The sequence below is a fragment of the Uloborus diversus genome, chromosome 7 (genome assembly GCF_026930045.1).
Source record: "Uloborus diversus isolate 005 chromosome 7, Udiv.v.3.1, whole genome shotgun sequence".
In the NCBI taxonomy this organism is placed as follows: domain Eukaryota; kingdom Metazoa; phylum Arthropoda; class Arachnida; order Araneae; family Uloboridae; genus Uloborus; species Uloborus diversus.
The window spans coordinates 28,180,161-28,324,339 of NC_072737.1; the positions used below are offsets into that span (position 1 = coordinate 28,180,161).

The 144,179-nt window shown below is 33.9% G+C and overlaps 1 protein-coding gene across 1 annotated transcript; it reads right to left on the minus strand.

The window, feature by feature from the left end:
• Positions 1–1,247: 1,247 nt before the first annotated feature.
• On the minus strand, positions 1,248–78,511 carry LOC129226352 (tyrosine-protein phosphatase 10D-like). Its single transcript, XM_054860954.1, has 26 exons — positions 78,503–78,511; positions 77,989–78,256; positions 71,599–71,877; positions 70,509–70,793; positions 69,494–69,769; positions 69,000–69,100; positions 61,137–61,305; positions 56,913–57,176; positions 55,913–56,056; positions 54,705–54,830; positions 52,487–52,629; positions 51,407–51,548; positions 48,824–49,102; positions 46,957–47,241; positions 41,511–41,638; positions 40,079–40,171; positions 37,383–37,449; positions 34,768–34,985; positions 30,191–30,383; positions 19,637–19,808; positions 17,264–17,516; positions 15,977–16,234; positions 14,802–14,950; positions 10,317–10,452; positions 9,922–10,027; positions 1,248–2,050 (listed from the first exon to the last, which is right to left on the minus strand). The coding sequence occupies exons 1-26, from the start codon at positions 78,509–78,511 to the stop codon at positions 2,019–2,021; spliced, it is 4,575 nt and encodes a 1,524-aa protein (XP_054716929.1). The 3' UTR covers positions 1,248–2,018.
• Between the last annotated feature and the right edge of the window lie 65,668 nt (positions 78,512–144,179).

Consider the following 144,179-nt stretch of genomic DNA (forward strand, 5'->3'; position numbering starts at 1 on the left):
ACTCGACCACATGTGGATTAGTGCCTAAGAACGTATAGACATGCGAAATATCCATTTTGACTATTCCCGAGTTAGTTACAACGAGTTTTCTCGTGACGTCTGTATGTACGTATGTATGTGCGTATGTGCGTATGTATCTCGCATAACTCAAAAACGGTATGTCCTAGAAAGTTGAAATTTGGTACGTAGACTCCTAGTGGGATTTAGTTGTGCATCTCTTCTTTTGGTTGCATTCGGGTGTTTCTAAAGGGGTCTTTTGCCCCTTTTTTGGGGGAAATCATTGTTAATTTTGATGTAAACTCAAATGGTGTTATAATTTGGTAGACATTTGGCGATATATCGACAGTCTTTTGGTCGCCAAGTTTTGTCACCAACTTGGCGACAAATTTGGCGATTTTTTTTCCATCTGGTTTTAATCTGGCCACTTTGGTGATACTTAGAAAGTAAACTACTGAATCACATTAAAACTACCAATAATGAGAAAATGACATTGAAATGGAATAAAAGCAAGTCATGTGATGCGCACATCAGCTCGTTTCTGAGGGTACACTCCCAGTAATCCATTACGCACAATATGTGTACGCGTTCATTTACATAATATGTAATAATATGAACGATTTTGAAGCTTTAGGGTATACGCTATATGTCTAAAAAATGTTTGAGAGTATACGGCGTATGGGAACACCACTGCCTATCAGTATCCAATATAAGGGACAGTAGGGAGGAACGGGCATGCTGCAGTTATTATGTATGTAGCAGGTTTAGACTCTGACCTGATTCTAAACTGCTACATATGCTGGACAAGCTAGAAACGGGCACCCCAATGGTAGGTCACTGTGACCTCACAAAAATTTCCTTATTCGACGAATGTTGTCTGACGGTTCGGCAAAATTATCATCATTCGACGAAATTCGGAATTTCATTCGACAAATTGAGAATTTCCGTCCTCCCAAAATTTAAGTTCAGGGCGCCCCTGGCTAGAAATAATTATTCGCATTTCATTTCAGCATAAATGCAGCCGTCCCATTCCTCCTGCCTGCCACTCCTTCCAAATATTCTCTCGTACTGACGTCATCCAGTTGAAATGGCGGAAACGATATGTTTCACTGAATTTGAAACATATTTTAAAAAAAAATCAAACTACACACATCTATTCTTGGTCTAAAAACTTGGTTTGAAGATTTCAAAATAAATCCTTACATACAACATTAAAAAAAAAAAAAAAAAAGACCAACGGTACTAAAATATTTACTAAAAATAAATAACTACACGGTGCATAATTTCACACAAAAATCTCGCATTTATCATATTCACACATAAATAACGACTAGATGTATTAAAATATCACTCATGGTGATTGTTAGGACACAAATACTTAGAGGTATAAACAGCTGTTTAGTGATTTAATTGAACTGACTCCATGGGCGAAGTAGTTATTGAATATTAGCAAGTTAAAAATATCATCCATCGATTCATCTAGTTAAACCCTTAGAGGAGGAATTAGTAACTGGAGAGAGCAAATTCAATCATTAGCTTAGAAAGTGTTGAGGCACAGATCTCAAGTCACGTGGTTCAGCTTTGACGAATGGGAGTCAAGTTTTACGTGAAACGAGTAGAAGAAACCCGATTTCTTCCGATACTTTACATTCAAATATATCAAGTGTCTTGGGATCTTTGCTTCAAGAATTGAAGGTTTCAATCTCTTCATCTTTTATTCTTTCTCAAAGCTCAAACCTAGAAAAGGCGCTGGTATTTCCTCACCTACTCAACAAAGAAATTGAAATGGAGAAGAGGAGAGTTCCGTTTAAAAGTCGAATCGTAGCTTTTGTATCCTTCGATACCGAATTTTCTTATAGTACAAACATGCATCGATATATACAAACATGATGACACAGAACAAAGAGCGATATAAAAGATTACGGACAAAATGAAAGACAGTGATGGTCTACAGTGGCTGAAATGTCTTTTGCTTGGATGGAATCGACAAAAGAGCAGATTGCAGAACCTTGGTCTTGGCTTCATATTCCTGACTCGGCAATCCCTTCGTCATCTGAAGAAAAAAAATAAAGAAAATACGTCAGTGCTTGCTTTGAACAAGAGGACACATTGCTGTGAAATGTTTCTTTACTGCTGTGCATCGTTATGTTTAAATAGATACGAAAGTGGTTACGATAAGAGCAAACCACCGATTAATTTGGGAAGGGGAGAAGCAGAAAGTTTTTAGTTATATGGAATTTCGTTAAAAAATGCGTATTTCAAAAAAATAAAAAATGCTTTTGATGATTTCCATTTATATATTGTTTCAAATTTTGTGAACAGATGTTATTTTTATGCACGTAATTTGTTGTAATCTTGCTAAAGATGGCGTTTATTCTATTAATATAAGCTCAAATTTACGTTACTTTCGAATAATTATCTGCATGTTGATTTTCCCTGCTGTGGACAGGTTTCAACATAACAATATACAGGTATAGGACAAAATAATAGTAACACCTAGTTAAAATTGAGTCTTTCTTCGACCGACCTATTAATGACAGCCACGTGTTGCAACATTTTCCCACCTAGTGGCGGTAGTAGGGAAGGTATCAATCAAGCATTTGGCAGTCTAAGGGTTGCATGGAAAAATTATGTATTTAGCAAAGTGTGATAATGTACGACGTGAAAACCGGCATGATAATTGGAGCTGGTCAGGCTAGAGCGTCAGTGTCAAGAACGGTCAGTCTTGTGGGTGTTTCAAGGTCCACTGTATAAAGGATTATGACAGCCTTTACAAATGTGCGTAAGGTGTCTTCTGCGAAGCACAAAAGTAGGCGAAAGTTGCAGTTGAAGGATCGTGATAGACGACTGTTGAAGAAAATTGTCTCCCGCAAACGTAGATAACGTCCGAAATGCATACCCACCTTCAGAGCCCACTATCAATGAAAACTATGCAACGGGAGTTGCATGCTGCGCACATTCATGGCAGAGTAGCTATTCTAAAACCGTTAGTTTCGACGCAAAATGCTATGACGAGACTACAATGGTGCAGAAACCACCTAAACGGGAACGGGACACAATTGCAATGGGAACAAGTCATGTGGTCTGACAAGTCATCATTAACTTTATTCCAGACCACCGGACGTGTGTTTGTATGTAGAACACCGTTCAGTTGCATATCATGTTGACTGCTTGATTTCTGACTTGAAACATGTAGGGGTTTCTGTGATGGTGTGGGGAGCCCGTGGATTGGGGCCTCTTATTGTCCTGAGGGAAGAATCACAGGAGAACTCTATCGATGCTTTCTCGCCGATGGTGTGGGGAGCAATATCTTCTCGTGGATTGGGGCTTATTGTTGTCCTGAGGGAAGAATCACAGGAGAACACTATCGAAGCTTTCTCGCCGATAGTGTGGGGAGCAATATCTTCTCGTGGATTGGGACTTCTTGTTGTCCTGACAGAAGAATCATAGGAGAACACTATCGGAGCTTTCTCGCCGATGGTGTGGGGAGCAATATCTTCTCGTGGATTGGGGCTTCTTGTTGTCCTGACAGAAGAATCATAGGAGAACACTATCGGAGCTTTCTCGCCGATGGTGTGGGGAGCAATATCTTCTCGTGGATTGGGGCCTCTTGTTGTCCCGAGGGAAGAATCACTGGAGAACACTATCGAAGCTTTCTCGCCGATCATCTTCACCATATGTCTCAGACCCTCTTTCCAGGGGTCCGGTGCTCCAAGATGACAACTCCCCAATTCACAAGCACCACAGTGTTCAAACATGATTAAATGAGCATAACGATGAAGTGTAGCATCTAACGTGGTGTGCCCAGTCCCCTAATCTAAGCATCACTGAGATTTTGAGTGGTTTCTTAGAGATCCAAGTTTGTGCGTAGTTTCCTCCTCCATGCACTCTATCTAAACGCGAGATGGTCTTGCACGAGGAATGGGTGCAAATTCTAATGAATAATATGTAAGACCATCATTTGTCAGTCCCACATCGGACAAACTGTCATTCGGGCACAGGATGGTCCAACCCCTCATTAATAAAAGATTTTAATTTTTTCACAGGTATTCCTATTATTTTGTCCTATACCTGTGTATGTGCTACGTGAGAATTGGGAGACATATTGAATAAGCTGATTTCAATTTTGGAGAGAAATTGCCAGCCAACACCAAATTTACATCAACATTTCGACAATAACAGATAAATCCGTCGTTTAAGGGGTCAATTGCCCACCATGGCTTTGAAGTATTAATATTTCCTGCTTACTGGTGGGCCTGGTTTTTATTGCTTTCCGCCTTTAAACATGAATCCTCTGTCCCAGGGGTGATACAATGGTAGATCATGGGGGTCAATATTCCCCTAAATCACCGGTTTAGGGACAATCGGGATTTTCTGTAATCTTTTCAATTTATTTATTATTTTTAGAAGTAAGTATTTGATATGCTACTTCTTTTCATTGCTTATGAAACAAAGTTTCTGCCCTTTTTTGAGATTTGTTCCAGGTCGATTTGGTGCTTTTTATTGACACCCAAGCAGTGTCAGAAATCTTCGTACCCAAAACCGTAGGTTCGACCCCCCCCCCGGGGGGGAGGGATTATTGTATTCGGTACAACAAGCAAAAACATTGCGAGTTAGTGCAGGTATGCTCAAAATTAAAGTATGAATTTCCGGATATCTTTTCTAACATCGCAAATGCCGAACGAAACACAACTCAAGCTTCCACTCTGGATTTACTTTAATACAAATACTTTGTATTTAATTGAAAACTAATAAGAAACTTAACTTTCTCAAATGTAGCACGATACCTTTTTTTTTTTTTTTGGTCTTGGTAAAACTGTCATCAAATTTCCTGAAAGTTTTCTTTTCTTTTTTTTTTTAAATATTTTTCCTTACACAATGCACAAATGAGGCCGTGAGAAGCAAAGGCATGCAAGTAGTCATCTTCAAGTTTTGAGAAAAACGACCTTAAAGATAACGCTCTAGGTAGGCTTTCATTGAATTTTTTTCCAACGCATGCTGTACAGCAGCACCTACGAGGGCAACTAGTACCATCTCTTGCCCCAAGACAGAGGAGAGGTTCTCCTACTATTTGCTCTGGTTATCTCCAAATTTTTAATTTTGACACTTACATCTCTTTGCTTCTCACCGCCTCAATTGAAATTTAAGAATTTTCCTCCATGGCAGAGGTCTTCCCTAACAGCTTGAGAGAAGACCTAAGAAGTTGCATTAATTATGTAAAATAGGGTATAAAGACATAATATTCATAGTGCTCATCAAGAGATTTATTAGAGAAGAAAAATAAAAAGCAGATGTTAATGTTTCCTTACATAGTGATGGAAGGTAAAGAAAAAGTTTAACCGGGAAAAAAGCAAAGCATCGATATTGACAAATATGAATATGTGTCTCATAGATATTTTTAATTTATACATTTAACTGAAATACGTTTTGCGTATAATAAATTAGTAAACTGTTGTTCATGACAACTCATGTTAATCCTCGGTAGGTAATCGCTAACATATACTCATTTAAACATGATTCGGTATTTCTGATTATATTCACCGTCATACTGTCGTCAGCGGGTAAAGGGCAGTAACTGCTTTTTTATTTATATTTATTTATTTATTTATTTGTTTTGCATTTATTGTACGTAAGCTTTGTTGTACAAACTTGTTATTTGGTTTCCGCTGAAAAAAAAAAAGAAAAAAAAGCATGAAAAAACAACGCCTAATTCCAACATTTCCCTATTGTTGGTATTAAACCCAAACCGCGATTCGTCAAATATCTCGAAAACTCATCTCTGTAGATATTGCCGCTGACCTGCCCACGCCAATATAGTTATACTTGAATAAAATTTATTACATTGATTTAGGTGAAATAAACATATGCGAGTTATACTCATTTATAAAATTTCTTTAAAAATAGTTTTAAACACATTTTAGCCTATGTCACAAAACATCAAAAATTCAAGTTAAAGTATAGTTTTTAGAAACTTAGCTCACACCATTTTTCTTCAAATGCATGCTGTTTAATACATGTTTTTTCAGAATCATGCACAAAATATAGCTGCAATCAAGATACACAGTTAAAGTAAAAATTATGCTAAAAATGTCAAAATATTATTGTATGTAATGCTCAAATTTAAAAATGCAATACAAAAGCATACTCATTGCATGCAAAAAACTGGAAAAGATCATTGATTGAAGAAAAACTGCGCATGCGCAAAAAAGGTAATTTCAGACATGCGTAATGGAAAGAAACGTTCACGCATGCGCTAAAGAACAGACACACTCACAAAGGGATTAACGAATGGTTATGCATAAAGGCATAAAAGACTAGTAACTCACAATGGCTGAAAAAATTGTTCAAGCATGCGCAAGGTATTAAAAAAAAAAAAAAAAAAAACGTACGCACTAAGGAATAGTTACGCATGCGCAAAGGAATAGTTACCAGGGAGAAAGTTCTCCGAAGGCTTGATCAAAAAAGGGCACTTATTCTGCAGCAGATAATTTTCATTATTTGTTCTTCACATCTCCGTTTACGAGTGAAACTGAGGCTTTAGCTGGAGATGGAAGCGAGCCTTAAAAATGCATGTACCATCATAAAGAAGCAGCATCACATAAAAGTCAACAATATTTATAACTGTTTGAACAAAAGGATAATTATTCATAACTTTTAAAAGTACAAATTAACTAGTTCAGTGTGAATGAGGCAAAGTAGGATTTTTTACCATGTTTCCGAATGCATGCTTGGAAGCAACAAGCAATACATCATCACTGTAAAATAGTAAGGGCGCACGTTTAGGGCCTGTATAAATAAGGGTTCCCCTTGTTGAAATAATGGAAGATTGTTTTCAAAATAAAAAACCGAAAGAGTAAGGAAAATAATCCTCAAAGTTTAAAACTAATTAACTATTAATTTAGCTATATTCGATTAATGTTTAGTAACTTATCAACTCTATTGTATAAGTAAGCTAAATAATATTTACCAAGTCTCGCTTATTTTTCTAAATTCTTACGTTTATCGGGAAAATATGCTTAGTATCAAATTTTTGTCACAAAAATGTTTGTTTGTATCGGTAAGCCTCAAAATCATTTAAAAAATATTCTAATTTCATTTAGAGCGAATGGCTGAAGTAACTGAGGATATTAACTTGACTCTAAAATTTCAATCATAAACGGTTTTTAAACAAAAAAATTAAAATTACGCTAAATTTATTTTCTTTTGCAATCGCGGAAAAAAATTCACTCAAATATATCGGCCTAAATTTCTATTTTGCTCATCCGCGAATGAATGTTGAGTTGTTTTTTCGGCCTGACCGCACGTGCATATGTACCTAAGAAGGTGAAATTTGGTATGTTGACTCCTAGTGGGGCCTAGTTATGCATCTCCACTTTTGGTTGCATTCGGATGTTCCAAAAGGGGTCTTTTACTAATTTTTTGGGGAAAATCAGCGTTGATTTCAATAAAAACTCAAGTGATATAATTTGGCGAACACTTGGCGATGTATCGCCAAGCTTTCGGCTATCAAGTTTTGTTGCCAATTTGGCGATATATCTCTAAATATGCCGAGTACCAATCTGGTTTCAATTTGGCGCTATTGGCAATAATTAGAGAGTTATCCATTGAATCACGTTAAAATTGTCGATATTGGGAAACGTAATCTCTGTAAAAGGCTTTTTTTTGCATCGGTTCTCGACAAACTAGGGGAGAAAATATTTAACGTGTTTCCTTGTTTATTGATTTATTCAAAAAACATGCAATATTAAACAGATGTAAAAGGAAGTTGTGTGGTGTCCACATCAGATTTTATTAGTAAAAAATTTATGAAGTAATTTGCTGCAGTTCCTAAAATGTGAATTTCTATTGCAATACCGTGCAAATAATATAAAAAGTCTTTTGCAATCACATTGTGAAATTCATTTTTTTTCCTTATAACAATTTATTCTTTTTTATACATCATACTATTTACAAATAGTATAGAAGTAAAACAAGCTAAACAAAGATCTCAAAACAAGTTTCTGAGATGAAATCCAAAAATTGTCAAGTGCTCTGATGAATGTACTATTTGAACTATAATTTCGATGCCTTTACACTTTTTAAATAAATCTTAAGTATGCAAGTTTATTTTAGTTTAAAAAAATAAGAACTAATTTTTGATTTATTTCTTTCATGATATTTTAAAATGTATTTAACTTCTGTATATTTTTTATGACAATGCTCACTTACTAAGTTTAAGTGAAAAATTAAGTTTTAACCGGCAAAATGAGTGAGCTCTTGGCTTATTAAATATTACTTAGACACTTAAAAAATGACAAACGTTTTAAAGATAACTAGGGCTCGACCGAGGGCTCGACCGATTAATGTGATTCATATTAAAAATATCGAAAAATTAAAAATTACCGTCGGTTCAACGGAAATATACCAAAATGACACAAAAACCGGTTTTGCCATCTCATATTTGTTTCCATGGTTTCCAATGCGGCAATGTATCACCAAATGATCGTCAGTCTGAGACACTATATTAGTTTTACATTGAAATAAGTAATTAATAGCTACAAAAAAAGGAGTAAACCGGCTTTTCAGAACACCTAATCGAAGACAAAAAGGGAAGCGCACAACTGGAACGTACGCACACCCCGCATGCGAAAACTTAACCTTCTACAGCTTACCATCTTTGAGTTATGACTTATGAGAGATATATACGTACATCCAACTGCAAGAAACAACGCAATAATTAACTTGTTTGGTACCTGAATGTAGTATTAAAAACTCTTTCAGAGGTGACTAAAATAGAAATTCGTACTGAAATTTAAGTAAACAGTTTTAAACTCCCAAAAATCAAAAACTCCCTTTACTTTGTATTAAAAAGTAAAAACAGCAAAGGTCCTTTAAAAAAAAAAACATCGGCCTATTCCATCGGCTTTTTGATGTATTTTAAGGCCGATGGGCCGATGTTTCCTGCAAGTTAGCATCGGCCGCCGATGCCGATGGCTAAATTATTGAACCATCGGCGCCGATGCATCGGCCAGGCCGATACATCGGTCGAGTCCTAAAGATAACAGGCCAGATTATAATGGAAAAAGTACTTTTGCGGTTGAACGGATAACTTCCAAGCTTAAAGCCATTAAATACCAGTTGCTAAACAACAAACTGATCACAACGTAACAAATCAAACGCATATGAAAACTGATTGCATTCAAAAACAATATGGGTCTCAAAAAAAAAAAAGTAATGGTTTTTGAAAGTTGAATGAATGCAAATCAAAAGCAAAAATCAATTTGCCGGACTTCTTTTCATCCATATGCTCATTTCTTTTGCATTGAAAAAGGCGTTCCTAGTAACGCGGAAACACGTGTTTGTAGTAATCTGCAATGGGGTCGTTTCCAAAATTTTAAAAGTATTTTTTCTAAAAGAGCATGCTCAAAAATATAGGATCTGACCATTTTTTAAATAATTTATTTAAGTTTAATATTTTTAAAAATTACTTAAATCGGTGCGCTTCACAAATGATGAAATGCCATTCAATGTTGCCATTCACAGAACAAAATATTTAATTCGCATCTTCACTCACGTGTATTGGCAACGATATGGTTGATACCAAGCGTAGAGTGCAATTTTAATTCACTGCTTGATTATCATAACGTGGAAAGGTAGTAGAAAGATGCGCCAAATGGCATCATTTGTGACGTCATCAAGACTACGTCTTGTTTGAAAAATCGGACATTTTAAAAAATTAATTAAAAAAAAAAACTGTTGGGAAAATGAAAGTATTTTCTGGGTCCATGTTATTTTTTTTGCTCATTCTATCCATTTCAATGACTAAAAGTAGTACTTTTGACTGAAGGAAACCACCCCATTTGTGCTTTTTGACGTTGTTATTTCTTACATGACAAATTTAGTTGTTTCAAACACGAGTAGATTTTTTACGGTTGTAATACATACCATCATATCCCTGGTTGTCGTGAGCTTCCGGCCTTCCAAGTTCTAGAACTTCTTCCTTCTTTTCCAAGACACACATGAGGCACTGGTGAATGCATATATATTGTTGCTAGAAAAAAATAAATGTTTAACAATTGTTCCAAACTAAAGAAATTCAAATGTTAACAAATACTGAATAAAATGACTGGGGGGAAGTTTGAAGTTCATTAAGCATTAATCTTTCTAACTACATATATTTGTTGAAGATTTATTCAAATGCAAAATACAAAACGAGTTTTATAAGAAAGGTTAAACAAGAAACTAAGGTTATTGAAGGTGAGCATAATATAAGATACGCACAATGTATGAACATTGATAACAGAAATGCATAGAATTTTTTGTACTGAAAAACAATGTACCTCATTTTGAACCATCCACACTCTTTCTTTGCGCATTTCATGCACAAATCCAAAAATATCAGCATAGTCAAACTTCTGGATATGCTGTAATATTCTGTCTAGAGCGATGAAAGTTCCAGATCGCCCCACTCCAGCGCTGTGAAAAGAAAAATGGAAAATAAGTACATAGTTAACTTTAATGTACTGCAACAATGGGGTCGTTTCCAAAATTTTAAAAGTATTTTTTCTGGAACAGCATGCTTAAAAACATAGGATCTGACCATTTTTTAAATAATTTCTTTAGGCTTAATATTTTTAAAAAAATACTTAAGTCGGTGCGCTTTCATTATTTACGCTTCCGCCGATGTCATCACAAATGATGAAATGCCATTCACGGTTTCCATTCACAGAACAAAATATTCAATTCGCATCTTTACTCCATTAAGATCTATGCTTTACTCACGTGTATTGGCAACGATATGGTTGATAGCAAGCGTAGAGCGCAATGTTTAATTCGCTTCTTGATTATAATAACGTGGAAGCGAGTAGAAAGATGCGCCCAAGTGCATCATTTGTGACGTCATCAAGACCACGCCTTGTTTGAAAAATCGGACATTTAAAAAAATTAATTTAAAAAAAAACTGTTTGGAAAATGAAAGTGTTTTCTGGGTCCATGTTACTTTTTTTGCTTATTATATCAATTTCTGTAACTCAAAGTAGTACTTTTGACTGAAGGAAACAACCCCATTGCATTTTTAAGTTTTTCCTTTAATCAAAAACAGACATGAAAACAAAAAATTATAGCAAAGCTTGTCTGTTTATAACTTCAAAGTAGAGTTATCCTAAACACCTACAGAATTCACACATTTATTTAAGATCTATTAAATTTGCTTCATTTGGTTGCCTCATTCTTACTTATTAGAAACTTTGGATCAAAAAATAGTCCACTGCGTACTGAACGATGGATTTTGATTTTAAAACATCTTACGAATTCTTCCTGATTGATTTCGTAATTATGTATTTTAACTTTGAAGCTATGCTTATCAGTATCATACATTGTATTATCGTAAAAATCAAAACAATCTCTTATACGCGTTATGCTTTTTGAATTTGAACATATTTTCTATTAAATGATTATGACCCATTAGAGTTGGCATTTTTGTTTTGCGTGGAGTACAGATTGATAAAGTCAGAAACAATTGTAAATACTTACCGACGTTACTCCAAATTAAATTGTTAACTCGTGTCATTTAGGTTTAAAACTAATTGAAAACGCCATCAGCAATGCATAATGATCAGATGAATCAGTGCCTAAAATATTCGAGTCAGAAGCGTAAAAGTAAACAGTGGGATACAAATTTCCAATCAAAGCAAATTGTTAGAAAATGTGTAAAATGTCTTTTAAATTGCGACGAAGTAGATGGTGAAAAACAAGGGTGTATTTATGTTTGAAACTAGTTGAAACTAGCAGACTTTTAACCAATCCAAGCATACTCATTAGCACTCATAAATTATAATTATATCCGTTATTATTTCCTTTTTTATTAAACACTAGTGGTACCCGCACGGCTTTGTCCGCAGTTGAAAATTAAAAGGTCATTTGGTTCGCCTGTATATTTACAAATAATGGATGACGAATTTCTCGGCAATTTGCTATGTTCATTTGCTATGTTCAATGACTTTAAATATCCAGCCTAAAAGCTTTCAGAACTGCCGTTTACATTGTATTTACCAGCCCTCCCAGTCTTATTTAGCTTCTTCACTTGTATATTAGTTCTTTTTATTTAGTTATTTTATTGTTTGTTATCTTATTATTGTTATTGGTTTTTGTAATTATCAAAATTGTTCCAGCGAGTGTCGCTCGTGATCTGTTATGTTCCCCCCAGTCACCACATCCGGTTAAACCCTCACCGGGGTTGGTACGGTGGTGATTGGTGGGGTTTAAATAAATAAATAAATAAATGTTCATTTGCTCGCCAATGTTACGGTTCCACGTTATGATAATTTCATAATTTAATTTTCTACGTTGTGATAATTTGCTGGGTGAAATTTTCTTAAAATTGGAATAGAAAAAGAACAAAATCGAATTTTCAAAAAATCGCTTCGAAGTGCACACCCCCATACTACAAACTAACTTTGTACAAATTTCATGAAAATAGGCCGAACGGTCTAGGCGCTATGCGCGTCACAGACATCCAGACAGACAGACAGAGATATAGACAGACTTTCAGCTACATTATTAGTAAAGATAAAGATACTTGTTAAATGTAATATCATATCAAGGGCGGATCTAGAAAGTATTCAAGTTAGGGGAGATTGGTTTTTATTGCTTACTCTTTACTACGCATTCCAGTTTAAACATGTTTGTTAAAAATGTTTCGGTTTTAAATTCCGAAACATTTCCGAACATGAGCCACAAATCCTCCCCCCCCCCTCTTCTAATATCATCAAAAGTCATCTATAATTGCACTTTTTTTTTTTTTTTTGAATTTCAGTATCGAAAAATGATGGAGGAGGAGCACTTGTGGACGGGAGGAGTGGAGGGGTGAGGCCTCGAACCCTTATTCTCCTAGAATCAACGAAAAACGTCTAAAACTGCTTTTCTGGAAATTTCATTTTTGAAAACTTTCTGGAAAAGTGCTTCGAAAGCCGTTTCTTTCCCCAACGTTACCAAAGAAGGGCTTCAATTGCGATTTTTGGTCTTCAATTCCGAAACATTTCCAGAAGGTATTCCTTCCCTCCCCGCTAAAATCATCGTAGATCGTCTAAAATTGCGTTTTTAAAATTTCAATGTCGAAAAAGTGTCGGCTTAGAGTCTCTCAAGGGAGAGGAGAACGCCTCTTGCTTGAACCATATTAAATTTACTACATACAGGTTGATTACAATTATTTTCATAGTTAAACATTTTAAAAGTATAAGAAGGTTTTAATGTAAGTTTTTTTTAAATTATTATTAGTGTTTTGAAGCGAATACTAAATAGATTAGTATCGGGAATAATTGATACCCCGCATAATGTTGCTTTCAATGGAAAGGGATGCAAACGAAAGCAATTGTACTTGTCTTGTAAATTTTTTTAAACCGGTTTTCCTAATCCTTTATTTTATTTATTTATTTTTTTTGGGGGGGAGGGGGGGACAGGTAAGCAGCCTGCTGCAATTAACACTAAAAAAAAAAATAATAGTCTTCTAAAATAATAAGAGCTCAATTATTTAGTGTAAACGTTTTCAATTATTATTTTCATGCGTTATGGAAAATTGTTTGCCTCCCTCACAAATCTTGCCACTCTGGGTAAAAGCTCGATTGAAGAATATAGACCTACAGCGAATTTTGTTTTCTCTGCTTCGCTTGTGTTTAGAAAATACGAAGTAAACTTAGATTCACAAAATTTTTATAATCACTTTTATTAACTTTCTCTGAGCCATTCAGCCTAACGTTTTTAAGCATTATTCGCGTATTTGAATACAGTAACCCCTCGTTACATTGCCTCTCGTTATATCACTCATTCGAGTATTTCGCGCTTTTACTTTATTTCCTGAAAATATATATATAAAAAAATATTGCTTCACAATTTTTTTTTTTTGTGTTTCTCAGAAAATTTTTATTTTATTATTCTAAGTAATAAGCAAATCTCGTATATTTTCCATACATCTAATATCGTTTAAGCTGAACTTTTTTTTCACATTCATAAAATAATTGAAATATTCGTAATCATTTTTTTTTTTTTAAGTAAGCATATTTTCTTTAGTTTTTATGAAGAAAATCGTTCTGATAGGACAATAAACTAATCTTTTTGTTGGTGCAAGTCATCAATTCGTATATCAGTTAAATCGTTACATTTTATGACCTCATATATCGCATTGTCGAATGTATCGCAGATGTTCGTTGTCTCTCGAAAAGCGCGATATAACAAGGGGTCGCTGTAGTAAAAAATATATAAAAACCCTCATAATCAATTTTGTTCTTAGTTCATTACTGCAGTGAATCTTCAATATCTTCTTTACTAATAATAAAGCTGAAAGTCTGTATGTCTGGATATCTGTGTCTCTGGATGTCTGTTACGCGCATAGCGTCTAGACAGTTCTACCGATTTTCATAAAATCCGGCACAGAATTAGTCCGTAGCATAGGCGTAAGCATCTCGAAGCAATTTTTCGAAAATTCGACTTTGTTCTTTTTTGTATTCCAATTTTAAGAATATTTTACCGAGTAAATTATCATAACGTGGACGAACAAATTACCATAACGTGGACGCGCAAACTGCCATATGCGACCGTGGCCGAGCAAAGTAACATAGCAAATTGGCGAGAAATTCATCATCAATTATTCGTAATTATACAGGTGAAACAAATGACCTTTTCGTTTTCTACTACGGGCAAAGCCGTGCGGGTTCTGCTAGTTATGAAATAAAATATATCGACCAAAAAAATAAAGAAATAAAATAAAATAAATCCAAAGCACATGTGAACGTTTAGTCGAAAAATAGTTGCGCTTCTTGATTCAAGTATACCTGCAGTGAACACAAATGGGCTTGGGATCGGTTCCGATTCGTTCTCTGAACGTCCTAACGAATTTCACTAACACCTGTGGTGGCTCTGGAACTCCAAAATCTGGCCACGTTGTGAAGTGGAAGTGTTTCACAACTCTGGATTGTTCGTTCTAGAAAAACATAAAATAAAATTATTATTTCTAAATTTCCTGGGGACAAGAGACATACGCAAGAAATTTTGCAAATTGATAATACAATTACAGGTATACAGCATCCATGCAACTTTCAAACGGGAAGCGACAGCATGTATAATTTTTAAATTAAAAACTTCAAAACTCATGTACCACGAAGCTTCCTTAGGTAAACAAAAAAACGTAAGAAAAATAACAATTAAGAATTAAACCAAAAATATAGTTTTGAAACCCATCAAGACTTTTAACGATGTCAAAGATACATATTGCCCACAAATATTAAATAAATCCTTTAAAATTTTCTTAAAAATGCAGTGGAACTTCGTTTATCGAGATCAAATTTATAGATTTAAAGAATATATACAGTAAAATCTGTGAAGTTGACCACCCTTGTAAGTTGACCACCTTTTTCAGGCACGGAATTAGCTTTTATCATATAAATCAATCTTTGTAAGTTGACCACCTGTTTAAGTTGACCACTAAAGTTGTGCACCGAAAGTGGTCAACTTACAAAGGTTTCACTGTATATATAAATATATATCCATGTAACAATTTTAAATTATTATAGCAAGAACATAACTGTAAAATATGACGAATTCACTTTTTATTTTGGTTAAATGTACAGTTAATGCACAGAGCCGCCGAGAGCCAAGGCGGGCCACGTGTCAGTTTGGTCCATACTCCCATAAAACTTATAAAATTATAGTACTCCCATTTAGAACCGGGTCCTCACACTTGCCGGACCCCTAGTTTTCGACTAGGCTGATATGTCGCATCGTCGGACCTTTTCGTGCATAGATTTTAGAATAAATTATAGCAATTTAACATACATCATTGCGTACTTGGCGAGTCAGCATGGTACCTGTCCGGCTGATTAATTGGAAATTTTAATTGTTTAAAGAGGGACAGGACTTGGAAAAGTTTCCGAACCCCTGGATTAACACACTAATTGAAATGAATATTTGTTCTTATAATAACGAGTAAAAAACAGTAAATCCTTCTTACCCTAGATACTTTGAACTCGGATATAGTCCAGTGCAGATACTGGGACTCATTGAGCAAAATGACTTGGATGTCCCCGTAGTAGACCGGCTGCATGTCGAAGGGCCAATAGTGGTCGCATTTTTCTCGACCCTTCTCGATGCACCTGGTGAGCATGACTATGGCACGGCAGTTCTGTTCCCAAATCATGCGCCAGAAATCGTCTCTCGTGCTGTGCAGCGGACCTTGCGTTACAATGAACTCACGTGGAGAATTGTAACCCTGGAAAAAATGAAATGAAATTGGGTGATATGTGAGCTTGTCTTCATTACCAGTAAGAGGTTCATCGATTTAGTGACAGAAATCGTAAAGTAAGTGTCTAATATCACATGAAAATGCAATCACAACTAAAAATCAATTTCAAGAATCAAGTGCAATCTGCTTTTTGACAAAAGTTTGAAACGCTTTTAAATATTAGATTACTATTATTGTTATTATTTTTTTGGAGGGGGGGGGGGGCGAGGGGGGGGACCTTTTTTTTTCTCCTAAATTTCTATCTGTGATAGCTAGGGATTACGATGAATTAACTATCACTGTAATTCAAGGACGGACCCAGAAAGTGTTCAAGGAGGGGGCGATTGATTTCAGATACCTACCCATATATATATATATATATATATATACATATGTATATATATATATATATATATATATATATATATATATATATATATATATATATATATATATATATATATATATATATATATATATATTTATTTATTTATTTATTTATTTATTTGAAACTTCCATTTCTAAAAACCTCCGGAGTAGTCTACTGAACCCGACTCCTTACATTGCCTTCATCAAAGGTGTCCTATAATTGCGTTTTTTTTTAATTTTATTTTTTTGGACTTCAAGTTAAATAACTTTCCAGCGGACAGCCCCCGAATTTTGTCGACAATAATCTAAGATCATCTAAATTTGAGTTTTCGGAATTTTGTAAAAATTCCGATCCTATCCCTTCACTAAAGTGTTAAGAAATGCTCTACAAATGCGTTTTCAAGTCAAAAATTCTGAAAAAATTCCGGGGGAGTGTTTTATGACATTGAAAATCGTCTAAAACTACGTTTTTGAAATTTCAGTATCGGAAAGATACCGAGGGCTTCTTTTATCTCCGCTTAAGAAGAGGGCGATTGCCCTCATCGCCCCTCCCTTGCTGTAATTTAAGAAAATAATGGTAAATAAAAGTAATTGTATTTGCATGATCATTTCAGTCTTACTCAATATAAAAAAATCACCATAACTCACCGGTATGTAATTTGCATTGATGTAATCTGTTCCTTCTTCGTCATCCGTGGGCATCAGCTTGATTCGAGAGTGGTCGTAAGGAAGGATGTTAGTAAACCTGTTCTTGGGCCGATTCACGGGCAAGTCCGCAGCATGGCAAGGCCGGTCTCGACCCACGTTCTTCAGCAACTCGAACTCTTCCGCAAATCGGAAGTCAGAATCGGCTGACATGAGCCGATAGTGATCAGCAAAATCTTTCAGTTTGATTGGACGGCTGAAAAAAAACAAAAAACTTTCCAGTTAAACAATTACAGGAGAAATTGCTTGTAACGAGCACTGATTTATCCAAAACCCGGACATCACTACAGGGGGGGGGGGGGGCTGGTTTGTGGTTTGTATGTTAATACATCACTGGAGGTAACCAAATGTTATCATAGTAACATTTTCCTTTTACTGAAAAATTTTTTTTAATAAGATCCGCATTGGACCACACAAGGCCGAATCCAGCTGCTAGATTTGGAAGGAGTCATTACCAGGAGGGGGGCGGGGATTGGTGTCATAATTGCAATACTCAGACTCAGACACAAATACGGGGTTGTCTAGAGCTTTCGCCCCAATAATTTTTAGAAGTTGAAGTCTCCACACCGCAGTTGCTTAAGAGGTCAAGACCCCCTGGATCCACGCTTGGCATCATAATTGTCTAATCAACTGGGCTATTACCTCCGCTGTGAAGTTTTCAAGGGAAGCAATGCTTCATTTGGAGAAACGCAGCCAAAACTCATTTATAGGCATTTTTCGCAATTATCTCTCGAATGATTACAGATTCTGACCTAATTTATTGGCACTATGAATGGTTAGTGTATACGCACTAATATATACCTATAATTATGTGTGGGCATGCATGCATAATGTTGTCTTTATTAAAATATTGATAAATGTATAAATTGCACCTCTTTGGGAACTTAAATGTTTTCAAAAAATTGGCACTTGAATGCATGTTTTTTCTTTCAGGATTGTTGAAGGTTTCGGAATTAATCAAAGTATTCCTTTTTTTTTTTTTTTTTGTTTGACAAGTACATTTGTAACCAGATGGAGATCACTTGAGGAATCAAGTGCATTTTGTTTGAAAAAAACATATGTCTCATTTCCCAAACTAAGTACCTCACGTTTTTTGTTATTTTCCTCAGTCATTCAAGTTAAAAAATTTTAATATAAAAATCTTAGAGTATCTACTTATGTATCTATGAATTAATAGCCTTCTAACTCAACTGGAACGATGGAGAATTGACCATAGAACAAAGTGTCACTACATTCGTAACTTTTCTCGTCTCATGTTTAAGCAGGTTTCGTTTTTCTACGACTTTTATTAGCAGAGACATTAATTAAAAAGTTGATTCTCAGAGACGTTTTATTTGCTTCAAAATTTCCGATTGTCTGATGGAAACAACTTTAATAGACCAAGTTTCCCTGTACTGTCTTGGTGTAATAATTCCAGGTTTGAACGACATTGGAAGTTCAAAACGCCGCGTGGCTCAAAATGGGAATTAGTTGATGTTGCGCCGCAAGAGGTTAGACGCGTTTTTTGGTTTGTATTCCTTTTTTCATCTTTTCCTTCAAGTAATGAAATATTTATACCCCGAAAATGCTGATTAAAATTTTTTTGCTAACTTAGGTCGCATCAGGCGGCAAGAAAGAGACAAATTTTCCGAAATACACCGTCGATGTGCTTCAGTACGGGAGTGGAATTGTTCTAAAGGTACGCCGAGCTGAAAATTAATGTATCGCTGCACGCGGCTAGAAGGGGGGGAAGTCCCCTAAGTACATTAAGAGGCAAGAAGGGAGTCAAACCCCTAAAGCACACTGCCTTCGGCGATGTACACTAATCCGCTGTAGGCGGGATGCACGAGCCGTCGTAGGCGGCAAGGTCGAGGAGATCGCCGAAGACAATGTAGCAGCCCTGGCGAGTAGTACACTTCAAATCTGGACGACAAATTACTATAAATTGGTCCATTAAAGAACAATTTTTAAATGTCACATAGTCCAGCCGCTATGAAATATTGTAGCTTGCATTAGTCATTTCTTTGAGTAATTATGTATTGTAAGAGTATGGGGTCAACTTACGTGCGAGGCTAAAAAGTTATTTACGTAAACAGTGCTATTAATCCTATAACGACAACAGAACTAAAATACTTATAGTGACATTGGAAGAAAGCATGAATTAAACTAGGTCTACAAAGTAAATAGCCGATTTGAACAAATTCGTTAGGATTATTCATCTAATAAAAAACGCACATTTGTGAGATAAAGTATGTGTTTTAACATCAAAACTACGGAGATTGAAGTTCACAGCGTTTACTTTATATTTTTACGTCGACACTGAAACATTAGACTTACTTGGTTATCACTTCACTCTCCGCTATGGACATTGCATCTGATTTGGCATGTTTGGCTTTCTTGGCGAAAGGGGCGAGCCTCCTTCTGCGCCATAACAGTCCAACGCCCATCAAAAGGACCACAAGTATGAGCGGGGTAAATATGCTGGCTAGTAATGCCTTGTTGTCTGCGTCTACAATAGCAAAAATCAAGCACAACATTTTTGTATGAATGTTAAAAATACAAACTATGTAATCAAGGATACTCCGAGCTTCCTTTTGGAAGGGGGGGGGGGTCGGATATTTTCAAATTTCCTAATGAACCTTTGAATTTTACCTAATGATAAAATATGAGCACAGACATAGATACTTGTAAATAAGAAGCGACATTAAGCATCATTAAAAAAAAAATTGCAGTTTTGCAATGCTGTCTAAAAATTTGCCGAATAAGGATTTTCGGGAGGTCACAGTGACTTCCCATCGGGCGCCCCTGAATGTACTGCTCCCTCCGTCCCAAATTAGTCGCTAAATTCTGTTCCAAATTAATTGCTAAGTTTCAATGCTATATATTGAAACTGGTGATTTTGCGTTTTTATTTAAGCATTTTTCAGAAATTTCTGGGTGCAATGCTGTCAAAATCATCAATATTTACTTACCAAACATTCCCTCTTTCAATCAATTCCAAATTAATTTCGAAAATCCGGGGTTCGTACCTCTAACGCCACGTCTGCAAGGGATTCTTCTAGCTATTGTATCGTGAAATCATTAGAAAGCAAACTGATCTTTCTGGTATAGAGGTGGAGGAGTTCTTAAAAAATTGGACGTGGCTCAAAAATGTGAGAACTCTGGGTTTTCGAAACTAATTTGAGACTATTTTAAGGAGGGAAGGAGATAATGTTTGGTTCGTTTATGATGTCAACTGATAGAATAGCACACTGAAATCTTTTGAAAATGTTTCGGTTAAATCATAAATCATCAGTTCAGTATCAATAACCAGCACAAAAATACTTAAATCTAGTAACTAATTTGGGACGGAGGGAGTAATTGATTATTTAAAAACGAAAAAATATATATAGTAGTAGTAGTATTAGTAGTAGTAGTAGTAGATTTTTTGTTCATACTATGCGAAAGATAAAAGGACCAATCGAAGGTAACTGAAATCAATGATGTTTTAAGTTTTAAGCATTATAACATTTTCGAAGATTGAAATATCCTATAATATTTATCACCGATACGTCAAAAGCAGAAATGAAAACATTCAGCAAACAACAAATGGAAAGGTTTTAAAGAGAACAGAACTAGTGAACGTAAGATATTATTTTTGTTTAGGGGTGCGACATCGATGTCGATGTTTTGTAAACATCGATGTTTTTGTTAAAACACCGATGTTTTACTTTCGATGTTTTCGTTTCGATGTTTTTTCGATGTTGATGTTTTTGCATTTTAATTGAAAATTATCATAAAATTTGCTCCAATTTTCTCGCTAGGTAATTAAGTTTACTTATGGAGTTGCCAAAAAAAAAAAAAAATCATTTTTTTGCACCCATTTTATAAGATCAATTTTTCTGTGTAGAGGATGATTTTTGGGAAGATCACTACAAGATAGTAGATTAACTAGAGAGTGAGGAAGAGGTCAAAGCTATTGGAAGAACCTGACATTAGTAGTCTAGTGCCGGAACTTGCTCTCTATTTCAAGGATCCAGTTCTTAAATTAAAGGAAAATCCTATGCGTTACTACGGTGAAAATTATAACTTTAAAAATTTAGAGCTGGTAAAAGGTGCTTTAAAGTATTTGATAGTGATGGCAACTACTGATCCATCGGAAAGAGATGTTTCTCTGACTGGTGGGATAGTCTGCGAAAAGAGAAATGTGCTTCTGGGCAGGGCTGCGGAGTCGGAAGGAAAATGGCCGACTCCGACCCCGACTCCGACTCCTGGATTTTGAAACGCCCGACTCCGACTCCGGATTTTTTATATATTTTTAATTGTATTTTTTCAATTCCCTCTTTCCCTTCAGGGGAATGGGGAAAACCTCTAAAGAGAGACTGAAATATTAATTCCTTTTTATGAAAATTTTGCATTTTTTTAATTGTAAACCCAAGACGCATACAACGAAATAACAATAGAAAAATTTAAAAATCAAATTTCCCAATAGTTACGAGTTAAATACCCTTTAATGTTTAACAAATAGTTTTTGATCAAATCGTGTGCTTTCAATTTTTGAAAGCTGTAACTTGAGAGAAAAAAAAGCTTTTTTTCTAAATCCAAGTTCTTGAGAGGGGGTGGTTTTCCCCGGGTGACACCCATCTGGCAGATGACACCCAAACTTAATTTCAGAGTTTATAAAAAATATAAATACTCTAATTCCGAAAATTTTCTCGAATGTATTTAAAATTATATTTCATCAATAAAATTTCAACGAAAATAGGGCACATATACGTCAGGAGCTAATTTTACACAAAATGCGGCGGTATACAAATTTGTACGAATAGCTTCTACTATATTATATAAATATTTCTTCTTCGCTAAATTTTTAATTTAAATTTTATTAGCTGCTTTAGAATTAACTTTAATATGAAGATTTTGAGATTAACTGCAATTATTGAGGGTTGTAATCAAGAAATCATTTACACTTATTTTGTTCCATACTTTTTAGTGAGAACCAAGCTTATAGAAATAATCTTAATGAAGAAAAAAACATTAGATTATTTCATCGGATTTTTTGGATTCGTGCTTTCGCGCCAGAACTTTTTTGAAATTGCCGATCACCCTTAAACGTTTCAACCTTAGCTAAGGGCCTCGACTTACTATTTTGTTACGTTTCTTTTACTATTTTATAACTGAGATCGAACAAAACACTATATTTCTATTTTTATTTGAAAGTGATTACTTGAAAATGTTAGGCAACAAACCGTTTGCTGACAGTTGCTATTAGTTAAGTTCAAAAGCAAGCAAACTAGGGGACGGCTACAGAAAGTTCGGTAAGCACTCCAGCTAGCTGATTGCCATAATGGCAGTTATTTTCTCATTAGTATCTTTTTATACATGTAATCGAACCGATTGGTAGTCAGTTTTTAAAAAATGCAAGGAGAATCAGTGAAAAGGAAAGAAAAAAAGAAGCCCGGAGTCGGAGTCGGCATGTTTTCTAACAACTCCGACTCCGACTCCTTTACCTCAAAATCAGCCCGACTCTGACTCTTCGACTCCGACTCCGACTCCACAGCCCTGCTTCTGGGGGGACAAAGTAAAGAAACTTCTTTTTCTCCAAACTGTCAACACCAATAGTTGAGGTTACTAATACACTTCCCCCAACAGGTCGTCGCTCTATTACTTACAATTTGTGTTTAATTATTAACTAACAGTACAACACATATTTCTTGCTCTTAAAAATAATTGCTAGAACTAATTTTGTATTTTTAAAATAATTAGTACAACTTTTTCTCATCATTAAACTGACGGTAAGTGCTACGATAAATTTTTCATAAATTCCTTTTTGATGTAAATTTACTCTTAGTGTCATTCAGTTTGAAAATATTTCCTTATTACTATAACTAGTTGTATTAATCGGTGCTTGTCTTATATTATCAATTTTTGTCCAACTATAATACCAAGATGATGCGAAATTATTCTTATTAACTTATATTCATGATTTGAGGTTCAGTATTTTCAATATATTCGTCGGGTACGTATTCTTTTGTATTGCTTAAATTAGTGTAGTATATTCAAAAATGTATGTTATACATTGATAAAAAGATCGATGTTTTAAAACATCGATGTTTTGCCATCGATGTCGCACCTCTAGATGAAGGTATGCGTGAGCAATACAGCTGTTAAAGCTCTAGAAGAGGAATTTTGAATGGTAGCCACTTTCTAAAGTGTGGTAGTCATTTTTTAAACTGTACTTACTCGAAGCGAAAAGTAAGTCACCTATTTGCTATTAGTAGGATTAACAACAAGATAAGAGATTATGATGTTGATGTTCCACAAAACCGCACAAAATTTGAATGGATATATTTTTTAGCATAAAGATACCAGTGTATAAAAAAGAAGTTTTGTTTTTAAACGTAATACAAATGTATTCGGAAAAACTTAATGAAAGTAAATGGGAGAATTCATAAGCCTCGGTTTAAGTGTTAGTCAGAAATTTCTGCAACCTGACACTGTTAGTTTTTCAGGGAATCAGGAACTTCAAAAGGTCGTAAAAGCAAAATCAAGCTATTTATTTATCAAAAAAAAAAAGCACTGTGGTAAAAACGTTAGGAATCCTTGATTATCGTACTTTAAATTAAAAAAATCAATCTAAAAAGAACGACAAAAAAAAAAAAACCTTGTCTAGGACTCTAGGTGTAGTCGACTACGGTCGACTCATGTGCTGAAAGAGACGGATTAAATCATAGTCTAAGATCCCCCTAGGCTTGACCTATCCTCATCGAGTTTTCCAAAATTGTTACCATATATGAAGAAAAAAGTTGTAAACAAAACGTGAAAGCAAGAATTTCTACCTCTTTCACGTGAACTAATCAGGTTTGCCAAGGGTTGAAAGGTGCCTAAAAATGAGTAATTTTATCTCCCATCGAGTTTCCGAAAAGTTACTCCTCATCGAGTTTCCGCAAATTGTTGTCATAAATGATGAGTAAAAGCTGTAAATAAAACGCTAAAATAAGGTTGCCTACCTTTTCCGGTCCCTAAGCAGGGTTGCTAGGGGCTAAAAGGTGCCCAAAAATGAGTAATTTACCCTCATCCCGTTTCTAAAAATTGTTGTCAAAAATGAAGAGTAAAAGCTGTAAAGAAAACGTTAAAGTTTGGTTGCCTACCTGTTGCGTGTGAACTAATCAGGGTTGCTAGGGGCTAAAAGGTGCCCAAAAATGAGTAATTTACTCTCATGCCGTTCCCAAAAATTGTTGTGAAAAATGAAGAGTAAAAGTTGTAAAGAAAACGTTAAAGTTTGGTTGCCTACCCGTTGCGTGTGAACTAATCAGGGTTGCCAGGGGCTAAAAGGTGCCCAAAAATGAGTAATTTACCCTCATCGAGTTTCCGGAAATTGTTGTCACAAATGATGAATAAAAGCTGTAAACAAAACGTTAAAGTAAGGTTGCCTTTTGTCAGGGGCTAAAAGGTGCCCCCAAAATGAGTAATTTACCCTCATCAAGTTTCCACATAAGTTATGTAAAAAAATATTACAAAACCGATGTTTGGTTAAAAATATTACAAAACTGATGTTTCGGTAAAAATATTACAAAACCAATGTTTTCGTAAAAATATTACAAAACCGATGGTATTGAGGGTTGCCAAAACAAAAGTTCTCCAATCATAAGGTTGCCGCTATTCAAAGTTTTAAGATTGAAACTTCGAAATTCACCAAATAAAGTTCGTGCCCCGTGTCCTCAAAAGTCATAGTCGGGCCTTGACAAGTTGCTCTTTTGCTGCAGCAAAAATAAATAAATAAATCAATAAAAAATAAATGAATAAATAAAAATAAATAAATAAAATCGAGTAGAAATAAGGTCGAACCTCCTAATAATAAGGTCGAACTCGCTTAGAACGAGATCTGATTTAACGAGAACTTGGATTTAGCGAGTAAAACAAACAGATTTGGTTGGTACAATGTTTAGTCTATTGGAACATACCTCGCTTTTAACGAGCAAACCCCACTTAAAGCGAACGAAGTTTTGGCATTTCATAAAATTTCTGCTGATTTCCACATCAGAAAAGGTTATCCTATTGTTGAAAAAAATCCATAAACGTTTTGAATTCAGCCGAAAGTTGTAAATGAGATATAAATCCTAAAGACAACAGCCCTCGACGTACACAAATGCTTCTAACGTGTAAAAAAACTTCTAACTATTTTGAATCCACGGACGCAAAAGGACAATGTTTTTCGGGTTTCATGATCCTCGAAAACAACAAAAAAGAGACAATCAGACAGTTCAAAGCAAATAACCAACTTGTTTGGTACTGTACAGAAATATATAAATAACTATGGTTTTCTTTCACGAACCCGTTTTTAACGAGCACTCGTTTACAACGAGAAAATAATGTGGTCCCTCCACGCTCGTTATAAGAAAGTTTCACTCTTATTTTTATTTATTTATTAATTTATTTATTTTTTGGAAGATTTATTGTAAGAAACAAAACAAAGATAATTATTTTAACTAAAAACAAACAAAAACGAGCTGATGTGCGCATCACATGACTTCCTTTTACTCCAATTTAAGTCATTTCCTATAACTGGCAATTTTAATGTGATTCAATAAGAGATTTTCGAAATATCACCAACAGCGTCCAAATTGAAACAGATTTAAAAAAAGAAAAAAAATTTAAAAAAAACGCCAAATTTTTCGCCAAGTTGGCGATCAAAAGCTGACGGTATATCGCCAACTGTATGCCAAATTATAACACCACTTGAGTTTACATCGAAATTAACAATGATTTCCAGCCAAAAAGGGCAAAAGACCCCTTTAGAAACACCCGAATGCAACCAAAAGGGGAGGCGCACAACTAGACCCCACTAGGAGTCTACGTACCAAATTTCAACTTTCTAGTACTTACCGTTCTTGAGTTATGCGACATACATACGCACATACGCATATCCGCACATGCGTACATACGTACATACAGACGTCACGAGAAAATTCGTTGTAATTAACTCGGGAATCGTCATTATGGATATTTCGCGTATCTATACGTTCTTAGGCACTTATCCACGTGTCATCGAGTCGAAAAAAAACTTAATATTCATTCGGGGGTGAGTAAAATAGAAATTAAGGTAGATTTTTGAGTGAAAATTTTTTCGCGAATACAATACTTCCTTTTTTTGTAAAAGGAAGTAAAAAAAAAAAAAATACTTTGACGTATGTAAACAAAGGTTTTATTTAATTTAAAGACTAAAATAGAATTAAATGAAATCTGAAACACATACTTGCCAATTCACACCATAAATCGTAAAACGTAAATTCAAATATCCAGTCGCTTTTCCATGTAGAAAAAAACATTGCGCTATTGAATGATGTATAACGGTCTACATTCATCATTGACAAATCCAGTCTACATTGACAAACCCATTACAAATCAAATTTAAAGTATAAAAATCCAAGCACGTGCCGAGAAAAAAATTACGCAATAACATGTGCCAATGTTTTGTTCTATGAATTGATCAATGCATAAACTTCAGCGGAAAAAATAGAGTAAAAATTCGAAAACAGTCATGTAAGAGGAAGACTTGAAGTTTCAAATGATGCATATTACTCGGAAAATGTATCATTTTAGAGGGCAAAAGAGAATAGTTGAAGCATAATCAATAACACAGGGAGAGTCAAGTATGCTTGTAATTAATAAGAATAATCGTTTTGTACTTACTTTAACAAATCTAATTCAAAATCTAAAAATGTTAAGCGTGCAGAGAAAAAATTATGCAACCCAATATCGCATAGAAATGTTGTTTTTTGTATTGACAAACTTATAAAATTCAAGGAAAGAAAATGTATTACAAAATACAAGCGTGTAATGGACAATGGAGGGCCTTCACAAATAACGTGCAATACTTAGAAAATTTATCCTATTAGAGATTAAACGAGAATTATTGACGGAAAGGAGCAGTCAAGCATGCTTATCCTCATATAAATAATAGCCAATGATCGAGTAACTCGCGAGTTTCAACAATGAAACTCGTGCCACGGTATGATAATTTGATAATATGTTTCGGTAATGTTTAACATAACAAAAACATTTCCTAAATTTCTACAAGTTGCACAAATGCAGACTTTTCACTGTTGCGAAAAATGTTTTAGCTACCAGTTTAAAGATTGACAGAGCGTGTTTAAGAAGTATATATCGGCATTCGTTCGATTACGGTCCGTCCAGACTGACAAAGCTTCAAATGAAAGCGAAAAAGACTCTGGATAGCTGCAGCTGTGCGAGGGAGGTACTTGATCCTTACTTGCAATTCTGCCTTTGCTCTGGTCGTGGTTGCATTGATAATTCGGGAGCTTTCTTAGTAAATCAGGAAGGTTCTAATCGATTACGTTAAACGTATACCTAATATCCCTTGAAAATTCCGGACCGAGGATGTTTCTAAATTCTTCAGAAAGATTCAAGGATTATTTCAGGAAGGTTAGTGTTTCTAGCGGAAAACGTTCCAGGCTTTTGCAAGATATGTTACTGGCAGAAATTTGGCACCAGCCCGTTATTTTTCTGGAACGTTTCTGAATCATTTTTACAGTGTAGGCGTGCAGAGGAAAAAAATTACGCAACTAAATCTCATGGAACAATGTTATTCTATGTACTGATTATTTTGTAAAATTTACGGAAAAATACTAGTGACAAAACTCAACACAAGCATGTAGTGGAGGCTTTAAGCTTTTAAATACAAAACACAAAGGAACCTTAATTACCGAAATACTTTTCAGCGGAACCGTGTCCAACAAAAGTTAGATTTACATAAAAAGTAGTCGAAAACTTTGTACTGCATAGTGAATAAAATATGACAACGTATATAAAGTACAAATTGAGAATGGAAAAAGGTTAAAAAACCAGCAAACAGCTGTTTCGGCACTCTAAAATACAAGTGCCATCATCAGTGCATTAAAAACGAAGACAGGTTCACCCGACTAAAACACAGTCGAGGCGAACAATGGAATGTAATGTGTGTAACTTTATTCAAAAGTTAGGTTTCTTTGAACTGTTTTATTATTAATGAAATCCCGTAACAACGAAAATCAATTCAACGAAATTTCCGTTTCAACGAAACAAATTTTTAGTCCCGATATAATGGGGTCGCTTCCGAAATTTTAAAAGCATTATTTTCTGAAAGATCAAGCTTAAAAACATAGGATTTGACCTTTTTTTAAAATTATTTGACAAATTTTAATATTTTATAACAATTATTTTAAATGGTGAAATTACGCTTCTGCACGTGACATCACAAATGATGAAATGCCATTCACTGATGCCATTCACAGATTGCAATATTTAGTTCGCATCTTTACTCACGTGTACTGGTAACGATGTGGTATATAGCAAGCGTAAAGCGCAATATTTAATTTGCTTCTTGATTATCATACCGTGGAAACGCGGTAGACAGATGCGCCCAAGTACATCATTTGTGACGTCATAAAGGCCACGCCTTATTTTCAAAATCGGACATTTAAAAAAAAAATTAAAAATAAGCGTTGGTTAAATAAAAGTTTTTCCTCGCTCCATGTTTTTTTTTTTTTTTTTGCTTATTATATTAATTTTAGTGGCTAAAAGTAGTACTTTTGACTAGAGGAAAGAACCCCATTGGCATTAGATTGCTTGAATCACATTACAGTGAAATTTCCTTTACTAAGAACAACATTCTCGGTCTCTTGAAGTCCATTGCAACGGGATTTCACTGCATAATATTTATTTATATTGTTGGTAAGTAAACAATATTACTTGAAGTTCACTGGAACAAAACATTCACGTGTTTCCACCCTTTCTGTATTTTTACACAATTATTTTTAATTTCTCTACCATTAACTCCGTATTTATGTTTAAAGTAGGGCAAAACATAGTGAACTGCAGGTGCTGTGGAGTGGGGGCCGTGGTGGCCTGCTCGGTAAGAAATCAGACTCGTGACCGGAGGGTCTCGGGTTCGATCCTAGCCGGTCGAAGATCCATCGTCTTCATTAATGGTGACTGGGGAACGTTAATCGTGGAGTTGGACTGATTTTCGGGTAAAGTAGTTGCAGTCGGTCTCTTTTCTTCCAACTCCGCAGTCCTGGCATTATTAACAGCACAATAGAAATTACAGTTAGCTGTAGAACTCATGTCTGATTAAATGATGATTTTATGATTATTGTAAATAATTAAAACATCACATTTATGAGTTACTTTTATAAGTGTATGAGCGTTTAAATCTAAGTTTCGGCAATCTCCTGAGGGCTATACTGCGGTGGGCATGTAAACGGGAGTATCAGCCGAAATGAGTTTTCGAGATATTTGAAGAAATGTGTGTTGGATTCAATAATAATGATTGGGAAATGTCAAGACTTTTTTTTTCGCGGGTTTTCTTCAGCGAAAGCAAAATAAGGAAGTTTGTACAATAAAGCTAACGACAATAGACGACAAAAAAAAAAAATGTAGTTACTGCCCTTTACCTGCAAACGGCAGTATATTCCAGTACCGAAATTTTCAATTAATCCGAAGGTCAATCAATCGGGTTGAACTGTATTTAGAAAAGACCTAACTTTTTCAGCAAAACGTAACGCGGAACAGCATACTGTCTAACCACGGATTGTATGGAAAGGCAAACATCCGGTTTACATGCGGAAATCGAAGCATCTATTAGTTTTCAGGGATGTCAGATTTTGCAGATGTATGTTAGCCTCTAAATTAAGCAGAGTCTCATTCAAATGAGCGGAATACGCGCATAAAATTTTTATTTTCCCCCTCACTCAGATGGAGTCGCCTTACCTGGATGTTTGCCAATTCCATACAATCCATGGTCAAACAGTATTAGTGATTCCAAGTTTTAGAGAAAGGTTTAACCGTAAGTAATATCTTAAAAGCCATGTGTACTTACAACTAATGAGAAATAATTAGTTAAAATAATTACCTGTTTGTATCTGCACAGAGTATACGGTATCCGTAAAAGTGATTGGAGTTGTGTAAGCTCTTATTTTGACCCGATAGGAAGTCGCTGGCTTTAGCGGTCCATTGCAATAACCCTTGACGCCATTGCAGTTCTCCGTGCCGATAGTGAAATCCTCCCTGAACGAATAGTTGAACGGATAAAACGGTGCCTGCACCTGTAAAATAAAAGTTCGAAAAAAAAATGTATTTTACTCGAAGACCTTTGAATCTAGAGAGTGTTTGTAAAGCGCGATAAGAATGTGTTGCTACGATATTACGATATGAAGGTTTGGATGGGACGACACAGGGATTTTTTAAAGATGTCGAAGATAAAAATTGTTTACTCGAAGATAAGATATGAGCATTAATTTTGAAACAGATATCCGAGAATAATATGGCCCACTTTAGTTTGTTGAGCTTTTTTGTAGCTTAGTTTCTAAGTAACTTTATTTACTTTTTTTTTTAAAGAACCGTTTAATATTGCTTTGCATATTATCAATAGAAATGCCGAGAAGACTTTCTATTAATAAAAATAATAAAAATAATATTTAACCGGAATTTACAAACAAATAAAAGATCATCGTTTGAAGAAAAGAATATTTAAAACTGGAACTTATAGATCAACATAAATTCCAATCTGAAAATTACTTTCAAAAATATTTATGGTTTTTTAACGTTAATTTCAATTAATTCAAAAGAAAAAAAATGCTACCAATTTGAATCACACCACTCATTAAAGGCTCTCCGTCAAGTAACTCTGGAAAATGTTCAAATAAGTATTTGCCAAAAAAAAAAAAAAAAAAAAAAATGGTGCTAAGTGCAAGATTTGCATTTTTAGTTGTTAAAATTTTCAGCAAAAAAAAAAAAAAAGTTTTTTTGAAAAGTTATCATAACTCAATTCCTTTTATCCAATGCTTAAAACAAACTTCATTGTACTAACCAGGAAACATCACGAGTTCAGTAATCATGAATAAAGTTAAAAATGGTCGCATTCGAAAGAGTATCTTTAGAAAAAAATTTGACCCAAATATTGTGTGCCCTCGTCCTTTTGTTTTTGAGATATGGGGGGTCAAAGTCTGTCGAAATCTTACGAAAATTCGCCAAATTTAAAGACTTGGCAAGAAATGGAAAATACCACGTGATTTCATTGCCTGCGTCTAGCAAGACTCTCATTCCCATTTCTGGTCATCTTGTAAAGCGCGTAAACGATGTTTCGAATTAACCCTTTACTTGTGTGTGTAAAATTAAAAAGTAACTATGAAGCCTGTGAAATGGAAACTAGAGAGCTTTATCCAGAGGAGCTACAACTTTATAACGAAATTGAATGTAGGATTTAACTTTGTAATCGTGATAATAATGCATTTTAGAATTTAAGCGCATTTCAAGTGTGTTTTACTTAACTAATTCAAGTTTGTACTCTTGTTATGAAATGTGTTGTAAGTAATTAATAATTATGTACGAGAATTAATATGAATAAGTTAAAAAAAAACATGCTTATTAAAGCTTACATATTGAAAATAAAATGGATAGTTTTTGATGTTGAAAGAAAATGATCATGGATTGTAGTATCCCAGCTCTTATTTATTTTTTCAAAAGTTATTATCATTCATGAAGTTTTATTGTCTGACCACTGCTAGCGAAAATGTTTAATTTTTAATTTAAAATAAAAAAATAACAATTTAAAAAAAAAAGAAAACAACGGATAGTAAATGTCAAAAATTTGCACAGCAAAACTAACGATGTCGCAAATTACTTCATAACAGATTCTTATCAAAAATTTTATAGTCGACGTTCATTACAACAACCCCTGTAGTTCGAAAAAGTCTGTCACTGCAACTGAAAGTCGCTATAACGTAAATGCACATCACATTGCATGTTATTTAGTCATTTTTAAAAATACTGAAGTCACTTTTACCAATTATGTTTCACGTTAAAAGGGAATTCAAATACGAGCAAAATAAAAATTAATACAGCTTTTTTTTATTATTTGACTTGTTAGAGGGCTTACACATAACTTGAAAACGATACACATAACGAAAAACACACTGGAAATAACTGACAGAAATCGTTTTTTTTTTAATTTGAGAACATGGTTTAAAATCTTTAAAAGTGTCGTTTTCTTCGTATTTAGATACTGTTAAAGACTTCAGATTTACGACTTTTCAAAAAAAAAAGAAAAGACTTTAAAGTGTGTTTACCGTTTCTCTACGGTTATCATATTTTTTTCAAAACAGTTTCATCATCGAATAAACTCTTTCAGTGGAAATATTTTACCCGCAGAAGCATAAAAGTTTTAAACATCAGTTTTTTAACACACAGTCTTAAGAATAACAAAAAAGTTTAAACTTTGAACGGTATATTCAAATGTATTCAGTTAATACGTTCTATTGGATGCTAAAATATCATTACATCTGTGGAATTTTAAACGAGATTTTGTGCTCGAACCCTATGACAGATCGGTCGCAGTAATAGGAGGTCGTTCTTGTTGACTGCAGTTAGGAGCGCACTGATGGGAGGTCACTGTGACCTCCCAAAAAATTTCCTTATTCCACAAAGTTCGTCTGATAGTTCGGCAAATTAGAGGACATAATTACAATTTTTTAACTCCCGAAAGTCACTTTTCATACATTATTATTTGCGCATACTCGCATTTTATCGCTCGGCAAAATTTGAATTTTCTTTCGGTAAATTGAGAATTTTTGCTTTCCCAAAAGTTTAAGCTCAGGGAACCTCTCACTGCAGTATATTTTAATTTGCTTTGTTACTACAGTAAAATGTCAAAAATCAGAACAAATTAGCTTTGCACAGAACCTAAAAGAAAAAATAATTAATACTTATGAGAACCTTGTTTAGAAATAAAATATATTTCACCAATAATAATAACCACGAAAACTAGTGAAGAAAAATCTACTACTACTACCTAAAATGCTAAAAGACATTTTTATCTTGACCTCCTCCATAACATTTTACAGAGGGGAGGTTCAAATTAAATTATTCGAGAAAATTACTTTTAGTTATTCGAAAAGCAACAAAAGATACACCCACATTCACATTTCTATAGATAGAAATAAATGTTTGAAGGAACTCCCCTTGGGGTCTAGGGGATTCGTCAAAAGAAAATATGATTTGAAGTCAATATACATTATATTTCCATTGTTTTTACAATAAAATAAAACAAATATTTCTGGCGGTGGCGTTTTCCCCTATACAGTTGCACGTTAATATCCCGGAACACAAGCCCCTAAAAATTTCAATGCCGCAGTCTGTGCCACGACACTCCGCGCTATGGTAGTCACCCCGAGTAAAGAATTAATGCGCTATTTCTCACGCGCTTTGGTGGTGACCAAATATGGAAGTGAAATGTCTTGTCAGATGCAGATGTTGAAATCGCGCCGTACCTTCCATTTCTGAACAAAACTCGCTAAATTTGGCGACTTTACTGAAAATTTCGGCAATTTTTAAGACCTCATATTTCGATAACGTGGTCACGAGGGCACGTAGTTTCAGTGCCATAAACATGTTTTCCAATGCTCTTTCGAATGTCACCAATTTGGAATTTTTTTGAATTTCCTTGATCGTGATGTTTCCTGGTAAGAGTTGTTTAATGAACTTAGTTATTCAATAATACATTGATTCTTTTTGCAATTAAGAAAAGCTACGATACATTCCAAAGTGCGAAAAAAAAAAAAAAAAAAAAAAAAATTAATATATTTTGGCAAATTTACTTTTCAAATTACAAGACCAGCTATGAGCCATATTTTACTGCTATAATAATTGTGGTAGTGACGATATATTAAGGGAAATAACAATAGCAATTACCATTATCATAATAGTAAAACCAATCGTTTTTGAAATAATTATGAACCTTTAAAAAAAAATCTTCAGGCTTAAATGCTTATTTCTTAACAACAACGGCTCGTCCGATTTCGGTAGTCTTCATCAGATACATTTGTCCTCATTTTCAAGGACAAGTGTCATTAACACTTGTCCTGTGTGAGAGACAAAGAAGCAAAATTAGAGTGCTTTGCTTCTGCTCCGCATAAAGCTAACATTGCACGAGTACATACCTTTGAGCAGGAATTCGTAAATGGATGGAGTAAGTGCATCATTGGCTTAGCAAAAGCTGATCCTAAGTCCCCAAGCCACGTGACTCAACAACGACGAATGGTTGGCTCGTTTTCCGTGAAACAAGAGAAAGAAACCTGACTTCTGCCAATGCTTTGCTTTAAATTCTATCACGTGACTTGGGGTCTTCGTTTCACGAAATAAAGTCTTCACTCCCTCCATTTTATCTCTTCTCAATGCTACATACACATGCAATCAAGGCCGGAAACAACTTCTGGTTTTAAGGAATGTCATTTCCGGAAACGGAGGAGGACATAAGTGTCATGTTGGACATAAATGGCGGTCTGGGGCAATTGTTTTGACACATAAGTCCAAAAAGCCTCATAAGGCGACTTTTAGTCTATGTAAAGAGGGGTGGGGTCTAGCCCCCACTGAATCCGCGCCTGCAGGCAATATTAGTCATATAAATGAACGAAGTGTATCTAGAAACATTACCTGATACGGAGGCCACACGGAATATTGTTGAACTTCTGCCCACGTAGGCATTCTCAGCGAATTCGAGTCTTGAGTGTCATCTTCTGCAACGATGATAGCGTAGGCAGTGATCATACCATTCTCATTGGAGAAGAAGTTATTGCTGAATTCAATTTTTATCGAGTTGGATGTCCGGGTCACCATCTTAGGCGCGATGTGCGGTTCTGGTTGCGGCGGAGCTGAAAAAGAAGTAAAAAAAAATAAGTTGAGCATATATGAACTTTCCAATAGTAGTAATACTAGTCTGCTACTGGTGTTAATTGATACTTTGATTCATAACAAGTGGCATAGGTATCAAAAGGTGTGGTATTAAATTGTATCGATCATAACGCAGAGTGCTCAAAAAGAAGGACTGAAATGTCTTTTTTCCGTAGAAAGATACTTTTGCAAGGTATAGAAAATCAGAGTGACCACGATTGAAAGATTGCAAAGGGATTTAAAGAATTATAGGTATCGAAAGGTATGGTATTACATTGGTATCGATCATAAAGCGGAGTGCTCAAAAAGTACTGAAATGTCTTTTTCCCGTTGAAAGATTGTCACGGGATTTAAAGAATTATCGGTAAATCAAGGATATCGTTAAATCGAGGAGCGTAGACATTCAATGCAGTAAAATTTGGATTAGGGTAATGTATCATTAAATTGAGGAAATAAATAAATAAATCAGGTTTCTGTTAATCGAAGTTATAGTGTATACAGAAAAGCGCATTGTTGTACGAGTCAAACGTAATTTACAAAAGTATGCTTGCAAATGCATACTTTTGTAAATTACGTTTGACTCGTACATATTCGGCATATTTAAATCTTTCTGTTACATGTGTGTTCATGAGATCTATTAGAAATATCGTTTAAATTGCGATCTCTGAAGTGAATTGAAAAAGAACCTGCTAAACGCAAACCAAAACTCTAAACTAACACGCAAGCATTCAAATCCAAACCAAAATTTATTAATTCATTTTTGTTCCGCGTTCGCGTCCATCTTGTAAAACAGTCAGTCTCTCTCGAACCATCGAAGTGTGTAGATATGTGATGTAACGTTAGCTAATAAAGGTTGTTAATTTCTTTATTAATTAAATTATTGTTGAGCAGTAACTGGACAAAACTACACAATTAAAGAAATATAAATGATTATAGAGTGAATTCTCAACGTGAACAACAGATGAACAAATAGAAGGTAAGCCCTTTGCTTATCAATTATCATCTTGTTTTAGTTAAATTGATTTAATATAAATGGATAATTATTATTAGAATTGATTATAGATTTATAACAAGATCAAGCTTTAAATTTAATTCGTTAGCACAATTTTTTTTCAAGGCAATTCCTTTTTCCGCCAAACTGTGTCATGCAACTTAAAAGGTACTAACTTCATAACTGACCATGCTTAAAAAAATTGTATCTGTCTATGTGTGTGAGAGTGTGTTTTTATGTGCGTGAGCACGTTTTTGTTCACACTGAAGCCCAAAACGTTATGCATGATGCATGAATCGAACGAAGTTTGGCACACTAATGGCCGATGATGTGAACGGAAAATTTTCTACAAATAATCGTGAAAATTATGCTTATAAAGGTGCATGATCAGTGGCTGGTACAACAACAAGCAAAGTACAAATTTGAAAAAATCATCACATTATGATATTTTAATAACCTACAAAATATTTACTGCAACTTTTAAAAACTAGATCTATTACCAAATGTGTAAACTCAATTAATTATCAACAAAATTAGCATATACGAAGAAACATAGTCACTTTATCACTACCAATACCAAGTAAAATCATATGAAATGATCATGGTCAAACGCAAGCTAATCACAAATCATAGCCACCAGATTTCTTTCACTGTTGTAAATTGTAATCGCTTTCACAACTGTTACCAAGAAGCTTGCAATGTTAAGGAACACTATCTTCGGCCACGAAGGTTACAGTCTTCCCTCTAGTTCTTGAGACATTAAGATTTTGTCCTTAAATATCACTAACGGTGACCAAATTGGTCACCAAAACCCTTACATTTAAATTCTTCAATAAAAAAAGAAAGAAATCTGTAAAAGTGGCTTTTCTACCGTTGCAGTATCAATGCAGGGAAGAAACAACCTACCTTCGTTTCAACTCTCGTACGTTGTTGACATAAGTGCTAAAAAGTAAAAGTTAATACAGTGAATTCCCGTTACAACAAATTTCAAGGACTGTAATTTTAGTTCGTTGTAACGAGAATTTCGTTACAATGAAAATCAGGCAACGTAATAATGGTAGTTTAATTGAAAGAAAAAATTGACTTCGCTGAAACGGATCTTTCGTTGTATTGGTATTCGTTGCACCAAGATTTCACTGTAACATAATGTAGATTTAATAAGTTTTCAACAAAATTCGAAACAGTAATTACACGGTTGTGAGGAACTTCTTTTTCAATGCAAAAGTAAGCTTCCATTCTAAAATTCACTTCTTTTCCAACGAAAAACAAGATTTTTGTACTGTGAACCCCCCCCCCCCCCCACGTCTAAAACTTGCTGAAAATTTACACATTTTAATGTTATTATATCATTATAATAAAGCGTATATATGTATGTGGTCAGACTTACCCCATATTGGTGTGGTTTCTTCACAAATTGCTGTTCCTCCTGGACCTACTTTTGTATGTGCTTGAATCTGTAATAAGTTACATATGGAATCTATTACAGACGTATCGGTAAAATTTCATTCATTTGAAAATACATCAGATAAAAAGTCTACATATATATATTTTTTTTATTGCTGAAGGCACTCTGGCAAATGTTTTGTGTTTTTCTTCAGACAAAAAATGGATTTTTTTTTTAGTTGTACTTTTGTGTCAAACTGTTTTTCTTTTTCATGGAAAATTTTGCTCATAACCATTTTTAAGTTAAATAATTTTTATCTACAAATAACCCTTCATTTGTAAGAACACTTTTCTTTCCTTTTTTTTTCGCACATTTTGAGTTTTTTTAGTCCTATATTTCGAACAAGTTTTAAAATAGAAATATGAAAATTGGCAGGATTACTTATCTTGCCATACGTGTCCTTCATGTCAAATGTTATTGAAATTGGAAATGGTGAGGTCAAGATGTCAAGAAAGTGATTTATGTGACATGGAATTGCTCATAGGCAACTTGCCGCTCGACGGGGTAAGATTGGTAGATATTTTACTACTATTAAAAGTATTTTCAGAAAAATAGTGAAACACGTCAACTTTATTTTGTTGAGTTTTTTCAAATTGTCAATCAAATTTTGAATTTTTGTAATTAAAATTTAAAATAAAAGAATATATTGTGCCCTCTAATATCCCAGTTATCCAATTCTTAGGTGTAAAGGTGTCTGTTGCCGATGTAAAAAAAAAACACGGGTTCAATATTTTTAAGAGAGTATCGATGTTCTTAGTTTATCCTCATCGATTATTTACTTCACACTCTCATATCTTTACTTTAGTGCTGCCATCTGTGAGGAAATAGATAACATAATACACATCTCTACATCTCTTATCATTTCATACTTGGTGCCAACCTTTGTATTATAAACTTAAGACAGCTAGGGGTGCGACATCGATGTTTTTGTTAAAACATCGATGTTTTTCTTTCGATGTTTTTGGACCATCGATGCTTTGGTTTCGATGTTTTTTCGATGTTGATGTTTTTGCATTTTAATTGAAAATTATCATAAAATTTGCTCCAATTTTCTTGCTAGGTAATTAAATTTACTTATGGACTTGCCAAAAAAAATCATTTCTTTGCACCCATTTTATAAGATCAATTTTTCTGCGTAGAGGATGATTTTCAGGAAGATCACTACGAGATAGTAAAAGATTTACTAGAGAATTAGGATAAGGTCAAAGCTATTGGAAGAACATCACACTGGTAGTCTGGTGCCAGAACTTGCACTCTATTTCAAGGCCCCAGTTCTTAAACTAAAGGGATATCCAATATGTTACTGGTGAAAATTATAACTGGTAACAGAGAGCTGGTAAAAGTTGCTTTAAAGTATTTGATAGTGATGGCAATTTCTGTTGCATCGGAAAGAGATGTTTCTCTGACTGGTGGGATAGTCTGCGAAAAGAGAAATGCGCTTCTTGGGAACAAAGTAAACAAAATTATTTTTCTCCAAACTGTCAACACCAATATTCGGGGTTACTTATCGACTTCCCCCAACAAGTCGTCCCTCTATTATTACAATTTGTGTTTATTATTAGCTAACAGTGCAACACATATTTCTTGCTCTTAAAAATAATTGTTCGAATTAATTTTGTATTTTTAAAATAATTAGTACAACTTTTTCTCATCATTAAACTGACGGTAAGTGCTATGATAAATTTTTCATAAATTCCTTTTTGATGTAAATTTACTCTTAGTGTCATTCAGTTTGAAAATATTTCCTTATTACTATAACTAGTTGTATTAATCGGTGCTTGTCTTATTATCAATTTTTATCCTACTATAGTATCAAGATGTTGCGAAATTATTCTTATTAAATTATATTTATGATTTGAGGTACAATATTTTCAATATATTCGTCGGATACGTATTATTTTTTAGCAATGCAAAAGAAATTAGTGTAGTATATTCAAAAATGTATGTTACACATTGATAAAAAGATCGTTGTTTTAAAACATCGATGTTTGGAAACATCGATGTTTTTTGGTCGATGTATCAATACCATCTATGTTTTAATTTCTAACATCGATGTTTTGCCATCGATGTCGCACCTCTATAGCATTCGTAAAGGCTACTCAGATCCTTATTACAGCATTACGACGCCGCCAGGTTAGGTTTGCCAGGTTAAACTGTTTATTTTGTCCTCTCATTCAATTGTCAAATTAGTTCGTTTTAGCTATAAAATTACAACAAGTGAAGTTTGGATGAAGGATATTTTGATATTTGATTTATTTTTCATCTATTTCGAAAACTTATTGAATATATATCCCAAGGGACGCACTTGTGGTGATTTTCGAAACTAAACTGTTGGTGAATGACGATTAGGTAACAGAAAGAAGAAATTGTGAGCGTTCCACGTGTTTCTAAACAATTGTGTTGGCGTCATCGTTATTTGAAGATGACATTGGGAAAGTTGTTAGCACCGCCCTAAATCTATCAGCATCAGTTCATATATTAGTATTTCACAATAAAGTGCCAGTCGGTAGAAGAAGAAACAATAAACACACACACACACACACAAAACAATACACTTTATTGCACCTGCTAAAAAGATGGAGAGAAAAAAAGGAATACCGAGATATTTGAATAAAAAATAAAAACACCTTATTACTTACCTCAAACACATACTCCATGCCCGGTTGCAGCCCAAAAAGTGTACCTTTTGTTTCAGGTGGCTCAAAATATTTGTACTGCCGCATGTTGGCTCCCTGTCACAAAAAAAAAGTAATAACACATTGATGCCGAGTATTTAGTTAATTATTTAATTCCGAAAAAGGAAGACAGTTACATTAAATTTTTTAATACATAATATTCTAAATAAAAGTGATGACATTAAATAACGCTTGTAAAAAAAAAGTTCCCCATTCAGTTATTTTTTTTGCCTTAAACGTCCCTCCTTTTTTTACAATTTTTTTCAATGTCTTAATTTTACTAACTTATGCTTGCTCTTTTTTTAAATGTAGGACTAAACACAATATTTATTATGTTTCCTTCAGCTACAGAAGTTTTTTTTTTTTTTGCACTATACTATCCAAGGGCGGATCCAGAAATGTTTCAAGGGGGTGGTTTAACTTACCTTTTACTTCATACGCTTGTACTTCATTGTTTACATCATATGCTTGTGTGGGTGGATCTCCCGTAACTTTTTTTTATCTAAAACAACTTAAATGTAGAGATTTAGCTAAGGAGGTCTCCAAAACGTCAACTTTCCTTTTTCGTTAAAAGAGATATTCTGAAATTGCGTTTTAGAACTTAAATTTCGTAACAATTCCGGAGGCATGTTTCGATACACCCTCCCCCTAATATTATCGAAGTTCGCCTAAAATTGCGCTCTATGAAACTTCAGTTTCGAAAAAGTATCTGAGGGCAGTCGCTTAATTCATTCGTTCCCGGAACACTATCTGAAATGTCTACAATCCCGTCTTTATAAGACTTAAATTTTGCGAAATGACCGGAGGAAAGCGTCCAAATCCCTCCTCCTTGCATCGCCAAAGATCGTCGAAATTTGCGTTTTTGAAACTTCAATTCCGAAAAGTTTCTGGTGGGGAAATTCGAACCCTATTTCTTTCCTAAACGACTTCAAAAATGGCCTACACTTGCGTTTTAGAACTTCAATTCTGAAAAATTGCCGGTGCAGGATCTCTCAAGAGAGGGGCGATCACTCCCATCGTCCCTCCGGTGTATCCGTCCTTGATATTATCTTTTGGAACTGTTATGCTCCTGTTCCAGGCAGCGCGGCGTTATTTCATTGCATTCATCTTCACTAAGAACACTTAAGAGATGGTTTGAATTTTCTAGATTCATGAAACAAGCTTTATTAATGTTTTTCTGTTGGATCATACGCTAAGCTAATCCTTGGAAAATAGAGTCAATGAAATAACACCATGCCCAGCAATTTTTTTTTTTTTTTTTTTATTTTTTTAATAGTAGTAGCAAGCTGCTATAAAATATTTTCTTTATTGTTATTCACTGACTGGTATGGACCTGGTTTGAATATTAAAATTCTAAGAACATTCTAGAAAATTATACAAAGTACAAGACACATACCTTAATATAATAAGTTATTTTGTAGCCTGTAAGGATACCATTTTGTTCATTTGTTGGCAAAGACCACTGCAGTGTTATTTCATTGGGCTTTACATCAACTGCTCTGAAAAAATGAACTCGCCCAGGAACTGTAAAGCAAAAATAAATATTTTTATGAATGAAGCATTTTATTCCGCAGTAAGACTTTACAGCCTTGGCCACTACATTATATTCCTTTTATTACGCTTAAAACAATTACAATGTTATCCCGGGGTTACAGGGTACCCTGTATCTATCACTTTGTGGTTTACCGATTTGAGGGGACCCTAGGGATAGTACTGCGAATTAATTCCATATTTATGATTAAACAGCGGTGCCCAACTTATGGCCTGCAGGTCACGTGTGGCCTGTTGTTGTTTTCAATGCTAATACTAAAAATCGAAACATATATTTTGAAACGTTCCAAAACAACAGTAATCTTCATTCAGTATTGCGAATGATTACTGAACTTTGAAGCCAAATAGTCAGAAATTGTTTTCTCAAAAACAGATGTAAAGCTCGTATCCATAAAACAAGCATGTAGTAATGATAACATCAGCTTCAATGAGAGAACATCTTCCTCCAGATCGATTATAATTATTCTAGACTAATGAGTCCTAATAACGAGGACGAGACAGCCTTTCCTGGATTTCGCAGCCGGGGTGTCAGTATATGTTATGCTTGTAATTCTTTTGGTTCAGTAATTTTCTTCCCTTTTCGCATTTTTCAATGTCAACAAAAGATACAAATATACAGGGTCTGTGAAAAGGATGTGCCACATTTTAAAAATTCATAGAATCAATACCTTTCATAACCAGAGTCCAATGCGTGCACCGTATGTTGCTCAAGCCACATCTAAACGATACTCAAGTTCATCCCATGCCCACAAACGGTGCACACATAGAGCTCTATGTTGAACTAGCGGTACCTGCAGTTTTGCCCGTAGTAGAAAATTAAAAGTTCATTTGGTTAGCTTGTATATTTTGGAATGAGTAAGACTTTCACTCCAATTTGTTATGTTCATTTTCTCTCCCATGTTACGGTTCTACGCTATGAAAATTTGGTAATTTACTCGCCCACGTTATGATAATTTGCTCGGGAAAATGTTACGAAAATTGGAATAGAAAAAGAACAAAATCGAATTTCCGAAGAAACGCTTCGAGGGGCACACCCCCATGCTATAGACTAATTCTGTGCAAAATTTCATGAAAATCGGCCGAACGGTCTTGGCGCTATGCGCGTCATAGACATCCAGACATCCAGACAGAGATCCAGCCTTTCAGCTTTATTATTAGTAAAGAAAGAGAAAATGATTAAACATCTCACATTACGTTTGTTTTTCTTACTGTGACGATACTACGATTACTTAGATTTTTTTTTTCTTTTTACAATGTCATAAAAAATTCTTGAAACTGTGAAGTATTTTGGCGAAAACCCCACTTTCATACGACAATTTGTTGTTTTTCAATAAATTTTTAAAACGTTTCAGACCACCTGTATCTTAATTTTATGTGTGTTCGGACGCGAGAGATGAATCTTAGTATGAGGTGCGGCGTTCTGGTAAAAACAGCTTGGGCACTAAAAGAACTACGTAAAATCAAGGAATAGTGCTATTTCCCACGCAGTGAATTGGGACAAAGTAGAACACGGGGGGGGGGGGGGAGCTTCTAAAGGATATCGTTAAAAATACTTAGGTGCTCTTAATAGAAATGTAGGAAAAATGGGCAACATATTTAAAATGATTTCAAGCATAAACGGATTTATTTGCAAGCACGTGACAACAATTTAGAGGGAGGGGGAGTAGTAACATGAATAAAAATAACGAGGAAGTTCACCTTACATAATTAAAAACTGAGCGTATGTACCTATCTATCTATCTTATATCCGAATTACTTCTCCCGAACGCCAGTGAACTGAACATCGAACCAGGTATCGATAGATTCGTAATTTTCCCGTTTTTATGTTTGGCTGTTAAAAAAAATCCTCCAATAATGATTAACGTTGATATCAATTAAAAACTATTAATTATTATACTTAGATTTTGACATAAAATCCCTATTTTTCGAAGGCTTTCCTCCATTCAAATTATTATTCAGTGCTTCATCTCAACTTTCCGTAACAATGCTGTTATTAAAATTTTTAACGTAAAGGAAATCATTGAGGAGAAAGATCTGTTGCCTTTTTTTTCCTCAAATATGAACAAATAATATTCTGACTTTTGATTTGAGGCTTTTCCTGTTATCGGGGGATTTAATATGTTTCCTTTATGGTTATTTTTCCGTAATCTGACGCAAAATGTTACTGATTTTTTTTTTTTGCTCAAGACTGATTGTTGAACACGTGTCACTTGACATAACTTTTATTTTCGAAGTAGAGCGTGCAATGCCGGGCGACGCAGCTAGTAATATAATTATTTAATGAATATGATTTCTATAAATGAGAAAGAAACAAAATTATGATGTACAAATTAAAAGTAAATTTGATTTTTTGTTACCAAGAAATACTTTTCAGAAGGCCGAGGTAGATTAATCAGTAAACCACCAAGCTCGAGGCCGAAGGATCGCGGGTTCAATAATGGTCAGTTTATGCAAATGGTGACTGACGCATTTTAACTTTTTTGAAAAAGTTCTCTATAAACTCAAATAAGAAAAATTTTTTTGATCGCACATAAAGTGCGGAAAACGTACCGAAAACTATTAAATCAATAGCAAACCTCATATATATATATACATATATAATAGCGAATGATCGAATAACGCTCCTCACGTCACCAACAATGAAATTCGATTCACGGCGTGATAATTTAATAATATTTCTTTACATGCACGGAAACGCTTGATTTTGACGAGACTGAACTGGATCCGGTATCTTTACTGTTTTACTAGTAAGACTGATTTTTCGAGAATGAAGTTAAACGAAAAAGTGATCAAATATGAACGTTTTCTTCTGGAGTTTAGGTTTAATCCACAGGAGTTAGGGTTAAAGTTTCAAGTATCAAAACATCATGAAACAGGCAGTTGCTTCGTTTAAATGTAGAAGCAATCTTCACCCGTCATACCTTGATGGACGATAATGACAAATGTTCAAACAACTGCGTATTTAAAAATACAGTCTGATCTCGATAACTCGAAGCTTATAAATCGAATATTCCTTTATCTCGAAATTATTCTTGGGTCCCAAACTATTGAGACAGTTGTAGAAACTCCCCATAAGTCGAACTACCAATAACTCGAACGTGTTAGTCGGCCTGTTGGGACTTCGAATTATCGAGAGTTGACTTTATAGGGCTTGATTGAAATTGAATGTTTCTTTGAAACTAACAATATATTTCATGCTAATTCGTACATTGTTGTTGTTATCTTATGTTAATCATTATCTTTATGTTAATATTTACTAATATTATAAAGAGAGTGGGCGGATTTTTGTGTGTTTATATGTTCGAGGTAATCTTCGGAACCACTGCACCTATTTGAAAAATTCTTTCACTATACGAAAGGTGCTTTCTTACTGAGAAACATAGGCTATAATTGAAAAAAATCCGATAAATAGTTCTTTTTTTTATTCAAATTTAGGCCCAAATTTACGTAAATTGCCTATTATTTGCTATTAAAGGGATGAAAAATTACTTGCACATATTAATATTATATATCGTTAAAAAGGGTAGAATTTTCTGCGTACTAAACAATTTATTCCAATGCTCTAACTTAATTACAGCGGAAGTAATTTGCATTTTTAGCTCGAACTTTTTTAGGCTAAGCTGAAATTTAAGCACTACTTCCTTCATTAAATCTATCAATAAAAAGTAAAGGAACTGTTCCACAGTTTTCTTTTTGACAGCATTGGAAAAAGCGAGATTTTTTACTCCAGATCTCTCTCGACCTTCGGTCGAAAAAATTAGCTCCTATCTTCAAAGGAAAAAAAGTTACAAGCGTTTTTAAATCAATTTCGTAATGTGTCATTTTGATTCAGGTTGTCAATCATTTTATTTTCGCGTTTCCATGGTTACGCTTTTTTAATTCATTGTTTATTTCCTTACTGCGCATCTAATTTATTAGACTTATTTTATTTCATGTTTCCATGGTTACGCTTTTAAATTCCAGCTTTCGCATTTTAATTTCTTAAAAGTATTTTAATATCTGTCGTCATTGTTTGGAAGGGTAATTTTGCATGGTGTTTTTTTCTTTTATTTAGGTTATTCTTTAAGTTATTAAGTTATTCATTTAATTAATTGTTGAATATATGTCACTTGACACAATTTTTGTTCTCAAGGTAGACCGGGCAAAGCCGTGCAACGCAGCTCTTAATATATAAAGATTTGAAAGTTACTGTTAATGTGATTTTATACCTTTTTGTTTGTTTGGCGAAACATTTATTATTGCCAAAGAAAAAATATCCGCTTCACTCGCAAAAGGGCTGGGTTCCGGTAGCGTGGTCGCTTGGCGCGTTAGGCGCTAAACAGTTCAGTTTATGATTATTGTTTTAAGGCAATCGTTAATGTAATTCATTGTTTTGGCGATTTGTTTTGAAAGAAAAGAAACTTTTGATTTGTTTTTATCCGAGTGAAATGTACGACATTTTCTTCTTTTTTTCTGACGATGATTTTTGAATGCTCCACGGGATGTTTTTTTTTTTTTCGCTAGACGGATGGATTATGATAGCGTGGTTGCTGGCAAGTTTGGCGATAAACAATAAAGCTGCGGAATTATTTTTACATTTGAAAGATATTATTTGATGTCTTTTTTTTTTGTTTATTTGGCGAAATATTTTAAATTACAGTAAAAACTGCTTCACTCGCTAAATAGAGTTTAACGCAACTGTAAATCTAATTTAATGATTTGACGAAAAGTTTTAAATTCCAAAGAAGCTTAAATAGTTTCTTTTTTTTTTTTGAAAAGGTGTGTAAAAGAAAACGATCATTTCACATCAGAGGGAGAGGGGGCGTCAATTTTTTTTATTCAACGGACTTCCATTAAATTTTTAGCACGGGCATCGCTCTGCGGGTATTGCTAGTTCTTTATAACTAGAAAGTCGCTGGTTAAGATATGGCGGGTGAAAACTGCTCCTACATTTGAACGAAGCCATTGCCTGTTTGGTGATATTTTGATAGTTGAAATTATAACCCCAACTCCAGTGAATGAACCCTAAACTCCAGTAGATAGCATTCATTGTTGACCATTTTCTTCATTTCTCCATTCCCTGAAATGACACAGTCTTACCAGTAAAACAGTTAAGTTACCGGATCGAGTTCAGCTTTGTCACAATAAAGCCTTTCCCTGAATGTCAAACATTACCAAAACACATTATCAAATTATCATGCCGTGGCGCGAGTTTCATTGTTGAAACTCGCGGGTTACTCGAGCACCGGCTATCATTTATATGATGATAAATAATTCATACTATTTTGATCGTTTAATGAAATTTTACTTACCAGATTCTAGAGTGTGGAACGTTTGAGAAACCAGACTGCTGCGCCGCGTAGTGGCGGTGCCGTAACCGCTCACTACAGACACCTGGAATGTGTAGTTATGATGTGGCTTCAGATTTCGGAATGTGTTCGTTTCGCTCAAGCTCATGTTTTTTATCAAATGGTAGCCCAAGGGATCCTGATATTCGATTTCGTAGCCATCCATTTCTCCTGGCGGTCGCTCCCATTTCAGTGCAATTTCCGTGTCCGTTACGGAAATAGGAGTGATCTTTGTTATTGGTTCCGGATCTGGGGGAAAAAATCATTTTGTTATCTGTTTTCCAAATAAAATTACTGGAACTAAATGGGATTGCTTCCATCAGTCAGAAGTACTACTTTTAGTCACTGAAGTTGATAAGTTGATAGAATAAGCAAAAAAAAAAAAAAAAAAAAAAAACATTGAGCAAGGAAAAACTTTTATTTCCAAAACATTAAATTTTTAATTCATTTTTTAAACTGCCCGATTTTTCAAACAAGATGTGGTCTTCATGATGTCACAAGTGATGAACTTTGGCGCGTTATTCCACTGCAGCGCTGAATGCTTACGTTTGCTATCTACCGCGTTTCCCCGATATGGTAATCAGGAAGCGAATGAAATATTGCGCTCTACTCTAATGGCATCAGTGAATGTGGCATTTCAGCACTTGTGATGTCATGTACAGACGCGTAAAAAATTAAATTGAATCTGCGCACCGATTAAAATAATTGTTAAAAAATATTAAAGTTTGTCAAATTATTTAAAAAATGGTCAAAACCGATGTTTTTAAGCATGTTTTTTCAGAAAAAAATACTTTTAAAATTTCGGAAACGATCCCATTGAGCCACTATGTAGATAAGTCGACACATTCACCATTTTGGATCAGAATGTGTGATTTCGTGGTTGTCTTTTCTGGCACGATATCGCTTTCCGTTGATCCTTTAAAGTAAGTTTCAATATCTTATCTTAATTCAACCCTTTTTGCAATGGAAAATATACATCTTGGACTAACAGTTGTGAAAATAGATGTTTTGTAAGTTAAACAGGGACACGTTGCGTACTAAAATGGATAGTTGTTTATATGTGTTTGTATGTTCCTTACACAAATACACAGTTCACGTCGGATCTTTGAACAATTTGGCATGCTTCACTTGACACAACTTTTATTTTGGTTGGTTGGTTTGATTGTGTTTTTTGGCGCAAGAGCCTTAATAGGCTATACGATTAGGCCTAACGATTGTTTTATGTAGTGGAAAAAGAACCAAAAAATTGAGTTTTATTAAGGAGCAAAAAACATAAAACTTCTAGAATTTTTAAAACTTTTCCAAAAACACATAAACGAAGCTGTAAATTTTGAAAGATGGGCCGAAAGGAATAACTGACAAACAATTTTGAGAAAAATGAAAAATCTTAACAAAACAAAGACAACACAAAAACAGAGCCATAAGAACGAAGACTAAATAAGAGTCAAAAATCCAATCTCCTGAAGGAAGGGGAAAATGTAGGATGACTTTTATTTTGGAAGTAGACCCATAGATGTAGTATTTATTAGATACACAACGAGAAACCGCTCCCGTGGGCAAAGCGAGACGAACCTTGTAGACGGGGAAGCGTCCGAAAAGCGCATGCGCGCAAACAACTTTTGCCGCTGCATCCAGTCCAGATCTGTGGTTGCATCCTCATAGGCCACGCTTTTGTCTATTTATTTCTAGATTCACACGTTCAACGGCGGCCAGCGGCTACAGTTACGGAGTTGTGAATCTAGTTATACTAGACCTATGGGTAGACCGTGTAGCACTGTACAACGCAGACAGTATATTACAAATAATTCTAGACAAAACCTAATGTGCTTACATAATCTGGTTTGACGTTGAATCGGCACACTGTTAACCCCTCCGCTCACCGTCCATATGGTAATGTCGTACAGCTTCCCTGGCACTAAATTGTCGAAGATGACCAATCGGTTGGTGTCGTTGAACAGTTTTTCTTGTACTGGAATCGATTCGTCATTCAGTTTGAAACGGTAGCGGTCGAATACGACGGTCCGTCGAGGAGTTGGCGTGTATTTGATCCCAAGCGTCTTGGTGCTGTGTTCGTCGATGACGACATTGATGACAGAATCGATGACAGGCTCTAAAAGAAATAAATGAATAAATCAGCAAATAATTTCCACAGAAATAACAACAATAATAATAAGGGGAACATTTCAATTAATGGGAAATTAACGAAGTCGTAAATTTTTTTGGTGATTTCAATTTTAGATTGGAAATCCTTCACTTTATTGAATTATGGTAATTCTATGCAACTAAGAAATTTCAATACACTGCCAAAACTACGGGTGCCTCTAGAAATCCATTTGGCACCTTGGGGTGAAAACACGGTGCCACAGGGTGCAATGGAGGATATGAAATGTAATCAAGGTAAATGACGCAAATAAATGTGAAGACAGACCTCCTAAAAGCAAGGGTGATACGTTGGCGCATGCGTTCTGACACCGTTCAACCACAATCAATGGCGGACGAAGGAAGTAACTACGATGCAGATGCGCTTTCACATTGAATGAAGTACGAAATTGGATAAAAAGGGAAAACTTCTGCGATAACTCTTCAAAATCTCGGGTAAGTACAGGCATTTGATCATAGTGTAGCTTTTAAGGCTTTCGAACATATTTAGAAGTAAAGTAAGACAAACAACGTTAAAAAAAGCACAAATTTGCCAATGCAAAAAGTAATGAGCTTATGGATGGAAAGACATCCGACAAAAGGATGTCTTTTCATCCATAAGCTCATTACTTTTTGCATTGAAAAAGGCGTTCCCTGTAACGCCGAAACACGTGTCTGCTGTAATTGGCAAATTTGTGCTTTTTTTAACGTTGTTTGTCTTACTTTACTGTTCAGCACAAAGGTATTTATTTATTTTATATTTAGAAGTGTTTCGAAGTACGTTTATTCTTCATTCAGTTTGCCGTTATGTACATGTCTAGCTATTTCTATCATGCATAAATTTAAATTAAAAATATCTCTCAGCACTGGATAAGTAACATTTAATAAGAAAAACGCTGAAATTAGATGATATTTGAAAAGTTAATTCTATTAATTTTGAATATGTGGTTTTACTTGTTTGTCTTGTCAGGGACCTTGTGGATTTTTAACTAAGAGATTTGTTGTTAACACTGTGACGCAATCAGTAAGTGAACGGGAAATCTAACGCTGTTGCGTATAAACAAAACAGAAGAGCATGAAAAGAAAAGAAAAAAAAAAAACCGGTTTTAAAAAAGAAATTCCTTCTCCGTTTAGATATATATATATTTTTTTTAATTCATTATGTCGTGTCTAAGCTAATATCTTTAGTCGGCGGCGGCGTTATTGCTTGAAGCGAATGAGTGAGCTTTTTTCGTCACTCCACTAAGAACGAAAGGAGCGTTAACGTTAAAATTTGTTTTGGCTTTTAATCTTCTCATTTATCTTCTATACGGATATTCAAATGCCAACTCACATATACGTACGTATTAATATGTTACTCTTGATCAAAATTTTGAACGTTTATGAAACGATTTTATTTTTCCATGATTGCAATTTAGTTGAATATTTATGGGTGCCAGTTTTTTACCCGGGTTAAGGGTGCGATTTCGGCGCCGTATAGGGTGCCGCTGGTGAACAAGATTTTCACCATTGAAAGGTGCCAAATGCAACCCGTTGTTTTAACACTGTACTCTTTGCTTAGGTGTGTAAAACAGAAAGTTCCTTGGGCTTAGGCATTGTTCCAAACATTGAACACCAATAAATTAAGATTACCAGATTACCTTATTCTCAATTATCGAAATCATACCAATACTAACGAAATAAAACCAACAAATAACTCAATTATGTTTAAAAAAGGGGGATTTCAAATATTTTCTAAATACATTTATTCCTGATGGGCAGATAACATGTCACAAAAATTTTGTTAATTAATCTGTTTTAAGATAATGTGTTTTGTTGGTATTAATTTCAGGGTAACCTTTGAGAAAATATCGAAAACAGGAAAATTTGGCGATTTTTTGAATGATAGCCAAATAAGTCCTGGAACGGGATATTATCCGAGTTTGCACCAAAATTTGGCAAAATGTTGACAAAGTTAGCGAGATATCGTCAAGTTTGTTATCTAATACCGACGGCCGACACCAAGCAGATGCGGTCTACTTGAATAAGAGATACTTTGCTACTTTTTTCAATGGAATGCAATAGTTAATTTTATCAATCGCGCAAAAGTATTTTAATTCATATAGTAACACATTAAGTTTTCAGTATTTCCACGGACTTTTTGTAGTGAAGCGTTTTAAAAGTATTTAATGGGACCAAATCGGCAAATGTTACCGTTTTTTTCGACGGAAATATGTGCAAAAAAAGAACAAATGGAACTTATTACTCAAAACCATTTATCATAATGTGAACGTACTTGTTCGGGTTTGTACTGTGACCCCTTCGCTTCGCATATTGTGACTAACAGCAAAGAAACGGAAGGTATACAATTCCCCAGGTTTAAGTTCACCAATGATGACGCTCATATTCTCCATTGGCTTTGTACTATTCGCAGCAACCTAGGAAAGAAAGACCATCATTACAATATTTAGAGCACACTTAAGGTAGTGTAATTACTAAATGTCTAAAGAAAGTTCCTAAAATTCATTAAAGAAATTTGTTTATAAAAATGTAACAAAAAACTTCAAATATGAAGACTTCGGTAAAAAATGTTTATTAATATTAAAAATATGCATATATATATGTATATATATATATATATATATATATATATATATATATATATATATATATATATATATATATATATATATATATACATATATATATATACATTTATATATATATACATATATATATATATATATATATATATATATATATATATATATATATATATATATATATATATATATATATGTGTTGGAAATCTCTGAAACAATTATTTCGCCTAATTTAATTTCAAAATTGATTTTCTTAAAACATATCGATCGGGTAGTACTCGTGTTAATCCACTAAAGGGATCAAATGTAAAAGATTATTCAACAGTTAAACAATGTTGCACGCTTACCAGCAACTTGAAACCTTGCTGCAAATTAGTTTTGTGTCATCATTTAAAACGGTTTAGGTTTGATGCACTTATACTATTTTTGAAAATTATAAAAACTTCCCAAGTAAAATTGTAAACCCTAAAGTTTCAGTAATTGTTTTCGTTGCCTACATGGATCAAGAAAAGTACTTTAAAAATTGTCAACTTCACGCAAAACTTACGAGAGATAAACCTATCAAAATTATGCAGTGAAGTTTCAGAAATTGCACAAAATATTACTGGTAGTACACTTTTGCAATCCTTTATATTTTACAATCAAAGATTATTTTTCTTACAAGCATCTATATGAAATTGGATGGCAAAAGAAAAAGCCATCAACAATTTTAGTAGCAAATACCATTTTGGGAATGAGCATTTTAATGGTACTGATATACTTCGAACACTCACCTGGTGAGACTTTTGGTTCTTGGGATCATCAATGGGGTTATAAAATATGATATAATAATCCCTATGTCCTTGAGGAACTTCCCATTCAAACGTAATGTTGTTGGAATCCAAAATCTCTTTAACTTTCTTTATTGGTTTCGGATCTGCAAAATAAGAATGACACTTTTTGAAGTTTATTCATTTATAACTATTACATCAAATGTACGGAAGAGAATTAAGATCAGAGAATCATAATACGCAACCGCTTCTCTCCGAAAGATAAGTACAAAACGATTCACTCTCAAATGTTGAAATTAAGAAATACTAACAATGAAAAAAAAAAAAAAAGACACCACTCTATCACTTACAAAACAAAAATGCACATCAATAAGCTTTCAGAAAAGGTATCAGTTGTAGATGAACCTTTGTGCTAAAACATAAATAACTGAATAGTAATAATAAAAAAGAGAATTTGAAATTTGACATCTTGAATTCAAATCATGTTTTCCCCAATCTGGAGTTGCGATAGAATCGCAGTCGTGGGGTTTTTTGTTTACACTTTACACAAATAACGATTGCAAAAACGAAACTTTTTCATACACGAGCATAAAAAGTTCATTTTTGATAAACGATAATTTCATTTTTCTCCTTTTGAAACTTGTTATTTCCCAAAAAATGCGGTAAAACATTCCCGATTTTCCTCTGAATTTCTTAAATCTTTACCTGCTGCAAGGAATAGTTATTACCATTTGTGAGAAAAAAAAAAAAAACTTACACATCTTTTAAAACATTTTTTTAAGCCTAAAAGTTGTAGTTTTTTTAACTTCAAAATATAATAATAGTAACGTCAGCTTCCAAATTCCGGATCCTGACGTTTTTCCGAAGGCCGATTTTCGGGTCTTGAGTTGGCCGAACTTCGGATTAACAGGTGTAATTTAAGAAATCACTACTTATGTTTTAGAAATTTATTCACATAAAGTTTCCCGAGCTTTCAGCTTTCAATATTGGCCGAAATGGTTCTTAAATTTATAATGTCGATGATTTTCTTCATCGGACAAGTTAAATTTATAGCATGAAAGTTCAACTACGTCTTTACAGTTGCAGTTTCGAACTCGATGGCTTGCACCTTGAATAAAAATCTGTACCTTACAAAAAAAAAAAAAAAAAAAATGCCAGATTTGTGCAAATTTAATTTAAAATAGAATCCGGTTCACGAAGTAATAAATTTTTCGGTGCAACAACAAACAACGCGATGCAGTGCCCGAGTATGGAGTTATATGGATGCCTCACTTCCCAAATCGATTAACTCCATAAAACAAAAAGTCCAGAAAAGTTAAGAAGGGACTCCTGTTATCCATAGGAGTGAATAGCTCTCATGTTACATTTTCTGCCATCACATGGTCAGAAATGTACTGAACCAAAACTTTAATATAAATTCACATGCTAAGCATTGATAAAGCACTATTAAAGCAGAAATGAGGATTTTTTTTTAATGGAGTTAATCGATTTGGCAATTGAGGCATCCATATCTTAATCATTTACCTAACTCGTGTAATCTTTATTTTTTTTTCCTACAATGAGTATTTTTATCTAGAGCTATAACAAGCAATGTCAAACAACTTGTAATTCAAGTATAATTAAAATAATTTGTAATTAAATGTGCATTCCTAATACAGCATGAGACAATTGAGGCAGTGAGAAGCAAAGGGATTCAAGTGGACTATTTTAAGTCTCGAGTAAAACGCGTTTAAAAATCAGATCCTAGGTAGGCTTTCATCGAATTTTTTTTCTAAATCATGCTGTACAGCAGCAACTACCAGGGCTACCACTACAATCTCTTTCCCCAAGACAGAGGAGAGGTTCACCTACCATGTGTACTGGTTATCTCCAAATTTTTAATTTTGCCACTCGCATCCCTTTGCTTCTCACTACCTCAATTATCTCTTAAAGACAATTATCTTTTCTTTTCAACAATCAGTATTTTTATTTAGAGCTATAACAAGAAATGTCACTCGAAATTCAAGAACAATTAAAATTATTTAAAATGACTTGTACATTTCGTACGTTGCATGAGACAATAATTTCTTTAAACTGATCAAAGTGTCCTTGCGTTCGGGGGTAAAACACATGTAGGGCCAGAAAAAAAATTTAAAAGCTTTAAAATGACTTTCTGGAAAACTGATATTTTTGACCTTGATTGTTTTCGTTCAAGTACAGAAATAATCAAGCGAATACTTACACATAGTTTGGGTAATTTCCTCGGCTTCCAAACTCTCCACCTTTTTGCTAACAGACGTCACTTGAACGGCGTACTTTTCTCCGGGCACTAAGTCCTTTATTTCACAAGATGTTGTATTCACAGTTCCTATAATTAAAATCCATGACAACAATAACATATATCTCAGGGCTACAGCTATTGAAAATATAATTTTACTCATAATTTCCCATTATTTCAAGTAGACAGTTCAGACAGTCAAGACTGCATTTCATCGTTGATATCCTCACGATGTACGAAATATTGTTTTAAACGAAATAGCGAAACACAATTAGAGTCTAAATTCTGGATCATGGTTAACTTTTCGACGCATAAATAATCACTATTTTTCCGAATACTTAACATAACAATAAAGTTAGATCCTAATACGGCACAATAATAAAAAATACTAGAATTTAACGTTTAGTTGTACAATATATCTATCGAATTCAATGGCCATAAGTAAATAAAATATGTGAGCATAATTCATATTTTTAATTTTGCATTATTTAATTCCAAGTAAACTATCCAATCTGACTACTACTCTGCTAAATGTATTCGAAAACACACCAAAAACTAATGATTACCAAATATATTTTCACACGATACTTAGGCATAGATCGTAATTTTTGCTAAAATAATGTGAAATAAAATTTGAATGAAAGTAGCAAGCATACTATAGTGCATACAGTTCATTTCCCAGTTACGTAAAACAAACTACACATGACATACGACACAGGAAACTGGTTAACATCCGACTTCCTGAGAAATAGTCCGAAATGTTTTCAGCGTAGATTTTTAATGCCCTCTCTGCTTGATTTCGAAAATCAAATTTCAAGTTTGTTTTAAATGAACATAAAGATTACAAGTACATGGAATAACATACAGCTAATACATTTTCAACCACCAATTTTTGGATATAGTCCGACCACGAACAAATGGCGCTTAATTTTTAAATATACCTTTAAAGAGTGCCTTAACTCATTTGAAGAAAAAAAAAAGAAACGCCAGCACAAAATTGAATTGATATTATTGTTTAAATGAAAAGATTTATTATCACTGCTTTTTAATTACCTTTCATTGCATACATGAATGTTTGCTTTTCTAATGATGGATTAAAACATCTATTACGATGCCCTATCTTTTAGGGTACCCATGAGGTCTATATAAGAAGTATAAGAAAAATTATTTACCCATTTCTCGCCAGAAAGTAGCTCCCGTGAGTTGATATCGAACATTATAGTGGTCATACAATGAACCAGATGGAGCGCTCCATAAAAGTATCATGTTGGTGCTGCTTGCTTTTACAACTTGAAGTCCTTGAGGTGCCATTGGAGCTGAAACCAAAGTTAATACAGTGTTATCCCTTTGCTGGTATATATGTTTCAGTTTTTAAATATCTTGCACATGGAAAACCTCTCTCAAACAAAAATTCTCTACTGAAAAAAGTTAATAGAAAAAGGCGCGTAAAAACTCTTTTCCACAAATGCAGGGTTGCCAACCTTGGAGAAACAATTTGTGGAGCATCTGCTGTGACTTTGAGGAGCATTCTGAAATTATGCGGAGCAGCTCGAGATTTTGTGTAAAAAGCAATAAAAAAAAAAAAACCTCTTATCTAAAATTGTTTTTGAGCTTTGATAAATCATTTTAAGCACTAGCATAAGAATAATTATTTTTAAAACCTAAACCACTTTAACCCTATAACTTTAAACACTATGTCATGCTTTGAGAAAAAAGGTTTAATCTTCATATTTATATGCCTAATAAACTAGCAAAATAAATAAAAAATAAATTTAATTTTATAATAAAATTTTTTTGGTATTCCTGGTCAAAATAAAGACTAAGCGGGAAATACGGAGCAGAATAACTTCTGTGGAGTTTCGCTATTTTTGTGGAGCAACTCCGCAAAATGGGGAGCATTTGGCAACCCTGCAAATTTAAATTATTGGCCAAATTTACATCCATTGCATTAATAAACTATACCTATCTTTTTTACAGATAATACAGTTTATAAAAGAAAAGGATTAATGATACATATTGGATGATCGGTATAGTTTACAATGGCTAGCTTAAAATTGTTATGCTTAAAAGTAATCTGTCAAAGGACAATCGGACTACATATTTATTTAACCAATTTAAAGTTATTGACAGCAATCTTAAGGACATATTTCTCTCTTCTATTCTCTGACTTACGTATTATTTGGAAGTAAGAATGTGGCTCGCTCCATAAACCAAAACTGATTGCGTAGACTTTGATCTCGTATCCAGCTCCAGGATACAGGTCCGAAATGATCAAAAAGTTGTGCTTCGTCAATTTTTCTTGGAGGTATCGCGTATCGTTTCGAATGTACATGACGGAATATTGGTCTTGACGGCTGGTGACGTCTGATTTCCAACTCAGATTCCATCCTCCGCTGGGTCCAGGCTGTAGCAGTTCAATTACTGGAGCAGACGGTTCTGAAATAATAATAACGGCACTATTAAGACGAACTGATGTGTGCATCACATTTCTTCCTTTTACACCAATTTAATGTTATTTCCCCATTGTTGGTAATTTCAGTGTGATTCAATAGTTAACTCTCTAAATATCACCAACAGTGGCCCAAATAAAACCAGATTTAAAAAAAAATCCGCCAAATTTGTCGCCAAGTTGGCGAAAAAAAAAACTGGCGATACATCGTCATATGTCCGCCAAATTATAACACCACTTGGGTTTGCATCGAAATTAACAATGATTTCCCGCCAAAAAGGAGCAAAAGACCCCTTTAGAAACACACGAATGCAATCTAAAGGAGAGGTGCACAACTAGACCCCACTAGGAGTCTACGTACCGAATTTCAACTTCCTAGGACATACCGTTCTTGAGTTCTGCGACATACATACGCACATACGCAGATACATGTCGTTGTAATTAACTTGGGAATCGTCAAAATGGATATTTCTGGCGTCTATACGTTCTTAGGTATATATGCACGTGTGGTCGGGTCGAAAAAAAAAAAACAAACAAAAAAAACTCAACATTCATTCAGGGGTGAGCAAAAGTGAAATTAAGGTTGATTTTTGAGTGAAAATTTTTTCGCGAATACAATGCTTCCTTTTTTGTAAAAGGAAGTAAAAATGTAGAATAAAACGATCTTCAAACAAGTACAGCGTTGGAGAACGAAATTATACTCTAACTACGAATTTCAGAAACATACTTTGGAACACAGGATACAATTTCTCAATCAATGAATACGTTAGTTTTCGAATAGGACGACCGGTGAACACGAGCGGTTGATTGCACGATGGTTAATCATGTCAGTGGTTAGGGTCCCGTTGTTACGTACTTGAGCATACGAATGCCGCACAAGCTCTTTCAACTTTGATTCAAGCTGCTGACTTTTGATTGGTCAAAAATACTAATACTGTCAGATCAAAGGATCTCGAAATGCGGTTACTGTGGATACGATATGAATGACTTCTGGTTATTAGAGTGCTTCTAGTAAAGCAAAATTCAGACTGCGTCTGTACGGCACGTGAGCTCCGCTTTTTTCACCCTAAAACCAGTTTTCCATCGGCGTTACCATGACAGCAAGCCGTATTGTACGAGACCCGTCAACGAGACGAGAAGCTAGATATCTGACTTCCGTAGAGATTTGAGTTGCATTTCATTGGTCTCTACGAGATGAGCGCGCTCTCTCTGTTGAGTGAGAGTACAGATATGTGCTTTACCCGCGTTCACAATGTATGAATGCTTCTCCCATTTCGGAAAATGTACGTCTGTCCGCTTTATTACGTGGCGAACGTGATGTGCGGACGATGTCTGAATCACGCTTAAGTGTCCGGTGAATCCAAGAGCGGATACAGCATCTGGTTTTAGAGAAGGTCAATTCTGGAAGGGAGGGGTCATAAGTGTCATTTTGGAGAACAAATAGAAGGTCTGAGGCGTATTTTTAGAAGCATTAATTTCTAAAGCGGGACTCTAGGCTATCTTCTGTCACTGAAAGCAGGTTCATGATCCTAATGACACCTTTCTAGATTCGCGCTTGGATGAGCCTGGGTTAATTGATCGTCTTATTCAAATGCGGCATATGTACCGATGCACAGGAAGAAACTCAATACGCATCACAAGTAGGCTTGCCAGACGTCCCAGCTTGACCAGGACAGTCCCGGATTTCAGGCTAAATCCCGCTGTCCCAGCAGGTTTATTTCAGGTCCCGGAAAAAGATAAACTTGATTAGATGACCAAAACATTAACATGTAAGAAAAAAAATGTTTAAATTTATTCGCTTGTGCCATTACCCTTGGTTTAGGCTCATTATTAGTATTTATTCATAGCACTGAGAATGAACTACCCTCTAAAATACGCTAAAAATCAGCCAGAGGTGTATTCTCTTCAGCGGTATTTGTGATCCAAAATTTCCAAAAACTTTGGGCTGACAACACATTCTAAAGCTGAAAATTATTTAAAAAATAAACTTTTAAAATGTTTATTTTCGATAGTTTCTGTTAGCATAGTTCAAAAGTTTTTAGGGGGGGGGGTACTTAAGTCCACCGTCACCCCTGGTTCCCTTTTGAATACTCGCGACGGGGGGAGGGGGATTCCAGTGTCCCGGTTGAACATTTCAGACATCTTGCAAGCCTAATCATAAGCCGAATCTACCTTACAGATAGGTTCTTTAATCCAATCCATTACTCAAAAACGTCTAACACAATCAATGGACGCTATACTACGTATTACATCTACTGTAACTAACAGATCCGTATTTCAAAAGAAAAGCAAACAGTGGGAAATATTTATTTAAACTCAAAGCCGATAATTGTAGTCAGTTTTATATTTTTCTTATTCCTCTTCCTTCACGTAATGGGTCATGCAGAAGCAGCACGTTTGGAGGTGCGATGAGTAAATTTTGAACCCTCCTCCCCGCGTGTGTGTGTCTGTCCGCTCAAGCTCAGAAACTGCATAGAATCAAACGAAATTTGGTACGCATTATGTACCAGTACCCCGATGGTAAATAGCACTGAACAGTTTTTGGCACCATTTTCTCCCAGGGTGCGTAGCAATCGAACTTTTTTCCCCCGCTAACATGTGACTTCTTATTCCAAGATGCGGAGGACGGATGCAGACAAAAAATGATCCATTGGTGGTAGACCGCAGACAGTACAAATGCTGATTCAATTTTGGAACCAATCGCTCCAAAATCTGCATCATTTCATCATAACCATTTTTTTTTTTTGCTGAACTATAAAATATTACAACATGTGTATCAAGTTTTGGAAATGACTCGTATTATTATATCCCTTGATCTTTCGAGCAGTGGCGGATTTACTAAGGGGGCGGTGGGGGCGACCGCCCCCATCGTAACCGTCATTTTCTAAAACCAATAATACAGAACTAGGAGGAATTACTAGCAATCGCTACTAATTTCAATCAAGTACATTCCACAAACTGACTTTAAATTAAGTTTAGACAGTGTAGTCGAGGATGGACAGCGTTACCTACTTCTTAATTTGAACCTAAGCTTGGCCCTTCCCCTTTTTTTGAACTTTAATGATTTTTACGTTTTTATATGTATCTTCCAACTTTTTTCTTACATGGACTACACTATACTGGTATAATTATACATTGCTATGACTTAGAACGGTGAGGTTTCCAACCCTGGGGATGATAAACCCTAAAGGGGAGATTTGACACTTCAAGGGGCTGATAAGTTCGTAAGGGGCAAAAGGGGGGGCATTAATATTTAAAAAGCAGGATAAAGGGGGGGGGAATTGACGCCCTGCCCCCTACGTAACGGGTTTCGGGGGAGGAATGGCTTTTACGGTTTTCAACCGCCACCCCCTTGAACAGACTATAAATCCGCCCCTGCTTTCGAGTTATTTATTTTTTAACTAGATTCAACTAAATGTTTAAGAACATAGTTAAACTATTGCTAGTTATGTTGAGCTGCAAACTGAAAATATTTTACCATTTCACTTTCCTCGCTATTTCACTTTATTCCAAATTTTCCTACTAAGAGAGCCAAAAGGACAATTATATAATTTCATCTTTAAATGATGATGGTAATCAAGTTTGAATCGAAAAAGATGGAATCAAATTTGTTTTTTTCTGAAAACACGCAATAATGTGGCAGCTAAAAATGGAAATATTGATCCTAAAAGTGAAGAATTGGAAAACGTTAAAAATACAGTTGGCTCTCTGTTTAACGACTTTCAAGGGACCACAAAAAATCGTCCTTAAGTAGAAATCGTCCTTAAATAGAATGCTTTTAACATTATAGTGTACTATCTGGGACCGTGAAAAGCCGTCGTTAAATAGAGAAAGTCGTTAAATAGAGCATCGTTAAACATAGAGCCAACTGTATCCGGAAAATAACCGTAGATCAGTGCGATTGTCTCAAAAACGATAAGTCGAGACATGTCAACTGTGCGACTTACTGGTAGCTTGATAAATGACAGTGGGATCACTGGATATTCTTTTGCTGACTGCGGAAACGCTGATGGAATAGTTTCTTCCGGGAAGCAGTGACGTCAAATTGATGCTTGTGTTTCTTACAACCAAAAGACTTCCGCCGCTGTTAAAAGCTTCCATATCACTGTATTTCACCTGGGGAAAAAATTAAATTTTAAATTTAAATGCTAAATAATAATAATAATAATGCCGAAACGACAAAATATATGTCTGGATCGAGTGGTAAGCGGCAAAGTCAAACAACCATCAGTAATTTGGCAGGACAGGGGCAACCTGAACTTATTTTTTTAGGGGAGGGCGGAAATTCTCAATTTACCGAATAGAAAATCCGAATTTCTCCCAATGATGATAATTTTGACGAATCGAATTCCAAGTTTTGCCGAATGATGATAATTTTGTCGAATAGAATTACAAATCTCTCCCAATGACGATAATTTTGCCGAATAGAACTCCAAACTTCTCCCAATGATGACAATTTTGCCAAACAGAACTCCAAATTTCTCCCAATGATGATCATTTTGCCAAACAGAACTCCAAATTTCTCCCAATGATGATCATTTTTCCAAACAGAACTCCAAATTTCTTCCAATGATGATCATTTTACAGAATCGAAATTCAAAATTAGCCAAATGGTGATAATTTTGCCGAATAGAACTCCAAATTTCTCTGAGTGATGATAATTTTGCCAAGTCTTTCGACAAAATTGGCCGAATAACGAAATGTTTGGAAGGTTATTACAGTGACCTCTCGTGAGTTCCCATCGGGAACTACTTTGTGTTGGCAGGGTTATCATTTTTATCAGAAATATTTTTATCAGGACAACACGGAAATTTTGATGTTGAGAGTGCTTAAAATTTTACTAAACGGTACATTTTTTCAATCCTAATTTATGCAGAAATTCAAATGCATTTATTTACGTACGTGCACTGTCAAAAATGAAACGCTCAATTTTGACGATTCGGCAATCCTCGAGCACTATTTCGTTATTTTCGACGATCCTTTCGTCACCGAATCACGTGATATTTGACGAAACCAGAAATCTCAAATTTTTGACGAAATTATTTCGTCCCAATTTCGTCATATTGCAGTGCATTCTGGGAATTTTCGTTTCAGTCTTGTACTTGCTCGTTAAATTATCTTACGGAAATTATCCTACAAGATTCATAAAAAAGGTTAGTATTTATTGAAATTTGTATGTGCAATGTGCCTTCTTTTATGTATTGTTACATTTTTGTTTAGTGTTGTGTTTATTGTTGTATTTAAAACACATTAAAATTGAAAACGAACGGTTCGATTAGGTTTAGAATTCTGTGTGTTGTTAACTTTGAGTCACCTCCACGTTAGGCTTAGTTAGCGTTATTTTTTATTTATTTATTTTTTTTTTTTTGAAAAAGAGAATATTGGTTTGTTGACATTTATTTCCAAAAACGTACTTCCTTTATTTCGTTAAAAAAATTACAAACATGACTAAAGAATTTGTACGAATTTAAACTTACAAAAAAAAACACTCCACCGTAGCTAAACTAACACAGATGATAAACAGCGCTTTTATAAATGGCATAGAATTTTGAAGCTTTTAATTTCAACGTGGAATATATTACATGGTTATATGTTTTCATTCTTCTCCATGAATTTTACAAAAATAATTCTGTTAAACGAAGTGTATTTTTTAGTTTAATAGTTCAAATTTGTTTCATTCCGCATTTTTATTTTCTTAAAAAAATACTATGTACCAATCCCCCAGTAAGTATTGATATTTTTTCTTCTTCCACTCTACATTTAATGTTTTTTTTCAATATAATAATTTATACAGTAGTTCCCAAAAGTGTTCGCAAACTTATCATTTTCAATGAAATATTGCTATACCCATTAGTAAAAATTAATATTTTGGAATGGGTAAACAATATTACAAAACTTCATGAAATATTTAAGTAGCAAATTAAAATTGATTTTGAAGAAATTAATAATCAAAAAGTATCAATAACTTTATAACACAAAAGTGTTCGTAGAAAATATTTTAAAATAATTGTTTAGCAATCTTTGAATAAAATCGATGAAACTCGAGGAAAAACAAAGCGCTTGATGCAATAAAAAATAAATGCAAACCGTTTATATTAGCTTTTGGATCCGAAATGATACCGTCTTTTGTTTTGTTAAGCTTGTAGACAAGACTTTTAAATGCTTATCCCATGTTGTTTATATAATCTCTTTCCCTGCAGCAGATGTTTCTAGCAATAAGTGCTTATGTTCATTATTTGTGGAGCCTTTTTTTTTTTACTTGCATAAAACATGAAGTAAAGTAAATATCAATTTAATACAAATCATTTTAAGATAGAGAAAATATTATTTTCCATAAAGAACTCTATCTTTGTGCTTGATATTTCAGCAGAATATTTTCAATATTTTTTCAAAATTTTCCGCAAATTAAAATAAATTATTGAAAGTAGAGTTTTAATGTTTAACTTCGATTTAAAAAGAAAAGATAGTATAGCAGCATGTTTGAAAATTGTAATAACAATAATAAGCATTTTTTGTTTATTTTCCCACTTCATACACTAAATTTATAGGTTTTTCTATGTCAATTTGTGTTACATGATTTGTCATAATTATGAATTTTTCCATTATACATAGTTTCTACAGCTAAAATAAATGCAGCATTAATTTTATTGCCATATTTGCCGCCTGAAGGTATTGTCAACAAAAAGTGAGAAATCCCGGTCTACATTAAGTCAGACTAAGAAGCATTTTATAGATGAACTTTCAATAAATCCAAATTTTTTGTTGGAGCTGTGATTTTGCTGGATACAAAGTAAAATGTCTGAAAATTTAACCGAACTTCAATTGAAAAATTGAAAGGATAATGAAAATATATGAAAAATTAAAAGGATAATGAAAATATATGATAAGAAGTAACAAGCTTTGCTTGTTTGCACCACACTGGTCCCTATTTTCATTATAAATCTTTGGAAAAAAAATCCATTGATATCAGTCAATTAGTTCTCAAGACACAAACAAACAAGGAAATGCACTTTGTTATTGGGTTTCCCCTATCTTTGGCAGCTCTTCTCCCTTGGCGTTTTTTTTTTTTATTTACTGCGTGAAAATTGCATATTTTAAAAATCAAATATGCTTAGTTAAAATGTGATACTCCCTTCGTCTCCGTCCCAAACTAGTAAGTAGAGCTACGTTTGAATATTTTTGTACTAGTGATTGATTCTGATGATTTTATGATTTTGTTCGAATATTTTTTAAAGATTTCAAGATACTATACTATCAATTAAAAATTTTACTTGGCAAGCATTCCCTCTTAAAATCATTACCCGCTGAGTTAAAAAAATCCGAAGTACACACGCCCTTAAGCTACGCCCCATTTTGTAAGTACTCTACCCCAAATCAGTTTTTTTTTCTACTAAATCCCTATCCATCAGCTAGAAGGTTGCTTTATGTAATTATTATTTAACTTATGAAATGGAGCTTGGCTTCGAGTGTTGGAGCCCTGGGTTTTTGACTCGAATTTGATAATGGTTTAAGGAGGTAAAGCTCGGTAAGTAAATGTTGTTTATTGATAACATAGCACAATAAAATCTCTGAAAAAAGTGCAAATAAAATCATAATCACCAGTTTCAGTACTACTTAATTCATAAGTACTTTATTGGAACTAATTTGAGTAGGGGGAGAGAGTACTTCAGAAAACATTCGTGAAGAAAACGGAACACGAAAATCGAAAAAAAAAAAAAAAGAAAAACGGTGTATTTTGGCTATCGGTTAAAATAAAAAATAAATTTAAAAAAATAAAATCACAGATCAACAATTTTCGCACTTTTGATTTTTTTATAGTTCAAAAAAATGAAAATTCACGACTTGATGTGCAAAAGAATTAACTCGTTTAATGGCTAAATAATGCTGATTCTCGATAAATTGAAGAAACTCTAATTCTAGAATATTATTCAGAAATTAATTTCAGAAACTAACTTAGAGTCTATCTGCCTAAATAAAAATTTTGTTCATCCGCTGTAAAAATAACTCATTCTTGCAATCTGCTTGAAAAAAAGCTGTCAGCATTGAAATCATCATATATTTTGAAAAATATGAAAATTAAATCAGATGCTTTTCAAAGTCACAAGCGAATCGTAGCTTTTTAACTTAAGGAAAAAAAAAAACTCAGATTTTGAAAGATATCGTGAAAACATGTTTTATTTCAGAAATAAACTGATGAATTTAATCGTAAAACTTTCCTCGAAATAGAAAAAAGATCCATGTGCATGAGGGCATACACCCATGGACTTAAACCTTTACTTATTATGTTATATATTCTCTTTTTAAAACTTTTTTTAGGATGGATCCAACATCACGGAGATAATTGGAACAAGGACAGACGAAGACTTTTTCATAATTATAACAATATTCTAAATGTTCGTATATTATACATTGATTTCATGTTACACATGTTTGGAAATAAAAGTAAAAACTTAGGGAGGAAAAGCAAAGGTATATTTTTATAATTATTTAACAAACATTACACTAAATTAATTTTACCGAAAGATTTATTTCACATCTGCATTTTTTTAAGATTTATATTTTCAAATACCTTTTGCAATTTTGGCAGAAAATTGCTTTCAAAGTATGAAGTATGAAATGCATGCAATAATAAAATTCCTGTATTAAAAAACAGGAATTTTATTATTGCATGCATTTCATGTGGCCAAATAAACATTCTACATACAAGCAAAATTAATAAAACAAATAATTAATTAGAAAAAGAAAAAGGTAAGCTTTTTCTTAAGATTATCTAATTTTATTTCTGTATCTAATTTTAGAACAAATATGTACTAACTTAAAGTTGTCCAATTTATTGTACTTTTTCTTTGAAATTTGTGGTATAAGTTGGATAAAAATCTTTTTTTTTTCCTGGAATTTTTCATGCGATGCAATGAAGAAACTTCTCAGCAATTTTCTCCCGAGCATATATCGATCTAACTGTGCATAAAAGTGGCACATGATTTATTTTTCCAGAACCCAATGTCTGCTGAGGAAGTAGCACTTTTATATTCCCAGTAGGGGCAGGGCGATGTAGGAATTTCAACATCGTGATGCATCGCCGTCCTTACATCGCGATGTAGCGATGTAGTTCAAACAGTTTGAAATATTCTTCCCGCTTTAGGGGCACCCCCCTCTACAATTAGGGGAGTTTTCCTTACAAAAATCCAGGCTTTTGTCAGATCTTTTTCTAATTTGGCACATAGGTTCTTTAATCACATGGGGTAGTACCCCATATGAATACTACCCCATGGGAAACTATCCTATGTGGATTTCCAGCATCAAAGAATATCTGGGCCGAATCTGGAAAAGATCCGACGAAAACTGGATTTTAATAAGGAAAACTCCTATGGGGTTTGCCACACATAGCGGGGCGAAAACTACACTATGAGAATGCCGAAACATCAAAAGACAAATGTACCAAATTTGGAACAGATCAGACAAAAAACGGCTTCTTTTAAGACCCCCCCCCCCACACGTGGTTTCCCACTCCATAGCGGGACGAAGACGGGAATTTCCGAGCGTCAAAGGATATCTATCTGTGACAATTTTGGAAAAGGCATGATAAAACTGGTTTTTTGTAAGAAAACCCCTCATTTGGTGGTTGTCCCCCATAGCGGGGCGAAACCCACCCTATGAGAATTCCTGAGCATCAATGAACGAACCTCTTTGCCAAATTTTGGAAAGATCCGACAAAAAATAAATTTTTTTCAAGGAAAACCCCATCGGGGTTGCCCCCCCCCCATACATTGACGAAAGCTAACCTCCGTGAATTCCTGAGCATCAAAGAACCTCTATGGCAAATTTAGAAAAGATCGGAAAAAACTTTTTTTTATATAAGGAGAACCCCCAATGCGGTGTTGCTCCCCCCCCCCCCAATCATGGAGGGTTGAAAACTACCATGTGTGAATTCCCGAGCATCAGAGGACCTCTGTTCCAAATTTGGAAAAGATATGATAAAAACTGTTTTTCTATAAGAACCCCTCCCGTATGGGGGTTGCCCCCCATAGCGGAAAGAAAACCACCCTATCAGAATTCCTGAGCATCAAATAACGAAACTCTACCAAATTCGGAAAGATCCAACAAAAACTGGATTTTTTGTAGGAAAACTACCATAGGGGTTGCCCCCCCCCCCCCATAGAAGACCGAAAACTACCCTGCGTGAATCCCCGTGCATCAAAGAGACTATGTGTCAAATTTTGAAAAGATCCAACAAAAATTGGATTTTTTCAAAGAACCCCCCCCCCCCCATCGCCCGCCCTCCCCTTATAAAGTGATGAAAACTACCCTGCGTGATTCTTGAGCATCTAAGAACCTCTGTGGCAAATTTAAAAAAGATCGGACAAAAACTTTTTTTTAATACGGAGAAACCCCAATGTGGGGTTGTCTGTCCCCCCCACCCCCCACATAGAGGGACATAAACGACCTTGTGTGAATTCCCGAGCCTCCAATAACGAACCTCTGTGCCAAATTTGGAAAATATCCGACAAAAATTAGATTTTTTGAAGGAAAACCCCCATTATGGGGGGGGGGGGGTTGATTAGATATCATGGGGAGTTTAATCTGCAATGATTTCTTTTACCTTTTGTAAGAAGTTGTTTGTTTGCATTTTTACATAAATAAAAATTCGCTTGACATATTTTATGTGCCTCTTTTTTTTTAACAATTACTTGTCTTTTTTTTGATGGGGGGGAGGGGGCTGCAGGCCCGTTTTTTCATTTTTTTCCCAAATATGACAAAGAGTCTGTACTCAATAAAAATTTTACAGAAAACGAACTAAAACAACGGCCAGTCATGTATAAAAACATGAATGTTCAAAAATCAAGACGGGAGGGGGGGTCAATTGACCCCCTGACCTCGTAAATGACGGGCCTGTGAAAGTGACTATACGTAATAAAGTGGGAAACTACGGTGGTAAGATTCTGAAGTTAGGATTTGATCACACGCACACGAATCTTATAAAATACAGTCGAACCTCGTTATAACGAACTTAAAGGGACCATTAAAATCGATCATTATAAAAAGTTGGTTCGCTTTATTCAAAAAACAATAAACAATAAGACAAAGATTGCAAAAAAGTTCATTTCAGCAGTTATTTGTTTTAAGCGTGTTCGAATTAACGAGGTTCGACTGTATTCTCAAAAAAAAAAATAAATAAATAATGTGCTCAAAGAAAAAAAAAAAGGAAATAAATTTTCTTAAAAATTTACGAAATTAACGTCCTCATATATGACGAAATTAATTTGACGAAACTAATGCTCTCAAAACTACGAAAATGATTGTTAATTTGACAAAACTAGAATGAAGAAATATTTCTTTACATTTGACGAAATTCGCATCCTCAAACCACTAACAAAAGCAGTTTCTTCAATTTGACGAAATGTTCGCTCGGAGCATATCCCTGGAAGTGGTTTCGTCAAAAACGAAGAAAATTTCGTCAAATTTGAAAGTCCATTTCTGAGAGTGTGGATGACCAGAAATCGACAAAAATTCTAAAATCGTAAGAATCACGAAAAAAAAAAAAAAAACAGTCGACAGAAAATTATTTCTTGTAGTTTATAGGCAAATAGGTAAGGATTATAGATAGTTCAAGGTGACATGGCATCTAAAAGATTTTTGTTCTGAAACAACTAGACGCCAATGTATTTTTTTTTTTTTTTTTTGGTCACCCGGGAAACTATTGAACTAATTAAATAAACAAGTACGTAAATAAAATAATTTATTAAATGTCTGGCTTTCGAAATTTATTTCAATATTTCAGTTAATTATGAAATGAGAAACTGAATACTTACACGGTAGGAATCTTGCGTGCTATTTCTGCTAGGCTCCCACTTCAAGAAAATTTCCCCGACGTTTTCCGATGATGAGGAAACGATACGAACAGGCAGGGGCCCTAAAAATCAAAGAACAAACAAACTTTTTTTTTCTTCGCTGAAATTAAGCGAATGGGCTTGTGAGAAACCTAATGCTCATAATTATTTAAATAAACCAGCATACAGAAAAGAATATTTTTTTGAAAGATGTGAATAAATTTTGACAGAAAGTCCTAGTTTGACGAATCAAAACAAGCTGCACTTAAAACAGTGATATTGATAGTAAAAATATTATTCGCTGTTGATGAGGAATCTTATGAGATTTTCAACTGTAAAATTGATATTGTAAAACTTTTTTAAAAAGAAAATTATTAGATTTCAAAAGTTAAAACATGTTAAGAAATTTTTAGATAATGATTTGATTATTATTGGTCTAATAAAGAATGACAAATCATTAAGAATTGAATACTTACTTGTGGTAACATTTGCGGTGACCGGCCAACTAGCAACATTGCCACTCACTGTCTTGACAACCACTTCATAGGTGGATCCAGGTTCCAGATCTTCATCAAAAGTTACCACCCGTTCCTCATCCTTGTCGATCAGGTATCGAACGGTGTTTCGGATCCCCAAAGCCACTTGGTAACGATCGAACTCTGACAGTTTCTTTGGAGGGTCCCATCGAACATCAAAAGCAAATGATTCGAGTTTATTCTTATCGTACGTCACGTTTGTGGGTGGCAGAGGAACTAGAGAAAAGTCATTGGAATTTACAATTTATTAAAGGGCACGGCTATGAAATTTAAATAAGCATGATTAACAAAAAGATAAGATTTACAATACAAATGTGACGACCATCAACAGGCTCTGATCCCAGCTAGACAGGTCCTAGTCAATTTACTAGTCTCCAATGAAGATCAATGGCCCTCTTAAAGTTATCTACCCCCTTGCTCATTACCACTTTTTCCGGTAAGCTGCTCCAAGCGCCCACCATTCTACTATAGTAATAATTTCTCTTAATTTCCAGATTAGCCAGAGATTTGAATAGCTTAAAACAGTGACTCCATGTCCTGCTTTCCGTGCAAAAATTTAATCCATTAACATCTTTCATTTTGAGAAATATAAACAACTGAATCATTTCCCCTCAAACTCTCCTATGCTCCAGGCTATACATAAAGCCTGGAGCAAAGGAGGTAAACTTTTTAAGACTAGTATTATAATCTAAATTTAAAAGCCCCTATACTAGCCAAGTAGCTCGTCTTTAAGCCTTTCCCAGTGGAGAAATATCTTTCTTGAGATAATTAGGACAAAACTGAACAGATTTCTCCAAATGAGCTCTTACCAAACTTCTATACAAAGACATAAGAACTTTCTTAGACATATTTGTTTGATATAGATCTACTGATAGATTTTGTCTGATTAAGATGTATGCCACTAGCACCAGTGTTCAAAAATATTAAGGGACCATCATTAAAAGCAGTATTTTACCTGTTCTGTACTGAGCTTTGGTAGGTTCGCTAATTTGGTTTTGGCTGACTGTCTGCACTGAGATGTTGTAATTCCTTCCAGGCACCAGGCCATAGAAGGCGGCCTGGGCAGGTCCTGGTGGGTCCCTTTCCTTGTCGACAAGCAGTTCTGATTGGAGGGCATCTTCGGGAGCAATGCTCACTCTGTACTTCTCGAAAATACCAGATGGATAAGGAGGCTGCCAAAGAACTAAAAGGGTAGTTTCATTTCTGAACCAGACGATGAATCTTCCAGGAGTGTTGGGTTCTGAAACGGGAATAAATTGAATGAGTCATAAAAAATTCCACTTTTTTTTTCTTCAGAATGAACAAAATAAGCTATTTTTTGAAATAAATTGACACAAAGCGTCATACACAGGCAACAAAATTAAAGTAGCTGTTAAAGATCGAAAGAAAATATATATTTAGAGCTACTGTAAAAAAAAAGTTCCTTCCATTTTAAGAAAGCAGGCTTTACTCTCTCAATTTAGTAGTTAAACAATGAGTAAACTATCAAATTTATGTTTCTTATTAGGGCATTGCTGGGCTTATTTTTACTAGACGTTGTACGCCAGGCTCTATATAGCTAATTTTTAAGATTTACTCTTTCCCAAAGACATTCTATTCTTGTTATTTGTGTCTTCACATATAAGAGCCCTAATAATTCAAGTTTGCATAACTGCATCAACACAAACCAAGCTGGAGAGCTTTGTCACGGCTAATACTTGTGAAAACCTACATAAAAACTTTGGCAAGCCAACTCCGTTTGCTTCGCTTGTTGCAATCAGGATACTGCATTCCAGATGCTCAGTTTGATATCAATGCTCGTCTTGATTTCAAAAAACAAAATGTTAAGTATAATTAATCAATTTGCTTCTTAATATGATTTAATTACGGCCATATTTAAACCACATCAATATCTATTATGTCAAGGGTTCTCAACCTTGAGTGTGCACCCCCCCCCCCCTAGAGGTGCGTAGAAGGCTGTAAGCAACTAGAGGCTATCTACGTATAACGGCTAATATCCATTACATTTCATTTTCAAACGCATACAATTGAAAAATTCTATTTACTTGTGGTGAAGTTTGTGGTAACGAATGTTGATGAATCCTGTCCATGGAAGACGGAGAAGAGCTGCACTTCATAAGATGCCCCAGGCGTCAAGTCTCTCAGCAGGAATGGAGCCACGTGACTGATGTAATTATTCCGCACCGGAATATCGTCCTTTTCTGAATGTGGAATCAATGATAATTTAAAACCGGTGTAGCCTCCGCGCTTCGGAGCTTCCCACGAGGCTTCAGCTACTTTTCCTCCGAGTACAGTTACGGTTAGGTTGACTGGGGGGTCTGGGGCTGAAAAAAAATGCAGAATGCATTATAACACAGGACTATACAGAGCTACATATCACAGCTGAAATATTAATTGAAGAAAAAAAGTCCTCGTTGATATTTTGAAAAATAGAAATTTACATATTGTCACCTCAGGGCAACAGTAAGATATCTTATAGTGTTATTTCTGGGATTAGATGTCTAAGTGTTGCTCGGAGGCGACGATATTCTGCTTATGAAATGAGGTGACAATATGCATTGAAGCACTGAGTTTATTTATTTTATTTTATTTTTTTGTCATTCAGCAATTATAAAATTACCAAATCTCACACAAGATTTTATGCCATCGCAAACGGTATTCGATACTGATAAGCATAGGTGGCTCGAGCTGGGAGAGGGGGATAACTACCAATTCACTTCCAAGAGTAAAGTGGTCTTACCCTTCAGGAGGGGATACCGGGGAAGGTTATGACTCCCCCCCCCCCTCACCAAACCGTCGACACTACTAAACATAATATTTTTGCTCAAAGAATCTTTATATAGAAAAAAGCCAAAATCACTGATCGAGTAACGCTCTGACGTCACCAGCAATGATGATATTCATAAGCATGAACTACTTTACAATAGAGCAGGCTTATTGCATTTTGTATATATTATTACGAAAATATTTCAATTGCTGAGATACGTTTTTTTAACACGCTTTTATTAGCTTCACCTGTATGTATGTATGTATCTTGTAACGGAATCTTGCAGCTCAAATTTCGACCACTTCCTGCGATCGGATTCTTTTGAAATTTGGCACGCGACCTCAGACCCGATGACAATGCAATATTCTATAATCAAATTAATTAATTAACTCTTTTAATTGTTAGTTTCCTCCAATTTTAATCAATATTTTGTCATAAATCCAACAATGTGAAAAAGGAAAAATTAAAAAAAATACATTAAAAAATGCTTGTAAAAATTATTTAAAAATATCTACAAAAACCTTTAATTTTTCTGCATCAGACAAAATTTGTTCCAATATTCCAAGGTAATTAGAACATGAAATATAATTGTTTTTAACTAATTTCATGCCAAAATTTAGGTGAGCCTTCAATTGGAAATTCATTGCTGATCGGACCATTGTTGAACAAATCTTTTATTCAAATGCATCTCAAATTTTCAAAGTAATATAAATATGATTTCCGCAAACATACATCGATGGCTCACAGTAGCTTCCCATCGGGGTGCCCTTGTCTTAACTTCAAGATATTACCTCGCACTCGTTTTATAAATAATTTCGTCGCCAGATAATTCTCCAACGTAAGACTAAAAAACAAAAAATAAAATAATAGTTTAAAAAACTAAAAAAACACGCTTTCGTAGCAAAATGAACTCAAAAGTGAAAAATAATCTTTGGATGATAGTAGTTGACCAATCACTTAATTTTAATTTAATACAAAAAAGCGTGGGGGGGGGGGCTTCTTATCAGTTGTCTTGAATTTCTTACATTTGTTGTCCAAGCAAAAATGTAAATAGACAGCACCCCACGCTTTTTTGTATTACATTAAAATTAAGTGATTGGTCAACTACTATCATTCAAAGATTATTTTTCACTTTTTAGTTCATTTTGCTACGAAAACGTGTTTTTTTTTCAGTTTTTTAAACTATTATTTTATTTTTAATTTTTATTTTTTCAACTATTGCCAATTTTTTGGCACCAAAAAGAGTTTATGTATTTTGATCTCGCCGGAAAGGAACAATGAATTACACAAAATTATGTGATCCAAAATTCCAACGATTAAAGTATCCCCAAACAGCAGTTGCTTCACTCGAATGAAGAAGTAATTTTCACCCGTCATACCTTGACGAGTGATTTTCTCGTTTATAAATTAAATGTAAACGATCGCAGCACTCTTTTCTAATTATTAAAACATTTTATAAGTAATTTGAAATGCTACTTCTTTTCACAGCTTATAAAATTAATTAGTAACCTTTTTGCCCTATTAGGTTCATTATTCCTGGCCGATTTGGTGCTTTCTATTGGCATCCAAGCAGTTTCAGAAATTTTTCGCATCCAAAACCGTAGGTTCGTACGTAGGAGCAGAAGGGGGGAATTCCTCAGTATGCCCCCTGTATCCGTCCATGTTACCCTCTCACTTTTCACAGTTAAAAACAACAATCGGGTGAAAAATTATTTTTAGGGTGGATTGATTTATTTCACAAAATTTAAACTGAAAATTTTAAATAAATGGACTTTTTCATGTTATTTCAGAATAATTTAACTCTGAATTGACACGGGGAATTCTACGGCGGATATTCGTCCCGATTTTTGAGGACATATTCTACATTTTTTAGAGGTCATTTAATCAGGAAAGTAAAATCCAATCATCTAACCCAATTTTAAGCAAAAAAAAAAAAAAAAACCTTAGGGGGGGGGGGGGTCTTTTGACCATTCATTTTTTTGTGCATCAGTCGCCAATACTGATGATAGTCGAAGAATTGAAAACACCCTTTTAAGAGCATTATGTTTTCAGACATCATTTTACCTGATTTGTGATTATTATTAAAAAACAAAGAACATGAGTAAAATTCCCATATGTTCGATTTTAATTTTCCTTAAAAAATATGGTACAAGAACACAATAGAATTTTTTTTAACATCGGTTAAAACTGTTTTTATAGAAGATATTTTGCTGCGAAATTCCGGGAAACTAAGTAAAAAGAATTTATTGACTGAAACATTAGGAATCAAACGTTTGGTATTGTAACATAGTAATTACATTTTAATTGAATCTGTTTAAAAATATCAACATTAATTTTTTTACGGATTCACGAACGTACATCAAATCACACTACAATATTTTATACCTCTCTCGAATTGAGTATCACCTGTTTTAACTAGATGGCAGCACTACAAGAGAGCGTATTGTTTTCTCTTTTGATTTCACTATTAATCCCATATAGTATTTCTAAAGATGCGACTATTTTAATTCAAATTCAATACTAGAAGAAAAAAATCACAAGCAAATCATAAAGCAGAAAAAAAGGTTAGAAGCATTTTCTGATGAAGGATAAAGTTCTTCATCGTCCAACTAAGATTTAGAATGAAACTGCTCTCCTGCAGAATGCATGTGCTATCAACACTAGGGATTGTAATACTGGACCAAAAATTCAATATCGGTATTCGGTATTTTTAAAACGTGATACCGGAATACCGGTATTTGAAATTTTTCAAAAAATGCTTGAAAACATATTGTTTCGATGCCACATTTTATAATTTTGCACAAAAATTGTATTATTTATGAAAACGTATTAACAAATATAAAACAAGGAACAAATGTCATAATAAAAAACAAATAATAGTAAAAAATATAATACAGCTGTTGAATTGTCTCTAATCCTGGAACTCATTTTAGTGCTCAATTTTCCTACAGTTGAAAATACTCTTTCTGAACTCACGCAGGTCGGTGGTACTGTTAACAATGCACGATACACCTCCTCTTATTATATTAGAAGTCCTTCATTTTCAGGAAATTCGGTCTCTTGCCTGCTATTTTTGGATAAATCATTTTATGTGTGTTTCCTTTGTATTGTGTGTACTATGATTGTTATTTTTTAAATTTATAATTACACAGCTGTAATTTCCTTCCGAGAGACGATACTTTTAAAAAATTAACATCATTTTTTCTTGAGCAGGAGAGGTTTGAGTATACTTTTCATTTGCCCTTTAGTTCGAAATTTACGATAAATTTGACTATACCTGAGCTTGTTAGTTTCTCGTATTCGTTTACTCTTCAAAATTCTTTACAATCAATCAGTTGACACATATTTTCAGATATCTACATAATTATTTACATAATTTTCAGTAAATATCTGAAAATATGTTTCAATTGATTATGCTTTACCTCTATGCAAATTTTCAAGGCACTATGTAATTTCTAAATATTGTCTTGCCAATTATAAAGCCGAATAACGAGACAGGACAACAAATTACAATTTGTTATGCTGTCAAGAAAAAGTTTTTGTCGAAATGTAGTACAGTTGAGACAAATAATTAGAAAAGGAATCAAAGAACTACTGCAATTGATGGTTAGATGAAATCGTTCATAGGACAAATGCATGCAAAATTACACTCGAAACTAACTTTCACAAAAGGGAAAGTGAGTGATCAGGGAAATGGAAAAAACAAAAACAAGGTGCACAAAAGCGCACGGCACGAAAATGCGATTCATCTCCCCATCTAGTAATGGCAATATCAATTTGCAATCTTTTCGCTACTTTTGTTTAATGATATTCTATTAGTTCTTGCTTTTGAAGCAAAATTTTTGCATTAATAGATTGATTTTGGTTCTGTTTCATGGAAAAAGAAATGAACATTTAAAATATAAGTAGATATTTAATAAGTAAAATCGAAAATGTTTTAATTGAAACTATTTATTATTTTTATCTAATACCGAAAATAACAGTATTTTACCTCAGCAAATACCGGTATTTCGAAATTGCAAAAATTTCTCGAAATAGCGGTATTCTGTATACCGGCATTGCAATCCCTAATCAATACGCTTGAGCATTTCTTAATTTTATTAGGATTAAAAGTATTTCTTTTACCTACGTACGAGTGGAAAGATCAAAATCATACATATATTTTGCTTCCTGGTAAATACTAATTTTTACAAGAATGCTTATAGTAACTCTATTCAGGGGTCCAGCCCCTTCTCTAAACACCACGAAGCCCCCCCCCCCCGGAGGAGCTAAAGCTCTCCCCCACCAAAAGAGAACATCACCCCTAGAGTTTCAATGGCGCAGTTTGCACCATGACCTCTCCTCCAGTTTGGCCACCCTGAATAAGTGAAAAATCCCTAACAGTTGTCTAAGTTTAAGACGTCACTTCCAGGCCCGGATCGATAACTTGGACACCCCAGCAAAATATTAGCAGGGCCCCTCAGCACCAACTGGATTGCTCACCTCTCCACCCCCCTTCTAATAATGAATTTTTAAAAGAGTGATTATTTTTTGTTTTTTAACTGCTTTAATATTTCCACCTATATTTTGAATTCATTTGTTTAAAACGTTTTATTTATTTATTTATTATTATTATTTTTTGGTTTTAACTTGCCTGTTTAAACGCTTTTGGGTAGCTATGCGAGCTTTTAATCCCGATTTTTAAAAACTAATTTTATTGATAACTTATCTCAGCAAGGAAACAAGTCTCCTACAGCTTTACATTGTTTCCCCCCCCCCCCGAGATCAACCAAATTTGTCATTTCAGTCCAAGTTTTAGAAAGTACCAATTTTGGCAGTTCCTAATAAGTTATTTCAATTAGTTAAGATTCGCTTTTGTTCTTACTTAATAGGTGTTGAGTTTCTATTTTTTCCTAAATTTTCACTTCATTAAAAAAATTTAAAATTTGAGCATAGGTTCTTTTAATTTAGTATTTTGCTTCTTTTTTGGTTTCTTGAGCTGTGGATACTTTGGTGCTGTGATTTCCTCTCCCCCCCTGTACTGCGGGGTGTGCGGGTACGTAGATCCGGGCCTGCAGAAATGTGCCTGGAGGTCAGGTATTAGAAACATAGGGTTGCATGGGCAATCCATACGCACTACATGGACTCAAAGACTGACAAAGGAAAAAGCAAAAACCATTACAGAGAATGAAATTTTATTACAGAAAGCGAAGTTAACATAACTGACATTACCGTCGCTTCATCCTGGCCAGCTATCTTCAGGACATTCAGCGCCCTCTTGCGCATCTGGATTGCGCATGCGACCCTGTATTCCTATATGAGGCAGTGAGAAGCAAAGGGATGTAAGTGGCAAAATTAAAAATTTGGAGATTACCAGTACAAATAGTAGGGGAAACTTCTCCTCTGTCTTGTGGCAAGAGATAGTAGTTGTAACTCTGGTAGGTGCTGCTGTATAGCATGATTTAGAAAAAAATTCAAGGAAAAGCTACCTAGGACGTCATCTTTATACGCATTTTACTCGAAACTTGAAAATGTCTGCTTACATCCCTTTGCTTCTCACTGCCTCATATGATTCTCGTTTAATACTATATGCCTGACCTCCATAAACATTTCAGACACGTTGCTCCGAATCACCCTGTATAATAATTTGCAAATGAATTCTTGTTTAATGTGGAAAAGCTGAACTTACTGGTGGGCAGTTCGGAGGTCCACAGTAGCTTGTCTTGTACACTCCCGTTGGAGTAGTACAGCTGGAATGTGTACTGTGTGCCAGGAAGCACATCATTGATGGTGATGAGCTGGTTGATGAGGGATGGATCCACAGTGAAGTTGGAAGCAGTACGATATCCGTCGGATGGCCGGTAGGACACGCGGAACACGCCCTGGTCCGGGGCATCACCGGATAAGCCAGCAGCTTCTTTGGGGATGCGGAACTTGAGTTCCGCCGGCAAACAGACCTAAAGAAGTAAAAGATTCAATTAATCACAGGGAAATGTTCAAAATGAATGTTTTGCAACGACTGAAGAATGTTTCAAAATTTCTCATTACCACGCTGAAATAACCAAATAAACAAAACATCTTATATAATTAAAAACTGAGCATATGTACCTATGTATGCAACTATGTATGTATGTCCAAGTTACTTCTCCCGAACGACAGTGAACTGACCAACGAACCAGGTATCGATGGATTCGTAATCTTACCGTCGTCATGTTTGGCTATTTAACATCATCCTCCGTTAATAATTAGCGGAGATATCAATTAAAAACTATCAATTATGACACATAGATTTTGACATAAAATCCCTAAACTTCGAAGGCTTTCCTCCATTCAAATTATATTCAGTGCTTCATCTCAACTTTCCGCAGCAATGCTTTTATTAAAATTTATAGCGTGAAGAAAATCATTGAGACGAAAGATCTGTTGCCATTTGTTTTCTTGAATATGAATAAGTAAAATTCTTGCTTTTGTTTCAAAGGCTTTTCTTGTAATCGGGGGATTTAAAGTGTTTCCTTTTTAAGCATTTTTATTATACTTGGCTTGATTGTCACGGAGTAATCTAAGGCTTGCTTTTGCTTATATTTCAGCAACTAGATGACTTAGATACTTCTGGATTTCACTAAATGATTTGCTTAATCTTAAGGTACAGCTTAACGTCGAAAAGTTAAAATTCTGAAATAAAATTATTATTTCGGTTAGGATGGAAAATAGCAAATTTCATGTGATTTCCCCATTAAATGTTAAACGCCATTGCTACAAATTCTGTTGCCTTGCAAATGTAATGCTAATAGTAATCATAATGAAAATTTTGAATCAAGGCTTCTCTGGAGCAAAAGAATGAAATTTATTCACTGACGTTGCTTTCTTAGGGATTTTATCCTCATCTATGCCAATAATCGATAACGGAGCTAAGTAAAGATACATACTAGGATCTTTATCACAAGTAACTTATACGCTGTGAACCATTCTTTTGCTTATATCTCAGCAACTAGGTCACTTACAGACTTCGGAATTTCACTTAATGATTTGTTTAATCTTAAGGTTCAACTTAATGCTAAAAAAATTAAAATCTAAAATAAAATTTTGTTTGAAAACGAAAAACTTTAAAATAACAGATTTTTTTAAAAATACTAATCACTTATCATAATGCACTCAAAAGGATAAAATAACTTTTCTGGGTCAGAAAGGACAATTTAAGTATTCCTGTAGTTTTCAATTATTCTAAGAAAAAGACTTCACAAACGAAGCAAAGTGCGCTCAAGTCATTTCAAGCCGAACTTTCCCATTAAGAAAAATATGCATGTTTCAACTCTCAAATTTAAGATTGAAAGCTAGATAATGATAAAGCATTCTCTACATAATTTGAGCCGCACTTTTCTCTTTTTCAAAAATTATTGCTACAATTGTGTTTTTTAATAACAAACTGCTCGTTGATAACGCGTCATCTCAGTTAAGACTTTCTGATGACGAAAAAATCACGATTGAACAAAATTTTGCTATCCTACATAGGGGGGCGGGATTGTCTACTGGACTTATTTGGTGCACCCATCTTGTTTAAAAGCATTAACAATTGTTAAAATATTTTGGGGACGTGTTTTGTATTATTTTAGTGGGTCAGGAGGAATGAAACCGGCAAAGCAATCTCGTCTTCTTTCCTTTCTTGTGATAATTTAAGACTGACATTAAACTTCCAAATGGAATTCTGATCACAACGTAGCTGAGAAGAATGTGACTACTGCTATCCTTCAATTTAAGTTATTTCTTGGTATTTTCCTTTTTATTATTTCGAAGCAGTTTAACATTTCTCCATAAATAAAAGAGGAGATCTTGTATCTGCTTGTACTAGTTACCTGATCCAAATGCTCTAATTAACGATTTAAGAACTCGCGGTTAGCATTGCCATATATTATTTAAACAAAAAAGAGCGAGCTAAATATTTGTATGATCTAACATCTTTTTCCTTAAAAATGTAAGCTAGACCAAGTAGCGGTAGGAGGTAAACTGTAAAGACTGAATACTAAATACAACACTAGAAATTTTTTGATAAAAGTGAAAAAAAAAAAAAAAAACAGCCATGAACTTGAATAGAAGGAACTGTTTCTTTAAAAACATTTCTTGTTCCTTTCCAAAACAAATTAATGCAAATTGCGACCTCCACTATGATCGTAATCCTTTAATTGCTTCTTCAACACGTTTATATGATGCCTGTTGTGTATTCAGAAAGAGGGCAAGCACTACAGAAGGTTGTGATATTTTACGGCGTGAATACTGCACAGTTGCCGGAAGAGTTATAGAGTAGTTTTAAATTACAATCAGAAAATATTTCCTCTGCAGAAGCTAAAAGGTTAAGATTGAAGGATCAAAATTGTATAGGTGCTAAATATAATGATTGGATCATATCCTTTGCCTTGTCGAAATTAATAATAAAACTTTCACTTGTTTGCCTTACATGGTGCCGGAGTATGAAAGTTGGGAAAACTTTATGGTTCTAGATGTGTTCATGGCCATGACCTGGGTCGCATGGATGGGAGGTCACAGGAGATCAGTGTGACCTTCCAAAAAATTTCTCATTCGGCATGTTTGTTTGACGATTCCGCTTTGGAAACATAATTGCAATATTGCAACTTTTACTTACGTGTGCATAAAACACTATTTTATCATTCGACAAATTCGGTAAATTGATAATTTCTGCCCTCCCAAAAATTAGGGTTCGGGCACCCCTGACCAGGACATTCATTCCTGGGCCCTCTTGTCATATTATGAAACGGGCACTTTCCATTTTTGCTAAGCTTTAAAATGACTCGATTAATCTTAGTTTTATCGTCAATTATTTTACGTCTCAGGTCCCTTTAGGTATCAGGCCCTATTGCTCTGGTACCCCTACTTCTCCTCTACACGAAATGTGATGTTGCTTGATTTCACTGATTTCGTACAATTCCCTTTGAAGAATTTTTTGAAGGTGGAACTGTTTGCGCTGATATTTAAAAACATGCAGCATATAGCTACCTCTACCACAATGCATTTTGGCACGTTCTTGGGTGGTTTAAGCTGCTCTTGTGATTTTAATTTTTACAATGCGCATTCTTTGAGAGACACCATTTCCAGTTTGATTGTGGTACCCTCGTCTTTTGGTGACTTAATTGCTTCGTGCATAATTTCGTCTAGCACACGATCAGTTTATGTTGCTCCATTTTTTTCTGTTCTTTTCTCTCACTTAACATAAGAATATCTGTCATAGAGCAAAACTTTCTTACCTATATCTGATTTCGGAGCGTTAACGGCATTTTATAATCCTAGAAATCTTAGACAATTTTGACAGCAAATGGAGCTAGAAAGTAGCAACGAACGTGCATCGTAGGATACAAAACAGAACATTATTACTACTTATCTAAATTATGGCCTATTGTTCAGTATTAATGGCAAGGTCGAATATTTGACCTTTGTAGAAAATCTTGCTTTATATCATAGATTACTATTCACCATTTCATACAATGTTGTAGTTCATGTTAGAAGTTATCTAAAAATCTCACTTTTATTTCGCTTCAATTTTACGCAAGATAAAAACAAGATTAAGTTCTCCAAAGGAGACCTTTTTTTCCAGCAAGACGTTTTTCTTCAGGAGACGTGTTATTGGGGGGGGGGGGGGGGGTTATGGGGACAAATTTTTCGGGGCTCTACTATGCTGAGATATTGGGGATATTTTCCCCAGAATAAAGCAACAATTCGTTACACAGAGAATGAAACAGCGTTCTGATCTCATGAACTAATCAAGAGCAAACGAAAGATACTAATAAAGTTCTTGAAAAAAAAAAAAAAAAACTCTATCTGCGATCTTACGGCAGAAACACTGATCGACCTTTTTGCCAATTAATCTGTATGAATCTGTTTGCGAAATCGATACAAAAAAAAAAAAAAAAATCAAAGACTGTAATGCAGAGGATTGAGGTAATCTCTTTCTCAAAATAAATAAATAAATAAATAAATAAATAAATAGATAAAAAGATAAATATTGCATGCAATTACTACTTGAAAAGTCTTCTTTACTTTCAATTTCTCCCCAAGACTTCATTATCAAAATTTGGGGCTACACTAAAATTTTGTCAGACTTTAAGACCTTGTATTTTGATAACGGGGGCGAGAGCAAATAATTTTTGCGTGAGAAAATTTCTCAATATGCTTATTTGATTACAGATAATCAATATTTTTCCATTATTACAATATTCGTGTGGTTCTCTGATTAGCTTTTATTTCAATCAGAGGCGCTGAAACTTGCTTAAATTTGCTAGTCCAATTTCTAATGGAAAAAGCAAAAATCGTTGATAATAGCTTTGGTATGACGGTATCCTGTCAGGGGCCATTCATTAATTGCGTAAGGATGATTTTGGCATTTTTTGACCTCCCTCCTGCCCCCATGTAAGGGTACGTAAGATTTTTCACCCCCCCCCCATTCTTATATAAGATTCCATTTAGTTTTTCAAAATGACAAAATTTTATTAGAAAAGGATTAGTAACGTTAAAACTCAGTTTGACGTTTATCAAAGATTTTTATTTTTCAACAGATAAGTGATATTATTTTATTGTTGTCAACTACATATTACCATTATATGATGCGATACTAATTATAAACGTGGCAGAACATAGTGCGATTCCTTTATTATATTTTACACTTTTCATTCTTTGTAAAACAAGTATAAAACAGCTCATCCTTATACCTTTTTCACCTCCCAGATCCAATTGAAATATGATCCCTGCCAAACCGCTTGACCGAGCAATTTCTAACATAAAATATCGAATTGGAAAACATTACGTAAGAATGGGTCCCTTCCCCTCAAAGTAAGCGCATGTAGACGTTTTTCCAAACACCGCTCCCCCTCGGCACCCTTACGTATAGGAATTAAAAAATATATCTTATATAAATATTTGAAGTTTAAATTTCAAAACTTCCAGCATGTTTTATCAAACTCTGCAAATTATGCTAGCTTTAAGAAATAAGAAATTTAAAAAAATACTATGTGTAGAAAATACTGACTTTGTTTTCAATTAGATGAGGTTTAATTATTTTGAACAGCAGTTCAGAATTTACCATTTTTATTTTCTAGAACAATTGTGTTCCAAAAAAGAATATAGTTGGACAGGTTACTACAAACGACGTAGATTATAAAAGTTTCAGTAAACTCCGCGCGTAAATTTCTCTCAATTGGTCCAGTACATTATTTAGAGATGTAAAGTGTTACCTCATTTTTAATCTTTAACTTTTCTTAGTATTTTAATTTTACAAGAACAAAGCTTCTGAAAATTACATTTTGAATCATTAAAGCAATAATTAGTTATTGAAATAACATAGAGCATTAAGAAAATATGTGAATTCAAAAATTATTTACCCTTTTCTATGCAGTGAAAATATTTCAATTTAAATACTTAAACGAGTATGACGACGAAGGTTATTTTTGAATTATTTTAATTTTTAAAAACATTTGTATTGTATAATACACGGAATGAAACTGATAGTTGGAGAAACTATCTTGTTGCAATAAATTTTAAGAGCTAAAAGATTTTTTTTTAATGAAACTAACCTAACCTATTTATCTGTAATGCAAATGAATTCACGTATTGAATTCCATTCACATTCAAAACAATTTCGCCTCAAATATTAGTTTGGTATTCTTCACTGATTTTAATTGTCCATTCACAATAGCTATAATAGCATTAATCAAAACCTGAAAAAGCAATTAATACCGGACCAGTAACAGAAAGCAGATAGAAAAAGGTTGTAATTGTTTAAATGGAAATTAATGAAACGCAAACAATAAAATGAAAGTAATTACTTGATGCTTTTTTTTGAAGCAGTGATAAACTTTTTGAAAAACTAGATTAAAAATTTCGCTAACTAGAATAATAACAATAATAATAAAAAACAATGCGCTGTTCCAATATATTAGTTTTTTTTAGTTATTTTTAAAAACCAATGTTTGTGATGGTTCTGCGTGTACACGTAATTTCATTCTCGATGAAATAGTACAAACCAATATTCGACAATTTTGAATTTTTTTTATCAATGTAATGATTACCACCAATTAGTTAGAAATATTCTAATTGATTATCCGTAATTTTATTCATATTATCAAGTTATATTATCAAGTATCAATGGTTTCTAAATAAGTAATTTATGAATTGTTTAAAATTATTTCAACCACTCTGAAAAATAATGGAGTGCAACAGAGTGGATGACTAATCCTTTAAAAATTGGTCTAATTATGAAGAAAAATATAATCAGAGAACAAATGTAAAAATCAAACATTCGAAAACTAAGCAAATGATTTTAAGCTGGGACACCTGCATTTTTTTCTTGTTGCGAAACAAATTGTTTTAAAACCTTTCATAATTTATTACAAACTATTAACACTTAATTATACAAAATTAAGGGTGTCCGAGAAACAAAATTCGCCAAATTTTGCATTTTTTTTAAATTATTTAAAAAAACTTCTCCGTCTTTTTCTGCTTAAAAGGACGTTTGAATCTTGTTTCTATCTTAATTAGAACGAAAGATATAAATATTTTTGTTGTATACATTTAACTAATATTATTTTTAACTTTAAAACGTAAAGCGCGTTTTTCTCCATGATTCAGTTTTTCCCGAATTTTTGCATTCAAACTCTTATAAGTCGAGAACTGATCAAGTAATGAAATTTGAAACATATCTTTTTCTAACAGTTTACTTTAATTTTTATTCGGCGAAAAAAAAATAAAACCGTTACTGTGCAAAAAATATTTTCGAATATTTTTTGCACAGTAATGTTTTTTTTTTTTTTTTTTTAATTTTTCCTCAAATATTTTTTTATTATTTGTTGAATTAATAGTTTTTAAATCGCCGAATAAAAATTAAAGCTTAGATATTTATGCACAATTTATTAATTTTTTTTTAATTGACCAAAAATATTTTCAGTTTTAGCGATTTAAAGCAACCCCATTTTTTAAATAAATGTAATTAAATTTAAATTAAAAAGTGTTTTATAAATATTTATATTATGGTTTTGCTTATTAAATAGGTGGTGAATCAGTGCAAAAATTTCAAAACTCTAAAATGTTAATATTTTTTTTTTCAAAATGTGTCCCGGACCCCCTTAAACGAAGCAATAAAGATACTAATTAATGCTAGTTGTTAATTTATTTTTTTAATCAAAAGTGCAAGCCATGGTTTTGTAGGATTTTCGTCAGAATGGCCCATACCTATCGAAGCAGTTTGATAAAGACGTAAACGTTTAACTTTCGGAAAAAATGAAAATGACGTGAATTGGAGCACTTATTGTTTAAGAATAGTTTTTTTTTGTCGGTAATAACCAGTTGAATCACCTTTTAATTTATTTGTACTGCTGTCAGTTTCTTCAATGCAGCTCTATTCTTCCTGTTCACGAGTTATGCAATTTGTGGACATTCGACAGCTGTCAACGTACGTAGAATTCGAACACGCATGACTGATTCCATTTCAGAAAGAATGATAACAGAATACGAGCTGTGGCCAAAAAATACGGATAACAGAATTGCATCAATAAAATAATATGCGAGAGATCATAACCAGCATACAACATAGGAAAAGGAACAACAATTTAAAATTTGACAGAAAGAATAACCTAGCCTCAGTCAAAAGAAAAACGACGCTTAATGAGAAAAAATGATTTTTTAAAAATACTGTCACGGAAATTTGCAATGATGATTATTTCCAAGTCGTATGCCTTTTGACGAAATGCGCAATCATTTTCGTTTTTCTATTTCGCACGCACGTTAAAAATTTACTCAAAAATAAGTTCTTATCGCATGACGATATTTAATCTTTTTACCGTTTATTATTTTTTCTAAATTTATTATTCCCTATTTTACCTATTTCTTGCCCTGTGATTGGTAGATAGCGATTCACGTGATTCATTGCTTTTTATTACTTGTGACGAATTAAACTCAGAAAAGATGAATTATTGGGACAAGGGGGGAGGGGTAATTCTGGTGCAAAATATTATCTTCTGTTTCAATTCTCACAAGTTGAGGTACAGGAAATGATAAAATCTCGCTTTTTTACTGATTTATGCGAGAACCAGGTTCTTAAAAGAGTGCAGGGCGAAAGTCGAATAAGAATTCATTCTTATTATAGAAAGCAAAGTTTCCAAAATGAAGGCAAAAATGACTTGTTTTAAACAGCACTTTAATATGATCATATAATAAAAAATTAAATTAAAAAAAAATAGAAAAAAGAAGCGGAAATTCGTCATATAGCTGAAAACTTTCAGTCCGGAACTAAATAGGGATTTTAATGCTTAATATATTTTATAATTAGAGGATAGAGACGACTTGTTTTCAGGCTAAAAGTTATGTTCACACCAGTTGCAATGGAAAGTAAAATTATCTCTATTTGGTATAAAAGATGGAGATGGTTGATTTTCGGACTCAACGATTCAATTATGAGTTTTGGTACGAAAAATGATTTCGCTTCAACTAAATGCATAGAAAAAAAAAAGAAAGAAAAAAATCAGCCATCAGAGCTAAAGAAACATTTCAATCCTTCCGATTGAATCCTTTCCTTTCTGTAAAGTAACGCTTTAATGCAGATTTGCATCATGACTTCTTTTATTTAAGCGGGATCTCTCAACCGTAACTGTCGTATGATTAGAATAACAAATGTATTCTTCGAATTACAACAGCTGTTTCATTTGAAAAGGTACTTGGATTCCTTGAATTGGTGGAAGGTGTGTACTAATACACTTCTGTTTTTGTGGTTCTGAAAATTGGTCAAATTTCTACACAATTTGAGAAGGATTTGAAATAAATCGGAAAAAAAGTGTTTTACAATGTACAAACAATATTTATTGAATTTTGATATCAGTTGTTTTTTTTGCATGAACAAAATCACAGTTCATGACGAAAAGTTTTTTTAAAATATACAATATTTATTGCATTTCGATATATTTGGTTTTTTGCATGAACTAAAGTATAGTTCATGACGAAAAAAAGGTTTTTTAAGGTATACAATATTTATTGCATTTCTATATTAATTGGTGTCTTGCATGAACTAAATTATAGTTCCATGACGAATAAAAGTTTTTTAAAATGTGCAATATTTATTGCATTTCGATATCAATTGGTTTCTTGCATGAACTAAATTATAGTTCATGATGTAATTTTGAAAATAAGTATTTTTAAAAATTATTTTCAAAATAAATTTTATTGTCTCTGCATGTTAATGATCGCAGAGTCGTAGATAGTTGCATGACAACACAAAATGTTATCATAAATTCAAAAGCAGTTTTTCGAAACTTAACGCATAATTCAAAGATTAAAAACAAGTGAAAAATGTCACGAACACTTTAAAATCTAATTATAAACAAGTATTGTCTTTAACGCTATTTGAGAAAGTGAAAATAATTTTATTAAATACAACGTTCAATGTCTGAAAGTAAAAAGTCTGAAGTTCTAAAACTTGGTTGAACTTCTGAAAACTTAGAGAAACACTTGTTTGACATGATGAAAAAAATGAGTACGATATTCTTCCTTGAAATTGAAATGTTTATAGATCAATGATGAATTATTAAAATCTCTTCTTATTTATTTGATTACTTATTCCTTGAAAATAAACCATATACGGTGGCTCCCAAAAGTGTTCGTACACTTTGAAATGTTTTAGTAAAGCCAAAATAACGCAAACTGAATTTGAATATGAAGTCCAATATTTTTTCCCATCATTCCTATGTCATTCTAAATACAACCCAGTAGTTTTTCAAATTATTGACGGATCTTCTTTTTGAAATGGGTCAAAAAATGAAGAGACAGAGAAATAATATGCCACAAAAGTCATCGTACACTTAAATATTTTCGGATAAATTCATAATTAAAATTATCACGGTTTTTTAAATCATTTCTTTATTGTGTTGACCCTTAAAAGTCATTTTACTTCAATTTTTTGTTTATTTATTCCTCAATATTGTATTTATTACTTTAAAATGGCTAGTATTCGTAAACAAACTAAAAACACCGTTCGAAATTTGAATTTTTTTCCTCACAGTAGCGGTAAATTGGTTTGAAATGTCTCTAAATTAGTTAATTTATTCCTTTTTTTATAGTAAAGTGCTTGATAAAATGCTTTAAAGAAAAGAATCGGACCAAAAACAAGGTAAGAAAAGGTCACCCCACGAAGTTGACAAAGCGTGATCGGAGATTTAGTTAAAAGATTTATGAAAAATACACATTTGAGTGCTGTAATAGTTTCTACAGAGTTAAATAAAAATTTTTACATTTAATTTTCACCTAAAATTGTTCGCCAAGTTCTCTGCTTAGCTGGATTAAATGGGACCTCTTCCCGCAGAAATGTTCTTGTTCGTGCGAAACACAGAAAGCTTACGCTTTCTGTCGTAAAATCAATGATAAATAAGCTCAAAACGTTTTGGGTTAACATTTTGTATAATTGTAAATAGAAGAAGAAGATAGATTTTAATCTTAAGAATTTAGTTGGATCAGTTAATCGGACAGTGAAGGTGTTCTTGTGTGAGGATGCGTATCAGCATTAGGACTTGGAAGTCTGGAATTTTTTGATGGAATAATGCATTATGCTATTCATCTAAATATTTTTAAAAACAATTTTATATTATTAGCCCAAAATTTGGTAATCGGAAACAACTTTGTTTTTTATCAAGATATAACTATAAGAAGCACACGTTTGCGTTGAGAGCCTCAAAAATTGTTCTTATAAGCTTAGAAGTATCTAATCAATCGCAAGATTTAAACTTAATGGAACATATTTGGAGATATCTGGTGGATAGATTACGAAAATACTACAATTGAAAACTAGAAACAGTAAGACTCGAAGTGCGGCTGAGCTCTTACTCAGAAATTGCACAAAAAGGTTAAAAAAAAAAAAAAAACAATGAAATCTATTTTCAGTAAATTACCGCCCAATAGCCAGGGCAAAAGGAGAAATACGTGAAATACACCGCCAGCTCAGTCATTTCCAGCCGAGGACTGCAGTTTCGTGCTTATTAGCACTCATCAGCCCGGCACAGGAAGGCGACTGAGCTGGAGATGGAAAACCTCTTAAGGAAGCCAAGAGTGCGAAACAAACTGGTAGCTAATATAGAATTAGCAGACCAGACGAGTGACCGAAGCAATGGTTCGGTTCAAGCACGAAACTGCAGTCCTCGGCTGGAAATGACTGAGCTGGCGGTGTATTTCACGTATTTCTGCTTTTGCCCTGGCTATTGGGCGGTAATTTACTGAATATACCTTGCCTTGCATTCAATCTTCGAGTTGAACCGAACCATTGCTTCGGTCACTCGTCTGGTCTGCTAACTCTATATTAGCTACCAGTTTGTTTCGCACTCTTGGCTTCCTTAAGAGGTTTTCCATTCTCCAGCTCAGTCACCTTCCTGTGCCGGGCTGATGAGTGCTAATAAGCACGAAACTGCAGTCCTCGGCTGGAAATGACTGAGCTGGCGGTGTATTTCACGTATTTCTGCTTTTGCCCTGGCTATTGGGCGGTAATTTACTGAATATACCTTGCCTTGCATTCAATCTTCGAGTTGAACCGAACCATTGCTTCGGTCACTCGTCTGGTCTGCTAATTCTATATTAGCTACCAGTTTGTTTCGCACTCTTGGCTTCCTTAAGAGGTTTTCCATCTCCAGCTCAGTCGCCTTCCTGTGCCGGGCTGATGAGTGCTAATAAGCACGAAACTGCAGTCCTCGGCTGGAAATGACTGAGCTGGCGGTGTATTTCCCGAATGAAATCTATTCCCAGACGTTTAAAAGATGTTGTTGATACTGCATGATATTCTAATAAATGATAATTTAATAAAAATTTAGATTATTCAATAATATCAAGACATGTTTTAAAGAGTACAAAGATTTTTGTGACATAAAATTTCCGGTACTTTTTGGTTTTTGATTTTTAAAAAATAAAGTTTTAATATTTAAAAAAAAATCATGTAGTTTTATTGAAAATTGATCATAGATCTTATAATTAAATACCTATTCCGAAATAATAATTCTAACCAATGGATAGGGTCTTATTTCTTTGAAAGTCGTAGGTGTACGAACACTTTTGGGGCCACTGTATAGTAGTATATTTTGTTCCTAACCCTTTATTAATCTCTGCACATAGAGTGCGTTCGCTTGCACACAGAAAATGATGTGTGACATAATTTTTTTTTCTGTAAAAAGTGTTTATAAATGTAGTCATATAACCTTTAGTGATATATAAGTGTGTATAAGTGTGACATAAGCGTCACATAACCTTTAATGACGTATTTATATTTAATTCTATTATTACAGTTCATTTATTTTTGTTTTATTTTTATTACAATTCATTTATTTTTATTTTATTTATATTACAATTATTTTATTTTTGTTTTATTTTTATAACAATTTATTTATTTTTGCTTCTTTCATTACAGCATACTAATTAATTCCCAGATGGCTAACAAAAAGGTGAATATGTGTTCAATTCAGAATTTTTCGCAATGAAGTTTTGTTTAGCGTTCACTTTTGAGCAATTTATCCTACAAAATAGGGCAAAATTTTAAAATAATAATATTTCAGTGAGCAAATAGTAAGTAAATAAAAATTTAATTGGAATTAATCCTAAATATTATACTTACATATACGTTTAAAGTTAAAGTAATGGTTTCTTTTTCAGCCAAACTTAATCAAAATTAAAACAAAACTTCTAAGGAGACTCACACACATACGAAGTCAAAGAACCCTTTCTACTTCGCATACTTTGCCAGCTTTGTTCTTTTGAAAAAAGAAATAGTTCTCTTTTTGCATGAACGAACTATTTATAGTTCTTATAATCAGAAGAGCTTTAATAGTTATCCCTTTGTTAAGCTGCTTGGGTATAAATAATACCTTCAAACCTGAACAAATCTTCTGTAATGATCTATAATTTATTGCTGTATTTCCCACTCAAGCTGCGAAGTTGTGCATTTAATGTTTTAGCCAGAACATATGTTCTTTCTGTATGTTACAAGTAAGGCAAATAGTGCATTTAATTGTTGAAAAACACTTATTTTCGTCAAATTGAAAAAATCGGCGAGTTTGTGCGCTGTAAATTTCGTCAATTTGAAGAAATCGGCGAGTTTCTGCGTTGTAAATTTCGTGAACTTTATATGAACAGAATGAAATTCTTAAAAAAATTCATTTATTACTGTATTTCCCACTCAAGCTGCGAAGTTGTGTATTTAGTATTTTAGCAAGAACATTATGTTCTTTCTGTATGTTATAAGTTAGGCAAATAGTGCACTTAAGTGATGAAAAAACACTTATTTTAGCCAAATTGAAGAAATCGTCGAGTTTGTGCGCTGTAAATTTCGTGAACTTTATATGAACAGAATGAAATTCTTTAAAAAATATTTCACGACGCTTAAATTTTTGCGGTTATTGCTGGTTTGCGAAAAATAATGCCTTGCAAAAATAAGTGCTTTTATAGCTCTAAGAGAAGAGAACTATTGTACTAATTTTTATGTTAAGCTCCTTGACGTATAATTTAAAAAATCACATTTCATACTTAGGTAAACTGCAGAAGTTTTTTGTGTTGGTGTTGAACTCTGTAAACTATTTATATTCGTTTGTAAACGTTGTCAACCACGAGTACTGCTGAAATCTGCAATAGCAGCGAAAGCTTTCGTTTTATTTAATTAAGTCACTGCTTTTTTACCAGCGCAAGTTAAATGGCGCTGCGGATACTATGTCCTTCCACAACGTTTGACATTGTAAATTTGCCTCTCTGGGTACACTACACTGCAGGTTTTATGGTACACTACACTACAGGTTTTATGGTACACTGCACTATAGGTTTTATGGCATATATTCGACTCCCGCTACAACGCGATCCGACTTACGCGAAATGGCTATAACGCGATTTTTTCCCCGGTAAAGAATTTTATTCCTAATGCGAATTCTTCACCCGCAACATGAAAATTTTCCGAAGGGAACTGCGGTTTTTTCGTGAATAAACCTTCATCTCTTTGGCATCGCTGAAGGCGGAAGTTCCCACACCGTATTTGTCTAAACATCGCTTATACAAATAACTACTCCTCATTTTCCATTTATTTTTTTCATTCTATACGGGAAAGTTGATGAAATATAATGACACCTAAGAGTGCTGTTTCATTTAAAGCTTTTGAAGATAGAAGGTAAAAGAGAAAGTTTCAACAACTATAGTGTATTTTGTAGTAAGTTAAGTGGTGTGCTAATTCTACATTAGCTACCAGTTTGTTTGGCTCCATTGGCTCCCTTAAGAGGATTTTCGCCAACAGCTCATGTGATTCCTATTCCGGGCTGATGAGTGCTAACAAGCACGAAACTGCAGTCCTCGGATGGAATAACTGAGCTGGTGGTGTATTTTAAGTATAGTGTATTTGTTTTCTTACTACATAATGTATGTGCATCGTAGCAGTTTTTTATGTTAAATAAAACGTTAAAAAAAATACAATAAATAAAAATTCAATTTTTTGTTTCAAAAACAGTAATGTATAGTTTAGAAATGGTTTTTAACAGTTTGAGGTGGTGTTTACAAGTTAGTCGTATGGGTATGTTTAAAAAAGTTTTTACACATACCCTTTTCCACAACGCGAAATTTCAACTTACGCGAAGGGTCTTGGAAGGCATCCCTCGCGTAAGTCGGGACTCGACTGTACTACACTACAGGTTTCATCTATGACGCTCTAATACACTATACTCAGGAGTGCCCCATAACTATCACTACACGCGGTTTAACCAGTTGGATGGAGCCCAGAAGACATCTTCACTTTCGTGATTCAGACCAGGACCCGAGCAACCTCTGAACCAGTACCCTTAAAAGCGTCCATTTGAAATGGGAACTTGGTGGACCCTGCTCACGCGGAGTATCTTCGACCGGCAGGCATTGAACCCGCGACTATCCAGTAATGAGACTGATTCATAAAAAGAGATCATATTTTGTATTCACTATTTTCTTTAATATAAACATTAACAAAATAAATAAATATATAAATAAAATTTTTAAAAAGTGGTGCACACACGTTAGGTTTTTCCAGAATGCAGAAATTTGACTATATTATAACAGTTCCACAAGAATAGACAAGTTGGACAACGCAGCTGGAAAAGTAAAAGCAAAATTGAAGTTTTTACTATTTTCAATCAATGAATAATTTTATTATTAATTATTAATCATTTTCCTGTTGTTGCTACTTCGTAATTTTCGTTTCTTGGAGGAAGTGTATTGCTGCTGGGGAGTGACGCATTTAACCTGATTTCTCATTAATAAACACTTCCTAAGCACTTTAGAGTAATCCCCATTAACGATAACTCAAAAAAATGGAAACAAATCTTCCTGTTGATGATTAAGCGCTTAACTGAGCATGTTAAAATTCAACAGATTTGTATAAACACAATTCACAACTACTTAAAAAAGTTTTTACATAATCACTATGCGATAAATACTTTTTTTTCCCCTAATTTTCGAGCAAGGATGTTTGAAAAGATTGTTGACGTGTTAAAAGGTAAAAAGATGCTTTTTCGTGAATATTTGTACACATGAATAGAGACGTAAATTAACATAAACTAGGTTATAGTTTAAAAAATAAATAAAAAATGAAATTTATCCTTAAAAAGTTAAAGTAAAGAAAATATGCCAACTTTGACGTTTCGCAAATAATGTTTTCTCTACTTTTCGAGTTCGGCATCAGCACAGTAGGAGTTGAATATACCATATTTTAGAGATTCTTCCTTGTGTAACCACAAGGAAATGTCGAGAAAAAAAATAGCAGTTTTTGAAATTAAAATATTTTAACTGATACACTGAATAAACTATTTTTCATTAGGAAGTACAGAAAAGTTTTTTTCTTATTGCTTACAAAATATTCCTAATATTGATGCTTCAGTGTAAAAGAGTCTTTTCAAGCAAGCGGACTATTTAAAAGTTTTGAGATAGATTTGAATTTCCTTTTATAAACACATAAAATAAAAATACGTTGTGGGCACCGCCTAACTCCCTTATATGTTTATTAAATTATGTACACATTTATAAAACAAACAAACTAGACATGATGTAGCAAAAGGCGTATCCAATGAATAAATACAAAATCACAGGGCTTTTTTTTTCTACGATTAAATTTTTTTTTTATTCTTGAGCTTGAATGCCAGAATTCTTTTTAACTAGTTGCAAATTTTATGTCGAAGCTATTCTTGAAGTAATCAAATTTCGAAGCTATTTTAGAAGTAATAAAATTTCGAAGCTATTATAGAAGTAATCAAATTTCAAAGCTTTTATTGTAGATGCTTTGGAGCATTGCATTTTCTCTTAATTTTCGTGTATACTTTTCTGAAGGAGTTAAAAAGGAACATTTAAAATATTCATCTGTAGAGGTTTTTTTTCTAGTATGCTCAGGGCGGATTTACTTTATCGCAACTGTTGTAATTGCGAGGTTATCCCACGACATAGGGGTCCCAAAAGGAACCCCCCCCCCAAAAAAAATCACATGAAAAATATTCTGTTTAGCTCTAAGGTACCCCAAAAGCGACGGGCACCCAAATTTGTAAATTCGTCACAAAGAGTGCATATATTTTAAAACCTTAAATCTTTAATGAGGTATTTTATTCAATTAAAAAAAAATCAGACCAGGAAAATTAGGGATAAGTTCTTGGTCAGATTTATTTTAAAACGTCTCCGAATTTCTAAAAGAAAGCATTTAGTCGTTGTGAAAATTCTCTTAAACGCTGAAGTTAAACTAATGGCATAAAAAAATTCTGTAGAAAAATCTTATTCAAAATTAAATTCAGGCTATTTTTTTTTAATGAGTATGTCGCTTAATCAAAATATTCTGTAAAGTAAAAAGGAAAAACATATTATTTAATACTCGTGGGATTTCCTTTAATCCGAGAGATACAATTTTCGTGACTTATTTAAAAATATTTTAAGTATTTTTTATCTTCAAACATCAGTGAAAACATCGTTAACATTACAGGAAAATATTCAGTACTTAATCAGTTTTAAAATTTTGTTCTGCTTAATATTTATCCCAAACAGATAAAAGAACACGATACGATAAATAATTAAGTAATTAAAATAATGCGTGGGAAAACGTATTTAGAAGGAAAACTGTAAGAAGTTTTTTGATGTAGGACATCAGAGTTCATTTGAATAACAATTCAGAACAGTTTAACATGGAGCAATCCCACAGGTAACTGACTGTCATGAAATGAGTTTAAAAAAATGTTAAACATGGTAACTGACTTTTATTAATGAAAGCAGCATGACTGTCAATACCACGCTTTTAACATTTTGCAAAACATCCTGAATGTAAAATAAGAAGTAACAGCGTTTAATTGCAAAAATTGAAGATAACTGCAGACACGTGTTTTGGCACCAAAGCTTTTGTCGGACGTTTACCACAGTGGGTGCCGTAGGGAGAGGCGAGGAGAGTCGCGAAATGCAAATGGTATCAAGGATCCAGAGAGTGAGAGCATTTAAGGAGGGGGGATTGATTTTAGGTACTTGCCCTTCTTCAAATTTCCAAACATCCACCTCCAGACATCATGAAAAATCGCCTCAAATTAAGTTTTCTTTTTTCTTTGGAACTTCCATTTCTACAAAATTCCGGAAGAGTAAATCCCATCCTTTATCTTAACGTCATCGGTGTCTTTTTTTTTTTGTACTTCAATTTAAAAAACTTTTCAGAGCAGAATTCCCCGAACACCATCACTAAAGTGTTACGAAATGTGTCCCCATTGCGTTTTTAAGACTACATTTCGGAAAAGATTTCGAGTGAGAGCCCAGTTTTTTGTAACATCATTGAAGGTCGTATAAAATTACGTTTTTGGAACTTCAGTACCGAAAACATTCCGAAGGAGAATTCCTGCATCTCGGCTCAAGGAGGGGACAATTGCCCCCATCGCCCTTCCCTTGCATCCATTCTTGCATGGTATCAATATGTACATATTTGTATTACAAGTATAGATTAGGGTGCTGTAGGAAAATTCTTCAAAGGGTGCTGCAAATTGGAAAAGTTTGGGAACCGATGAATTATCGAATCGTCATTCCTAACTCTCTTCTCGTTCCATGAAGGTTACAATGAAAGCTCAAGGCCTTCTTCCATGGAAACGACGGAAAAATAATGTTCCTTTTGAATTTATTTAAAGTTCACTAAGCCATTTGTAATCATTCGTATTTTCCGATTTTCCGCGAAAATCCGAACATTCATTTGCACTGATAATCAAAAAAATTGCTAAATATACCGTATATCTTTTTCTCTCTCAAACGAAATCGCAATTTTTGAATGACCTCTGTTTGTGGCGGAAAACTTTCGCTATCAAATAGCATGTCACAATAAATGAGGACTATACATCTTTACAATAAATGCGCCATTAAGCTTTCCTTTATTTTCATTCATTAAAGGCTTCAAAATATTTCTAAAATTCTGCTGCTGGGAATTCCAAATAAAGTTTGACAGTGTCAACACTCAAACTCATTGAATGACATTGAAACTGACAAGTTGAAAGAAAACGCCCTTCCCTAATCGAATTTGTTCCCCCAAACAAGAAAGCTCTCACAATGGGTAGAAAGTCCTTGAAAGTAACGCTTTTATTCCAAATAGGATTATTACATTTTCTATTGCATTTTCTAACATTACGCTTTGAAAGTTTAGCGCAAGGTCCAGCTTTTAATAGTTTATTAGCATTTTGGGCACTTAATAACTTGTGGACAACATGATGGAAATGAAAGTGTTAAGCTTTCCAATATCTGGCAAAATAGAGTTTGGGTTCAAGTTACTTTTGAAGCTTGGTTGACAACCCGGATAAGACTAGCATCAAGGATAAGAGAATACATTATGTTGCAAGTCTAAACTCTATACTGCGTTCGTAGGAAAGATACAGGTAGTTATCAAAATAATGGAAACACCTGTGAATAAAAATGAAATTTTTTAATGCGCTTCGTAAGTAATAAAGAATAAAACTAGATATATATATATTTTTTTTTATAAATAGCTACGTATATGATCTGGTAGTATATGGTAGTTTAACGAAAGTTCTGGAAGTCTTGAATTTTTTTTCAAGCTCATTATAATGTCGGACCTCTCAAATTTTTAAGAGGCCAAATTGTTGGAGCGCGTCTAGTTGGAGCAAATGTAACTGAAACATCTCAACGTTTTGGCGTTTCTAGAGATACAGTATCTAAAGTCAAGATAGCATGCACAAATCGCGGTAAGACAAGCTTGGCAAAGCAAATCAGTGGCAGGAAAGAGAAGCACAGTGAAAGAAACCGACCGGTGTTGAAGTGGATTGTAGTGTCTAAAAAGTGAACAACAACAGCAAAAGTGATCACGGAACTCAATCACGATCTGGATTCACCAGTGTGAGTGATTATAGTGAGAAGGGTTCCTTTATAAACAGAACATTTACAGCGGAGTAGCGATTCCGAATTTTTTTCTCCAAGTGTTTCCATTATTTTGATAACTATCTGTATATTAGATGTAAACAAAGAGATGAGCCATTTGGGTTTATTTCTTTGAATGGGGTAATTCTTCTGAATCAGTCGCGTGTTTGGATACCTTACCCCAGAGTGGTAATCATTAAAAATTCTACGGTATGAACTACAGGGGGTTTTGTCGACAACAAACTCCTGAAAAGCACCTTTGAACGCGATTTGTAATTTGTGTGCAACTATCACAAGTTTCTAGCAATATTTTGTTTTTTAGAATATTTAAATATTGACGAGGCACTGTATCACTGTAGATACTGCTGCTTTGAAGATCTTACAAAAATGGTGGTTCGCTATTACAAATCGATTTATTTTAATGAACGGAAATTAGTTCAGTTACAATTAGCAACTCTGTTTACAGTGAAATAAACAGTTTGAAAACTCTTAACGCTAGCTTAAAGTATTGCAGTCTCATCTAAAAATCTTCCATCACTGTGCAAAGTACAACGGCAAGTTTATAATTTTCCTATACTAAATAAACTTTTGGGCACTTTATGATTTGCTTATGTTAAAGCATATCCTCCGTAAAGAACATAATAACCCCGGAAGATACATTTTTTTTTACCACAAATCGATAACACAAGTCAAAGATTTCTTTAATTAATTTTCTTTCCCTAAAAAAATAAAAAAAATGCAAAAAAATCCGGAAAAAAAAATCGGGTGTATCATTTTGTGCCCAGTTTTGTTAAAAGTGAAAGTTTAGTTTGAGGACTCTAGTTCGAAAAATCTTAATACTAAAATCTTAATAATTTCTGGAGAAACACAGCGGGGTGACACCATTTCCAGGGTTGCGGAGTCAGAGTCGTGAAGTCGGAGTGATTTTGGGATAAAGGAGTCTTGAGTCAAAGGTTTAAAACTCATAGATACGGAATCGGTTATTTTTCCTCAGAGGTTCAGGAGTTTGAGTTGAAGACCCTAAAACTCTCGAAGTTAATATTTTTTCTTCCGACTCCGCAGTAAACACCATCTTACCTTTTCACAAAAATTGTGGTTAAGATGAGTAATATCCCTTTTCTTGCAAAACAATTTTTACAGTTGATTCATGAAATTACGTATTCGACCTTTAAATAGCATAGCTTTTCCAGTAGTGCTTGATCGTCAACAGCTTAGTAACAGACCTCGCAACATTTGCTATTGCATTAAACGCGGTAAGATATAAATTATAAATTGGGTGTAACACGAAGAACAAAGAAGCACTCGGAACATAATTGTCACATTCAGACCCATTGCATCATATTAAAGTATTTATTTAGAAATTATTCATCTGGCACGCGAAAGTTATACCGCCGCTTTTCGACCGCTGTCATTTGTGGTTCCACAGGGACAAACCATTCAATAAACGCGCCGGGTCATAACTCAGGAAGTGCAACAAAATAAAACAGCCGCTTTATTTGAAACAAATTCATTGTCCTCGGCTTCAGTGCCACGCTCTGAAAATTAATGAAACAGTTGACCCCGAATGTTTTAGTCGCGCCCAAACAAAAGCCTGGGTCACTACAGTTGGACTGCAATGGAAGAATGAGTTTTGTGTGGCTAGTTTCTGATAGGATGCTTTTAATGCATACAAGAACAATTAGATCAGCCGTCTTAAAGCTTTCAGTAGAACGTGGATCTCATCTTTCAAAAGATTTATGGTACATGATTTATGATGTTGTACTTTAAAATCATTTGAGAGTGAAATCATGCACCATTAATGATATCATTGTCTATTTTTTTATGAATACATCAACTCATTACTTACTGTCGAAGCGAATGAAAAAAATTACGAAACAATCATGTTTTTTTTCTTTTTAAATGGTTCTTTTGATACAAAAACACTGCCGTTATTCCAGGAATTTGGGTTTTCTAGAATAGCAACCAATTTGATGACCAAACGAAATAACGTTATAAACCCATTCAGGATTGATTATTTTCAGTTGCGTTTCAATTACTGCGAACTTATGGAGAGGACGCGCCAAATTATTTTAAAACTTTTTACCGATGTAAAGTGTGACTTAAGAAAACATATAGCTCATTTATCCACGTAAAATTTGACTTTGCAAAAGATTTTACTGCAAAATATTAAAAAGTATTTTAAGCAGAGAAAATATTTTAATGTAAAAGCGGAAATTTCTAAACAGTAAAATATGCGTATAAAATAAAAACTCATACTACTACCTACAGTTAAACTTTCCCTGCTTGAGAAGATTTATTTCAAAACTAATTTAGAACGATAATACAAAATTGAAATGTGCACTAAATATTAATACAATTTTTATGTTCTATATGAGGTCGAGTTGATGTTTTATTCATTTACTCGCATGCTGATGATAAAATATTCATTTTTTTATTTTTAAAAAATCCTCATCCAACAAAATAATAGCTTGTTTGTTTTAAAATTAGGAGTCTTTCCTTTCCTTAATTTGAGTAAGAAATATAGGGTTCTTCCGACTATACACTGAGATATTTTGAATTCCAGTTTTCTCTCTTTCTCTCGTTTTATTTTCTTTGGAGAAATTCCTACATTATAGCGAGGAAACAAATTGCTGAAATTCTTTTCTCAAAACAGCAACTTAAAATATGTCTGTACAATATGCATTGAACTAGGGCAGCGATATGTCTGTCTGCATCAGTGAAGAATTAAATGTATCCTTCCTGCAGGATTCATGATTTTTTTTTTTTTTTTTTTGATTTTGTTATAAAAATTCAGAAAAGTCGGATTTTTAAAATTTAAATCGGATGTTTTTGATTTTTTTAAATCCTCAAAAATTTGCAGACATTAATTACTTTACATTTATAAATATAATATATTTCATGCAGTAGTGAATCCATTCAGCTTACTTTTTAAATTAAAATAAGTTCTCTAAATATTCGAAACATTTTTAATACGTTAATTTTATAACTACTTAGATAAGAAGTGATTTTGTTTTATGCTTTGCTTAAAAATAGAGTTTTCATCATGACGTACGTTTTAGTGTGAAAGAATATGTTGAGAAATTACTTTTCTTTACTGTATTAGTGATAGTGTATAAGAAAAACTGAAATTTTTTATTTGGTTCTGTACTGAATTGAACTGTAATTTTAGAGCAAAATCAATATTGCAAGAGTGAAATCTATTTCAAACACTGAAAGAGAGATCAATGTAGTTTTGTCTGTTGAAGTTAAGATTGTATGATGCAGTGTAGTTTAATTTAGAGCAACTCATTCTAAAAATGCAAAATTAATTTATAAAAATAAAATAAAGTGATTTTAATTAATGATTTTGATAAAAAAAATCACTTGATTCAAATCACTGATTTTGTTAATAAAAACACTTGATTCAAATCAACTGATTTAAATCAATGATTTAAAAAAATCCCTTGATTTAAATCATTGCTGATTTAAATCAACGAACTCTGCCTTCCTGTATAATAGTTAAAACATTGTGCAACATTTGTTATCGTGAAATTTTTGTAAGAATAATTTGTTTTACGGCATTGCGAATTCCGTACCTATTTCTTGCTATCCGCAGAAGAAAATGTAATTTTATGAAGATTCAAATCTCACCTGCAGCTAATTGAATGTTTAGCTTAGTCACAACTGTAACTGTAAACCGACCTTCAGCTCATTGTTTTGGGAAGTAGAGAGCACGATTTTCACCGATCATGAAGGTGAACCAATTAATGGAGCTGCTGCAAGTCAGTTTTTTTTCTCTTTAGGTGTGGACAGGGTGGGATAAATTTACTCCATCTATAATACACTCTCAAAAGCTGGGCGTGGACCTTAAAACTTTTAATGGGAAAGAAATATACTTTTACCTTTATAATGGTATTTTTAATTTTCACTTATCAATATCGATTAAGTTTACAATGCATATTTTCATTCTTGAACTGTTGTTATAAGGTTGCTAAAGAAGTTGTTTTTTAAACACTTCCCAGCTTTAAATTTATGAATTGGTTCTAATTTTTGTTCTATTAGAATCAGTAATACGAAAAATATGTTTTAAATATTAGTGTTTATGTTATATTCACGTAATGTGTACGTTGGAAAGTAATACAGGAGCTAATGTTTGTACTATTAGACTCAGTAATACGAAACATATGTTTTAAATATTAATGCTTATGTTACATTCACGTAATGTGTACATTTGAAAGTAATACAGGTTTAAATTTTTGTTCTATTAGAATCTGTAATAAGAAAAATATGTCATACATATGTAATACATTTAAAAGTATTACACAATACTATATGTTTTTGTGCAAGCGCGCAACTCGTGCATGCTTTCTTACATATTAATAGCATTCAAGTCGAAACTGCTAGGCTTTAAAAGGAAATTATCTAACTATATCTCAATATACACTTAAGTTCGCGCCAAACGCATTTTGCTGTGTTCAAAAGGAGAGGGTAAAAAAATAAAAACTGACGTGAATGCTAAAAATGTGTTTCGAGGAAAAATAAGTAAATTTTTATACATATATTTGGATTTTCATAAAATTTAAAAAATATCAAGATTGAATTGAACTTGTTACACACACAGAACCACAGGCAAAAAAATTAAAAAAAAAAAGCTTTTCAGAATACTTCTAAATGAATTGTTTTCTTTTTCTGGATATTAAAAAAAGAGAAGACACCAAGATTGATTCTGAAACAAGAAAAGTAAGAGAGGATATAAGGAGAGATAACTGATCTACCACAAACGAATTTAGACCTTGATCAAACAGCAAAATTATTTTTCAATTGATGTAGATAATAAAATGATTACTTTAACTTGAAAAGATATTACTACCATATTCAAACTAAACTTTGCTGATAATGTGCAAGTAACATAAGCTATCTAAGCGCCCATAATTGTATTTTCATGACATTATTTTCAAAAATAAGTAGTTTTATTCGCAAAGATATAAACCCTGGCGTCACTCAATCAATACCGACCTGAAAATGAATGACGAAATTTTCTACTTTCTATGTCAAAACAGAAAGAAAGTCATGGGGAGAAAAATAAAAGACAGAATACGTTCTTAAATATTAAAATATTCACGATGTCATAAAATATAAACTTGCAAAAAGAAACAGAAAAACAAACTTTCTATTACCTCGTCCCAAATATCCACCCAAACCACAACACAATTCTTTCCAGAACGCTCACCGCTCGTATCCACAAAGGTTTCAGAAGTTGACCGACAACTCTGATGCATATATTACCTTATTCTTGTAGTATCTGCTACAATTAGAAGCGCCAAATGTTTTCTCCACGAAAAGAAGACATTGCTCCTATAGATAGACAGATAATTATGGGCGGAATCTTCGCGTGGGATTATGGAATTTGTTTGTAGCCACCTCTTCCTGGATCCGCCTAAATTACTTTCTTCCATACGTACCTCCTTTTTAGTTTTTCATATTCTCAGGACAGGTCAAAGCGAAGGTGTTCCGGATGAATTTGTTTGTGGCAGACATCAAAGATAAACCTTTTCAGGCAACATAGCACGGGGATGACTCATTCCGACAATGTGCGGAGGACAAGAAGATTTCTACATGTCATTGGATTTTAGAAGCTATAGAATTATAGGTACCAATCCGTCACGGAGAACATAGCATAAACTCGCCAATACGCAAGAATAAAGACAAGTCGATTTTAGAACTTTTCATTACGACATTTTTTAATTTGAAAAATTGAAAACCAAAAACACATTTTCAGAGTTACAGCAAAGCAGTAATATCCAAAATAAGCAAATGCATCGTATTTCAAATGAATTATAAAAAACGGGCTTTTAAAAATCCAAAAATCTCGCAAGTAGTAAATTAACCCGATTAACAAATTTTATTCTATTAATTTCAATTTCACAAGGAAAGCAAGATGGTGTTTCATAACGTAAAAACAACTAATAAGTTTTTTGTGCATTATGTTTAATGCAAGGGTTACATTTCAGATTGCAGGAATTTTATTTTTAAAAATAGGTGGGGGAGGGGGAGCTTGTGGCAGTCAATGTGTGATGTTATACATTTTTCATCTCGTCCCTTCTTTTGTCACAAAGTGTCATACTTGAACTTACTCCCTCCCCCCCCCCCTTATCACCTGTCATGCTATTTTTTTAAAAGCATATTGTTATCAAAAAGTGTGACGCCACACTTTTTGTTATCGTTTCCCTTTCCTGTCAAAACTGTCACAATGTCAGGATCTCCTCCCTCTTTTAAAGAGTGACATCATTTAGGTATGAACTCTTGACCAAACAGAGGTTTGATCTAAATTTCCATCTAAATGCCTTTTAGTACATTGTAAAATACCATTCAACGCCCGTAAAGAAAATTTAAGATTCAAAGAAAACTCGCCACTTAAAAAAGCAAGTTTAAAGTTTTGCTTAAACCTTTAGAAAAAACTTGACATTTTTCAAAACGATAAAGCATCTAGCTATTAGAGTGAAAGCCATGTGATAGATTAGTGTTTGAAAAATAATCTGAAAAGCTTTAATCCAAAAGATCCTCTAACTGAAATTGGTATTATACTCAGGATTCCCCGAATTAAAAACAAAGGAAAAAGACGGTCACCAATATTGGAATGAGTTTAAAAGTCAACTAACAACTCGCTCAAAATGATTACAAAATATCGTCGCCTCAGAGCAACAGTAAGATATCCAATCCCAGAAATAACGCTAAGGTATCTTACTATTGCTCTGAGGCAACGATATACCGTTTAGTTCAAACGAATTAAAAGGTTGTTCAAGATAAGAAAACATATTAAATAAATGATCGTAAGAATTTTCAAACTAAGTACCAATTAGTATGAAAGCCGTGTCAAGGATTTATCAGCAAAAGGCAGTTACTACATAAGTCTAGAGTTAAAAAGATTATCTATCTGATAATCGAGATAAGTACCGCATTATCTCCAAAAAAGTAAGGATCACTAAAAATCCCATCCATGGATTATTATCTCGAACACGGATGTCAAATTAAGTCATTCAGTCAATAGTATCGACTGCATTTCCTCAGCTGCAACAATTTGTTTCTCCCAAATCTTTTAGAAACATCGATTACTTACATATTAACATTTCCTGCAAACTTTTTCTTGTAAGATAAACAGCAGCAACAATGGGCACACGTCCAGGTTACAACATCCAGGTCTTAACCCGTTAAGACCCAAGTAATTTCCGCCTTGACATTATCACGTTTTTACACAAAGTAGTCCAAGAAGGACTAACAAAGGCAATACATCTTTTAACAAGACTATTTAGCATCTCTATCAGCGGTGCCCACTGCCCAAGCGTGACATAGTCTGGCTCAATTTGAGCAACAATTAAAGAGTTTTGTGATACTCATTGTTCTTGACTGAGCAAGATCTTGAAGCAATGCTTCAAATGGTCAAATAAAGCCATTGTTTGATACTGTAGAATGTTACTTCGTATCGCTGGAAAATTCCTCGCATATTTCGAATTGTTTAGATGAATTTATATCTAATGATTTTAAATACTTCAGATTAAATGCCATTTTTGGCTTGGAATAGTAACGATTTCAATTGCTTGATGATTTAGATACTTCAGAATTAGCACCAAGCTTCGACTTAGCTAGCAGATGCTTAATGCAAAATATGCGTAGTTCTTTAACTAGGGCATGTAACAAAGTTGTATTGCTAATCAACGAGATCAAAGTTTTTGAAATATTTGAAATGTTTGTTTCAATGCAGCAAAGGATTGTAAAAAGAAAACCCCTGAGAATGTCCTTGAGAAATAGATAACTAGACTATATTTTAATCTTGTTTGTAGATTTTGATAAAAACCCTCAGCCAAAAGATTGCTAAAACTGGAAATTTTATGGCTATTTGACTTTTAAGTTTTTAATGCTTCAGATGAAATTGGCAACACTCAAACGTTGTTATTTTACCACAAAGCTGTTGGAGGTTTTCTTCCATCACCGAGAATTCAATTTCTGAAGTATTAACAGTATTTTCTGGAGTATTATAGGTTTAATCGTTCCTGCATTTTATTATTATTTATTTATTTTTTCCAATTCGCTCTTAGATAGATACAACTTTAATAGCAATAAGTTATATGACAAAAACATTGAAGTTTGAGAAATGAAAAATTTGTTTTTGACATCATTCTCTAAAGAAAAAACAAAATTCTTTTAAACTTTTAATAAGGAAAGAAGGTCAACAGTAATGGGAAAACGTATGCAGAAAAGAACTTTCAATGTACAATAAGTCTTTTTCTCTGCACAACAACAAGTAAATAATCATTTCCCTGATCAGGTATTTAAAATGGTTTTAATAAAAATGTAGTTACAACTTCGAATATTTCATATAATGATGTATGTTTTTTTTTAAAGAAAAAATTAAAATAAATTAAAATGATAAGAAGCAACTTATTAAGATGCGAATGGAAACAAACATTTGATAAGGAGTACTTCGGAGTTACAAACATCATCTACTTTAAAACGTAACTATACACTTGTTTAAAAACCTAAATCATTTAGCACATTATTTTTACTTCCTTTTACAAAAAAGGAAGTATGTATTGTATTAGCGAAAAAAATTTCACTCTAAAATCGACCTTAATTTCCATTTTACTCACCCCCGAATGAATGTTGAGGTTTTTTTTTTTCTCGACTCGACCACACATGGATAAGTGCCTAAGAACGTATGGACACGCGAAATATCCATTTTGACGATTCCCGATTCAATTACAACGAGTTTTCTCGTGACGTCTGTATGTATGTATGTGCGTATGTGCGGATGTATGTCGCATAACTCAAGAAAGGTATGTCCTAGAAAGTTGCAATTTGGTAAGTAGACTCCTAGCAGGGTCTAGTTGTGCACCTCTCCTTTTGGTTGCATTCGGATGTTTCTAAAGGGGTCTTTTTCCCCCTTTTTGGGGGGAAATCATTGTTAATTTCGATGTTAACTCAAGTGGTGTTATAATTTGGCGGACACTTGGCAATATATCGGCTGTATTTTGGTCGCCAGGTTTTGTCGCCAACTTGGTGACAAATTCGGCGAATTTTTTTTTAAAATTTTTCTTTTTTTAAATCTGGTTTTAATTTGGCCACTGTTGGTGATATTTAGAGAGTAAACTATTGAATCACATTAAAAATGCCAGAAATGGGGAAATGACATTAAATTGGGGTAAAAGGAAGTCATGTGATGCACACATCTGCTGGTTTTTTTAATAATAAGTAAAATACCTTTGTTTGAAACGTAATTTCTAATGAATTGATTATGTCCTTATTGTTATTTTATCAGTATAGTTAGACAGGTTACTTGCTTGTCCCAAGCCATATTTGCAACCTCTGTAAAAGTTTATGAGGTAAACGATGACAAAAAACAATTTTGGCGTCGTGTGAAATGTATTACATGATACAACTGCTTTCATAAAATAAAATAATATAAAATCACATTATAAAATGAAATTTCGTTCTAAATCAGCTCTCAGTTGTGATGGAAAAATATTAATTGTTGCTAAAAAGAAAAATCTGGGCGGTCGTTCCAAGCTCGTCAACGTGCGAAATCTAGATTCTCGCTCACGTGATCGATTGTGACGATAAATGTCGCAAAGTAGTATTCTAATCTACTCGAACTTATCTTGCGGTTAGGTTCGAGTAGATTAGAATGCTACTTTGCGACATTTATACGTCACAACCGATCATGTGAGCGAGTATCTCGATCTCGCAAGCTGACGAGCTTGGAATGACCGCCCTGATCACTAAAGTATGCAAGAACGATGAATCGAAGAAGAAAACGACGAAAGCAAAAGCTGATGAGAAAAGTACCTGGATGGTAATTATGACATTGTATCTTATATTGATTCGGAGCACGCTTAAAGTTGAAGGGATCCTAATGGTCCGTAGGGGCACTTCCTGCTCACGCTGGACTAGATAAACTCGAAGAGTGCGCATAAAAGGTTGGTTGTCGACTAGGATCAACTGCCCAACAATGAGTCAGGAAGTAAAGTGGGTATGAACTAAATATGAGTACGTTTAATAAATACTGTTTGTGACCGAAATAATTTTCTGTAATAGACGCACATAAGCCTAAAATATCGTATCCAATATTAATGATTTCCTTCATTGGAGAAAGATAATTTCAAAACCTCGGAGACGCTAACGATGACTGATAGAATGTAAGTCAAAAGACAATTTACCAAGTCATTTGCAAAATTAATTTAAAGGTATTTGTTGTCTTTTAAAGAAACATTAAGGCACTTTTTTTTTTTAGCCTCACTGACATAAATTCAATTCATTTCGGTTTCCCTTTCCCAATTATTTCTTACAAATGTTTTCTTAAAATGCAGTTTTCACGACTTCGTTATTACATTTTCAAACTCATTAAAAATCAAAGCAGTTTCTAGAAATAATTTAAAACTGCACGAACGTTGTGAAATTATACCCCTTTCTTTTTCCGCATTTCTTATCGTCATATTTTCAAGTGAGCTGTAAATGGTGGAGATGAATAAAAGGAATAGCACAGGTGAAGAGAGAGAGAGGAAAAAAAAAGTCATTAAATGTTCATTTATAACTCGGCTGTTCTACGAAACATTTTTGAAAGTGGAGGAGAAGTTGAAGTGATTGTTTCGTGGTCTCTGGATCACTGGGTCAGCGAAGCAACTTTCTCTTCGCTCCAGCTAGCAATCGCCACATTGATTCTCATATGTACAGTAGAACGCTGATTATCCAAACCTGTTGGGACCAGCCCTACTTCGGATAAGCAAAAGCTCGAATAATTGGACTAGCAGCTTCTGAGATGCTTCTATCTATATTAAAACTGTGAAATACATATTTCTCCTTCGTTATTTGCACATCAAATTATTAAAAATCGTTCTATGACCAGAAAAAACGAACAATATTTCTATAAGCTGTCGGCTTCTACTCTGAGCAGCAGAAAAACAAGAATTATAATGTCTAAATTCCAGGGCTGTGGAGTAGGAGTTGAAGTTGGACTGATTTTGGGGTAAGGAAGTCTGAGTCGGGAGCCGAATGTTTACAATTCCAAGAGTCGGAGTCGGTCATCTTCCCTCAGAGTCCGAAACTCCGCTGGTGCTCCGAAATCGGAGTCTGAGTCTGACTGATTTTAGAGTAAAGCAGTTGGAGTCGGGCTGATTTTGGGGTAAAGAAATCGGAGTTAAAATTTAAATGTTTACAATTCTAAGGGTCGGAGTCGAAGTCGATCATTTTCTCTGAGTCTGCAATTCTGCTAGTGCTGCGAAGTCAGAGTCGGAGTCGGACCGCTTTTAACAGAGTCGAAGGTTCGAAGGTTCTAAAATTTCCGGAGTCACCGTCGAAGTCAGAATCGGTCCATTTCTTTCCGACTCCGCAGTCCTGCTAAATACAGCTGTCAACAGTTAATAGGAAGTGCAAAAAGGAATAGAAATCCAATTATCAACGTCATAAAAGGAAGAAAAGATGGATGCTTTACAGTTAGAATGTGACTTGGCATAAATTATACCTGTAAATAGAGCTGACAAGCTGTGGATCGTGTGGAACTCTGTTCAGCAATGAATATTGTTCTTCATATTTTCTCAACACCCCGTACATTGTTGGAAAAACATGCGTTTTTACAAAGTAAATCAAAGTGTTACTGTTAAACAACTTTAGTTTTCATCTGATAAGAAATTTCAACTTCTACACAATTAAACAAAAATCGAAACGAGAATAAAAACCTATTTCGTTAAATTCGTTAGTTTTGATATTAAACGTTAACTATGCAGACGAATGTTGGGCCAATTTAAGATAACTTATATTTTTCAAAACAGGGTTCGAACTCAATTTCAGAAATAAAATGAAGGAGTTTTGGAGGAGTTTTGAAGGAGTGAAATGAGATTTTGAAGGAGTACTAATGAGCTGTCCTTAAATGACATCACACTTTTTTTTCAACAAGTTTGACCCCCTTCACCTTTGTCACAAAGTGTCACACTCTATCTTACTCCTCCTCTTGCCACCCCATGTCATATTTTTCTAAACATATTGGTATAATAACTGTGTGATGTCACTTTTTTTCACCCTCTCTCTTCCCCTTATCACAATTTCATGAACCTCTCCCCCTCAAGGCATGACATCACTAATATCATTACTGTGATTTACTAAACAATTGTCTTTTTAACACAATCACTTAATACAGTACATGTATTTTTAAATATTTAAATAATAATTAGACAAACTGACTTTTGCTGCTGTGAGTGGGGTGGTGGGAAAAGCAATAATCATTTAACTTGAAAAAATAGCCAAGCACCATTTGAGCATGGTTTACTTCATTTATGAAATGTCTTAGTCATCTACTAATATTTTCATCTTCAACTTTTATAATTTATATAATCAATTTGTAAATCACATCTTTGTGAGGAAAAACATATACGAAATTACTACATTAAAATCGCCCTTGTGACGAAGATAAGTTGTCGATCGAAATATTTTAAGTTACTGTCACAGAGGAAGACTATACAGCTATATAGTCTTGAACTAAGAAAGAAGGAGTTTTGAAGGAGTTCAAACCAAAATGAAGGAGTTTGAAGGGTCCTTCAAAAAAATTTCCTAAATGAAGGAGTATTGGAGGAGTTTTGAAGGATCGTACGAACCCTGCAAAAAGAGCAAGTTAAAAAATTGTTTTGTAAAATATAAGTATGTAAACAAATGATACTGTCTTTTGTCGTAAAATTTGTATTGAAATATTATTTACCGGTTTTTGGCAACAAATTTGTAATTTCAAAAAAAAAAAAAAAAAAGTTACATGGGGCAAAGTGAAAAGCAAAATATTTTTCTAATGAAATATTTTATGTTTAGTTATAAAAAAATTTCGTCAAAGGAATGAATTAATGAATAAATAATGAATAACGAATAAATTAATTTCTGTTAGCGAAAAAAAAATGAGTGAATAAAATTGTGAATGATTAAAAACGTAAGAGAATGAATGAATGAATAAGTGAATTAATAAACGAAATAATGCAAATGAATGAATAATAATAAAGATAATAATAAATGAATAAGTAAACGAAATGATCATTTGATTTTATCCCGCGTGCAGATGTAAAATTATAGTAAACATTTTAAATAAAAATATGCCTAATAGTAACTAAATGAGACTGCACTGGACATTAGTAGATTTCAAATAATATTTTAAATGTTGATTACGAAAATTTTATCATTTTATAATAACAAAACTTAATTTTGATAAATCACAAAACATCACAATGTAGACATCAAATTTTGAAAATTACTTGCATAATAAACCAATATTATAATAGATCCATAAAATTGTCGAAGTTATGTGGTAACTAAACATTCGACGATACTATACAATTTTTGGACAAAAATTTTCAGTCTCTTCCTTTATTTAAAGGGCTTTTTTAAATAAAGGAAGCAACTAAATGAGATTCCGCAAATTAACAAAATCAAGCCAATAGAACCATTTAAATGTAAAATGTAAAAGAGGCCTCCAATTAAATCAAACATGTGATAATCATTAAGATAATCATTAGCTTTTAAAACTTTCATTTACATGCAAAAAAAAAAAACCCTTAAATAAATCAACCTAAATCAATCCATTAAAAAGCTTTAAATTTAAAGACGACAAGCCAAGTTAATACATCAAACCGTTAGAAAAAAAAAACATTTAAAAGTTCCGTTGAAATGAAAAATTAGGAGCAACCATGGCAGCACAATAAACGATATTTGCCTGTTTACGCCAAGACGGAAAGTAAACAAGTCGCCAAGTGCCAATGTACCCCCCCCCCCCCCACAATACTAAATAATCAGCACGCCAGTTTCAGTATAAAATACAAAGTTCATAAAGCACAAATTAGTAACCCATTCATTGCAGACACGGGTCTCGGGATTCCAAAAAAAAAAAAAAAAATCCATGAAAAAATTGTCAGCTTAGGGATTAATTGCATTATTTTTTTATATTGGAAAAGGGGTTCACTGAGGCCCCGAATCACGTATCTACAACCAATTGCTGAGTTGTGCTTTATGAAAGTTGTATTGCATACTGTTAATTTGGCATTTATTCATTTCGTACACAAGGTTCTATTCAAATGATGACGCATTAGCACTTGCAATTGTAGAAGTGCAACGCAAGAGAGCGTTCGTTTTCCCAGTTTCGATTCCAGATCTAGATTTTGATTCCGCAATTCTAAAGCCGTCTCAAAGAATGATATTAATGGGTTCCCGACGACCCTATTGTTTAACTATCATTGTGAAACTCCTTTTCACTCCTCAATTCCCTTCTTGTCAAATTCCGGCCATTGAAGGATCCAAGAGACGGACAAAAAATCCACATTTCCTCATCACATTTCACTTTGTATAGAATACGAAACAAAAAAGGTGCGCCATTTGACTGTTGCCGTTTCTTTTTTGGTAAATTGCATATTAATGAGTACGTGTTTTCTTCTATTTATTTATTTTTTTTTTAGTTTGTATTTTTTACAGATGCGAAGTATTGTTCTGCCACCTTGTCTGGTTGAGAAACTAGAATTTTCGTGAAGTTAGCTTTGTCATGTGTGGCTAAAGAAATAAGGAATTACTAGATGTATCTTCATTATGCATAATGTTGTTAAAAAGATACTTAGATACTTTTGGATTAAAAGAATGAGGTCATTTCAAAAATTTTAAAAGCATTTTTTTTTCCAAAAGAACATGCTTAAAAACACAGGATCTGACCATTTTTTAAAAAATTTGTTTGAGTTTAATATTTTTAAAAAATTACTTTATTCGGTGCGATCTCATTGTTTACGCTTCTGCCCGATGACATCACAAATGATGAAATGCCATTCAGTGTCGACATTCACAGAGCAAAATATTTAATTCGCATCTTTACTCACGTGTATTGGCAACGGTATGGTTGATAGCAAGCGTAGAGCGCAATTTTAATTCGCTTCTTGATTATCATAACGTGGAAATGTGATAGAAAGATGCGCCAAAAAGCATCATTTGTGACGTCATCAGGACCACACCTTGTTTGAAAAATCGGACATTTTAAAAAATCAATTAAAAATAACTTGTGGGAAAATAAAAGTATTTTCTTGGCCCATGTTTTTTTTTTTTTTTTTTTTGCTTATTCTATCAATTTCAGTGATAAAAAGTACTACTTTTGACTGAAGGAAACAACCTCATTGTAAATGCCATACGCCATCTTGCAATAAGGCATTGAACCTAACATCTATTCCAATAATCTAAAGCAGCGTTTTTTGAATTACTTTCCGCGGAACTAGAGGGTTAAACGGAGATAAATCAAGGGTTCCTCGATATTTTTTAAAATTCAGGAAAAGTTACTTATGATATCGAGTAGAGAAAACATCAAAACGAATTGTGGATTGCAAAACTAAATTATACCGTCCACATTGTCTAGTGGTCAGAGAAGTCTGACTGCGATGGGGAGATCCCGGGTTCGAATCCCGGCTCGGGCATGGATGTACTTTCTCTCTTCTGTTCTTGTCCTTTCTTTGCGTGAATGTGTTATTGTTATGTGAATGGTTGCCTACCCCCTATAAACAGGTCGTTATGGCATACGTGTATGATGGACGTCGGACAAATTTCCAGCCTAGCACTTTTTGATGACAATAAGCATTATTTAGAATTTGGAGTACTTTTTTGATTTTATTGCAAGCAAGCCATTTTTGAACACTGTATATAAACCAGGTATTCCCTAAAAAAAGTGGAGAGTAAAAACTTCAATTTCAGATAAACTGATACATCTCTTTTCAATTCCGCTTTCAACTCGGCAATAACTTCAAACTCGGGTAGAAAAGTTATGAAGCATATCGTCCTTATGCCAATAAACCTTGAAATCACAAATGATCAAATAGGGCTTTGTTGACTTGGTGAACCATTGTGGCATTGCGTGATGTCCTTTTTGCTAATAAGTCTCGGTAACTCCAGCCTCGTCCAAAAGAACCTCTCGTGACAGCAGGCAAGGTTTACGCTTAGCTTTTATGTCACTGCGAATTGAAAGCTTAAACTTTTTCGAGCCTGTTGACTCGCAAACTTGAACTCTGTGATCGGGAAAGTCGTAGTGGCTAAAAGCGTTTTACTTCCAAAACCATGTCCTGGAAGGAAGTTTATTGTCCTTTGTTTTCGAGTAAAAACGTGATATATTTTCATAGATCACTTGGTTTGGAGAAGTAATAATAGACTTGCTTTTTTTTTTCTTTTTCTGGTTGACACGAAACTTACCGGTATTGGTGTTGCGAGAATCCTGCATTTTTTCTGAAGACATTCCTTGGATTTATACTCAATGCGCAAAATTTAATCACACTATTTATAGTTTCAATTTTCAAGCATAATTGGTCTCCACAGTTTCCAGCTATGCCTTTTATAGTAGCAGAATATTTTCTGACATGAAGTAAATTTTTTTCCTACGTTTCCACTAGCCATTAAATTAAGAAAGTAAAATTATTACCTTTAATGAAAAATAAATGTACGCAGTAAACGTTTTTAACCTCAAAGAAAAGGTGTTAAAATTTTAAACTAGTAAAAACCAGTTAATAATGAAGTTGAATGTTTTGATTAACGTAGTTTGTTCAGAGTATGTGCTTTGTGTGAATTAAAGTTATTTCCGAAATCAATATTAGCAGAACATTTCCGCATAAATATTTGGCGAAGAATAAACCTGCTTCTTATGTTACCTGCTTTTCAAATTAAGTACAAAATAATTTACTATTATATTTAAATTATTAAATATGATGTGAGATAATCGAACATCTATGCATTTTCTTTTGCTGCTTTTGGTCATGATATATTTGTACTTAAATTTTTATCACTAGGTAAAACTGCAGTCTATTTGTTTGAAAGCAAAAAATTTAGCCTTGCATTTTCTTATGAACAATATAAAACATTTTTTTTTTCAATATAAAATTAAAGATAATTTTCAAATTCTTATTGAATTAATTTGAGTTATAAGAACAGTAATTAATAATGTTTTTAGTTTAGATTAATAATGTTTTCTTGATTTAACATCAGATTCGTGTGCATAACCGATGAATGCAAACCACAGTAATTATGGTAATTAAATGTTTCGACTTCATTTCATTTGTGATTACATAAATATTTGGTGCATGCTAACATTATGAATAAAAACCTCATGGTTTGTTGCATTCAGTCAGGAGCATATAAAACCAATTTTTATCATTTATAATATACAGTAGAATCTAATCGTATGAACTCCAGCAATCTAAATTGATTTCAGAGTTTTAGAAAAAAAAGACAGTAGTCTAATCAATAAAATAGATTAGACTACGAAGCTAATGTAGGCGAGTTGTGAACCTTATTGGGATGATAAGTCACCGTCTCATAGTGCAGTTATATTATTAGCTTCAAATATATAGCACTAGTAAGAACATTTTACATGTAAAAGTGTTGCCTTTTAATTTGATTAATTAAAAGATGTCTTACTTTGAAAATATTTTTTTTCTCTCATTTAAAACATATATTCATTAACTATTTTAAACAGACCCTTTTCAGTAAAAATCCGATTATCCAAGTTTTGATTATCCGATTGGAGTCCGGTCAAAACTGATTCGGATAATTTGAGCTCTACTGCACTTCGGGAAAAAAAATATCTTCGGTTCATTTTGAGTGGGCATTGAAAAAAAATTAAAAATATATTATTTTTCTTAATGTATATGAACTTCAAACTTTGCTCCATTCCAAAACTTTCTAGTGCATGAAATTTTGATGAGACACTTAGTTATTGTTCATTGCAGACTTTGAATTCAGCACTATTTTGGAAAAAGTTAAACGGAATTTAATGTTGAAACGAAGATGACATAACATTCCAATGTAGGTACGAAAGAACTTATTCCAGTAAAAAAAAGTAATATTAATTACATCATTGTTACGAGGTCCATGTTTTTTAAGCGTAAATTGTCACAAAAAGAAGTATGAAACCGAGAATGAAAAGAAGAAAAAAATCCGTTAACAAAGAAAAATTAAAACTTTTTTTTTTTAATGGTGCAATGATTCTTGCTATTATGTCTCTTGTACAGAAAACTATAGTATTAAGCAATAATACTTTTTTTTTTGTTCCTAACCGATGACACGTTCTGAATAATGAAAGCGTCATTCTTTCATATTTGATATAAAAGAAGTTGCAAAGAAAAAGGAGAAAGTCATGCCGTTATGAATAATCAGAGCAAATTTTTTCTCCTTTTTTTTTAATGCACTGGAAAGAGAAATGCTAATGGTTTTTTACATCAGAAATGTCATACAAAGCAGAATGAAGCAGCAAACTAGGTAATAATCAAAAACAATTTATTTGATTCACGAATGTGAGAATCCAGATTATCTTATATTACCGCAACGTAAGCCAAGCGGGTCTAAAATATGTATGCCGTTTGCCGTATGATACGGTCACTGGAAGAGTTACAGCTGATGTTATTTTATGCAGAGGGGAGCCCCAAACTTAAATTTTTGGGAGGGTAGAAATTCTCAATTTGCCGAACGGAACTCCAAATTTTGCCAAATGAAACTCCAAATTTTGCCAAATGAAACTCCAAATTTTAACGAATGGATCTCCACATTTCTCCGAATGATGATAATTTTGCCGAATGACACTCCAAATTTCACCGAATGGAATCCTGAATTTCTCCGAATGATGATAATTTTGCCGAATGACACTCCAAATTTCTCCGAATGATGATAATTTTGCCGAATGACACTGCAAACTTAATCGAATGGAACTTTGAATTTCTCCAAATGATGATAATTTTGCCGAATGAAACTCCAAATTTCACCGAATAGAACCCCGAATTTTTCCGAATGATGATAATTTTAAAAAATTAACACTCCAAACTTCACCGAATGGAACCCCAAATTTTGCCGGATCACCAGACAAACATTTGCCAAATAAGGAAATTTGTGGGAGGTCATAGTGACCTCCCGTGACCTCCCATCAGGGTAGCCCTGCTTATGCTTTTAAAGTAATAATTCTTTCAGTTCAATGAGAGAGAAAGTTAAAACTCAACAGAAGAAATGAAGCGGAAGAGCATTCGAGTAATGTCATAAATTCGAACCATCAATCGCCAAGGGCTGAACGGAGAAAGCCGCTGTGAGTTCGTAAGATGAACAGAGCAATCCAAATAAAGTGTGGTAAATACAAAAATAAAAAACTTTCAGTCAATCATTGAAAAAACTTTAAAGTATACTTTAAAGCACTTGATTTGAATACTTCCGGTTATGGGTTCGATTCACACCGGCACTTTGAGTGTTATTTCCCCTCTCTTCTAATATACATCTTTCTTATGTTGTCTTACTTGTGACTAAAAAATTGCATTGAGTGTTGTCCAACTTAAAGTCCACACTCTCTTTTCTTTTTGTGAGCCAATGACACCCCTCTTCCCACAGCTGCGTGACAAGATAAGAAACTAAGAAGATAGTAAAATATGATATAATTATTATGAGTTACAATTCAAATGCAAATGTTTTGCAAATGAATTCCTATTAAATATTCAATTATTTACTCGTATTTAATTGTATAAATCTGTGAAGAGTGAAATATTTCTATATCTAGAGTCACTTGTCTACATTGCGGTGATTCGATGTCGAAAAGACAATTTACAGCTGCTCATAAAACTCTCGACATTAACTTCGCACTCCACAGGAATTTCGTCAAATATCGCCAATATTGCCGAAATGACACAGGAATAGGCAGCGTCATTAAATTGTTTAATTGACAAGGGTTTAGTCATCTTAATATTGTCGCCAAAATTCAAAACTAATTTATGACTTCCCTTAAACTTTATGTCTGTTTTAGGATAAAATTTTGCATTCATCACCGTTCTGAAGAAAATAAATTTCCAAATTTAAAAAAAGAGAGAGAAAGAGAAAATAAAAAACAGAAAAAAAAAGTTTTTAAACAACAAATTTCGTGTTTTCAACACTTAAGAGTCGGCAATGAAGCAATCAATAACATCATAGATTAAGTTAGTAAAACAATCATTTATTTGAAATTGACCTAAAAACTGCTTACAATTTTTGACTTAGTTCTTACTTCTAGCCTTTTTGTTTACACCATCGTCATCATTTTGTTGTTTTTATATTATTCCCGTAATTATTACTATAAATGTTACTATACGTAATTATTATTTATGCTCTATCATTGTTTTTTTATACATTATTATTGCTAGTATTATCATTGTCTAGATGAGTATTCTTATTATGCAGTCATTCTTATTATTATCATTATTATTCCATGGATTATTATTGTTATTATAGATTACTATTATGATTATTATCTATTTTTGAGGTCGAAAACCCTATTCCTCTAATAAACAAGATGCGTGAAATAGAAATAAAACACAATAACTTGGAGAGAAAAAAAAAATCAAAATAATCGTTGATGTTGAAAATAATTTATGTTTGTTATATATTCCATTTTTTTTTTTTCAGTTTAATTATTCTATTTAACATGTGTTGAATAATGCATGTTTCGTATTTCCCACCTTGTTTCTGTGATTTTAATGAAAATTAAATTTAAAGCTGTTTTACACAACGTACAGTTCATACAAATACTTTTCTATTATTCTGAATAACAGATTAGAAATTATTCAAGATAAAAAAAAATATATTATTTTTCATATCAACTTCATCGTAGGCAATCCTCGTTTGTGAAGAGAAGCTTAATAATTCACATCATCTTTCATCCATCCTACAACCTACACTATATTTATCTTCACGGTCAAGCTAATTATTTTTTATTGATTGCAGTGGAAGATGTTACCTACGGTTTTGCCCACAGCGAAAGTAATACTTGATTTACTTTTATAGCTTGGCGTGTCCTTGTTGGAAAGATTATCTCGTCATTCGGTCTGTCTTCGCTAAAGGAAAGTGAAAGAAAAGTCTACCGCAGATTGTTAGGTTGAGGTGTGCATGTCCTTGAAAAAGTCCTGTTCTGTTTGGACCAGTAACTTTACTCTGAACAACGTTGACACATTCACTGAGGAGTGACTAAGCTAACAGGATGTCGAATAAAATGGGGAAATGGACAGCCAGTTGAAAGGGGCAGACTCATAAGTTCACTTGTACAAAGTATTTATTTTGAAAAATAGTAAAAAAAAAGTAAAAAAAATATGAATTGTAATGAAATAATGAATAGTAGAAAAATACTAAATAGCAAGAAAAATATTGAATAGTAAAAAAAAAAATGAATAGCAAAAAAATGATGAATAGTAAAAAAAATATGAATAGTAAAAAAATTATGAATAATAAAAAAAATAATGAATTGTCAAAATTTTTTCTTATTTTAGCGTATTATTTATAATATACGAGGTTTGTCCGAAAATACATATAAATCAGTCGTATCACGGCGTGATGGAGGCGCCGCCAGGTGGCACTGCCGCTGTAGCCAATCCCCTCTACGCTAAATTCGAGTCAGACCGCTCAGCGTGTAAATAGGAGTGTACGGTGTACGGCTGCCTGTTGTAAGTTACCCTTTTTCACCTGCCGTCAGCATGGCTCTCTCTGATTGAGAAAAAGCGCATCAACATTCCAGAATGGCTGTGAGATTTTTGAGTGTTTAAAACAAGTTTAAGGAGACAGTTCTCTGAAGGAACCAACCGTGAACAAGTGGTTAAAAAGGTTCCTAGAAGATCGAGAAGACGTGAAAGGAGACCCTCACCCAGGCCGCCTCTCGACATCGAGTTCTGATGAAAACTCTTCAACGAATTCGAGCTTGTGTTCTTAAAGACCGTAGATTGACAGTTAGAATGATAGCTGACGAGTTGTCATTCCCCAAAACAATCGTTCACGAAATTCTGACACAAAACCTTGAAATGAAGAAACGCGCCCACTCACACGTCGCTCGTTGTGCGTGAGTTTTTGGCCCGAAGATTAATCCCCGTGACAGACCACCCGCCTTATTCACCCGATTTAGCCCCTTGTGACTTCTTCCTGTCCCCGAAATGCAAAATGGAACATCGGGGGTGGCACTTTGGAGAACGGCGTTGGCAGAAGCTTATCTTGTCTCAGGGAGAGTATTTTGAAGGAGACCATATTGTAACACCTGAATAATTGTAAAATAAAGTTATTGTTCAATTTTTATGCGTATTTTCCGGACAAACGTCGGACATCATAACCGTCAGTTGTTAACATAGAAAATGTTTTCCTTATCTGTCTCATCGTACTAGTTTGAAGGAAAGTGAAACTGCACACACCCACATTACGTTTATTTTATGGACTTATAAGTAAATTAAAAGCACGTCTCATATTTTTAAATTCTGTCTGTAAGCAAATGTACGCAATGTTTCTCGTCTTTTCCACGAGGTTGAAAGAGTACTGTAATACCCCCCCCCCTCCTTTTTTTATGTCTGTTACCTATAACTGTTAGAAAACGCGCACAATGTCGTCTTCTATCTCTTCTGCGAGGTTAAACGAGTACACTCATATTTTCCCTTTCTTTTATGACTGTTAGTGAACGCACACATTGTCTCCGTCTGCCTTTCTCATAAAGCCAAAACAGTACACTCATACTTTCTATTTCTTTCGTATATGTAGAAACTACACACACAAATAAAAAACCCTTTTTTTCTTACAAACATATCTATCCTAGTATGCATATAACTCTTCCGTTGCCTCTCTCATGAGTCGGCTAGAACATATTATTTAGTTAATTTTCGCTACAGTTACAGAAATGACTTCGAAACATGCAACAGGTTTTAATAAATAACGACTTGCATACGTCGTCAAGCTTTACACTCAATTAACGGACAGACTGCTTTTTCTACTTAGAAACATTATCAATTCAATCAAGAATAATGTGAACCAAAACAACGATCTATGCTGACAAAAATCATCTGGAAGAATAATTGAGTTTTACAGGTTTAAGAAAAGCAGCTTTTTTGCTGTGATGAGAAAACGTATATTTTTAAAAAATTATCACATAGTATTGATTCAAGAAGATAAAATTTCACCGAAATAGAATAGTTAAAAAAAAAATAATTAATCGACAAAAATAATGAACTGTAAAAAAATAATGAATAGTAAAAAATAATGAATAGCAAAAAAATAATAAATAGTAAAAAATGAATAGAAAAAAAAATAAATTGTAAAAAAATTCTTACTTTAGCGTGATATTTATTTTTATTAGAGGTAATTTCTAGCTGAAAGGAGGAAAAAAACAGAATTAAAGAGTTCTAGTTGAATAGAAAACAGACTTGACTGAAAAGAAGCATTTTCGGTGTTCAGATACGCAGTTTAGTATATTACATGACGTAACAAAAACTCGTTCAAAAAAAAGTACATATTAAAGAGTGCTGAATATTTTCCACTTCGATCATGCGTTTTTGGGTCATAATGCAAGTGATCAATTCCCAAATTTTACAAAATACATAGTATTGTTTTTAAAACTACTTTAAATAATGTCTTCACAAACAGTTATCACAATAAATCGTATGTTGAAGAAATACATTTCCAACAACAAACGTGATGTTGAGTTTATGCATAAAACATACAAACTCTTAATTTTGAATTTGACAGCTTAAAAAAAAAAAAACACATGATGAAGTAAGAAATACAGCAATTATATTCAATGAGGTTAGTAACAGTATCCTCGAACCTACTCAACGGAAAGCATACCCAATTGTTTTAACGATTAACGTGTTAAATAGCCGTATAAACTAGTGCGGCAGCCTTAAACTAGGGGACGGTGGACATTAAGTTACTTTTTTTTTAGTTTTCACAGTAGAAACTTAAAACTTTGTGTGCATATGTATTTAAGCATAAATATATACAGTACCACAAAAAAAAACAAAAAAATCGATTCCAACTTACTTTAAAATTTAAAAAATTTAAATATTTTTTGAAAAATTTAAAATGCTCCATGCGACTTAAATTTTTACATTTTTGGAAATTTTTTGTCATTTTATTACTAATAAATCATCCCGAAGAAAAATTGGTATTAATTAGTAAATTCCTTAAAAATTAAATTTTTCAGATTTTTTTTTAAAACACTTCGATAAAATTTTCCCGAAATTTCTGCTGCTAGTATGTTTTGGTTGTGTTTTTTAAACCTTCCTGAAGATGGATTCTATAATGCATACCATGTTTTAATATTTGGTAAACCGTGTAGCTAAATTATGAATTTCGTGTACTTTGAGCGAAAATTGTGTCGCATGGAGCATTTTGTAGGTATGAAAATCGAGAAAATTTCGTTTCGTGTAAAACACAATTAAAGTATAATTTTGCACTTAACTTTAAAATTTACCTTCCAAAACCCCATTTTCAGTGGTTTTCATTGTCAATACATATTTAAGCATGTTTTCTTACAAGAACAAGATTTATATTTTTTTTTATTATACAGAAATTGTAGAGAAATAGTTCTATGTATTTCTCGATTTTTCTCAAATAGCAGCCTAAATACGCGTTAAACTTAAATTTACAAACATTAAAATCCTCCAGCTGAGTAAGTTTCACCTTCCTTAAGAAGTATTTTATTATTTTTTACTGCTTTGCCAAATTTTTTGCTGATTCTTTTTCTTTTCCAGTCAGTAGAAGCTCTGGTTTCACTCTGAGCAATGCGTCGTTTATCACGTCGCTGTGCAATGGACGCAGAACATGAGTTCACTTCGTCTTCGGTACCTAAACTATTTAGGCACCCAAAGTTAAATTCGCTCACCGCAGAAATTACTGCAATTTCAAGTCTTTTTTTACAAACAAAAGTTTCCTTTGGACACTTATTCCAAACTACGCTGTGGAAACTTTCATTACTGTTCTGGGTTTTGCCCGCTACACACCGAGATAGCAGTTCATTACTTGCCAGTCTTTGGTACACCGGCAAAATTTTTGAGACAACATCTTCAGCTAATTTAGTCTTCATTTTGCTATGTGGTTGGGGTTTCTCATTTCTTGATAGACTACGTTGGAAAAAGCACCATGAAGATGGACCTTTTGGACATTTATTGTGCTTCGGAGCTTTGTCAGTTGAAGAGCAATGGTACAGCGTTGCATAAATTGCTGTCTTCATCGCTTCGACATTTGGTGCATTATCTTTTATCGCCTTTCGATAAAAACTTGTTAATTTCTTGATTGTGTCCTCCTTCAGACTGCCTTCTTTACGACCACCAATAGTTATGCCTTTAGTAGACCACTCTTTAACTTTTCTTCGAAGCCCAGTCCCTAATCGCTTGGCAACATGGTTGATGCATTCTTCTTTTGTAAGTTTGATTTCAGATCCATACAAGTTTAGCTCTGACAGATGCATATAAGTTTTTGAATCCCCATCAGAGAGAATACCTGTGTATCTCATGCCGCAAGTAGAGACAGATCGTTTCCATATGAGCTCTGCAGCTGCCATCTCCATTGAACCAGAAGATCCTGTATAATTAATACAACATTCTGGCTTGTGTTCCTCAAACCATGCATAAAATTCAGCACTTTCTTCACCAAGATCTCTTTTGGCAGTCACACATTCTGCACAATATTTCGATAGTATCTCGTAGTCGATTACTAGACCTGTCAATATATCGATCACGATCCCGATACCATAGAGTGATGTATGTCCACGTTTTTGCCACGTCCCATCAAAAGAAACAGTTATATCGATAACTTCTTGATTTGTGAGACTAGGGTCCAGCAGTTCATGTTTTTTGCGTACAATACTACGCGCAGTTTCAAGAATATTTTCTTTGAAAACCTTCTTTTCGTCATATAGCATGCGTAAACAGTTTGAAAATGTCTTTTTGTCTATTGCGTTGATCCCAATTGCCATTGAAAACACTTCCAAGGCTGCGTGCCCCCTTCCAATATTTAGGAATGCTTCTACAAGTTTCTTATTTGCATCAAAGCATTTTGTTTCATTTACACGAGGACTGGAAAACACCGAACTAAACACTTTACGACATGTCTTACAAATAAGTTCAATCTTGGTCGAATATCCAAATGCGCTTTTTGATGACACATCTAAAGAATTGGTAAAGCACTCATCGCATTTTACATTGCACAATAAAGGTGACCACATATCAGCACTCATAAATATGTAGGAAGAATCATCTTTTGCAGTGACATCAACATCATTAGAAGAGGAAAATTCGTGACTTAGCTTTTTTACGCTAGTAGAATTTTTGTTTACCTCTTTTAAAATTTCCTTTGTTGCAGAACTTCGAGGCACATTTTCATTGGTAACGATATCACAATTATCAGAATTATCATTGTTGACAGCTGACCATCTCTTGCTAATATTTGCAGCACAAGAACGAGATTTTTTTGATGGTCTTGCTTTAGGTTTCCGGTAACGTCGGTTAACACAATGCATGATTTCAAAATAAAAACAACCCTAATAAATAACTAGCAGCGGCTAATAACACATTAATTGTGTAGTTTAGTCCTGAAAAGGACTGTTTAAAAAAAAAATAAAGTGTCAAACTAAAAAGAATTTAACAGCAGAAACTGATCAAAACTCTAAAATACTATCAAGATAAATAAAACTACTTAATCACTTGTAAACAAATCGAATCAGTATAATCACGGTCACAGTTAAGTAAAACCGTTGCCAAATGACAACATAAAATAATATTTTAATTGAAAATAATAGGAAATATTATTAAAATTTGACTTTTCCTGCTTTGTTTACATCTGAACAGCTGAGTTGGACAGGAGTATGTCATGACAAATCGTTTTGTGTTCTAACTTTAAGCAGCCGTAACTTTGGTAAAAAATGCCCAATCGCTAAGCGGTTTTTTGAGTTAGGTAGAGAAATGTTTGAAGTACAACAAAACTCAAAAATCAAAATTTTGATTTTTTAGTCAATTTTCGCCGAATTCAAGGTCCACCGTCCCCTTAAACTAATTTGCCAAAGAAAAAAGTTTCTCAAAACAGACCTTGAATCACGTTGCATTGTGATCAAGAAAACATCCAAGATTTGTGTAAGAGCAAGTGCAGTGAGAGATTTGCTGGTCCAACTTCGCAAAGTAAACCAGCCGCGTAAAAATCCGCCATTTTGTTTCCCAAGAAACTGGCGATCAGTTCAACAACTTTAGTTGCAAGCAGATAGGCGTTTTTATATTTCCTAAAGTTGATTTTTTTTCTATTTAAATCATTGAGGACCATAATCTCTTGAGTAGAGAGTTGAAGTTTAAGGTGTCTTTGGAATAAATAAATAAATAAATAAATAAAAGAAACAACATCCAGCATTCATTTGAATTTTGACGCCTTGAACTCAAATAACGTTTTTCGCAAATCACGAATTGCGATAGGACTCTACTCGTTGGGTTTCTTGTTTGTACAAATGGAGTAGAATTAAAATGTCAAGAAATTTGTACCCGCCATATTATAACTGGTGATTTTCTAGAATAAATTGTACGAGGCATATCCATATAGAAGGAAATGGTGATTAGGATGCGGTAACAAAGATAAAGATTTTATGGCCGATATCCACCAATATAATTAAATTATCATAAAAATTATTTACAACGAATAACGTTATACAATTTTATTTTTATCAACCTTAAATGATGGGAACTTTTAATCTGGAAATTTTGTATTTAAATAAAGTTTTGTTGTTTAAGTTCATCCACATAGGTTTTTTTTCCTGGAAAAAAAAAACACTCATTTCATATAAAGACTACTTGAGATAAGCCCTTAAAAAAATATGAATAAAACCAAACTGCTGGCCGTTTTGAAAATATGACGACAAAATTTTCGTTCCCTAAATAAATATTTTTGAACATATAAGCGTTCGAAATCTTAAATAAAAGCCATGATAGTTAAAACTTTCTTCTTTGGTTTAAAATATTTTACATCACGCATTTTTTTCATGCTGAAACAAAACTTTAGTAAATACACAACTTGTGAATGGATAGGTGAAAATACTGGAAATACATTCATCACAACTAATAGGAGATTGGAGAGCAAACAAATGGAACAACAAGATGTCCGGTACAATAGTTTGAGTTATTAGGTGCCTTTATACTTGATGTACAGCTGCCGATCATCTGCAGTTGGACTATGTCAGCTGAATGGATATTTATATACGCTCTGTGGCGTGCTTCTGGATCATTTAGACTTCCAGTAGGAAAAAAATCTACATTATGATTTCAACGTTGAACAAGGAAAATCTTGTCTCCTTAAAAAACAATTTTAAGTTTATGCATGGACATTGCATAAAAAATATGAAGAGACACTGAACTTCTTCATCAGTTAATTTTGTCTAGGGCTGATTTTAGCGTTTCGGCCACCCACGTTAAGAGACTTAATGTGCCGCTCGGATAAAGCGAAATCTGGTTTAATACGGACTAGATCAATAAAGCTTTATTGTATTTAAAATTCAGCATATTTCTTCGATTTATTACAAGTTTTGTTTTGAGGGATTCTTCAAAAAAAATGGCTAGATTAAAAGAATTACATGCGTTTTCGGCCACCGTCGGGCGCTGCACACTTGCTAGGATAGGTTCTGCTTTTGTCTAAGTCTTTTGCTGGATCTGTGTAGAATTTGTTGGATCAATAAACAGAATCACATGATACATATCCATTTATGTAACTGCATTTTTATTACGAAAAAAGAAAATACAAATATATTTTTGTGTTTAAAATTGAATTTTAAAAGGGTTTTTCTAATATCATAAATTTCGCACGCAATGAGTTTCATACCTAGTTTTGCTTTATTAACCTTGATGAACCCAAATTCTAAAGTGCATACTAAGCCAATTGCAATGTCAAATAAGAATCTCAATTATGAAAAGACATTATTTGGAACAAATAAATCGTCATTGCGCATCGTTGTGTGAAAAATTAAGTTCCTCACTTTTTCAATGATTGAGGAATGATTTCATATTATGGATTGGCCGCGAAAACTAGGTAAAGATCCCGTGCCATATTGATCCCATAGAGAAAAAAAATTAAAAATCCACTAAATGTTTGTGAAGCAAACTGAGCCTCTAAAACCCCTATGTGAAAATAAACGCTGTGTGAAACTATAAAACTTATTTCTTTAAACACCAAGAAATTAAAGTCGGAGCTAAAGATTCATAATTAAAAAATCCAATGAGATACAGTTTTCCAGAATAATTTGTGAAAATGCACCAGCGGATTTTATGGAGGTGCAACGACGAAATGCTATTAATGGTATTATGTTGAGGGGGTCCGGGCAGTGTTGGGCATCAACTAAAAAAATCAACTAAATTTGTAATTGATTGATTAGTTGACTAAAGTAATCTGACTCCCATTTAGTTCAGACTAATATTTTAAAAATTTAATTCAATTGCAGACGAAGATTAACGTTAGTTTAAACTAACTCGTTAGTTGCTCAAAAAAACTAATTTAGTTCACATTGATTTAGTTCAGATTAAATTAATCAGATTGAATTTAGTCAGACTAAAAGTAATCAGATTAAAAGTAATCAAATTGATTTGATTACTTTTTTAATTCAGATTAAATTTGTAAAATATAAATATCACATGAACAGAGGCACATTTGTATTTCTACGTGTATATATATATTTATGCAAGAATACACGAGTTAATGCGTGTACATACGACTACGTGCGGGTATATACGTATATAAACGTGTTATCCCGCATATGTTCGTGTACGGAGGTATATTTGAAATTTTAAGTAAATATACATATTTATGTATGCATACACCAGTAAATACGTGTATATACGAGTATGTACGTGTATATAAGAGTATGTACGTGTACACATGAGAATATGCGTCTAGATACGTGTTACCCCGAGTATACTCGTGTAAAAAGGTACATTTGTATCTCTACGTCATATTCCAGCGTGCGTATACGAGAAAGTACGTGTATACACAAGTATGTTCGTGCACACACGAGAATATGCTTATAGATATGTGTTACCCCGAATATACTCGTGTAAAGAGGTACATTTCTATTTAAACGTGTTTATGCAGGCATATACGAGAAAATACGTGTATATACGAGTAAGTACGTGCACACACGACAATAGGCTTATAGATACGTGTTTAACCCGAGTATACTCGTGTAAGATGGCACATTTGTATTTCTACGTGTATGTGCATATTTATGCGTTTATAAGCGAGTAAATACGTGTATATACGAGTATGTACGTGTACACACAATTATACGTATAGATACGTGTTACCCCGAGTATACTCGTGTACAGAGGTAAATTTGCTTTTAATTGTGTATATACATATTTATGCGTACACACAAGCTAAGATACGTGTATATACGTGTACACATGAGAATATGCGTATAGATACGTGTTACTCCGAGTATACTCGTGTAAAGAGGTACATTTGTATTTCTACGTTTATATACATATTTAAGCGTGCATATACGAGAAGGTACATGTATATACAAGTATGTTCATGTACACACGAGGATATATTTATACATACGTGTTACCCCGAGTATACTCGTGTACAGAGGTAAATTTCTATTTAAACGTGTATTTACATACCGATGCATGCATATACAAGAAAATACGTGCATATACGAGTAAGTACGTGCACACATGATAATAGTCTTATAGATACGTGTTTAACCCGAGTATACTCGTGTAACATGGCACATTTGTATTTCTACGTGTATGTGCATATTCATGCGTTTATAAACGAGTAAATACGTGTATATACGAGTATGTACGTGTACACACGATTATGCGTATAGATACGTGTTACCCTGAGTATACTCGTGTACAGAGGTAAATTTGCTTTTAATTGTGTATATACATATTTATGCGTGCACATAAGCGAAGATACGTGTATATACGTGTACACATGAGAATATGCGTATAGATATAGATTACCCCGAGTATACTCGTGTAAAGAGGTACTTTTGTATTTCTACGATTATATACATATTTAAGCGTGCATATACGAGAAAGTACGTGTATATACAAGTATGTTCGAGTACACACGAGAATATGCATATAGATACGTGTTAACCCGAGTATACTCGTGCACAGAGGTGAATTCGTATTTACTATAGTACATGCACTTCTATGCGTGCATATACGAGAAAAGACAAGTATATACGAGTATGTTCATGTACGCACGAGAATATGCGTATAGATACGTGGTTAACCCGAGTATACTCGTGTACAGAGGTACATTTGTACTTGTACGTTAAAATACATATTTATGTGTGCATACACGAGTTATACGTGTATATACGAGTAAGTACGTGTATATACGAGTATTTTTGTGCATATACGTGTTGACTCGACGATATTCGTGTATACAGGAATTTTGTATTTCTACGTGTATATACCTGCAAGTACGTGTGAACACAAGTAAATATGTGTATATACGATTCATACTTGTAAACACGAGTTTCTACGTATAAATACGTGTTATCCCGAGTATATTCGTGCACGGAGATATGTTTAATTTCTAAGTGTATGTACAAATTTATTTGTGCATACACGAGTAAATACATGTATGCACGAGTATATACGTGCACACAAAGGAATATACGTATGGATACGTGTTAATCCGAGTATACTCGTGACACAGGTAAATTTGTATTTAAACGTATATATACATATTTATGCATGCATATACGAGAAAATACGTGTATATTCGAGTAAGTTCGTGTACAAGCGAGAATAGATTTCTAGATTCTTTTTTTAGCCCGAGTATACTCGTGTACAATGGTACATTTGTATTTCTATGTGTATATGCATATTTGTGCGTTTATACATAAATAAATGCGTGTATAAACGAGTATGTACGTGAACACACAAGAGAATATGTGTATAGATACTTGTTACCCCGAATATACTCGTGTACAGAGAAATTTGCTTTATATATACATATTTATGCGTGCATATAAGAGAATACGAGTATGTACGTATTCACACGAGAATATGCGTATAGATAAATGTTACACCGAGTATACTCGTGTGTAGAGGTACATTTGTATTTAAAATTGCATATACATTTTTATGCGTGCATACATGAGAAAATACAAGTATATACGAGTATGTACGTGCACACACAAGAATATGCGTATAGATACGTGTTTAGCCCGAGTAAACTCGAGTAGAGAGGTACATTTGTATTTTTGGTTAAAATACATATTTATGCGTGCATACACGAGTTAGTACGTGTATATACGAGTAAGTACGTGTATATACGAGTGTGTACGTGTATATACGGAGCTGTACGTGTTAACCTGAGTATATTCGTGTCTACAGGAATTTTGTATCTCTACGTGCAAACAGAAATAAATACGTGTATATACGAGTTCGTAAGTGCAAACACGAAATTTTACGTATAAATACGTATTTCCCGAGTCTATTACTGCACGGATTTATATTCAAACTTCTAAGTGTACACAATGTTTATCAGTACAGCGTTTACAGACAATCAGGGCAGATAGAGTACACCTAGACTGGGGAAACACATAGCAATGCATGGTCGGAAACACTTTCCTGGCGCGGTAGTGACAACACCAATCACCAAAAAGACAAAACACGAATAAGAAAAGAGAACATGTTCAGAATCTTTAGTACAGCAAAAAACTAAGGAAAAAGAAAATTAAGGGGCCAACGATCATCATCAAAGAAGGTGTTCGAAATTACGACCCCGCCTGTAATATTGAAATTCAGCAAAAATACCGGGCGGGTCCCGGACTTCCTGGTAGAACAAAAACCACGTGTGCGCATGCACCGTCATCTGATGCTTCGGTTTACGTAGCAACATCTGTTGTATGCACCAGACAAATCTTACCAGTATTTTTGCTGCATTAAAAATAATAAACATGTTTTCTCCTCTTAATCGTGCCCTGTCTTACGCTTTGTGTCGTCACTATCGCGCCTAGGTGCACTGTATCTGCCCTGAAAGTATGTAAACGCTGTACTGATACATCCTGTACACTTATTTATGTGTGCAAACACGAGTAAATACTTGTATATACGAGTATGTTCGTGTACATACTAGAATTTGTGTATGGATACGTGTTAACCCGACTAAACTCGCGTACAAAGGTAAATTTGTATTTAAACGTTTATATACATATTTATGCATGCATATACAAGAAAATACGCGTACAAACGAGTAAGTGCGATTCCACACGAGAAAAGACGTAAAGATACGTGTTTAATCTGAGTATACTTGTGTACAATGGTACATTTGTATTTCTACGCGTATATGCATATTTATGCATTTTTACACGAGTAAATACGTGTATATACGAGTGTGTACTTGTACACACGAGAATATGCGTATAGATACGTGTTACCCTAAGTGTACTCGTGTACAGAGGTAAATTAGCTTTTAAACGTGTATATATATATTCATGCGTGCATATAAGAAAATATACTTGTATTTTCGAGTATGTACGTGTACAGACGAGAATATGCGTGTAGATACTTGTTTAACCCGAGTATACTCGTGTACAGACGTACATTTGTATTTGTAAGTTAAAATACATATTTATGATGCATACACAAGTTAATGCGTATATATACGAGTAAGTACGTGTATATACGAGTATGTGCGTGTATACAGGTATGTAAACGTGTTAATCCGAGTACATACGTTTACACACTAATTTTGTATTTGCCACGTGTATGCACATCAAAGTACGTGCAAACACAAGTAAATACGTGTATATACGAGTATATAAGTGTAACTTGTTATCCCGAGTATATTGGTGTACAGATGTATATTTTTATGTCCAAGTGTATGTCAGTTGCTGATACAAAGAGGGGTCATGAAGGTCAGGACCCGCTCCCCCCCCCCCCCACACCGCGGGGAAAATTTTGAACGTTTGCTTGAAAAATACAAAAAAATATCGAAACCATGAGAAAATGTAATAATCTTTTTGAATTTTTTTTTTTAGGGGGGGGGGCATTACTGTAGAACCTCGATAATTTAAATTAATTGGAATCCGACCCAATCCGGAATATCGAAAATCCGGAGAATGAAAAAAACAAAACAAAATAAAACATACTCACTGAAAATCACCTTAAAAGGAAACACATAGAATTACAAATAAACAGTAAACATGTCCACTTTGTTATTACAAAGTCTGTAATCTTCTCCTGTGACAGTTCAATTTTTTCCCTATCGAGTAAAACAAATTGATTCAAAAGTTGCATTGCGAAGAAAAGGGAACTCAATCAACGACATAACACGGTCTTGCCCGTGAGAGGGTTAAATAAATAATTATTATGGAATTTTGACGATCGCTCTTTAAATGTAAAGGGAAATCGGTCAAATCGATCGAGCCGGATTATCCGGTGATCCAGACTAACGGGGTCCGTGGCGCCGACTTCAAATTTGTAAGGTTTGTTTTTGAAAATTTTCGTGTTTTAATAGGTTTTTTGAAGGTGGGGGAGCCCCCCAGAATATGAGGGACATTCTTATTTAAGGAGGGGTATTACGTAAGTTACTCAGAAACAGACCATGCATCAGCCATCTGGATTTAAAAAAATCAAACATTTTATTCCAATAAAACCAGAAGCAGTGTGGTCTACGGGGGGGGGGGGGGGCGTGGTCAGTGGAGAGGTTGGTTCAAACTTAAAATTTTTAGCGCTTGTTTTTGAAAAAAAATTGTACTTATGTTTTTGGGGGGAGCCCCCTTCCCCCGTAATTTGAGGGGGGTTCAATCTAAGGGGGGGGTATCCCCTTAAGTAAGTTACTTTGAAAAAGAACAAGCATCGGCCATGTGGATAAAAAAATTCAAGCATTTTATTCGAATAAGATCAGAAGTGGTGTGGCCTACGGGGGGGGGGGGGGGGATTAGTGGGGCGGGTGGCGCAGACTTCAAAATTTTAAGGTTTGTTTTTGGAAAATTTTCACGTTTTTAACCACCCCCCCATAATTTGAGTGGAGTGAATTTCTTTTTGAGAGGGGGGGCATCCCCTCATATAAGTAACTGCAATAGGGAATAGGCATCGGCTATCTGGATATGAAAAAAAATCAAGCCTTTATTCCAGTACTAGTGGTACCCGCACGGCTCTGCCCGTAATAGAAAATTAAAAGGTCTTTTGGTCCGCCTGTATATTTACAAATAATGTATGGTGAATTTTATCGCCAATTGGCTTATGCCCATGTTATGGTTCCACGTTATGGTAATCTCGTCCATCTTATGATAGTTTTGTTCCTAAAATCGGAAGAGAAAAATAACCACATCGAATTTTCGAAAAATCGCTTCGAGGTGCACACCCTCGACATACAAACTAACTTTGCCAAATTTCATGAAAATCGGCCGAACAGTCTAAGCGCTATGCGCGTCACAGAGATTCAGACATCCAGACATCCTCCAGACAGAGGGACTTTCAGCTTTATTATTAGTAAAGATTATGTGAAAAAGGGCTTAAAATTTTAATAAAAATTTAATAAAATCGAATTTTCGAAAAATCGCTTCGAGGTGCACACCCCCATGCTTCAAACTAATTGTGTGTCAAATTTCATGAAAATCGGCTGAACGGTCTAGGCGCTATGCGCGTCACAGAGATCCAAACATCCATACAGAGAGACTTTCAGGTTTGTTATTTAAAAAGAAAGGAAAAGGAGAAAGATAAAGAAGTAAAGAAAAGAAAGATAAAGAAAGGTAATTTTCAGAACAAATTCTTTCCCATTTTATTAAATTTCTGTGAAAAATGGGCTTAAAATTGGAATAGAAACAGAACAAAATCGAATTTTCGAAAAATCGCTTCAAGGTGCACACCACTATACAACAAACTGTGTGCCAAATTTCATGAAAATCGGTCGAACGGTCTAGGCGCTATGCGCGTCACAAAGATCCAGACATCAAGACATCCTCCGGACAGAGAGAATTTCAGCTTTATTATTATTAAAGATTGTGAAAAAGGGCTTAAAATTTTAATAGAAAATTAATAAAATGGAATTTTCGAAAAATCGCTTCGAGGTGCACACCCTCATGCTTCAAACTATTTGTGTGTCAAATTTCATGAAAATCGGTTGCACGGTCTAGGCGCTATGCGCGTCACAGAGATCCAAACATCCATACAGAGAGACTTTCAGGTTTGTTATTTAAAAAGAAAAGAAAAGGAGAAAGATAAAGAAGTAAAGAAAAGAAAGATAAAGAAAGATAATGTTCAGAACAAATTCTTTCCCATTTTATTAAATTTCTGTGAAAAATGGGCTTAAAATTGGAATAGAAAAAGAACAAAATCGAATTTTCGAAAAATCCCTTCGAGGTACACACCACTATGCAACAAACTAACTTTGTGCCAAATTTCATGAAAATCGGCCGAACGGTCTAGGCGCTATGCGCGTCACAGAGATCCAGACATCCAGACATCCTCCGGACAGAGAGAATTTCAGCTTTATTATTAGTAAAGATTGTGAAAAAGGGCTTAAAATTTTAATAGAAAATTAATAAAATGGAATTTTCGAAAAATCGCTTCGAGGTGCACACCCTCATGCTTCAAACTATTTGTGTGTCAAATTTCATGAAAATCGGTTGCACGGTCTAGGCGCTATGCGCGTCACAGAGATCCAAACATCCATACAGAGAGACTTTCAGGTTTGTTATTTAAAAAGAAAAGAAAAGGAGAAAGATAAAGAAGTAAAGAAAAGAAAGATAAAGAAAGATAATGTTCAGAACAAATTCTTTCCCATTTTATTAAATTTCTGTGAAAAATGGGCTTAAAATTGGAATAGAAAAAGAACAAAATCGAATTTTCGAAAAATCCCTTCGAGGTACACACCACTATGCAACAAACTAACTTTGTGCCAAATTTCATGAAAATCGGCCGAACGGTCTAGGCGCTATGCGCGTCACAGATCCAGACATCCAGACATCCTCCGGACAGAGAGAATTTCAGCTTTATTATTAGTAAAGATTATGTGAAAAAGGCCTTAAAATTTTAATAGAAAATTCATAAAATTGAATTTTCGAAAAATCGCTTCGAGGTGCACACCCCCATGCTACAAACTAACTTTGTGCCAAATTTCATGAAAATCGGCCGAACGGTCTAGGCGCTATGCGCGTCACAGAGATCCAGACATCCTACAGACATCCTCCCGACAGAGAGACTTTCAGCTTTATTATTAGTAAAGATAAAGATAAAGATAAGGAAGACCAAAAACAGTATTGTGTACCAAATGGGGGGGGGGGGGGGTAGTGTGGGTCATGTCGCAAACTGCGTCACTTCAAAGGGGGTGTTTTTAAATATTATTGATTTTTTAAGGTCTTAAATCGGTAAGGGGGGCAGCCCCCCAACCCCCAATGTCCCCCCGTAACACATTAGAAGCTACTTAATATTCATTGGGAGGGGGGAGAAGAGAAAGGAACCCCTTAAAGAATCCAAACGCAATCTGTAGTTTTAAGTGTAGATATTTTTCAATCTGATTAGATTTAGTATAAATTTTTATCTGACAAAATTTAATCTGATTACTTTAGTTGACTAAATCAATCTGAATCAATTAGTTTGACTAAATTGAATCTGATTAATTTAATCTGAACTAAATCAATCTGAACTAAATTAGTTTTTTTAGTCAACTAACGAGTTAGTTTAAACTAACGTTAATCTTCGTCTGCAATTGAATTAAATTTTTAAAATATTAGTCTGAACTAAATGGGAGTCAGATTACTTTAGTCGATAGAGGATTTAGTTGATTAATGCCCAACACTGGGTCCGGGACACAAAAATCATCAAATTTTGCAATTCGTTTTTCGCCATTTTAAAAAGTTCTCCGTTTTTTTCTGCTTAAAAAGACGTTTGAATCTTGTTTTTTTTATCTTAACAAGAACAAAAGATGTATTTATTTTTGTTGCATATATTTAATGAAGATTATTATTAACTTTAAAACTTTAAACGCGTTTTTCACGATGATGCAATTTTCCTCGAATTTTTACATTCAAATTCTTATAAGTCAAGAACTAATGAAGATAAAGTAATGAAATTTGGAGACTATTTTTTTCAAATCCTTTTCTTAAATTTAAATTCGCCTAATTTGGAAAAAAACCCGTTTACTGCCAAAAATATGATTATTTTACAAGAAAAAATTATCTTTTCCTCAAATATTTTCTAATTTTAGTGAATTAATATTTTTTAAATTGCCGAATAAAAGAATAAAAGTAAAACTTAGATATTTGTGTATATGGTTTCGAAAAAAATTTGGAGTTTTAGCAATTTAAAGCTACCCCATTTTCTTAACAATAAACGAAATTAAACTTTTTTTTTTAACATTTATGGTATGATTGTTATGATTTTGCTTGTTAAATAGATGGTGAATCAGTGCGAAACATTTCAAAACTGTAAATTCTTTGATAAATGTTTTTTCGAAATATGTCCCGGACCCCCTCAAAAGAAGAGAAAAATATCTACATAATGTTCGTTGTCTCATTCACACAGCGTCATCTGAACACAGTAAGTTTCCCAAATATGTTACAAAATTTGCATTGCGATATCTTCCACAATAGACTGCTTTAGAAATTTGAATATTTCCCAGTTTCTATTTCAGTTAATTTCTGTTAAAATATAGAAGCATTAAGTAAGAAAGAGCTTGATCTATTGTAGTTTATATTTTGAAAAAGTAGAAATTTTTTTAAGGATAAAATCTGCCTCGCAAGATGTTACATCAGTCCCACTATTGAATCATTACGCCTGCTCAAGCAAAAAAAAAAAAAAGTTAAATGAAAAACAATCTTTAACCACAAGATCTTTGCGATATGGAGCCGGTTCCAAGGTAGAAACATCAGACTCTTGTTTATTCGCAGACAAAAGGTGAAGTTTCACAACATACTTGCAGTAAAAAAGAAAATTAAGTGAATTATGTCCATTATACTCGAAACGCAAAATAACTTGTCTATGAAATCACCAGTTCATAACTTGCTTCAAGCCTATTTAGATTAGTTTTATTTTGAATCCATAAGAAGCTATTACACCACGCGCATGTTGTTCAAGTTAACCCACTTATAAAATTTGAGAAGAATAATTTCTCCGAATTACATTATGAATTCCAAACAGATACCAAAGAAGCTGATTTGTGAATGAAACACATAAACAAAACAGTAAACGTTTGGGACGTAATGAAAGTAAATTGACAATGGTTTGTATAATTATTTTAATGAGCCAAAAAGACCAGTTATGTTTATTCCGCATTTTGTTATATAAATGGAGAAACTTTTGTGTAGGTTTTAATAATAAGAATAAAATTCATATCAAAAAATTCCTTGCTGCTGCAGCACTAGTGATCTTAGCCATCTGCAGATCGATATTTAAAAATAATAATGGGTTCTAATTTATGAATCGATATTTTGAGCGTAGATCAGAGCAATGGAGGAAAATTGCCATTTTATTTATTTTTTTCTTGTGAAATACAAAATATGTCAAAAATTAACAACTGAAAATGGCAAATCACTATGAAGGAGTGATTTTTCAATCCTCAAATAACAATAATGATAGTGAAATAAAGGCAGACAAGTTATTTTATTAAAATACTTATAATCTTTACTAATAATAAAACTGAAAGTCTGAATCTCTGTCTGGATGGCGCGATGTCTGGATGTCTGTGACGCGCATAGCGCCTGGAGCATTCGGCCGATTTTCATGAAATTTGGCACACAATTAGTTTATAGCTTGTGGGAGTGCACCTCGAAGCGATTTATCGAAAATTCGATTTTGTTCTTTTTCTATTCCAATTTATTACCGAGCATTTATCATAACGTGGACGAGTGCAACTTACCATAAAGTAGTGGACGAGAAAATTATCATAACGTGGAACATGGGCGAGCAAATAAACATAGCGAGAAATTCATCATTCATTATTTTTAAATATACAAGCTAACCAAATGACCTCTTAATTTTCTACTACGGGCAAAGCCGAGCGGGTACCACTAGTGCAATAATAAATTACATTTGACTTTTAAAATATGATTTCAAAATAGTAAAAATCATGCAAATTGTTAGAACATGCTGGCAATTTATGTGCGACAATGCATACGATTGCTTAGTGCTTAGTATTCTGTAAAATGCCAAGCAATCCTATAGAACGTCGGATTTCATTTATCGCAAGTGAGAGAAAAATATATATTTAACTGCGTACTAACTTCAACAAAAAAAAAAAAAAAAAAAAAAAAAAAAAAGGAATTTTGAAAGAACTATGGCAAGTTTTAGTTTTTAGCTGAGACCTAATTTTTAATCATAACTACTCTTTCGCAACATATCAATGAGAAAATTAGCAAACTTATGCAATGTAAGTAATGTTTAATTTGACACTGGAAAAAAAAGCTACCGAAAAAAATGTAGCTCATATTTTTAATGGCTTTTGTTACCAAATCACCAAATTTATGAGGATCATTTGAGCTTTGTATTCAAGAGTTTTATTAATAATCGAAATCCAAACATTCGAAAGAATATAACAGATTATTTCACAGCTGATAATTCTAGTCACACGGTTTTACAAAATACCAAATTATTATTGGAATCAATCAATATCCAGTCATTAGAATATTAGAATCACTCGATATCCTATTATTCGATCATGCAAATATCTCTGTGGATTTCTGAAAATAATTCAAAATCTCCCCATATCCCCCCCCCCAAATAATATCTAACATTCATAAAATATCTAACAAACTTTCATGTTTTTCTCCTTATAGTTTTCCTTTTAACCCCTTCTGCTTGAACAATGAAATACTTTTCCAAAAATGTTTTTAATTGGGTGACAGTGTACTATGGTCAAGAGTAATTTACAGACAAAATTCAAAATTTATAGATGAAAAATTAAAGAGTTATGATCCGTCCAATGTTCCGGACATATATTTTTTAAATAAATATTTTAGGTATAAAAACGATGAAATATCAAACAAACTTCATTGTAAAATGTTCTTCAAACAATAATAAAACATAATATAAGCATTTGAAATAATCAATAAAAGATTATATATATTTTGTAAAAATCTGAAATAAATCCTCGCCTTTGCGACGAGAACCTATAGTTGGAAAAATGAGCCAGTCCCAAACTCCCAACCCCTATTTGTTGGTGTTGTCAATTCCAAAACGAAATATTCTTGCACAGATATCAGTAAGAAGAATGTAAAAAGCCTACAAAAAAAAAAAAAAAACATCAAAAAAATTTAATCAATTATGAAATGATTAGCAGCTGTTTAAAGCTTATGTCCGGTATACCAGACACCAGGTCTGAAGAGGAATATTTCGCGGCAACTTAACATTTCTACATACGGGTGCCCACAGTCGGGGGATTATAAAACAAGTTGCGCCATTTTTTTTGTGGGGAGGGGGATTTTTATCATTAATTTTTAAATTTATTTATTTAAATTTATTTAAAATATTCGTAATTTAATTTTATTTTATTCCGTTTACATTTTATTTCATTTATTTATTGTGTGTGTGTGTCGTTGGTGTAGCACAGAATTTTTCTAATGAAATAATAATAATAATTAAAAATAAATAAATTAATTAATTAAAATGATTTAAAAAATAAATAAAAAACATTTTTCAAAAATTAATAAATAAAAAATATTTATAAAAAAATATAAAAAAAATATTTAAAAAAATAAATAAAATAAAAAATATTGTTTTAAAATAAATAAATAAAATGAGAGCTAAAAATGAAAAAGGGAAAGAGGGTTGAGAAAAAAATTGTGTGTGTAGGGGGGGGGATTTGCGCCATTGAAATTGGGGGAGGGGGCTCCCCTACACATGTCAGACGAATTCCAAAAACGAAGAATTCGAAATGTTTTCATATTTTAATACCATTCGAACTTACTTTTAAATCCACTAAAAGCAAATTCAAGAGGTACTCTTCAGTTTAGAAAATGATGTGACAATTTTAAATTAGATCTTCAAACATTGACTGCGAACTAAAATAATGCCTTTACATGGATCATTAAGCATTCCTCGAAGTTTTTTACTCCTGCTCATGAGTTGACTCCATTCTTTCTGAAAGACTTAGCTGTTGACATGCGATGTTGATTGTTGCGGAACGCAGGGTATGCAGTCCAGATGTTACCATTACAATCATATTTGCTTCACCACTGAATGATTGATGGCCCTAACTTGTTCACGCTCAGAGTCACATTTTATAAATTACTATTTTTTCTTTTCTTCTAAATCAACTTTCGATTTGCATTTATTAACGTAAAACTTCGATTTGCGTTTTTTAATTTTGGGGCATTTTTGCTTTTTTTTTAACTTTAATTTTTTACCTTGGGAAATTTTTCATATTTAAGTTTTTGACATCAATAATTTAAATCAAATTTAAAATATAAAAGTCACATTAAAATGCACCCAACATATTTCTCTGCAATATATTTTCTTTAATTGAGACAGTTTGAAAATAAATACTGCCTGCCATTTAGAGCAAGAGTTCCAAACTGCCCCAAGGAACAACACCCCATTATAACTTGGGACACAACCTGTTGTGCCATGGGACACTCTTCAAGATTCAGGAAACAGCCATATACAGTGAAATTCCGTTACAAAGAATATCAATACAACAAAATTTCCGTTTCAACGAACTACATTTTCAGTCCCTATATAACTGCCATTACATTATTTGAATTCCATTACAACGAAATTCCCGTTACAACGAACAAAATTTGCGCTCCCTTGAAGGGTTTGGGGTCAAAATGTCGCCACCGAAATGTCGCGGGACAAAATGTCGCGGCCAAAATGTCGCCGGGCCAAAATGTCGCCGGTCCAAAATGTCGCCGATCCAAAATGTCGCCGGTCCAAAATGTCGCCGGTCCAAAATGTCGTCGGTCCAAAATGTCGCCGGCCCAAAATGTCGCCGGTCCAAAATGTCGCCGGGTCAAAATATTGCCGATCCAAAATGTCGCCGGTCCAAAATGTCGCCGGGCTAAAACGTCGCCTGTCCAAAATGTCGTCGGGCCAAAATGTCGCCTGTCCAAAATGTCGTAGATCCAAAATTCGTTTATTCAGTTGGTAAGAAAAATTTAAATGTACAAAATGATGTTTAACACCAAATTTGCAGAATAAATGGTTACTGCCTTTAATGAATGTCTTCGTTAAAAATGGGACTGGACTAACTGAGTTTCATGATAAATTCTAAAAAGATTATTCCGTTTTGATTCGCAACTCTCGGCTGTTTTTCAGCAAACAAATAGAATACAAGCGTTACGTTATCTTATTTCTTGTGACTCGCTATCTACCAACTGTAAAACGTTCTGACGGCGTTCAGTTCTGACGTTCGCTAAATTATTTTAAACTTTTCTTCAAGAACAGTGTGCGTTTGTATGTGACCGATTTTTTCGGGCCATTCTACGTCAAAACCTGTAGTAAGAATTCGAACGATACCCGCAAGTACCCATTTATGATTTAGGGCTGCGTGTGGCTTTTTGCGTCAATTCGTTCAAGATAGTGGAGTAACTGAACGTTTTCATCGATATGCGTGACTGTCATGGTTTGGGGTCAAAATGTCGCCACCGAAATGTCGCGGGACAAAATGTCGCGGCCAAAATGTCGCCGGGCCAAAATGTCGCCGGACCAAAATGTCGCCGGGCCAAAATGTCGCCTGTCCAAAATGTCGCCTGTCCAAAATGTCGCCTGTCCAAAATGTCGCCTGTCCAAAATGTCGCCGGTCCAAAATGTCGCCAGTCCAAAATGTCGTCGGGCCAAAATGTCGCCGAGCCAAAATGTCGCCGGACCAAAAATGTCGCCTGTCCAAAATGTCGCTGGTCCAAAATGTCGCCGGGCCAAAATATTGCCGATCCAAAATGTCGCCGGGACAAAATGTCGCCTGTCCAAAATGTCGTCGGTCCAAAATGTCGTCGGTCCAAAATGTCGCCGGCCCAAAATGTCGCCGGGCCAAAATATTGCCGATCCAAAATGTCGCCGGGCTAAAACGTCGCCTGTCCAAAATGTCGTTGGGCCAAAATATCGCCGGGCCAAAATGTCGCCTGTCCGAAATGTCGTAGATCCAAAATTCGTTTATTCAGTTGGTAAGAAAAATTTAAATGTACAAAAATGATGTTTAACACCAAATTTGCAGAATAAATGGTTACTGCCTTTAATTAATGTCTCCGTTAAAAATGGGACTAGACTAACTGAGTTTCATGATAAATTCTAAAAAGATTATTCCGTTTTGATTCGCAACTCTCGGCTGTTTTTCAGCAAACAAATAGAATACAAGCGTTACGTTATCTTATTTCTTGTGACTCGCTATCTACCAACTGTAAAACGTTCTGACGGCGTTCAGTTCTGACGTTCGCTAAATTATTTTAAACTTTTCTTCAAGAATAGTGTGCGTTTGTATGTGACCGATTTTTTGGGGACATTCTACGTCAAAACCTGTAGTAAGAATTCGAACGATACCCGCAAGTACCCATATATGATTTAGGGTTGCGTGGTTTTTTGCGTCAATTCGTTCAAGATAGTGAAGTAACTGAACGTTTTCATCGATATGCGCGACTGTCATTGCTCAAAAAATGATGAACGGAATCAAATAAAATGTTAGGAAGCAGCAGGGGGACAGATTTTGGGCTCAATAACACCAGAGGGTGGAGCAATCGAATGTTTTTTCCTTTCTTTTTTATTATCTGTGATTGATATATCTCAAAAAGTAATACAGTAGACCCTCGTTTTCAGCGGGTTTATTTTACGCGGTTTCGATTATACGCGGTTGAAGATTTGACACCTTTATTTTATTTACGCAGATGAGTTTCGGTTTTACGCAGATGCGGCAATGCAAACAGGTAACATTTTCCTCTCTTTCAAAACCCAAGCTCCTAAAGATTGCAGATTACACGTAACTAACTGCATTTTGGCGTGCTAATAATCGAACTTGGGTCCTTGGAGACATTTTATGCGATTGGTTCCAGAGCTTTTTCCATCAGAAGTAAAGTGATTAAACTCACACAGTTCAGAACTCACTGGAAGAAGAGCTTTTAGAAGTGACAAAGGAGGTCAAAACCAACGCGGATACCGACTCCGGTGACACACAACCAAAAACGCTCACATTGAAAATTTTCGAACCATCCGTAGACAATAGGAATGATCTTTCTGATTTGTTAGTGAAAGAAGATTCCATCATGGAAATGACGCAAGTGATCATGGATGAGTTAATGCTAAGCAAAGAATTGGAGGAAAAATTCTTAATGACTACCAAACAACTATCATAGTCAGCTCTTCTTCATAAACAGAACACGAAATTAGTTTGTTTTCTTTATGCATATTGTGCATAAAAATTGATATAAGTACACATTAAACTTATTATACAATTAGTCATCTCTAGAATGAAGTATTTTTTTTAATCTACGGAACCTAATTCCTATTTTGACACTAATATTAGGTCTCAATTTACGCGGTTTCGATTTACGCAGCATTTCCGTGGAACATAACCCCCGCGTAAAGCGAGGGTCTACTGTACAAGGGTTAAGACAAAATTTGGTCTACAAGTATATCTTAAAGGGCGAGTTGCTCATTTATTTTTGGCTTCAGTCATCCCAAAAGGATGGATCACAGAATAATTTTTATCGTTTTATGTGACTGCTATATCTCAAGAAGTAATGCGAGGATTCATACAAAAATGTAGTATACAAGTGAAATTAAACGAAAACAAGCCTTATTTTCGTTCTAAGTTGAGTTTCGTAATCGTTTACGTGAGTCAGTGTAATTAAATGAACAATGAAAAATATACTGAATTTATATATGAGAGGTTGAGCATGATATCAATAAAATCTAAATTAGCCGTGTATTCCTCTCATTTTTGTAGCACTTTAACGAGCGTGAGTGTTAAATAAAAACTGAGTTTGCATTCTTATATAATTTGCGTAGTAAAAATTCACTAATTAAAACAGCAATTTTTTCTGAGAGAGAAAAACTTATTTGTTTATTATTATTATTATCAATATTCTTTTCTTTCTGAATTACCAAGCTATATTGAGCTGGAACTATTACTTTTTGAAACTCATTTTAAAAATAAGTCTAGGTCAAAATTGATCTGAATAATCACATTGATATTCAGTAAATTACCGCCCATTAGCCATCTTGCCATCAATTTTCGAGTTGAACCGAACCATTGCTTCGGTCACTCGGCTGGTCTGCTAATTCTATATTAGCTACCAGTTTGTTTGGCACTCTTGGCTTCCTTAAGACGTTTTCCATCTCCAACTCAGTCAGTTTCTTATGCCGGGCTGATGAGTGCTAATAAGAACGAAACTGCAGTCTTCGGCTGGAATTGTCTGAGCTGGCTGTGTATTTCAATCTCATTGATATCAGTTATTTCACCCTACATTATGAAATTTTTTCTTTTCTATTTAAAATTGGAAAATGTGATTAGCTGACAAGCGCTACTTCGCATGCATGAAAGTATCCTCTTGAAAACCTTCAATAAAATAGCTGTTCTGAAATTGTCCCTTGATGTTCTATCGAATATATAAATTTCATGAATGTTGAGAATTGAAAATATTTGTCATCGCGTAGAGTCGTTTTTCAAAAATCTGAGTGAAAGACACCTGTTTTAGCAGTTACGGGTTTCATTGATTTCAAAAGATTTGACGGTGAACATTTCGACGTAATTTCAGAATTTTACTCATAAGAGATGGGAGTTCCCACTGCAGTTTTGATCTTACTTTAA

Coding starts and splice junctions, on each gene's coding strand:
- LOC129226352 (XM_054860954.1), bottom strand. Junction 49,103..51,406: donor CACAGTACAAACCCGAACAA/GTACGTTCACAT, acceptor TATTTCTTTTAG/AGCCTGTCATCGATTCTGTC. Junction 40,172..41,510: donor AAATAACTTATTATATTAAG/GTATGTGTCTTG, acceptor TTTTTGTGACAG/GGAGCCAACATGCGGCAGTA.